The sequence below is a fragment of the Pan troglodytes genome, chromosome 1, assembly GCF_028858775.2.
Source record: "Pan troglodytes isolate AG18354 chromosome 1, NHGRI_mPanTro3-v2.0_pri, whole genome shotgun sequence".
In the NCBI taxonomy this organism is placed as follows: Eukaryota; Metazoa; Chordata; class Mammalia; order Primates; family Hominidae; genus Pan; species Pan troglodytes.
In genome coordinates, this window is record NC_072398.2 from 71,046,475 (window position 1) to 71,190,653 (window position 144,179).

Genomic DNA, 144,179 nt, shown 5'->3' on the forward strand with positions numbered 1-144,179 from the left:
TTGCCCATAGTAATGGAGGTAAGTTTAAAGAGAAAGGTAGAGACATGGAGATGGGAGTAGGTGAGCAGCCAAAGCAGGTGTCCCCGCAATTGACTTGCCACCAAGGGAATGTGGGAGAATGACCAAGGCAGGCTTCCCCGTGGTGATCAGACACCAATGGAGTGTGAGTGAATAATCAGGCAGGTGTCCCCGCAGTGATTAAATGCCAAGGGAAGACTGTCTTCCCAAGTCCGTGACTGGCGCTGGAGTCCACAGATAAAATGTGTTTCCTTTGTCTCTACTAGAGAGGAAAAAGAACTGGAGTTGGAAGGACTGGGAGATTGAAGGGTAGCGAGAGAGGGAGATTGAAGGGTAGCAAGAGAGGCTGGAGAAGAGAGTGAAAAGACTGCTTACCCAATTTGAAATTCATGAGATGTTCCTTGGGCTGGTTGGTCTGAGGACCCGAGGTTGCAGGTGGATCTCCTCAAGGAGTGAGGGCAAGGACAGGGGACTGGTCTCCTGAAGGAGTCCTCCTGTCCCGGGTTTCAGCACCCAATGTCATGCACGTCCATGTGAGGAGACCACCAAACAGGCTTTGTGTGAGCAACGAGGCTGTTTATTTCCCCCCGGGTGCAGGCGGGCTAAGTCCGAAAAGAGAGTCAGCAAAGGGTGGTGGGATTATCATTAGTTCTTTTTTTTTTTTTTTTTTTTTTTTGAGACGGAGTCTTGCTCTTTCGCCCAGGCTGGAGTGCAGTGGCCCGATCTCAGCTCACTGCAAGCTCCGCCTCCTGGGTTCACGCCATTCTCCTGCCTCAGCCTCCCGAGTAGCTGGGACTACAGGCGCCCGCCACCACGCCCGGCTAATTTTTTCTATTTTTAGTAGAGACGGGGTTTCACCGTGTTAGCTAGGATGGTCTCGATCTCCTGACCTCGTGATCCGCCCGCCTCGGCCTCCCAAAGTGCTGGGATTACAGGCGTGAGCCACCGCGCCCGGCCTATCATTAGTTCTTATAGGTTTTGGGATAGGCGGTGGAGTTAGGAGCAATGTTTTGCGGGCAGGGGCTGGATCTCACAAAGTACATTCTCAAGGGTGGGGAGAATTACAAAGAACCTTCTTAAGGGTGGGGGAGATTACAAAGTACATTGATCAGTTAGGGTGGGGCAGAAACAAATCACAATGGTGGAATGTCATCAGTTAAGGCTATTTTCACTTCTTTTGTGAATCTTCAGTTGCTTCAGGCCATCTGGATGTATACGTGCAGGTCACAGGGGATATGATGGCTTAGCTTGGGCTCAGAGGCCTGACAATTATCTTGCCCAGGCTGTGAGCTCCTGGCCTCAAGCGATCCACCTCCCTCGGCCTCTCAAAGTGCTGAGATTACAGGTGTGAGCCACTGCACCCAGTTGCTCACTGTTATTTGGCAACCAGAATGTTCACTTTGATGATAACGTTAGTATTTCTCCATTATTCCTGGTTTGATTTTATATGTCTAATGATTAACAGTTCACAAAGTGCTTTCTTGTCTCATTGGAAACACAAGTTTTTTCATCTTCTCAGCTTCTAGTCATTGTTCTAGTCTTCCTCTTGTGGGAAGGGGAAGAGGACTAAAATGACTTCTCAAATTCCTTGTGAGTGCTATTAAAATAACAGTAAGCTCTGTTGTATATCCAAGGTGAGGACCTTGCTCTTGGACTCCTTTTCCCCAGAGCCTTTAGGCTATAATCTCAGAAGTTCATTCCTACTTCAGTTTTGCTCTCCATTTTCCCTTTATTCCATTCCTGATCATGCCTTCCAGGTCATGCTCTATCAGGGAATTCTGTTTCTGTCAAAAAGTAGAAGGAATTTAGAACTTAGGGATTATTCTGCCCGATGTGTTCATTTTACAGAGGAGTTCACTGAGGCAGAGAGCCAACAAATGTCAATGTTAAACCCGCAAATAAGTGGGAGAGCTGGGCTTGAACCTGAGACTACTCTTCTGCCAGATGTCTTTTAAAGACATCAAGCTGTCTTTAAAAGTTACCTGTCAAACGAAATATTCTCTCCAACATAATGTGTGCTTCTCTTATATAGCTAGCCTATAAATATTTGGTTACTGTTGCAATAGAGATCTACCCAATTTTATAATATTTCACAGATTATATTGTATATTTTCAATTTTTCCAGAGGGTGCTTATTCACCTAGTGTGAATGGTCTGTGTTGGTCTTCGAATCAACAATCATTTATGGAGCATCTACTATGTGCCAAGCATAATACTGGCATTGGGGACATGAGAACCAATGCCCTTCCACTCTCCCCGTGGTGGGTTTTGGTCTGATTTTAACTGGAAGTATTATTTGGATTTGCGTAGGCTCATTCAACATTGGATCATTAGTAACTCTTTGGATTTATTGTAAATGGTCCTGCAAATGTGAGAAAATTAGTAACAAGAATTGAACTCTAACAAGGTGTTCAAATGCTGACGTTAAAGCCTTTACCTAGGCAGGCGTGGTGGCTCACACTTGTAATCCTAGCACTTTGGAAAGCTGAGGCGGGCAGGGCGCTTGAGGCCAGGAGTTCGAGACCAGCCTGGGCAAAATGGTGAAACCCCGTCTTTAAAAAAATACAAAAAGTAGCCAGATATGGTGGCGCACAACTATAGTACCAGCTACATGGGAGGCTGAGGTGGGAGGATGGTTTGACCCTAAGTGGCGGAGGTTGCAGTGAGCCGAAATAGTGCCACTACACTCCAGCCTGGGTGGCAGAGCAGGACACTGTCTCAAAAATAAATACATAAATAAAGCCTTTACCTGTGCATTTAGGATTTTTTGCACTGCAGAGGACCCAATAACCTTTATCTATGTATCATCTGTCTGTCTGTCTATCTATCTAATCTATAGAGAAGGTCTCACTCTGTCACTCAGGGTGGTGCGATCATAGTTCACCGCAGCCTCCAACTCCTGCGCTCAAGCGACCCTCCCGCCTCAGCCTCCTGAGTAGCTGAGACCACAGACACTGGCCACCATCCGCCTTGGCCTCCAAAAGTGCTGGGATTACAGGCGTGAACCACCCAGCCAAGAGCCACTATTTAAATGTCGCCAAGTGTGGTTTAAAAAGTTTCCCAATTTTGAGGGGGGCAAGGGTTGAAAAACTATTAGGTACTATGTTCAGCACCGAAGTGACGAGATGATTCGTACCCTGAACCTTAGCATCACACAATATACCCAGGTCACATCTGCACATGTAGCCCCTGAATCTAAAATAAAAGTTGAAACTATAAAAAAAAAAAGTCTCCCAAATTTGTTACAAAAATGCCAAAGAAGGTTAATCTCGGGTAATCGAATTCCGTTTCCTGGTGTTTTCCTTTATTCTTTTTTTCTTCCAGCCGGCTCCACCTCCAGAGAGGCCCAACAGGGGGCTCGCGCGGTCGTTTGGGCTCGGCTGCCGTAGAAGCCGGGCGCACTGGGCCGGAGCTGCCCCGCCGGGGTTGGGTCGTGGCTGCCAGGGCGCGTCGCCAGGAGGCCTCGCGGGCCGCCCTTCCGCTCTCCCGGGGCTGGGCGGCGCTGTCCGGCTCTTCCTGCCGCGCTCTGGCCACTCCCCCTCGCCCCTCGCTCGGCTTGGCCTTGGCGGCCGTGCTCTGCAGGCAGTGCCTCCCTCGGGCGTGGGTCTGCAGGTGCAACCCCGACTCCTCCCTGAGCCCCGCAAGGCAGTCCCGGGGTGCTCCCGGCGGGGCTGCCCGACTGACCCTTCCCTTGTTCTGTGTTGCAGGAGAGCCGGACAGGGCAGCGGCCGGCACTACCGCGCCGCGATTTGCGCAGAGCTGAAGAAGCCCCTGACCATTGAAGAGGTGGCCCCCGCCCCGTCGGGCCTCACGAGGTAGGGGGCTGGCTTATCCCCTTCTACCCTCCCCTTCTCCCCGCCACCACACACTCCCCGCAGGCTCCCTTCTTGAATCAAGTTCCCAGTTCTGAAGCGAGGGGGCGACCGAGAGAGTGGAGGGCAACTTCGTCCTGGGATAGCTAGGGGGCTGAAGCCCTTTCTAAGGTCTAAAGTGCTAAAGGAAGATTGTTCTCCCAAAACACGCCTATAGGCCTCTTTCTCAATGCTCAGAGCTGTTGCCTTAGAAACAGAATTCTGATTTGCACACGACTTTGTACGTGCAAGTTATTGGTTTAACACAGGTACATGGACCTCATCCTTTGCTTCCTTCCACCTCAGTGCCGGAATCGAATTATTCGGCCTCTGCCTCCCAGAAACCAGCCCGGTAACCTCCGTGTTTCCATGTGAACATACGCTTCTGGTATATTGCAGAGATTTGGGATGGGGTTCGTTTAGGGATGTGGGCAGCTGGTCCACTGAAATGTGGACATCACTTTGGCCTTGCCTATTGACCACTCTAGTAACACAGTGTCATCTGGTGTGGAGATGAGAACCTCAGACAGCGTGAAGCAGGCAGTGGGCCTCAGTGTTGGAGACCGCCAGGGAGAGGGAGAAAGGCAGCCATAGCCCTGAAGTGTTACCAGCATGGAGCCTGTTAACTAACATGGCTAACACGGATTATTTGAATGAGCACATGATGGCAGCCAATCTACTTCCTGGGATTCACACGCTGAACGACATTCATCCTCAAATCATCCTTAAATCTAGGTGGAGTGGCTGGAGAACACATGTGTGCCCTGTGTATGCCTGTCAATAACTGATGTGTCCTGCATGGAATGTGTCCAGGCTGAGGGCTAGGCTCCTTTGTTCTGTTATTTGTCCTAGACATTGCATTGTAAGGAATTAGCCCATGAGAGCTGTGACTATGTTTGTTTTACTCACTACTAAATCCCTTAAGTCTAAAATGGTTCCTGGCATGTGGCAGAGGCTTAAAAAATTGTTGAATGAATGAATTTTGTAGATAAAAATGTCTTCTCACCAATATGGCCACCTCTGTACAAACAAATCAATATCATCCCTTTGGTGTCTCAGCTTTCATTTCTTCCAGTAATTCCAACCCCTGTTGGGATGTGTTGGTTTATGACAATGGTTGTCTAGCACAGCGGTCCACAACCTTTTTGGCACCAGGGACCAGTTCTGTGGAAGAGAGTTTTTTCATGGACTGATGGGGGTTGGAGGGGATGGTTTTGGAATGAAACTGTTCCACCTCAGATCCTCAGGCATTAGATTTTCATAAGGAGTGCGCAACCTGGATCCCTTGCCTGTGTAGTTCACAATAGGGTTCGCACTTCTATGAGAATCTGATGCCGCCACTGATCTGACGGGAGGCAGAGCTGGGCGGTATGCTTGCTTTGTCTGCTCACCTCTTGCTGTGCAGCTGGATTCCTGACAGCCTACCGGTCTGTGGCCCCGGGGATGGGAACCCCTGGTCTTGGGGCTTGTTAAAACAGAACGCTAGGCTTTGTCTTCAGAGTTTTCTGATTCAGTAGGTCTGGGATGGGGCTTGATAATTTGAATTTCTTTTTTTTTTTTTTTTGAGATAGGGTCTCACTCTGTCACTCAGGCTGGAGTGCAGTGGCATGATCATGGCTCACTGCAACCTTGACCTCCCAGGCTCAAGCAGTTCTCCCACCCCAGTCTCCCAAGTAGCTGAGACCACAGGCACATGCCACCATTCCTGGCTAATTTTTTAATTTTTATTTTTGTAGAGATGGTTGCCCAGGCTAGTCTCGAACTCCTGGGCTCAAGTGATTCTCCTGCTTTGGCCTCCTGAAGTGCTGGGATTACAGGCATGAGCCATTGTGCCTGGCCTGTGCCAGGTGATACTGATGCTAGTGGTCTGGGGCCACATTTTGAGAACCGTGGGCTTACAAGGCCTAGAGAAACTACTGGCTACACTGCTGTAGGTCTGTCTCAGCTATGGCACTATCACAAAACATAGAGGCTGGGGATCTGGGTCTAGGGTGAAGGATTCCAGATTCCCCAAACAGCTGATCATTTTACCCTTCTGTTTAAAACTCATTAATGACTTCCCATTGTTCCTAGTATGAAAATTAAGATCTTCAGTAAGGAGGCCGGATGTGGTGGCTCACGCCTGTAATCCCAGCACTTTGGGAGGCTGAGGCAGGCGGATCATGAGGTCAGGAGTTCGAGACCAGCCTGGCTAATATGGTGAAACCCTGTCTCTACTAAAAATACAAAAAAAGTTAGCTGGGTGTGGTGGTGCATGCCTGTAATCCCAGCTATTTGGGAGGCTGAGGCAGGAGAATTGCTTGAACCGGGGAGGCAGAGGTTGCAGTGAGCTGAGATCATGCCACTGCACTCCACCCTGGGCAACAGTGTGAGAGTCCGTCTCATAAAAAAAAAAAAAAAATCCTCAGTAAGCCTTCAAAGTCTCTTGTGTCCCCACTGTAGTGTCTTTGTACATGCCATTGCTTTTGTCTGTGCCAAGGCTTTTACCTCCTATTTTGAATAGTTAACTCTCAGTTGTTAGTTCAAAGTGTTGCTTACTTAGGAATGCTTTTCCAGACTTCCCTAAGTGGTCAAATCCTTCCATTATGTGCTTTCATAGCACCATATATTTTTTATCATTAATGCTTGGTACTGGAGTTATAACTTAATATATGTATCTTCATTATTATCTGGTTAATATCTGTTTTCCTTCCTATACTTTAGCTTCATGAAGGCAGAGGCCTTGCCCATGAGTGTGTGCCGGCTCTTACTTTAGTACCTGGCATGTCGTTGTCATTCAGTAACTATTTTGGTATGATTGAATGAACATTGTCTCTGTGGATGTGTACTATTCTGCTTTGCTGCTCTATTTCTTTCGTAGGTCAGAGTTGATGTCCATTTCTGTGGAGTTAACTTTGGTGATATTTTGATCTGCCATGATCAATATCAGGAAAGGCCCCATCTTCCCTTCATACCTGGTGAGTATGGGGAGACCAAGTGACTGCTTCAGGAAAAAAAGATACAGGGAGTTTTCAGAATCATGCCCTTGGGCTCAGGCAGTGCTCTGTTGGTGTCTGCCTGCCATCGGTGATGTTTCAGTTATATGTGTCCATCTCACTGTGTATTGGGATCACTGGATTGTGAGCCCCATGAGGGCAAAGTCTATGCCTGTCTTGATCAACATTATATCCCCCAGCTTAGCATTGTACATGGCTCTTAGTAGGTGCTCAATAAATACTCTAAAAATGAAGAAATGAACAAATGAATTTTCACCAGAATTATCATTGGTCCTAGCCATTCGTTCCCTTTCCTTGCTGGGTATTGCCCCAATTTTGTTTCTTCACTGAAGGATCACAGACATCTGTTTGCAGCTAAAACTTTCAGCCTCACAGACACATTCCCAATAAAACCTAATGCCAGGCCGGGCATGGTGGCTCACGCCTGTAATCCTAGCACTTTGTGAGGCTGAGGCGGGCGGATTGCCTGAGCCCAGGAGTTCAAGACCAGCCTGGGCAACAATGGTGAAACCCTGTCTCTACCAAAATACAAAAATTAGCCGGGCGTGGCGGCGTGCGCCTGTAGTCCCAGCTACTCGGGAGGCTGAGGCAGGAAAATTGCTTGAACCTAGAAGGCGGAGGTTGCAGTGAGCCAAGATCATGCCACTGCACTCCAGCCTGGGCAACAGAGTGAGACTCCATCTCAAAAACAAAACAAACAAACAAACAAAACCTAATGCCAAAGGATCAGAGAGAAGAAGAGTGGATTTCTTAGCAGCCCTCTGCCTGATTTTTGTTCCCAATCTACTTCTAGATCATGAACATGTGGACAAGTGACTGATTTTTGTTGTTGAAATTTATTTAAAGGGATGTAAGTATAGCTTAGCATGTATATAGTACATGTACATTTTATACAGATATATATCATGAAAGATAGAGTGATTGCAAATAGTTACCGTGTTTTGTTTTCAGGGTGTTTGATTGTATCTCGACAGTTAGAACCATTTCCTTCTGTTTATATTTGCTGAAATACTGGTTGGGGGGAAGATGTCATACACAATTGAGTTATTCCCCTGGCAGCTCAAGTAGGAAACATGATCATTAATTCAGAAATTTCAGAGGTGAAAGAGGAAAGGGCAGACAGCACCAGTTCATCCAGTTGAGCCAAGTACTGTCTGAATAAACACAGTTCATGTCCTTGAGGGCCCTACAGGCCAGCAGAAGAGACTTGAAAACAGATAAATAAATAGGATGAACATTGTCACTGGGGTGCTATAGGAGGTCCCAGTGATTAGGGTCAAAAGTACCTGTGTACCTGTGATTCTCTGTGCTTTTGCACATTCTTGAAATTTTCATTTGTGTCATGGTAAGATTGAGACTGCTATAGCTTCCCAGGTTGTGATGGTGAAATCTTATGTTTACTTTCCTGTGCTTTGAGTATAACACCTTACCTCTCTACCTGCATATGGAGAGGAGGAGGGGCACCTAAATCCTCAGCTCCGAAAGCTGTTGGAATAGCCTGTCGATCAGTGTTTTCTCATCTCCATGGTGTTGTGTTTTACAGATAACCTAATCTTTAAACAATGTGTTTTTAGGAATGGAGTTTTCTGGGACAGTATTGGAGACAGGCACAGATGTCAGGACAGTTAAAGAGGTAAATTAATTGAAGTCTAGGGAATCAATGTATATGTAGCTATGAAAAATATGCTAACTTCATTTGTAGCCAAAGGGTCTTGCTTCTACTGGCTTTTGCCTGCAGACACCAAAGGGAAACCTAACTAGAAAGGTAAGAAACAAAATTCTTTCTGGGGAAAGGAAGTAATTGGAAGTTCCTGGCTGCATTAAACTTTTCATTATGAATAAAAGGCGGCACCTCAGTCTTTAACCAAGAGGACAGAGAATTTTATTCTCTTGTGAAATTAAGACTGGGCTTCTAATTCAAATCAACCTTTCCCTTACTCTCTCTCTTCGTCTCAAATGTGCTCACTCAAATTGGCTTCACAGCCTGGTGGTGGTATTGAGAGAGTTATTATTTTATTTACTAAACAGTAACTCTGAATAATTAAGACCAACCTGTGTCTTATGGAGTCAGAGATGTGCATTTTTTTTTCTTTTTTGATTAACTCAGGAAAAGGAATGCAAGGTCATACATTTGCACATATCCTTAATGGTATGTTTCCTTTAGGGAGATAGAGTTATTGGCACAAGAAACTTTAATTGTATGGCTGAAGAATGCGTCATTGACCAGAAGGTATTTGTACCACTCAAGATTAATGGTTGAAGATGTTTTTTCTCCTTTGTTTTTCTTTAATTTCCACCTATCCCTCATTCCTGTCTTCCCCTCTCCCTCTTTTTCTTTGTATTTATTTGGTCATGTCTTGTTTCTCAGCTAAGCACTTCATTTTTTCAAATGTTAAACTCCTTCTCTTCATTAATGTGACAACACTTTGCACAGAGCTTTGTTTGCATTGAGTGTTTTAATGAAGAACAACGTTTTGTTTTCTGAGTCCTTGAGCTGGCTGTTCATTTGGACTAGGTAGTTTTAGTAGAAAAGCTGGTTTTGGGCATTGAGCTGGATGTAATGGGCTTCTCCCGGACACAAAGCTTATGAAAGAGATAGCCCTGGGAATGGAGCCAGCCAGGGTAGTCAAGCATGGTTGTGCAGGGTGTGAATGGTGCCCCCTGGTGGTGGACAGTACACAATTGTCCCCACCAGCTTTACTGAGGTAAAACTGACATACCAGACCATTCACCCATCACAGTACAGTGATCTGTGTTCCATTCTCTACCTGTTGGCCCCTTTCTGAGCCAGATGCTAGCCTTGGGGTTTTGAAGTCTGATGCATTCAAGTTCTGAAATCTGCTACAGCTTGCTTAGTTTTTACTTCCACTGGGCTTGGTTATGAGCAAGTGTTTCCCTTTACAAATCAGTCACTGAATCAAATCCTAATATTTACTGAGCAGCCTTTATGACTTAGGTACATACACTCAATCTGTAAGTCACTGTTATCTCTTTTTTAGGACCTGTGGCAGATTCCAGAAACGGTCTCCCTATAAGAAGCTGCTGTCCTCCCTATAACTTATGGCACTGCGATTTTTGCTCTTGAGCACTGGGCCCGTACCCAGCCTGGGTAAGGACTGTGTAGATGACAGAAGGCTAGAAAGTACCCTTCTCTTGATATCAGAAGTGTCCGACAAGGCCATGCCCCACCTCTTCCCTTCCCTTCCCTTCCTTTTGGCTGAGGAAAGGCCAAAGGGAGGTAGCCACATGAGACTGGGGTTTTTTGACTGTGAGGACATCCTTCTGTCTGAGAGGAGATGATAGGCTGTGAACTTGGCCATTGTGAATTGGAGAAATACCTCTCTGAAATGTGACCGCCCTGGAGATCTCATAAAAGATATTAAAGTGTAGATAGTTGGTTTATTTAAACCCATTTCACTCTGAGTTTATTAGAGGCCTATGGTATTTGTTTCTGTGAGGCCTTGTTGAGTGTGTCAGATGGGACATTTCAGAAGAAAAGGTGCTGAAGTTTGACTCTTTACCTGGAGCATACGTACTACTTCTTGATCTTTTCAGAGAGCTGAGACTCAGAATTGCTTCAGAGAGGTGGGTTTAGTTGAGCAGTGGCCATTACATGCTCATCACCTTGTAACATTGGGCAGTATCTAATATGAGAAGGATTTTAAGATAGAATTTCTGAAGAATAAATTGGAGTGGTAGCTCAAAGGAAGGGTTGCCACTGATATGAGGGAGAGGCTACCTAGAGAGATTCAGGAATATTTTTCCTGGGAGGTCTTCAAAACTGAACCCAATTAGCACTAATCTAGAGGTCACATCCGTAAGCTTACAGGGTGGAGAACAGATGTATATGAAGGTTTGAATGAAACGACCTCTAACATTCTTGCTTTAAAATGTTCTGTTTCTAAAATATTTGTGAAATCATATTACTGGTTGACTTTTGAAGGTTTCTGAAGTAGTATTCATCTTTCTTTGGCACAGAGTTGTTTTAGTGACGGCAGCAGCTGGAGCCACAGGCCTTGCAGTGATGTGGCAACAAATGTTCTTCAGGCCAAGGTTATTTGTATGTTAGAGTCACCACTTAAAAAAATCATAACTCCAGTTTTCAAACATATATTTATTCAAACAATATATTCATTCATTGATTAAAAATCATGTGCAAGGCACTGGGGATATAAAGTAACCCAGAGCAGGGTCTTGCCATCTATTCGCTTACAGACTAGGGAGGGGGCCTAGAAGCAAATCACTCATCCTTCCAGCTACTAGACCCTGGCAAGGTCTGACCCACTTCATGCCTTCTGCACATGCTATTTTCTCTACCTGTAATTCTCAGAGCTGTCGTTCAGATTTAAACTCAAATGTCACTTTTTCAGAGAAGTATTCTCTGTCCCTCAGTCTAGGTGAGGCCCCTCTCCCTCCTCTGTATATATGATTTCATAGCGCCTTCTACTTCTCTTTCATAATACATAGCTCAGAGTGTGGTTACTTGTGTCATTATCGGGTTATTGTCTCCCTCTTACCGGATTGTAATCCCCATAAAGGCAGTGACAGTGTCTCTTTGGTTCATCTCTGTAGTCCTGCACCTAGCATGGTACCTAGAACATAGTAGGCCCTCAAGAACTATTTCTTAAATTAATGAATGAATAAAATAATGAAAAAAGACTTAGGTCTCTTCAGAAGTATCTTTCTGAGGCTGTGAGTGTTGGAAAAGGGGGATTTCTTGGAGAAGATGGACATTTAAACTGACTTTTAAAGAATTGGTGGCAGTTGAATAGAGGAAGAAGGGAAGTGAAGGCCATTTCAGTGGTGGGAGGACTTATTAGAAGATAGAGAACTAGGAACTAGCATGATGCATTCAGAGAATTGCAAATAGTATCTCTGGAGCCAGGGACCTGGGGGGAAATGGTGGAAGGTGGCTCTAGAGAGGAGGGCAGAGATAAGATCACGAGGCCCTTGTGTGGGGCTGAAGAATTTGAACATTTATTGGAAGCTATTGAGAGGAGTTGAGGATTTAAAGTAGGGAAGTGACATGATATTTTTGCATTTGGAAAAGTTCACTCTGGTAGCCGTGGGGATGAGGGATAGGGGAAAGGTCAAGGGTAGTCTGGAAGCAATAGGACAGGCTCTTGGAGCAATCTGAGCCAGGATTAGGATAGGCTACCTGAACCAAGGTAGTGGAAACAATGCATTGAGAGATACTGAAGTGGAAAAAAAATAGATAATTTGGTACCTGGAGAGCATCCTGCTCTAGTCGAAAGAACAAGGACTTTAAAGTTAGCCTGACGTAGGTTCAAATTCCAGCTCTGCCTCCAGCTTAATATCGTCAGTTTTCTCACTTGTAAAAGAATGCTCTCTCCATGGAGTTGTTGTGGGAATACTGGGATTACACGTGCAGTGCCTATTAGAGGGCGGGGCATGTCAGTAAGAATCTCTTTAAAAAGAATCCTGTTATTATTAGACATTGAGTGGGAAGGAGCAAACTAAGTTAACTCGTGGAGTTGCCATCTAATTGAGATTGAGAACACAGGCAGGAATAGTGAGGTGGGTTTTGGCTGTGTTGAATGTGAGATTCCTGTGGAGCATGCAATTGGATAGCCAGAGGGCAGCTGGGTATATAGGTTTGGAAATAATTGGATTGGTCTGGAATTCCTTTAGGGGACATCTCTCCTTTCTCCTATTAAGTTCCATTTGGGAAGGACATGTGAGTTCTGAAAGTGATCATAGATACCAGGAGGCTCCTCAAGTGATATGAACACATTTCATGTTAACAGGATGGGCTTTTAGCTCCTGTCTGGGGGAGAGACTATAATTGGTTTTATTGTCTAGAACTATTGGTTATTTAACATTTCGAGGAAGATAAAATTGTACAAATTGTCTTAAATAGTTATAAATTGTTATAAATAGTAGATAGAAAAGCTCACTTTAATTAATATATTAAAATTAACCTAAGCTGTATTTTCTTGAACCTCAATAATGGTTTTAAACAAAAGCAAACAAAAATATAAATGTTACCATGCCACCTATGTGGAACAGGTCATTTTGATTACACCTCGAATCCACAGCATTTCATATTGCTTCCAAAGTGTCTCCGCGGCAATTATCTTACCCTTGATCCTCACAAAGCCCCTGGGATGTGGGCAGTGTAAGTGTTTATTATCCCTATTTCACAGATCAAGAAAGCGAGGCACCAAGAGAGAAAATGGTTCACTGCAGGTCCCATGGAGACCTAGTGAGAATCTCGGGATTCAATTCAGGTGCCTGACCCTAGAGCAGTGTCTGCCCACTGTGGCACTGTTTGCTAATAGCCCTCAGTGAACTGCAACTATTTCAGGGTTCCACCAGGGAATATTTGAGGGAAGCCTTTAGTTTCAAATAGTTATGAGTAAGTTTGGAATCTTTTAAGGGCACCAGTGTTCTTGGAGTATTTCATTGCAAATTCACTTTGAGACTAAAGTGCTTGGGCTAGTGGATGCTGCCCCATGGTGAGGCACGTCTAGGCAATGCTTGAGTGTTTGCAGCTTTTCTGGAGACTTCCAAACCCCAGAATTCCCCACAGTATGGCTCACCACCATCTATGCCATCTGTGTCGGGCCTTAGGTATGGCTTTCTCCTAGGGTGATGGAGTGGAAAAGCATGGGCTTTGGAGTAACGCAGCAGTGGACTTGAGTAATTGTTCTAACACCTGCAACCTGGATGACCCTGGTTGATTGCTTTACCTCTCTGAGTCTATGTCTCTGTCTGGAAACTGGAAGTAATTATATCTCCTCAATAATGTTCTTATGAGGTTCAAATAGAAAAAATGATTGCATGGTGTAACAATGGCTTCAGTTTATCTAACACTTTGTTTTCCAAGTGCTTTGTATACAGTGTCCCATTTAATTCTTTTTCCTTTATTTCTCTTGAGCTTGTGCCTGGAGATAATTTTTTTTTTTTTTTTTTTAAACGGAGTCTTGCTCTGTCGCCCAGGCTGGAGTGCAGTGGTAAGATCTCGGCTCGCTGCAACCTCTGACTCCCAAGTTCAAGCAATTATTCTGCCTCAGCCTTCTGAGTAGCTGGGACTACAGACACACGCCACCATGCCCAGCTAATTTTTGTATTTTTAGTAGAGATGGGGTTTCCCGATATTGGCCAGGCTGGTCTTGAACTCCTGACCCTCTGATCCGCCCACCTTGGCCTCCCAAAGTGCTGGGATTACAGGTGTGAGCCACCGCGCCCAGCCCGTGAATTTTTTTTTTTTTTTTTGAGATGAAGTCTCGCTCTGTTGCCCAGGCTGGAGTGCAGTGGCACATCTTGGCTCACTTCAGCCTCCACTTCCCAGGTTCAAGCGATTCTCCTGCTTCAGCCTCCCAAGTAGCTGGGACTACAGGTGTGTGCCACCATGCCCAGCTAATTTTTGTATTTTTAGTAGAGATGGGGGATTCACCATATTGGCCAGGCTGGTCTTGAACTCCCGACCTTGTGATCTGCCCACCTGGGCCTCCCAAAGTGCTGGGATTACAGGCGTGAGCCACCGTGCCTGGCCTCCGATAATTTTTTAAATGTCTTACTTTACTGATGAGGTAACTGAAACCTTGAGAAGCTGGCAGGCAGTATGGAGGTTAAATGCATGGACTCTGGAGATGAATTACCTAGGTTTGGACCCCAGTGCTGTCTCCCATTTGCTGTGCGACCTTCCTTGGGCAACAAGTTACTTAACTTCTTTTGCCTCAGTTTCTTCATCTATAAAACAAGGATAATAATACTGTATATTTCATTGGGCTATTACAATTAAATGAGTTATTCATATACGTAAAATGTTTAGAATGTTAACTGGCAAATAGTAACAAAATGTTGTTTTGTTACTAAGTATTTTGCCTAGGTCAACACAGCTAGTGAGTGGCAAAGCCAGAAGTTGGACTAAGGTCTCTCTAACCTCAAGATCTTTCTATTGAATCATGTTTTACCCTCTAGGAAGTCTTTCCTGATCCTCTAGATTTAGACTGGGTACCTCTTGTTTACATTTCTGGACCCCTGTTTATTTCCCCCATCACTCTGCTGTATCTTGCTTTCTTGGCTCTAAAGGATCCATCTTGTATCCTTACTGCTTGATTCATAGTAGATGCTCAATAAATGGTGGTTTTCATTTGAATTTGAGAAGACTTTCTGAATGTCTCTTGAACCACCTTCTAGCTATCCTTGTTAGGGTTCCAGGATTCCTAGAAATGTGGACCTCATGGCTAGTAGGGCATGGAGGGGCCAGTGGGATGGTCTGTGTGTTGGGCCTGATGTGTGGGCTCAAGGCCAGTGCCAGGGCAGCAAGGTCACAATGATTTCCTTGAGTAGCACCCTTTGGCTGGAGATGGGGTAGGTGGGGTGCCCCTTTCTTGGGACATGTTCTGGATAATCAGATATCTTGTGTTCTTGATGCAGGTAATATAGCTGCTGCTGGAAGTGACGAGAAGTGCAAGCTGGCGATGCAGAGGGGTGCGCAGTCCAGCGTGAACTACAGTCAGGGCAGCCTGAAGGATGCAGTGAGGAAGCTGGTGGGCGAGGGCGGGGTGAATGTGGCCATCGACATGGTGGGAGGAGACATCTGCCTGGAGGCTCTCCGCAGGTGCATGGGGTGGTCTGTCTAGAGTGGGCTGGAGCTGAAACCTTTCCTGATCTCTGCCTTCCTTCTGGCCTTGCTTCTCTCTCATCTTTGCTGTTCACTTCTTCTGTAGGCATCAGCATCAACGAGAACAGCAAGTGGGTGGGTGAAAAGGAATAGAAGCAGAGAAAATCAGGAAATGCTTATATATAGCAAAAACAAAATACCCATCTGGAAAATATCCAAAAAATGACTGCAGACTCTCTTAGTTGGCAATGCCAAATGCTTTAGAAATTATTCATGTGTTAAATTCAGCTATGCCAGTTCTCACTAACTACTTTATATCCATGTCTGTGGGGAATTCTTGCAGAGGGCATTGTTCAGCTATTAGAATTACTGGGGTGGCAGTTCCCCTTTTCCCAGTTCATTGTGGACCAAACTACAGGCTCTTCTGATCTTACTGCTTTCTGAAGCAGCCAGCAGCGTAGATAATTCCTTGACTTGTTTTATTTAAAAAATATCACTGGAGATTTAGTAGGAGTGTTGTATCACACCAATTCTCATTCTGTTTTCAACCAAGGATTCTGGAGTACTCTGATAGCATTGGTTTCATTTCTCATGTCGTCCTGGCAAGCATAATTTTGTAGTTTATCTCAGTTTCAGGTAGAAGCCACAGAAGCAGAGAGCAGCCTACCCACAAAAGGGGTCCAGTTGGTTCTCTAGCCCCTGAGCTGAGTGGCAGGCAGTCTATATGTTTGCTCATCTCTGCACTGTGCCTGGTGCTGTGCTTAGAGGAGAAGCAAAGGAAGGAGTGTGTAGTCCAAGTGGAAAGCCAGGATAGACAGCTGGTAAAACTCGCCCATCTCTTGCCTTCCTTCTTGCCTTCTGGATAATTGTGTTTTTGCAATAGCTTCTCATTTCCCTTCTAAAGAAGAAAAGCAAAAAGCAAAAGCCAAACAAATATGCACATATTTTATATCAAAGATGTTTGCAAAAGTTGTTTCTGTAACTCATTGCTTAGCAATGGTACCGTAGGGGAATTTTCATACTGGGCTACAGAACACTTACACATTTTTGTAGTTTATTTAAAATTCTCTAAAGAGGCACATGTGTTAAAGGAATCCTAAAGTAAGTCTTTGTATAAAGCAAATGGTCCTTCCCTCATTAAAGTGTATGTCTTCTTATTCCTGCTTCCTAAGTTCATAATCTTCAAACTGAGTTGTTTCAGTACAACCTATGGAATGACATTGCCCAATTTTCTTCCACAAATTGGTTGAGGTAGTTAAATAGATAGTTTTGATTCTCCATTTTTTTCTGAGATAGGGTCTCACTCTGTCACACAGGCTGGAGCACAGTGGTGCAATCATGGCTCCATGGCTCACTACGGCCTTGACCTCCTGGGCTCAAGCAGTCCTCCTCCCTCAGCCTCCTGAGTAGCTGGGTGTATTAGTCTGTTCTTACACTGCTAATAAAGACATACCTGAGAATGGGTAATTTATAAAGGAAAAAGGTTTAATTGACTCACTGTTCAGCATGGCTGGGGAGACCTCAGGAAACTCACAATCATGGTGGAAAGGGAAGCAAACACGTCCTTCTTCACATGGCAGCAGCCAAGGAGAAGTGCTGGAGAAAGCCCCTTATAAAACCATCAGATCTTTTGAGAACCTACTCACTATCACGAGAACAGCATGAAGGTAACTGCCCCCTTGATTAAATTACCTCCCACTGGGTCCCTCCCACGACATGTGAGGATTAGGGGAACTACAATTCAATGTGAGATTTGGATGGCGACACAGCAAAACCATATCACTGGGACTACAGGCATGTGCCACAATGCCTGGCTAATTTTTTTTTTTTTTTTTTTGAGATGGAGTCTCTCTCTGCCACCCAGGCTTAAGTGCAGTGGCACTATCTCTGCTCACTGCAAGCTCCGCCTCCCGAGTTCACGCCATTCTCCTGCCTCAGCCTCCCGAGTAGCTGGGACTATAGGCGCCCACCACCACGCCCGACTAATTTTTTTGTAATTTTAGTAGAGATGGGGTTTCATCGTGTTCTGGCTAATTTTATTTTTTGTAGAGACAAGGTCTCACTATGTTGCCCAGGCTGGTCTTGGCCTCCTGGGCTCACGTGATCCTCTTGCCTTGGCCTCCAAAGGTGCTTGGATTATAGGTTTAAGCCACTGCACCTGGCTCAACAGCCTGGATTTTAAGTGGGCCCCCTTATAAAATTGTCTAGTTCCTTTGGTTCCCTAATACTTTGCTTATGGTATATATATATATGTGTGTATATATATATGTGTGTGTATATATATATGTGTGTGTGTATATATATGTGTGTGTGTGTGTATATATATATATATATATTTTTTTTTTTTTTTTTTTTTACTGAAAAGCCCAAAGTAATAAATGATGGTTCACTCCTGCCAGTCTGCAAGGTCAAGAGGACTGCCCAGCTGTGGATTTAATACATGTTGGTTTTTTTAATGTTGGTAAAATATACTATAACCTAATATTTATCATTTTAATGATTTGTAAGTGTGCAATTCACTGGCATTAAATACAGTCATAATGTTGCATAATCATCCCCAACAAAAACTCTGTACTTGTTAAATATTAACTGCCTCTTTCCCCTTCCCCAACCCCTGGTAACCTCTGTCCTACTTTCTCTCTCTGTGAATGAATGTACATTGCTCTTTTTTTCATTTTACTTTTTTTATTGTGGTAAAAAACAGATAACATAAAGTTTACCATCTTAACCATTTTCAAGTGTACAGTTCAGTAGTGTTAATTATATTCACATTGTTATGTGACAGATCTCAAGAAATTTTTCATCTTGTAAACCTGAAACTCTGTAGCCATTAAACAGCGACTCTCCTTTCCTCCCTTTCCCTAGCCCTTGGTAACCACCATTCACTTTCTGTTTCTACGAATTTGACTACTTTAGATATCTCATATAAGTGGAATCATACAGTATTTGTCTTTTTGTGTTTGGCTTATTTCACTTAGCATAATGTTCTCAAGGATCATCCATGTTATTGCATGTGACAGGATTTCCTTCCTTTTTAAGGCAGAATAGTATTTCATTATATGTATATATCACATTTTGTTTATCATTTGTCTGTTGATGGACACTTGGGCTGCTTCTACCTCTTGGCTATTGTGAATAGTGCTGCTGTGAATATGGCTGTGCAAATATCTCTTTGAGACCTTGCTTTCAATTCTTTTAGATATATATCAGAAGTGGAATTGCTGAACCTATTTTTAATTTTTTGAGGAACCTTCATACTGTTTTCAATAGTAGTTGCACTGTTTTATAATCCCACCAACAGTGCACAGGTGCTTAAACTTCTTCACATCCTCGCCATTTGTCACTTGTTATTTTACGAGACTAGCCTTCCTAATGGGTGTGAATGTATGTTGCTTTTTTATAATTTCTTTTTCTTCTTCTCTTTCTCCTCAGCCTGGCATGGGAGGGCAGGATTGTGGTGGTGGGATTTGCTGGAGGAAACATTGCTTCTGAACCAGCCAACCTTCTGCTCCTGAAGAATATCTCTGCTATGGGCCTGTACTGTGGTCAATACAAAGATATGAACTTTCCCATCTTCTCCAAGAGCCTATCTTCAGTGCTTCAGTACTGCCAGCAAGGGTGCATCCAGCTATATGTCGGAATGGTTTTCAAGCTGGACGAGGTGAGACGCACTTAAGGGATGTGATGCAGATGAGGCCAGGAAATAATTTGTGCAAGCTACTGGGCAGTTTATCTCTGGATGCTATCAGTCCTCTTTTTATAAAAGGAAAAGATGAAAATGCAACACAGAATAGTGGGATTGCACAGGTGTCAGGGTCACAGGATTTTTCCCAGCCTTCTGGGTTGTATGGCTGTAAACTCAGGCCTAATGTGAATCTGAATCCATGAAGGCCATGTGAAGCCGAAATTTGAGGGCTCTGTGTGCATCACTGCTCCCTCAAATAGAGGAAAGTTATGGTTCTTTAGAAAATGATTTACACGTGTTGATATGAACTTTGAACTCTACAACATACAAGCCTAAGAAGAAAGTGCTTGGCGTGACCTTTGGTTTTAAAATATAGATGCTTTAAAGCACAACCAGATGATCTAAGTTGGGGTTCTGTGAGGAGAACACTAAATAATGCCTGGCATCATAAGACTGTAATTCATCCATTAGTCACTGTAGTTAATTTTGTTGGCTATTCACTACCTTTTTTCATTCCCCCCAGTCTCATTAATGTGGCTTAAACTTCCTCTGAAGTGTAATTGTGAGCATGCATATGCAATATAGTTGTAAATGTGAATCTGTTAGGCATTCACTGTGAAATCTTTATTATTTTTTTGACTTAATTTATTTTAATGTTCAAAAAACTGTCTTGGTAACTCTTGTCAGCCATAGATGGAGGTGATATTTTGTTCAAATGCAGATTAGTGGAGCCCAAGCTGTCGATGCCAGACTTCATTGCTAACCAGCCTTCCATGGTTGTTTCTTTCTGTGAGGAGACCCGTTCTTTTCAAACATGGCTTATTTTCTTTATCTTTTTAATATGTAAGTCAGGAAGATGGTGTTCAATGGTGAAGAGAACCTGACTGGCCAGTAGAAAACTGGTTGGATGCCAGTCACGGCTCATCCCTCCAGCCATGCTATTTTGTGGAAATCCCCTTGCTTTTCTGACTTCAGTTTCTGCCTCTCTAAATAAGCAGGAGGATGTGATGAGTGGTTTTTAGACGGTGCTGCAGGAGCCACAGCAGGGATGTGGGGCTAGGGCAGCAGCCATAGATGTGAGCTGCCTGGGCTGTGGGACCCCATCGCTGCTAGGGTTTGAGTAGCTGCACATTTTAACTACTTTTTCAGACTTTTAAGCAGAGGTCTTGTGGCTTTAAAACGTGAAAACCCCAAGTTCTGGGTCCCCTTCCAGCCTGTGGCGTTTATCACGTGACTTCTAACCTGAGGCTATACCTGTTGATAAGGGATAAGGACAAGTAGGCATACAGAAGTGGAAACAAGTGTCTGTTTGAACTGTCTCTTCTCTCTCAAGGTCTTTTAGGTGCCGTTTAGGCAGGAACGAAAGCCAGAGGTGGATTATTGTTTTAATTATCCCCGTTGAAGTTCTCTCTCCTCTGTAAACATGAATTGACTATGTAATTACTAACCACCTGTCAGCTTCCATTTGCCCTTCTCCTTTCCAGTGAGGTCTCTGCATGTGGGATGTATAGAGTTGTTCTCACTCTGCTGCCCTTGGTGTAATCGGGTGGCTCTTTAGGCCATGCTCCCTCACACATTTCAAGCATCTCATTCATATACCATCCATTTACCATGTCTTCTTTTTCTGTTTCTTTCAATATGCAAACCATTTAGAGGATTCATAATAGGAATGACAGCTCATATACATTAGGTGCTTACTGTGGGTCAAGAACTATGCTAAACACTTTACATGCATTATCTCCTTTAACCTTCACAACAACCCTTTGAGGTATGCCAACTTTATTATATTTTACGGATGAAAGAATCAGGACTTATAGAGGCTAGGAGCCTTGTCCAGTTATAGGTAGGAAGTAAATCTAGTCTTGCTCCATCTGATGCCAGAATCTGGGCTTCTTATGACTGTCAAACTCTCTCCTCAAACAAGCCAAGAAGTCACTTCTGAGAAGCCTTATTCTATAGGATGCAGTTTATCTATTTATCATAGAATTATCTGTGTGAAAGAGATTATTTTAACTATGTTATAGTTATACTCTTATATTTTCCTAAACAGTACCAGAATTTATATATTTTGTTCTTTTGTTCTTTGTTCTTTTGAAAATGAAGATGGTTAAATGAATATATAATTAATTTCACTGAACTTTAAAGCCTGGGTAAGAAAAATATTAAATGAGTAAATCAGTAAACGTGTAAATTAGTTAACTGGAAAAAGTTATTTATCAGGACCTGTTTGGGTTTGGAAAATGACCACTGTACTGTGTATAGAGAAAATACAAACTAAAATGCACTAGTATTTCTGACTGGCTTGTATTTTCTCCTGAATATGTGTACTTGCAGATTTAACCTTGATAGTTGATACTAATATGACCACAAACTTTGCACCATAGATTTTTGAGTAGGCACAGGGTGTGAACTTCCATAGGACTCTGCTTGTCCTTTATTTACTTGTGATTACTTCTTTAATGCCTGTCTTTCCCATAGAGCATAAACTCTGTGCAAGCAGGGCCATGTGCTGTCTGCACCTCTATATCTCCAGCTACTGGCAGGTGCTCACATACCTGTTGAATGACTGTGTGTGTGTGGGGCTCTGGGCTCAGACCAACAGCGCTCAGACGCTGGCTGTGGGCAAATTACACATATTTGTGCCTTAGTTTTCTCATCTGTAGCAGGGGCAGTAATATACCCTGCATCCTAGGGTGATTATGAGGATTAAATAACATGATACATGTAAAAGCACATAATGAATATAGTAACCTTTTAAAAGCATAATATATTTCCATGATAAAATATGGAGTTGAGCTTTTTCAGTTCCCCTCAACTGTAACATTTTTGCTTTGATGTCTCAGAGGGAAGGATTATAAGACAGTCTTTAGATTTTGAATTCTACCTAGAATTTATTATTTTCTGAAGGATTATATCTATGCTGTGGTGGGTGGATCATGAATTGGTCCTGTAATCTGTCCAGAGGAGGGTATTATTTTGATGTGCAGTGTCTGTTTTCTGTAGGGAGCTGTCTCTGAATGTGTCAGCTTGACACGGTATTTAACCTCACAGATCTGAACTTATTTATTATTTAAAGGTCAAGTGAGATCATCATATGAACAGATGGATAGAAATTGTTAATGGATAGAAATTGCTTGAAATTTTCTTAGTGTATCTGTGGCATATTCTTAAAAATGAAACTACTCTTTTAGTTTAGAAGGTCTATTAATTATAGCCCATTGTTCTAGATCCAGTTTGTGGAATTCCTCATATCTACTGGCCCCACCTGCCCCAGGCCTTGGCCACTTGTCATGCTTTTCCAGTGATGCCTCCTATAGCTGATCCTACAATGCATACAGCCCAGACCACTATCTCTAGGATGCATCTCCTAACATCATTGATTGCCTTGTGCTTTCCTGGGTTGGGAGCTGATCCTAGAGGCAAGGCCACCATTGTGTTCATCATACAGGAGCTTCTGCAGCGCTGGTACAGAGGTTTGATCCAAATGGACCTGTTGAAGCTTCTGGCTTCCCCAGAAACTGTATGCAGGGTCTGGGCAATGCAGTTCAGAAGTATGGATATTTTACTCCATTGGGCAAGCTTTTCATTGGGAGGAATGAAAGGAGATAAATTGTTTGCCTTTTCTCCTCCCTGTTGACTGTTTCATATGGCTGCTGCTTTATTTATTTATTTATTTAAGATGGAGTTTCATTCTTGTTGCTCAGGCTGGAGTGCAGTGGCATGTTCTCGGTCACTGCAACCTCTGCCTCCCAGGTTCAAGTGATTCTCCTGCCTCAGCCTCCCGAGTAGCTGGGAGTATAGGCGCCTGCCACCACTCATTTCTAATTTTGTATTTTTAGTAGAGATGGGGTTTCACTATGTTGGTCAGGCTGGTCTCAAACTCCTGACCTCAGGTGATCCACCCGCCTCAGCCTCCCAAAGTGCTGGGACTATAGGTGTGAGCCACTCTGCCCAGCCTTTTTTATTTATTTATTTATTTTTTTGCAACCATTGCCTCTATCCAATGGCTTCTCTATAGAGGTCCCGTGTGAACAACAGCCAACTACATGTCCCCCTGAAACTACAACCAATTCAAAATCAGTAACACAGTGCCCTGTAGTTTCTCTCCTTCTCTCCTTGGTTTGTTTTACTTTTTCTGTTACCCTTGCCTCCCTGGGATTGCAACCCTCTGATGCATTAGGGCATAACTTTTGATTAGGTTCTATTTTCTAAGGGCTTATGCTGATGCTCAACTTCAAAAATTTATTTATTTTTATGTTCAGTACCACATTGTCTGACTTTTTTTAAAAAAGTTAAGTTTGTTGAGATATAATTTATGTATAATAAAATTCACCCTTTTTAGATGTACAGTTCTCTGAGTTTTGACAAACCTATACAGCACGTAGCTACCCCACCAAGATATAAGAACATTTCCGTCACCCCCAAAAGTTCCCTTTTGTGCCTTGTAATCAGTCTCCTTTTCCTGCTCCACAGCTACTGGTAGTCACTGACCTGTTTTCTTCCCATTTAATTTTTCCTTTTCCAGAGTGTCATGTAAATGAAATCATTCAGTATGTAGCCTTTTGGGTCTGATTTCTTTCTCTTTGCATAATGCTTCTGAGGTGCACCATGTTGCTACATGTGTCGGTAGTCCATTCCTTTTTATTGCTGAGTAGTATTTCATTGTATGGATGTACCACAGTTTTTTTCATTCACCGGTATGCAGACATTTGATTATTTTCAGTTTTTTGGTGATTGTGAATGTATCTTCTATAAACATTCATGACAGGTATAGACATATGGTTTTATATATTTTAGGACTGAGATTTCTGGGTTATATGCTAGATGTATGTTTAACTTAAGACAATTTACACAGATGTGTGATTGGTTTTACTTTTCTCCTAATTCTCCATTTTTGCCTAGATAACATCATGAAGCAAGAATGATATAAGGCAAGGATTGAATTGTAGCTGCTACCGAATGATAACTTTAAAATAAATCCGTGCAGAATTCTAAAAAGAACAGATGTTGATGCCCCTTCAAAAAGAGGCAACTTCGATTATATCAGCAGCTGTTTCTCTATGCCTCAGTTATTCAGAAACAATTCTGTTTCAGTTTCTATGTCCTATGGTTTTGAAGAGAAGGCTGTTGTTACTACATTCCTATCAAAGCCCGTATCACACAGGTTTTCCATTTCTTTGGCTGTATTCTGGATTAGAAACTGGTGCTCTGGCATACAAATGTGCCCAAAGTTGAGCTCTCTGTTTCAACACTTTGGGAGTTTGCTTGCACTGGTTTGCTACTACATGTTTAGTTTTTAATAAATTGGCAAACTGTTTTCCAAAGTGCTTGTGCCATTTTGCATTCCCTGTGTGTGAGAGTTCCAGGTGCTCTGCATCTGCCAAAACTTAGTCTTGTCAGTTGTTTCCTTGAATGTTAGCCATTTCATTAGGTTTGTAGTGGTATCTAAGATTTAGATAAACTTAGATCAATGATGTGATGAATATAATTCACCTATGACAACATCCTGCTAACCAAAAGTTTTTACCTTTTAGAAACTATCCCAATTCTGTAGGCCAGGGTTGAACCTCCTTAAAGCGTAAGTCTTACAGGGCCTGTAAAACAATAGCACAATGAAAAAAACAGTATCGAGGTAACAACTGATACGATGAATAGAACAGTACCTCACATCTCAATATTAACATTGAATGTAAATGGCCTAAATGCTCTACTTAAAAGATACAGAATGGCAGAATGAATAAAGAACCACCAACCAAATATTTGCTATCTTCAAGAGACTCACCTAACACAAAAGGATTCGTGTAAATTCAAGGTAAAGGGGTGGAAAAAGATGTTCCACACAAATAGAAACCAAAAGAGAGCAGGAGTAGCTGTTCTTACAGGCAAAACAGACTTTAAAGCAGCAACAGTTAAAAAAAAAATACAAAGAAGGACATTATGTAATGATAAAAGGATCAGTCCAACAATAAGATATTATAATCCTACATTTATATGAATCTAACACTGGAGCTTCCAGAGTTATAAAGCAATTACTACTAGACCTAAGAAATGAGATAGTGACACAATAATAATGGGGGACTTCAATACTTCACTGACAGCACTAGACAGATCATCAAGACAGAAAGTCAATGAAGAAACAATGGACTTAAATTATACCCTAGAACAATTGGACTTAACAGATACTTACGGAGATTCTTCCCAGCACCTGTAGTATTCTATATTCTTCTCATCAGCACATGGAACATTCTCCAAGATAGACCATATGAAGACCACAAAACAAGTCTCAATAAATTTAAGAAAATCAAAATTATATCAAGTATCTTCTTAGACCACAGTGGAATAAAACTGGAAATCAACTCCAGAAAGTACCCTCAAAACTATACAAATACGTGGAAATTAAATAATCTGCTCTTGAATGATTTTTGGGTTAACAATGAAATCAAGATGGAAGTTAAAAAATTCTTTGAAATGAATGATAATAGTGACACAACTTATTAAAACCTCTGGGATTCAGCAAAAGTAGTGCTATGAGGAAAGTTCATAGCATTAAATGCTTACATCAAAAAGCATGAAAGAGCACAAATTGACAACCTAATGTCACACCTCAAGGAACTAGAGAAACAAGAACAAACTAAACCAAAACCCAGAAGAAGAAAAGAAATAACAAAGATTAGAGCCGAGCCAAATGAAATTGAAACAACAACAACAACAAAATACAAAAGACAAATGAAATAAAAGCTGGTTCTTTGAAAAGATAAACAAAGTTGATAGACCATTAGTGAGATTAACCAAGGAAAGAAGAGAGAAAATCCAAATAAGCTCAATTAGAAATGAAACTGGAGATATTACAAATGATACCACATAAATACAAAAGATCATGCAAGGCTACTACCAACACCTTTACGAGTACAAACTAGAAAATCTAGAGGAAATAGATAAATTCCTAGAAACATACAACCCTCCTAGATTAAATCAGGAAGAAATAGAAACCATGAACAGACCAATAACAAGCAGAGAGATTGAATCAGTAATAAAAAAATTACCAACAACAAAAAAAGGTCCAGGACCAGATAGATTCACAGCTGAATTCTACCAGACATTCAAAGAAGGATTGGTACCAATCCCACTGAAACCATTCCAAAAGATAGAGAAAGAGGTAATGCTCCCTAAGTCATTCTGTGAAGCCAGTATTGCCCTAATTCGCAAACCAGGAAAGGACATAAGAAAAAAGAAAACTACAGACCAATTTCCCTGATGAATATAGATGCAAAAATCCTTAACAAAATACTAGATAACCAAATCCAACAGCCCATCAGAAAGATTATGCATCATGAACAAGTGGGTTTCATCCCAGGGATGCAGGGATGGTTTAACATATGCAAGTCAATAAATATGGTACATCACATAAAAAAATTAAAAACAAAAACTATATGATCATTTCAATAGGTACAGAGAAAGCATTTGATAAAATCCAGCATCCTTGCATGATAAAAACCCTCAATAAAATAGGCATAGAAGGGACTTACCTCAAAGTAATAAAAGCCGTATATGACAAACCCACTGCCAACATCATAATGAATGGGGAAAAGTTGAAAGTATTCCCCTTGAGAACTGGGACAAGACAAGGATGCTCACTTTCACCACTTCTATTTAACATAGTACTGGAAGTCCTAGCCAGAGCAATCAGGCAAAAGAAAGAAATAAAGGGTATCCAAATTGGAAAAGAGGAAGTCAAACTGTCACCATTTGCTGATGATATGATTGTATACCTAGAAGACCCTAAGACTCATCCAAAAAGCTCCCAGATCTGAGAAATGAATTCAGTAAAGTCTCAGGATACAAAATCATTATACACAAATCAGTAGCACTACTGTACACCAAAGTGACTAAGCTGAGAATCAAATCAAGAACTCAATCCTTTTTATAACAACTGCAAAAAACAAACAGAAAAACCCTCCCAAAAACCTAGGAATATACTTAACCAAGGAGGTGAAAGATCTCTACAAGGAAAACTGCAAAACACTGCTGAAAGAAATCATAGATAACACAACCAAATGGAAACATATCCCATGCTCATGGATGGGAACAATCAATATTGTGAAAATGACCATGCTGCCCAAAGCAATCTACAGATTCAATGCAATTGCTATCAGAATACCAGCATCATTCTTCACATAACTGGAAAAAACAATCCTAAAATTCATATGGAACCAAAAAAGAGCCCACATAGCCAGAGCAATACTAAGCAAAAAGAACAAATCTGGAAACATCACATTACCCAACTTCAAATTATAGTACAAGGCCATAGTTACCAAAACAGCATGCTACTGGTTTAAAAATAGGCACATAGACCAATGGAACAGAATAGAGAGCCCAGAAATAAAGCCCAATTCTTACAGCCAACTGACTTTCAACAAATCACACAAAAACATAAATTGGGGAAAGGACACCCCATTCAATAAATGGTGCTAGGAAAACTGGCAGGCACATCTAGAAGAAACAAACTGGATCCCTATCGCTCACCTTATACAAAAATCAACTCAAGAACTCAAGATGGATCAAAGACTTAAATATAAGACCTGAAACCATAAAAAATTCTAGAAGATAACATCAGAAAAACTCTTCTAGACATTGGCTTAGGCAAAGAATTCATGACTAAGACCCCAAAAGCAAATGCAACAAAAACAAAAAATAAATAGATGGGACCTAATTAAACTAGAAAGCTTCTGCACAGCAAAAGAAATAATTAGCAGAGTAAACAGACAACCCACGGAGAGGGAGAAAATATTTGCAACCTATGCATCTGACAAAGGACTAGTATCCAGAATCTACAAGGAACTCAAATCAGCAAGAAAAAAACAAATAGTTCCATCAAAAGTGGGGGAAGGACATGAATAGACATTTCTCAAAAAGAGATATACAGACAGCCAACAAACGTATGAAAAAAATGCTGAGCATCACTAATAATTGGGGAAATGCAAATTAAAATCACAGTGAGATACGATGTTACTCCTGCAAGAATGGCCATAATTAAAAAGTTTAAAAACAATAGATGTTGGTGTGGATGTGGTGAAAAGGGAACGCTTTTACACTGCTGATGGGAATGTAAATTAGCATAACCATTATGGAAAACAGTATGGAGATTCCTTAAAGAACTAAAAGTAGAACTATCATTCAATCCAGCAATCCCAGTATTGGGTATCTACCCAAAGGAAAAGAAGTCATTATATGAAAAAGACATGTACACACATGTTTATAGTGGCACAATTTGCAATTGCAAAGATATGGAACCCGCCTAAGTGCCCAATGACCAATGAGTGGATAAAGAAAATGTGGTATATGTACACCATGGAATTCTACTCAGCCATAAAAAGAGACAAAAAAAAAAATGCCTTTTGCAGCATCTTGGATGAAGCTGGAGGTCATTATTCTAAGTGAAGTAACTCAGGAATGGAAAATCAAATACCGTATGTTCTCACTTATAAGTGGGATCTAAGCTATGAAGACTCAAAGGCATAAGAGTGATATTAATGAATTTTGGGGTCTCGGTTTGGGGGAAGATTTGGGGGATGGATAAAAGGCTACATATTCGGTACCATGTATACTGCTGGGTAATGGGTACACTAAAATCTCAGAAATCACAACTAAGTAACTTATCCATGTAACCAAAAGCCACCTGTACTCCAAAAACGATTAGAAAAAAAACCCAGTCCCACTCATCTCACATATACTCATTCATTCATGATTTATTTTATTCATCAAACATTCACTTTATGTCAGTCAATAAAAAGTAAGATTTAGTCTTGCCCATGAGGAGTTTACGTTTTAGTTGGGAAGATCTCAGGACAGTACTATGATGGGGGAGAGCCAGTTTCTAATGAATGCACACATCAATATAATAAATTTAGAAAACTCTCGGTTACTTTGATTATTCCTGATTGATGAACTAGTTAAAAATTCCAACAGCAGAACCTTCATATCCTAAAACAAAAGCAGTGTTTTCATCTTGCTGCAAATTCCAGTTTGCATATCTCCAGAGACAAATTTAATTATGGCTTCATCCACCTGAAAGCAGAAAACCAGAGTGCTGGGAACAGCCTGTGTATCTATTATACCTAGGCATCAGTATTGTACAGTCTTCCTCTCTGTAACACAGCCTGTAGAATCCAGGAGGAAAGCGTCCCTAGTCTATCTCAAGTAGCTATCAAAAGACTCTGGTCTAAAGCCATGAATTTTACTTTTTAGTTTCTCACTCAGAGCCTTATCACTTTTATTAAACTTCCAGTCCTTAACACCACTGAGAGTCTGTTTTCCAAGCCCGGACAGAGACCACCAGGTAGAAAGGGACAGGGTTGGGTTATTTTTAGAAGCAGCTACAGTTACAACAGAAGTGGCAACTGGACATGGAGAGGTGACAGAATATCGGAAAAATAGAAGGTAAAATAATGGATGTTCAAAATTTTGAAATGCTGAAGTCATGGAACAAGATTATGCTTTCCCCCAGTATTCTCTGTAATAGAAGTCACAGAAATATGTGATACATTTTAATAAAGATTTTTATGCAAAATGATTAAAATTAGCTTGAGCATTTGAAGGGACAGCTTTCTTTTTATGTTAACATTTATTTGCAGAAGACCTTGACTCTCTTAGGATGCCAGGTGAAAAAGTATCACTAGCTTTAATAATATTTATTTTCTCAAGTATTTTCTATTGTCGGGCTATGACACATCTCTGGGAACAAGTTACTTCTAACTGACAGGGAGAATGATGCAGCTGTGAGTCACCTGGAAATGACTGACAGGGGGGATGAGTGTTTCAAACATCTGTCTCAGACCTCTTCCACCTCCTCGTCAAGAGTCTAAACTTGCTTAGATGGGAAAGGTCTCTGTAAGGCACAGAGCTCTGAAAGACAGATGTTTTTGAAACCAGGGATTTCATGCAGCAGAGAGATTGCCATGATTGATTTGTTCCTGTACTTATTTTACTTTATTTTTTGTATTTTTTTTTTTTGAGAATCTCAAACAGAAAGGGTAGATTAATCATAATCTTCATTTCAAAGTACATTTTCATTGTTGGGCCATGGACAGCTGATCTTTTGTTTTTATGTCTGTATATTTATGAATGTCTGTATTGACTTATTCCCTTTCCCCTCATTTCCCACTGCCTCTCCCCACCTTTTCCTTCCTTCTGAGCCAGTCTGTGATGAGTTTGATATGCATCTTTGGATTTGCATTTCCTTGTAAAACAAATAGAGTTAATTTGTGTGTTAATTTCCTTTTAAGTTACATAAATGGTGTTATGCACTAGACCTTGTTCTGTTTCATATAACTCAGTCGGTGCTTTTTAAGATCCATCTGTGTTGCTGTTCCTGTATCCAGTTCATTGCTTCCCACTGTTACATCGTGGTGCATCGTATGCATCCACCACAGTTTACAGATTCATTTTCTACTGATAAACTTTGCAGTTGACTTGATGCCCTAATAAAATCATAATAATCAGTATGGCAGTAAACAGCCTTATTGCACAACCTTAGGGACTTGTGCAAAGGTCACGTTGGGGTTATTTTCCCAGGTGTAGATTGTTGGGTCATAGGATGTATGCATACTTAATTTGACTGCCAGTTACTCTCCGGAATGACTTGACCAGTTTATGCCTCTATCGTCAATCAGTACGTGAGAATTCTTGTTTATTTGTCACCCTGTTGATATGTCCAACATTCAGAATTTTGCCAAACTGATAAGGCGTAAAGTGGCATCTTACTATTTTACTTTGAATTTTCCTGATTTCTAATACATTTAAGTATCTCTTTATATATTTGGTATCCATTCAGGTTTCCAGTGCTTTGAATTGCAGTTTAAGCTCTTTGTGTAGTTTTCTATTGGGCTTCCTGTCTTTGGGTTTTGTTCTTGTTTTTTTGAGATGAGGTCTTGCTCTGTCACCTAGGCTGAAGTGCAGTGGCACAATCATGGTTCACTGAAGGCTACCTCTGGGCCTCAAGCAATCCTCCCAAATTCAAGTGAGTTCCCACCTCAGCCTCCTGAGCAGCTGGGACTACAGGCATGTGCCACCATGCCTGGCTAATTAAAAAAACCTTTTTAATAGAGATGGGGTCTCCCTGTGTTGCCCAGGCTGGTCTCCATTTCCTGGGCTCAAGCGATCCTCCCAACATGGCCTCCTGAAATGCCGGGATTACAGGTATGAATCACCACGCCTGGCCTTCCTGTCTTTTTCTAAGTTGCAAACGTTCCTTGTGTAATCTGTGGCTCTCAAACTTTGATGTGCATATAAATCACCTGGGAATCTTTTTAAGATTCAGATTATGATTCAATAAAGACAGGATGGGGCTCAAGCCTGTGTATTTCTTATAAGCTCCCAGATGATGCGGAAGCCTGGGGTTCTTGTACCACCCTTTGAGTAGCAAAGTTCTAGATGTTAGTTTGAGACTTTGCAAAAGTCTCCTTCCACATTTGTCATGCTACTATCACTTTTGTCTAGATTTAATTGCTTTTTGTCTAGATTTAATTGCTTCACAGCTCTAAAAAAATCCTCTGAGCTCCACATAGTCATCTTTACCCCCAGCCCCTGAATCCCTGGCAGGCACTGATCTTTTTACTGTCTCTACAGTTTTGCTTTTTCCCGAATGTCATATGGTTGGATTTAGACTGCATGTAGCCTTTTCACACTGGCTTCTTTCACTTAGAAACATGCACTTAAGGTTCCTCCATGTCTTTTCTTGGCTTGATGGATCATTTCTTCTTATCACAGAATGATATTTCATTGTATAGATGTACCACTGGTTGTTTTTCCATTTACCTATTGAAGGACATTTTGGTTGCTTCCAAGTTTTGGCAATTGTGAATAAAGGTGCTATAAACATTTATGTGCAGGTTTTTATATGGACATACATTTTCGGATCATTTGGGTAAATACCTAGGAGTGAAATTGCTGGATTGTATGGTAAGGATATGTTTAGTTGTGTAAGAAACTGCCAAACTGTCTTCCAAAGTGGCTGTACCATTTTGTATTCCCTCTAGCAGCAAATGGGAGTTTCTATTGCTCTATATCCTCATCAGCATTTACTGTTAGTGTTTTGGATTTTAGCCATTCTGGTTGGTGTGTAGTGGTATCTCATTGTTGTTTTAATTTGCAATTCCCTAGTGACATATGATGTTGGGCATCTTTTTATATACTGATTTGCCATCTGTATATCTTCTTTGGTGAAGTGTCCGTTCAGATCTTTTGCCTGCTTTTTATTGTTAAGTTTTAAGAATTCTGTGTATATTTTAGATACACATCCTTTATCAGATATATGTTTTGCAGAGATTTTTCTCCCAGACTGTGGCTTGTCTTTTTATTCTTTTAACAGTGTCTTCTGCAGAGCATAAGTTTTTAACTTTAATGAAGACTACTTACCCATTTTTTTTTCATGGATTGTGCTTTTTTGGTGCTGCATCTAAAAACTCATTGCTAAACCAAGGTGACCTAGATTTTTTGCTATATTTTCTTCTGGAAGTTTTATAGTTTTGCATTTTACATTTAAGGTCTATGATCCATTTTAAGGTGTTTTTTGTGAAGAGTATAAGGTCTGTATCTAGATTCATATTTTTGCATGTGGCTATGCAGTTTTTCCAGCACCATTTGTTGAAAGACTATTCTGTCTCCATTGAATTGCTTTGTTCTTTGGTCAAAGATCAGTTAACTATATTTGTATGGGTCTATTTTTGGGCTCTCTATTCTATTCCATTGATCTGTTTGTCTATTCTTTCACCAATATCACACTGCCTTGATTACTGTAGCTGCTTTTAAATATGTGTTTTATAACCTTGTACTTCCTAAAAAATGATTCAAGATAGATTACAATTTCAGTTACATAGGAAGTAGGACAATTTTAATAAAAAGACAAAAATTATTAAACATAAAAATACTGATTCTTCTGCCAGTGGCTCCATTCTTTCAAAAGCTGGAAAACAAAGCACTATTACAGTGGTGTATGAACAGGCCTAGGGCTTTTTACCGTCTGGCATTTATCTGACAACACTGAGAATTATACATTTAGAGAAATACTGAGGCTGAGTTATTCTTGAATGTTATTGTTTTCCTTTGCATTTGTGATAACTAGTTAGTGTTGCATAGTTAGTTATAGTTCATTGGAGATAAATCTTAATACTTTAGTTATTTTATTACTTGATCCTGCATCAAATGTTTGTTGAAATATCCATATATGCAAATCTGACCACATTCTTTTGCATTTTGTTTTAGGTCAATGATGCCTTCCTTCATGTGATACAGGGGAAATCCATGGGCAAGGTGCTTCTCGCTCTTAAATAAATCCTTGCCTGAGCAGCAAAGTTAACATGTCCAGGTCAAAACTCCACATCTTTCCCCAAAACCTGATTTCCCTTCTGTGTTTCCAAAGGTGTTACCACTTTCCTTACTAATCCAGGTTTAAAATCTTGGAGTCATCTTTGATTCTGTTTACTAATTGCTCCTAATTAATATGATTATATAGTTTATTGTCCAAACCTTTTCGAGAGTAAAAGGGTGCCATTAGTAATTACATCAGGAAAACATATCCCAGGCAAACCAGGATATATGGTCAGCCTACTTGATGCATTATGAAATGCAGTGATTGCCGAGTTCTGTCATTCTCACCTCTAAGATATCTCTCATGTCCATATCCTCTTTTCCATTCTGACTAATTAAGCCTCAACTGCTATTACCAGTGACCTTCTAACTGCTTTTCCTACCTTTAAGCTATTCTCACCCCCTCCATCCTTGTGATGCATTATTGCCATGGTGATCTTCCCGAAGCGTAGCTCTGACTATGGCCCATCTCAGAAAACCTACAGTGGCTCACCATTGCCTGATGGTGGAGTTCAGAGCCCTTGAGCTAGCATTTCATTATGACCGTGATTTTTCCCCGCACCACTTTCCAGCCTTGTGGTCCACAATTCCACTGGGCCTTAAGTATGTACTGAACTTTCCTGCCTCCCTCATTTTGCTCTGCTTGTGCAATTTTTTCCACCCTCCATCTCTGTCAAACGTAAGCCTTCCTGACCTCTAAGACCTACCTTTGTCATGTACCTTTACCCTCAGGCAAGGAGCAATGTCTTCTCTTCCTCTTCTCCCTTGCTGTAGCTTCTCCCCAAGGATTTATCACATTCTGCCTTGAATCATAGGGAACAGCATGTGTAGTGGAATGAACACAGGCCTCTGAATCCAAGATATGAGTTTAAATCCCAGCTTTGGAGGTGGTTACTTAAGGTCTCAGTGCCTTCATTCTTCTTCCTATATAAAGTAGATATTACAATATCTAACTTACAGAGTCATTGGGAGCTATACATGCAGCGATTGGGTAAAGCACCTGGCACATGGCAAGCGATTAGCAAATGCTGGTTACTTCTACTTCTTTCTCTTCCCTTTTCCCAGTCTATCATAATTTCCTTAAGAGCAGGCACCATGTCTTATTTACCCTTGTATTTCCCACAGTACTTCCCATAGTGAGTTACCCTTAGTAAATACTCAGTAAGTTGAATTGAATTTAAATTACCTGTAAGTCTTAAAATGTGGGATTAAATTAAGAATATATTGTCCTGGAAATACCCAAATATCTATCGATGGATGAATGGATAAACAAAATGTGGTATACACATAATGGAATATTATTCAGCCTTAAAAAGGAATGAAATTCTGACATGTGCTACAATATGATGAACGTGGAAGACATTATATGTGAAATAAGCCAGACAGAAAAGGACAAATACTATATGATTCCACTTATATGAAGTACCTAGAGTAGTGAAATTCATAGAAACAGAAAGTACAGGTTGACATCCAAAATCTGAAATGAGAAATGCTCCAAAAACTGAAACTTTTTCAATGCCGACACGATGCTCAAAGAAAATGCTAATTGGAGCATTTCAGATTTTGGATTTTTGGATTTGGGATGCTCAACTGGCATAATGTGAATATTCCAAACTCTGAAAAAATCTGAAGTCTAAAACACTTCTGGTCTCAAGGATTTTGGATAAAGGATACTCAATGTGCAAAATGTAGAATGGTGGTTGCAAGGTGGGAGGAGAGAATGGAGAGTTACTGTTTAATGGTACAATGTTTCCGTTTGGGAAGATGGAAAGTTTTGGAGATGTGTGATGGTTATGGTTGCGCAACAATGGGAAGGTACTTAGTACTGCTTAGCTGTGCACACTTAAAAATGGTAAAAATGATAAATTTTGTGTATGTCTTAAAACAATAAAAGAAGTTTTTTAAAAAAATCATGTTATCCTCCTAAGTGAATCCATTCAGGGAGGAGAACAGGGAGTGTGTGTAGCGTGCCTACCTTAGGTTGAACTCAGCTCCAGTCTCTGCCGGCATCCTGGTTTGTTGGGAGAGGTCCTGTACTTTTGCTGGGTGCTAAACATTGTGCTCTATTCCTCCTACTGCATGAGTGATAATTCTCAGAAAGGAGGAAGTGGCATGGGGATAAAAACAGGCACCTGACACAACAGGGAGATGTGGGTACTTCCACTTATTCTTGATGAAGTCCACTTCCAATAAATGTGGTAAGAGGCTTTGTTTAGAAAAAATATATATATTTTTGAAGAATAGAATGGTAAAATAGGGATTAACATTTGAGGAAAGAATTTAAAATGGAGAAATTAGCAGAAGGAAGAGGGAGGAGAAAGATGTCAGGGAAATCACCCACGTGTGTGTTGTGGGCCACGTGGTGCCTCCACAACGGCCAGCGCACATGCTGCTGCCTCTTCCATATCTCAGGGGGTGTGTTTCAGCCTTCTGGGAGCTTCATGCCCTGTGATAACATTTCATAATAGGCTTCTTCTCACTTCCCTTCCCCCAACCCCATTTCATCTTAATATTAACTACTTTTATATTTAAGTGAAAGTTGGTTTTCAAAAATATTAAGAAAGTAAACTTTGAGCCTTATTTTAGAGTTTTCTAACACCCTTTGGCATAACTGAAGACATGCTGGATAGATCGTGGGAGAGAAGACAAATCAGGATTGGGAAAAGTGTGTGAGCCCAGCCAGGAGCTGCCTTTTCTGCTGCTGAGAGCTGATCAGTACGTGTCACAAGTAATAAAGATCTATTGTCCCTGGTTCACTAACATCAAAATGACTTAAATAGAAAGAGACAGTCATTTAGGAGAATGAGTTTTTTCGGATTTAACACGTTTTGGTTAGAACCCTTAATGACCTGTTCTCTGCTTGCCTCTGTTCCTGTTTCATTGGAATGATTTGATTTGAAAGCATTTGACTCATATTTTAGTCATCGTTTGGTTGTTCTACCATCTGAGCCATTAGTTAGTCTGAAAAAAGAATCAATGCAGCTCCAAGTGACAGTATTTATTCTATATTCACAGACTTTTCCCAGCGCTTCCTCGTAGGCTGCTGCTGGAGGAATCATGCCCACACACCCACCTCCCCTTTTTCAGTAACTGTGGGTCTCTCCACCTGCACATACTTCTCTCCAAACCAAAGTGAGGTTTTCTGCCATTAGCCGTGGAATGATCCTATCTATGCACCACCAGTATATTTGTCCCTGCTCCTTCCTCTGTAAACTGTGTGAATTTAGAAAATGACCTTTTCTATTTGAGTTATGGTAAAGATAATAAGGGCTGCTATTTGAGAAGTAAAGGATGGTGAGGTGCCTTCATGTACTCAATTGTATTTAATTTAAAGCAATTGGAGTAAACTAAGAAAAATTCATTTTATTATTTCTTTTTCTTATTTTCCTACCAAGTTTATATAAAGGAATCAATGAGCAATGACTTTTTTTTTTCTTTTTTTGAGATGGAGTCTCACTCTGTCATCTAGGCTGGAGTGCAGTGGCACGATGGAGTCACTGCAAGCTCTGCCTTCCGGGTTACGCCATTCTCCTGCCTCAGCCTACCGAGTAGCTGGGACTACAGGCGCCTGCCACCACACCCAGCTAATTTTTGTATTTTTACTAGAGATGGGGTTGCACCATATTGGCCAGGCTGGCCTTGGACTCCTGACCTCAAGTGATCCACCCATCTTGGCCTCCCAAAGTGCTGGGATTGCAGGTGTGAGCCACCGTGCCAGGCCAGCAGTGACTTTTTGAAATCTCTTTTGTTTATAAAAGTGATGTGAGGGGAAGACCGAATTAAACAAACAAATTCTGGCATTTCCATTTGTTCTCTTCCATTTCACGTCTTCATCAGAGCTTATTGCTAGATTGAAGGTCTGACTTGGAAATTAGCTTGTTTCTAGAACTGTATCCTTGTTGAGGAATCATATACAAAGTGGCTTTTTTCCCTTTTTTGCACTGTATTTAGAAATGATCATTTTCTTGAACTTTGGTGAACTACATCATTATTTTAGAAATGGCATTTTAAAAATAATTACAACAATACCATATAGTCACTGGAAAAAGTCAAACCACCCAGAAATTTATAAGTAGAAATTGTTATCCTATTTTTCCTCTTTCTTGTCTCATTTCCATTCTCCCGGGAAAGCACTGCAAGCAATTTGTTGTTAGTCTTGACTCTTGCAAACCTTTTTAAATACAGGCCCCCTCCACACTCCCTCCACAAACACAGAGGTTTTTTTTTTTTAAAATAAAGATATATAAGTTTTAAAAATAGTATGCATACTGTTCTGTAATGTGCTGTTTTAAATTGAAAATATAGACATTCATATTAGTATATAGAGTTATCTCTTTTTAACAGCTGCTTAGTATTCCATAGTGAGGAGGTATATAATATATAATCATTTCCTTATTAGTGAGCTTATTCACATAAATGTTTATCAATGTGCCTCTATGTGAGCAAAAGTTTACAAATCTAGTGGGGGAGACAAACATTAATCAAATATATAAAATCATGCTAAACTGGTGCCATCTGAGGTCTAATGGAGGAATTCAACTCAGGAAGGTCAAGAAACGTTCCCTGAGGAAAGACCTTTGAGCCTCTATCTGAAGATGGAAGCTTCTAGGAATTTAATCCTAGAGATTTAGATATGGAAGAAAGGGAAGAATATTCCCGGACCCTGTGGGTGGTGAAAGCACAGTGAATAAAGGGAGCTGAAAGAAGGCTGGTGGGGCTGAAGCTTGAGGAATGAAAGTAACTGTTGTGAGATGAGGCTGGCAGTGGGGACCAGGTTAGGCAGGGATGTGCAAACAAGTTATGGGAGTTTTGACTTTACCCTAAAAGCAAGGGGTGCCATTGCAGTGTTGTAAGCAGAGGTGAAACAGGGGCAGCATGACCAGAATGGCCTTTTGGAATCCCTTCAACTGTAGTGGGGAGAAGGGATTAGAGAGGAATGGACAGCTAGGAGTTCATTAAAGTCCAAATGAAAGATGGTTGTATCTTGGACTAAGGTGGTGGTGATGGGGAAGGAGAGAAATGGACAGAAGGCAGAGCTATGCAGGAGATGAAAGTGAAACGACTTGATGTTAAATTGGGTATAGGGGTAAGGAGGAGGAAAGGAGAGGGAAATGTCAAGATGACTCCTAGCTCCTAGATGTTTGAGAAGAGGGACATCAAAATTGGGTTTTGGCAGTGGAGATGGGCTATGATGGGGCAAAAGGTTAAGTTTTGTAAATATTGAGATTTACAGGACATGTTAAATACCTGTCTGGGACTCAGAAGAGAGATGTGGCCTGGAGATACAACTTTGGGAATCATTTGCATGAAGGTGATATTGATGCCTGTGGTGTGGCTGAGATTATCCATGGAGAGTGTGTAGGGTGAGAAAAGAATAGGGTATAGGCTAGTCTTGAACATGTTTCGTTTCAATAGAACCATGTAATATTTCATAACTGTGCTGTTTACCACTAAAAGTCTTAGAAGGGGTAGTTTGGTGATTTAAAATAAGTGCCAAGTGAATATAAGGAAGGATGCACTGCACAGTTGCAAAAGCACCGTCCTCTTAATGAAGGGCCAGGGACTGGGACTCTAATTCCAGCTCTTTGATCTTAGTCTAGTTACCTTTTTACTGTTTTCATGTGAAAAATAAGGATCACATGTTTTCTCTACCTTGCATGGTTCATGTGAGGGTCAAATGAGATAATGTATGTAAAAGTGCTTTGCAAGTTATTTTCATAATAGATTACAAGGTTGACTTTTACCAGTGTATTTAAATTCATTGCAGAGTTCAATTCATTTCATTTTATTGGAGCAAAAAAATGTATATTTTTTTCAGCATATGCTGGGCTGACATGGAGCAAAAGAATTGTTTGATTTTTAAAATGATCCCTCAAATATTTTTACATTTTAACTAAAGCCATTGTGCTCTTTTATACAGAAGAATAGACAGAGTGATGGGAGCCCAATGATCTGATGTACTTCAAAGAATTACAGAGCCAGACAAGGTCTAGAGAGGACATGTAAGTTGATCAAGAGGGTAGAGAGCATTCTTTGTGAGCGATGATAAAAGAATTAGAACTCTTCATTCTGGAAAGAAAGACATGGGCTGAGGGGGGAATATGATTGAGATTTACAAGATAACGAAAACCTAGGATAAAAATATGAACTTATTAAATCCCAGAGCATAGGAACTACGGATGACTTTAACATTTTAAATAAATAGTTTTAGGGCAAAGTAAAAATAGCACTTTTTAACAGAAGAAGAGTAAGCATATAGAACTTACTACTCTTAAAGTTTGCTAAGACCAAAAGTAAATATTGTAAGAGATTTATATTGTTGGAGGATAGATTCATAGGAGATTATAAAATGAAACCAAAACTATTTGGTTAAATCTCCCTAATCTGTTAGGATGAGGATAGGGAATGACTATTAAACTTTCCTGTCTCTATCTGGCATCCTTATCTAAATCAAGATTCCTGAGTGTACATGCTGGAGAGCAGAGAGCATAGAGTTTGGGCTCAGGGGCCTGGCTGGCTGCAACTATTACCTCTGTAACTTTAGAGAATCATTTCTCTTCTGTGTACCTCAGTTTACTCATCTGTTAAAGAAAGGAAGAGGGAAGGTAGTATAAACTATTATGAGAGATTCAAATGAAGTGGTGTTTCTGAAAGTGTTTTGTCATTGATAAATAGGTTTATCCTTCAAATGTAATAATTTCCTCTTTTATTGCAGCATTTCCAGTTCTATGCCCTTCAGGTGGGATGAGCTTTACCGTGCCCATCCTGACCCTAGCCTAGTTAGGGAGCAGTACTTGCAACTCAGAAATAGAGAGGATGGAGGGCAGGGAAGAATCCCTGGTCCTCTAAGGAGGTGGAGAGAGTGCAGACACCCCTTTTCTGATACCCCTTTCCCTCTCTGGGAAGATCTGGTGGGTAAACTAAAGAACTAAAAGTAGGGAGAACTTTCCAAACATCTTTCTTCTCCTTTAGATGTTTTGGGTGATAAGATGCCACTTAAAAGATGGGGGTGTTTGATCTCGGGTAACTTCCAGGGTTCTTGTGGATCTTAGGAACCCTGAAAAAAGCCAGTACAGGGGCTGGATGAGAAAAACCGTGGGGACTGGTTTCTTATGGCTATCATTGGTTTAGGATTTAAGGGAGAGAGAAAAATATTGCAGTTCTCTAAGGCGGGAAAGCTGATGGAGATCTGGGAGCAGGGGAAGTATGTCTTACCAGCAGGATCCTTTAAGCTCCATGTGTATCTCTTGGGAATATGACTTTGACAGAGGGGGTACACAGCAGCAGGAAGAGAGAACTGATAACAGATAACTTCCTATCTCTTCCATAGCAGATATGAATTACTTCACCTGGCTTTCAAGCACTACATCATACAATCTCATCTGATCTTACTTCCCATGTGGTATGGTGGAGAAAGAATGGCTCATAAGCCAGGAAACCTTGGATTTGAATTTTTGCTTCACCACTAATTAGGTCTGTGAGCTCAGTTTCCCATGCATAAAATGATGATAATAGTAATGGCCTTATCATTGAGTTGCTATGGGGATCAAATAAGATTATATTTGCGAAGCGCTTAGCATAGTGCCTGGCACATCATAGACCCTACATAAGTGCCAGCTTTTGTCATGACCCACCAGTACCCTCTTCTGTAAGTAGACTGATTGCTAGACTATGAGCTCTATGAAAGTGGGGATCGGGATGCATCTTGTCCACCATGGTGTTTGGTGCATGCCAGAGCCTGGAGGAACAAGTCTCCCTGTACCAAGATTCTGCCATTCCCTTTCTATGCAAGTTGTATCCATTCAGGGCCCAGTTGAAGGCTCATTTCCTCAGTGAAGCCAGCTTATATTGATCTTTCTCTCTCAGAACTCCCTTAGCAATTCAGTCCTCAGATAGCCATAGATTCGCATATTTGACTTGCTGCATTGTATATGTTAGTCCTGTCCTTCAATGATGTTCAGCTAATGGTGAAACTTGCTATGATCCAGGTCTTGGATTAGAGATGCGACCAAGGAGTCAATTCCTTAGATGCGGGACTTCTATTATATGTGATACTTTTTCCCCTGCATGGGATTCAGTGCAGGAAAGTGCCTGTCTTGCCTCAGACCTGAGGGAAACCTACTGTTTTCATGTGCTGCGTTGACATGTGACACAGTGGGGTGCTTTGCGGGAACCTCTCCCTTTGAGGGGGACATATTTTCTGGCACTTACAACTAGAATTCCTTCCTCATTCCTAGTACCTTTGACTTGATGGAAAAGCTGTGCAGGGCGTTAGTGTTATTGCTAATTTGTCACAATGAACATAAAGCAGCGCTCAGAATATCTTTCTCAATATTAAAACAGCATTTACATGTCAATTGGTGCCACTTTCACGTAACATACCACGCTTGCTTAAAAGATTCCCCTTCCTTTCCTTTTGTTCTGAAAATTGCGAGAGCCAGTGGTAGAAGCTGGGACAGGTTTGCTGAATTTCTTCCTCCCTTTCTTCTCTCAAGAAAGGGTGAAGGGCAATGCCTTTCTGGAGGCAGTGTGAGGGAGTGGCACTAGCCCTTGCACGTCTCCTGCTTTGCATTTCTGCTCATGTCTTAGGTCCATTTTCTGATTCCAGGCCACCCTTTACAGATATGATGGAGCTAGGAACCACTGTGATCCACCAAGGATACCTCCCTACAGCTTCCAAATCAGGGTCAATAACCTGCTCTTCCTATAGAACAGCTCTCTTTTGACTTCAGCTTGTAAAAATTCTGATTTATTTATTTTCATTTTTATCCTCTCTTTTGCTTTAAAGGTTATCTTTTTTAAGTTAAAAATAACCACAAGGAGACCTTGTGATCCTCTTCTCACTGACCCAGATATTTTAAGAGCAGATATTTTAAGAGACTGACAGCCGCTTCTCATCTGGGGATTCAGGCCAGCTCTCAGGAGCTGATGAGCTAAATGTAATAATAAAATATTAATCCTATTTCCCATACATGAACCACTCTTCTTGTTTTCCCTTACCTATCCAGACCCTACTCATCCTTCAGTGCATTGTAGAAAAGCCTTGGAATTGGGGATAAAGACTTGTGCTCAATTCTCGACTTGGAAATTTTTGCTATCTGACCTTGGGCAAGCCACTTCATGTCTGTGAATCTTGGTTTCTTCACCTGTAAAACAGGAATGCTGAGACTCTCTCAGGGTGAATGTAGAGGGTTTAGGGTCCAGCCAGCCTGGTGACTGGAATATACAGAATGGAAATACCAAACTCCAGAAAGCCCAATTTGAGTAATCATCAGTCTTTGATCTCTCCTATTTTTGTATTTCTGTGTTATTGAGTAATCCTCAATCTTTGATCTCTCCTATTTTTGTATTTCTGTGTTATTGAGTCTATCTACATCATACAATTTAACAATTAACTATACCCTGTCTTTAATATGTGGCTCTAGTTTTCTTCACATCCCCAACTAGTGGGTAAGCACAGGAGGGCGCTGGGCATTTTATTTTTCCTGTGTTAACATTGCAATATTAGGCACTTAATTCTTGATAATTGATAGATGGAGTACTTTACCCATTTAACAAAATTAGGCTTCTGCCACATAACACAGGTTATTTTTGTTGTCTTGATTGGTCCAGTTTCACTGCTTGTTGCCAATGATGAGCTAGCAGGACATTTTTTAGGCTTTCATTCTCTTGTCAGATTGTGGCTTCTCATCAAATATATGCAATATGTGTATTCAAAGACACTGCTGACCTGCTATGAACAGAGAGTTTACTTGTTTATCCACTGTGACGATGCATTTTCCTGGTGGAGCTTTGTTTTCTCTCTCAAGTGGGTTTGAGGAGGCCCGTGGAGCTGTGTTTATGCCTGCTGAGACTGTCTTTCCCCTGCCCTGACACAGAGGGCCAGAAAGGAGGCCTATGGCTGACCCTCTTCTGGCTGTGACACCCTCTCAGTGGAATTCATAGTGGCCCAAAGAGCTGGTGTTATTTAGGTGGGAACCCCATTCCCAGATGTCACATTGCTTTCACCAACTGCCTGCTGTGAGTTGAATTGTGTCCCCCAAAAGATATGTTGAAGTTCTAGCCTGTGGTATATGTGAATGTGACCTTATTTGGAAATAGGGTATTTGCAAATGTAATCAAGTTAAGATTAGGCCATACTGGATTGGCTCAAGGCGTAAATCCAGTGTCTGCCATCTTTGTAAGGAGAGAGAGGGATTTGGCCACACACAGAAGGAAGATGGCCGTGTGAAGATGGAGGCAGAAATTGGGCTGATGCAGCTACAAGCCAGAGAATGTCAAGGCTGGCTGGGAGCCACCCGAAGCCAGAAGAGGCAGGAAAGGGTTCTCCTCTAGAGGCTGCAGAGGGAGCGTGACCCTGCCCACACCTCGATTCCAGACTTCTAGGCTTCAGAATCATTGGAGAATACATTTCTGTTGTTTTAGGCTACAAAGTTTGTGGTAATTTGTTATGGCAGCCACAGGAAACTAATATGCTGCCCAAGAGTCTAAATAAAATACAAAAGAGAAGCTCTAATTAGAATAGATTACCCACCTTCACCTGAAAGGCCTTGATCCTAATCCCGCTGTGCCCTACCTGGTGATTACCTGAGTACAAGGCTCCCAGGCCTTTCCCCTACACAGCTCTGTATGGTTCCTTATTTGACTTCATCTCCCAGGCGCCTGACCCCTAGCCCCTTCCTCTATATCCTCAACCTCACTGTTGTGCTCTAAATGATGCCCGACTAGCTCCTGGGGACAGGGGGACACCCCTCAAATGTACCAGGGCCTGATGGTGGGGTAGGTATCTGCATTGTTCCTCATGGCCACTCCCAGGCTATGCTTCTCCCTAACCCTCCCCCGAGCTTGGAAGCACAGGCCGTGGGAATCTGTGTAAGCCTCTTGTGCCGTGGCCTCTTACCAGCCTGCTGTCACTCTTCCCACTGAGTGAAGCTTTGAGCCCCTGCCGGCTCTCCTTTGCTCTTCTCTTGGTGATTGCATTGTCCATGTAAGTCAGTCAGTCCCACCCCTGGCTGCGCTTTACAATTGTCTGGGAAGATTTTAAAAATGCCCACCATTAAGCTTCTCTCCTCTTTCCCTGTTTCTTCCCAATTAAGCCTGAATCTTTGGGGAGTTGGAGGCATGTGTATTTTTATTTTATTTTATTTTTTGAGACAGGGTCTCAGTCTGTCACCCAGGCTGGAGTGCAGTGGCGCCATCTTGGCTTACTGCAACCTCTCCCTCCTGGGTTCAAGCAATTCACCACCTCAGCCTCCCGAGTAGCTGGGACTATAGGCACACACCACCATGCCCGGCTAATTTTTGTACTTTTTGGTAGAAACAGGGTTTCACCATTGGCGAGGCTGGTCTCAAACTCCTGACCTCAAGTGATCCACCTGCCTTGGTCACCCAAAGTGCTGGGATTACAGGTGTAAGTCCCCACACCCAGATGGCATGTGCGTTTTTTAAGAGCTCCCAGGTCATTCTAGAATGTGGCCAGGTTGGAGAAGCTGGTGATGCAGGTAGTATTCTGGCCTCTTGATTTCTTACCTTCCTTAGTGCCAGCAGCCCTTCCTCCTCCCTCAGCCACCCACTCTCAGTCATGCTGTGGTGATTGGCTTTCCTAGTATTTGTTCCAACCTCAAAAATGTGGATTTCTGGCATCCTACTCTGACCACCACCTCCTCACTTCCAGTTCCTCCCTCTAGAACCCCAACTCTGACCATCATCTGGCCTCACCAGGTTCCCTAATCCATATACTTTTTCGTTGTCCATCATGACCCTCAGGTTCCCCTTTTATCCTTCCTTTCCCAGCCTGAGTCCATGGTCCCTGTTCAACTCCCTGGCTCTCGTGTTTCTCCGATGCTTTCCCCTGGCAAACCCCAGACCTGATAAAAATCTACTCACCAATTCAGGTCTGCATCCAGGCACCAAATCTCAGAGTGTGGCTGGATAAAAATACATAGCTGGCTTACTGGTCTTAATTTTATGCACAGAGTGCAAGTGGATTCTCAGTGGTGCCTGGCAGTGCTGCCTCATTTCCCTAGTTAATTCACTTTCCTATTCTTTGAGAGGCTATTTTACACCTTCTCTCTCCAAACCAACTCCCTCTAGTATCTCTGCCTCCTCACTCTTCCAATAGGCACAGCTCATTTCTGCCTCCAGACGTTTGCACTTACAGTCACTCTGTCTTCTACATTTCCCCCTGCCATTCTTGCCACGAAAAACCCCTCACCGGATTCATTTCCACTTCTCAAAGAAGTATTCCCTGACTTCTCTGCCTAAAATAGCCTCCCATCCGGGCCCTGATGCTCTCTATCCTCTGACCCTTCCTTATGCACTTACCCCTGCTGGCATTACATGATGGGTTTATTTTTGTTCGCTTGTCTCCCTCCCTCCCTCCCTGGTGCCTAGGCTCCATGCAGGCAGCGCCCTTCTGGTCTATCTGTTTCACCTCTACACCCACTACACCAGGGACAGTGCCTGGCACACAGCCAGCTCTCAGCAAATGAACCAGTGAATGGATGAGCAGAGGAATGGGTCTATGTTGTATATTTTTGAACTGCTGACTTGGGAGGAAGTATAAACAGGGATTAAAAGTTCAAGCTCTTGATCCATACTAGACCTAGACTCAAAGGCTGGTTCTTGAGACGGAGTCTTGCTCTGTCGCCCAGGCTGGAGTGCAGTGGCGCGATCTCAGCTCACTGCAAGCGCCACCTTCCGGGTTACGCCATTCTCCTGCCTCAGCCTCCCGAGTAGCTGGGACTACAGGCACCCGCCACCTCGCCTGGCTAATTTTTTGTATTTTTAGTAGAGATGGCATTTCACCATGTTAGCCAGGATGGTCTTGATCTCCTGACCTCGTGATCCATCTGCCTTGGCCTCCCAAAGTGCTGGGATTACAGGCGTGAGCCACCGCACCCAGCCGACTCAAAGTCTGGTTCTATCCTTGCTAGCTGTGGGCCATTGAGCAAATTACCCACCTTCTCTGAGCTTCAGTTTTCTCACCTATAATAGAAGGGGATGGATGACAGTAGCTACATCAAAGGGCTGCTGTGTGGATTGCATAAAGTTATATACATATAAAAAACAGCACAAAGCTGACAAACTGTAAGTACTCAACAATTGTTAAATAATAGCATAACAATTTACTAATTACTATTAAGTTAGAGGTATAGACCATAGGCTGCAGCAATTGTCTAAATGCTTTACTGGTAATGATTCAATCACTCTTCACAACAACCTTTGAGGTAGTTACTACTAACCCCATTTCACAGATAAGCAAGCTGAGGCCCAGAGATATTCAATGATTTACCTGATATCGTGGAACTAGAGAGTGGCAGAACCAGGACCCAGCCTGGCAGTATGGCTTCAGAGCCCACACACATAACCATTGTGATATACTGCCTTTGCTCTAAAAAGGGGCTTTTCACATTTTACATAGTCACTCCTGAGGAGTTCAAGATGTTTTCCCAATACTTGACTCAGACTCGTGGTGGATAAACGTGAGATTTCTCATCTATTGTAAATAAGTAATTTAGCTTAAGTAGTGGAGATTAAAATTCTTTTGAGAAGAAACATTTATACTTATTATTTTCTGCCATGGGTTTTGGTTTAGTGAAGTCTGAGCTAATACTTCCAATCTGCTGGTGATGTTGGAAAGGATGTGCCTATGACACCCAAAAGTATGTATTTAGAAGCACATCAGTTATTGCATTTTGTTTGTTTGTTTGTTTTTGAGACGGAGTCATGCTCTGTCGCCAGGCTTGAGTGCAGTGGTGTGATCTTGGCTTACTGCAACCTCCGCCTTTTGGGTTTGAGCAATTATCCTGCCTCAGCCTCCCAAGTAGCTGGGACTACAGGTGTGTGCCACCACACCCAGCTAATTTTTGTATTTTTAGTACAGACAGGGTTTCACCATGTTGGCCCGAATGGTCTCGATCTCTTGACCGCCTGCCTCTGCCTCCCAAAGTGCTGGGATTACAGGTGTGAGCCACCACGACTGGCCCAGTTATTGCATTTTTCACTTTTTTTTTGGTTTGTTTTTGTTTTAGAAATGGGGGTCTTGTTATGTCCCTCAGGCTGGTCTCGAACTTCTGGACTCAAGCAATCCTCTTGCCTTGGCCTCCCAAAGTGTTGGGGTTACAGGTGTGAGCCACCGTGCCCAGCCTTTCTTTTTCTTTTCTTTTTTTGAGATAAAGTCTCGCTCTGTCGCCCAGGCTGTAGTGCAATGGCACGATCATGGCTCACTGCAACCTCTGCCTCCCAGGTTCAAGTGATTCTCCTGCTTCAGCCTCCTGCTTTCATTTTTATTCTATTGTTTAGTTACATGCAGACAAGTCTAGTAACTTCCCTAATTTATCCAAGCTGTCTGAACAAAAGAAAATGCAGGTCTATGAGTATGTGGATGTACGCTTTTTGCACATATTCCAAATGTATCTCTTTTTAAATAGGGGACATGTGTGGGAAATGAGGTTGCAATATTGTCTTAGGATTGGGGGTCACAAGTTCCATGTAAACTAAAGCTCAATATTATCAAATAGGAGCCTGTGTAATACAAATGTTCTTAAATATGTGCAACATTCGCAGATAAGAAATCTTTTAATATTCCTTCTTATTTCTTTTTTCACGAATCTTTTTTTCTCCACCACCCCAAGTTAATTTGAATTCATCTCCCACTGCTGACCTCTCACAGCACTTAATGTTGATATCACACACTTGGCATTTGTTCACATTCTGCTCTTTATGGATATCTACTTGTATCCTTAATTTCGTCTAGTTGAGTAATTATTAACAACCTAAAGGAGAATAAACTAATTGCGAGACAAGATGGCAAATGCAGGCCATATTTAATTATTCTTTGCATAAATCTCAGGAAGTGCTCTTTGCACACAAAGCAAGAATATGGTAATTATGAGTGTCTTTTCTAATTATGACAAGCCACTTTCCACAAGAACTGCTTTTAATATTTGCAGCACGATGTTTTGGGATCTTTGAGAGCCAAAAGCCCTGAGTTCTACTGTGCGACCTTGGCAAGTTATTTAACCTTTCTGAATCTCTAATTTATTTTATTTTTTTTGAGACAGGGTTTCATTTTGCTGTCCAGGCTGGAATGCACTGGTGTGATAACAGCTCACTGTGGCCTCAACCTCTTGGGTTCAAGTGATCCTCCCACCTCAGCCTCCCAAGTAGCTGGGACAATAGGCACACCACTATGCCTGGCTAATTTTTGTATTTTTTGTAGAGAGAGGGATTCGCCATGTTGCCCAGGCTAGTCTTGAACTCCTGAGCTCAAGTGATTTGCCTGCCTCAGCCTCCCAAAGTGCTGGGATTACAGGTAAAAGCTGCTGTGCCTGGCCTGAATCTCTGATTATTTCTGTCTAAAATTATGGGTTGAATTAGAGATAAGTGCTATGGTTTGATTGTTTGTTTTCCCCCACAATTAATATGTTGAAATCCTAACTCCCAAGGTAATGGTATCAGGAGGTGGGGACTTTGGGAGGTGATTAGGTCATGAGGGTGGAACCATTATTAATGGGATTAATGCCCTTACAAAAGAGGCCTGAGGGATCTCAGTCATCCTTTCCACCATGCGAGGTCACAGTGAGATGTCTGAATATGAGGAATGGGTCTTCACGAAACACTCAATCTGCCATCCTCTCGAGCTTGGACTTTTGAGATGCCAGAACTGTGAGGACTAAACAGCTGTTTATAAGCCACACAACCTATGATATTTTGTTACAGCAGCCCATACAAACTGAGACAAGATACTTTAGGATTACAAAAAATGTTTAGGACTCTACTTTGAATTATTTTTGTAGTGGAAGTAAAAGAACATTTCTTTTTAAAAAGTTATTTCTTTTTCTTTTTTTTGTTATTATACTTTAAGTTCTAGCATACATGTGCACAACGTGCAGTTTTGATACATAGGTAGACATATGTCATGTTGGTTTGCTGCACCCATCAACTCGTCATTTACATTAGGTATTTCTCCTAATGCTATCCCTCCCCCAGCCCCCCAACCCCCAACAGGCCCCAGTATGTGATGTTTCCCACCCTGTGTCCATGTGTTCTCATTGTTCAGTTCCCACCTATGAGTGAGAACATGTGGTGTTTGGTTTTCTGTCTTTGTGATAGTTTGCTGAGAATGATGGTTTCTAGCTTTATCTATGTCCCTACAAAGGACATAAACTCATCTTTTTTATGGCTGCATAGTATTCCATGGTGTATATGTGCCACATTTTCTTAATCTAGTCTATCATTGTTGGGCATTTGGGTTGGTTCCAAGTCTTTGCTATTGTGAATAGTGCCGCAGTAAACATATGTGTGCATGTGTCTTTATAGTAGCATGATTTATAATCCTTTGGGTATATACCCAGAAATGCAATTGCTGGGTCAAATGGTATTTCTAGTTCTAGATCCTTGAGGAAATGCCACACTGTCTTCCACAATGGTCGAACTAGTTTACACTCCCACAAACAGTGTAAAAGCGTTCCTATTTCTCCACATCCTCTCCAGCATCTGTTGTTTCCTGGCTTTTTAATGATTGCCATTCTAACTGGAGTGAGATGGTATCTCATTGTGGTTTTGATTTGCATTTCCCTGATGACCAGTGATGATGAGCATTTTTTCATGTGTCTGTTGGCTGCATAAAAGTCTTCTTTTGAGAAGTGTCTGTTCATATTATTTACCCACTTTTTGATGAGGTTGTTTGTTTTTTTCTTGTAAATTTGTTTGAGTTCTTTGTAGATTCTGGATATTAGACCTTTGTCAGTTGGATAGATTGCAAAAATTTTCTCCCATTCTGTAGGTTGCCTGTTCACTCTGATGGTAGTTTCTTTTGCCATGCAGAAGCTCTTTAGTTTAATTAGGTCCCATTTGTCTATTTTGGCTTTTGTTGCCGTTGCTTTTGGTGTTTTAGACATGAAGTCCTTGCCCATGCCTATGTCCTGAATCGTATTGCCTAAGTTTTCTTTTAGGGTTTTTATGGTTTTAGGTCTAACATTTAAATCTTTAATCCATCTTGAATGAATTTTTGTATAAGGTGTAAGGAAGGGATCCAGTTTCAGCTTTCTACACATGGCTAGCCAGTTTTCCCAGCACCATTTATTAAATAGGGAATCCCTTCCCCATTGCTTGTTTTTGTCAGGTTTGTCAAAGATCAGATGGTTGTAGATGTGTGGTGTTATTTCTGAGGCCTCTGTTCTGTTCCATTGGTCTATGTATCTGTTTTGGTACCAGTACCAGGCTGTTTTGGTTACTGTAGCCTTGTAGTATAGTTTGAAGTCAGGTTGAGTGATGCCTCTAGCTTTGTTCTTTTTGCTTAGGATTGTCTTGGCAATGTGGGCTCTTTTTTGGTTCCATATGAACTTTAAATAAGTTTTTTCCAATTCTGTGTAGAAAGTCATTGGTAGCTTGATGGGGATGGCATTGAATCTACAAATTACCTTGGGCAGTATGGCCATTTTCACAATATTGATTCTTCCTATCCATGAGCATGGACTGTTCTTCCATTTGTTTGTGTCCTCTTTTATTTCGTTGAGCAGTGGTTTGTAGTTCTCCTTAAAGAGATCCTTCACATCCCTTGTAAGTTGGATTCCCAGGTATTTTATTCTCTTTGAAGCAATTGTGAATGGGAGTTCACTCATGATTTGGCTCTCTGTTTGTCTGTTATTGGTGTGTAGGAATGCTTGTGATTTTTGCACATTGCTTTTGTATCCTGAGACTTTGCTGAAGTTGCTTATCAGCTTAAGGAGATTTTGGGCTGAGACAATGGGGTTTTCTAAATATTCAATCATGTCATCTGCAAACAGGGACAATTTGACTTCCTCTTTTCCTAATTGAATACCGTTTGTTTCTTTCTCTTGCCTGATTGCCCTGGCCAGAACTTCCAACACTACGTTGAACAGGAGTGGTGAGAGAGGGCTTCCTTGTCTTGTGCCAGTTTTGAAAGGGAATGCTTCCAGTTTTTGCCCATTCAGTATGATATTGGCTGTGGGTTTGTCATAAACAGCTCTTATTATTTTGCGATATGTTCCATCAATACCTAGTTTATTGAGAGTTTTTAGCACAAAGTGCTGTTGAATTTTGTCGAAGTCTTTTTCTGCATCTATTGAGATAATCATGTGGTTTTTGTTGTTTCTGTTTATGTGATGGATTACGTTTATTGATTTGCATATGTCGAACCAGCCTTGCATTCCAGGGATGAAGCCAACTTGATCGTGGTGGATAAGCTTTTTGATGTGCTGCTGGATTTGCTTTGCCAGTATTTTATTGAGGATTTTCGCATCAATGTTCATCAGGGATATTGGTCTACAATTCTGTTTTTTTGTTGTGTCTCTGCCAGGCTTTGCTATTAGGATGATGTTGGACTCATAAGATGAGTTAGGGAGGATTCCCTCTTTTTCTATTGATTGGAATAGTTTCAGAAGGAATGGTACCAGCTCCTCTTTGTACCTCTGGTCGAATTCAGCTGTGAGTCTGTCTGGTCCTGGACTTTTTTTGGTTGGTAGGCTATTAATTATTGCCTCAATTTCAGAGCCTGTTATTGTTCTATTCAGAGATTCAACTTCTTCCTGGTTTAGTCTTGGAAGGTTGTGTGTGTCCAGGAATGTATCCGTTTCTTCTAGATTTTCCAGTTTATTTGCATAGAGGTGTTTATAGTATTCTCTGATGGTAGTTTGTATTGCTGTGGGATTGGTGGTGATATCCCCTTTATAATTTTTTATTGCATCTATTTGATTCTTCTCTCTTTTCTTCTTTATTAGTCTTGCTAGCAGTCTATCAATTTTGTTGATCTTTTCAAAAAATCAGTTCCTGGAATCATTGATTTTCTGAAGGGTTTTTTGTGTCTCTTATCTCTTTCAGTTCTGCTCTTATCTTAGTTATTTCTTGCCTTCTGCTAGCTTTTGAATGTGTTTGCTCTTGCTTCTCTAGTTCTTTTAATTGCGATGTTAGGGTGTCAGTTTTAGATCTTTCCTGCTTTCTCTTGTGGGCATTTAGTGCTATAAATTTCCCTCTACATGCTGCTTTAAATGTGTCCCAGAGATTCTGGTATGTTGTGTCTTTGTTCTCATTGGTTTCAAAGAACATCTTTATTTCTGCCTTCATTTCATTATGTACCCAGTAGTCATTCAGGAGCAGGTTGTTCAGTTTCCATGTAGTTGTGAGGTTTTGAGTGAGTTTCTTAATCCTGAGTTCTAATTTGATTGCACTGTGGTCTGAGAGACAGTTGGTTGTAATTTCTATTCTTTTATATTTGCTGAGGAGTGCTTTACTTCCAACTATGTGGTCAATTTTGGAATAAGTGCAACGTGGTGCTGAGAAGAATGTATATTCTGTTGACTTGGGGTGGAGAGTTCTGTAGATGTCTATTAGGTCTGCTTGGTGCAGAGCTGAGTTCAAGTCCTGGATATCCTTGTTAACCTTCTGTCTCGTTAATCTGTCTAATATTGACACTGGGGTGTTAAAGTCTCCCATTATTATTGGGTGGGAGTCTAAGTCTCTTTGTAGGTCTCTCAGGACTTGCTCTATGAATCTGGGTGCTCACGTATTGGGTGCATATATATTTAGGATTGTTAGCTCTTCTTGTTGAATTGATCCCTTTACCATTATGTAATGGCCTTCTTTGTCTCTTTTGATCTTTGTTGGTTTAAAGTCTGTTTTATCAGAGAGTTGGATTGCAACCCCTGCTTTTTTTTGCTTTCCATTTGCTTGGTAGTTCTTCCTCCATCCCTTTATTTTGAGCCTGTGTGCATCTCTGCACCTGAGATGTGTCTCCTGAATACAGCACACTGATGGGTCTTGACTGTTTATCCAATTTGCCAGTCTGTGTCTTTTAAATGGGGCATTTAGCCCATTTACATTTAAGGTTAATATTGTTATGTGTGAATTTGATCCTGTCATTATGATGTTAGCTGGTTATTTTGCCCGTTAATTGATGCAGTTTTTTCCTAGCATCGATGGTCTTTACATTTTGGTTTGTTTTTGCAGTGGCTGGTACTGGTTGCTCCTTTCCATGTTTAGTGCTTCCTTCAGGAGCTCTTTTAAGGCAGGCCTGGTGGTGACAAAATCTCTCAGCATTTGCTTGTCTGTAAAGGATTTTATTTCTCCTTCACTTATGAAGCTTAGTTTGGCTAGATATGAAATTCTGGGTTGAAAATTCCTTTCTTTAAGAATGTTGAATATTGGCCCTGACTCTCTTCTGGCTTGTAGGGTTTTTGCCAAGAGATCCACTGTTAGTCTGCTGGGCTTCCCTTTGTGGGTAACCCAACCTTTCTCTCTGGCTGCCCTTAACATTTTTTCCTTTACTTCAACTTTGGTGAATCTGACAATTATGTGTCTTGGAGTTGCTCTTATCGAGGAGTATCTTTGTGGCGTTCTCTGTATTTCCTGAATTTGAATGTTGGCCTGCCTTGCTAGATTGGGGAATTTCTCCTGGATAATGTCCTGAAGAGTGTTTTCCAACTTGGTTCCATTCTCCTCATCACTTTCAGGTACACCAATCAAATGTAGATTTGGTCTTTTCACATAGTCTTATATTTCCTGGAGGCTTTGTTCATTTCTTTTTACCCTTTTGTCTCTAACCTTGTCTTTTCATTTCATTTCATTAATTTGATCTTCAATCACTGATACCCTTTCTTCCACTTGATCGAATTGGCTATTGAAGCTTGTGCATGTGTCATGAAGTTCTTGTGCCATGGTTTTCAGCTCCATCAGGTCATTTAAGGTTTTCTCTACACTGTTTATTCTAGTTGGCCATTCGTCTAACCTTTTTTCAAGGTTTTTAGCTTCCTCGCGATGGGTTTGAACATGCTCCTTTAGCTCGGAGAAGTTTGTTATTACCGACTTCCTGAAGTCTACTTCTGTCAACTCATCAAAGTCATTCTCTATCCAGCTTTGTTCCTTTGCTGGCAAAGAGCTGCGATCCTTTGGAAGAGAAGAGGTGCTCTGGTTTTTAGATTTTTCTGCTTTTCTGTTCTGGTTTCTCCCCATCTTTGTGTTTTTATCTACCTTTGGTCTTTGATGTTGGTGACCTACAGATGGGATTTTGGTGTAGATGTCCTTTTTGGTGATGTTGGTTCTATTCCTTTCTGTTTGTTAGTTTTCCTTTTAACAGTCAGGTCCCTCAGCTGTAGGTCTGTTGGAGTTTGCTGGAGGTCCACTCCAGACCCTGTGTACCTGGGTGTCACCAGTGGAGGCCCCAGAACAGCAAATATTGCAGAACGGCAAATATTGCTGCCTGGTCTTTCGTCTGGAAGCTTTGTCCCAGAGGGGCACCCGCCTATATGAGGTGTCTCTTGGCCCCTACTGGGAGGCGTCTTATCTCCCAGTTAGGCTATACAGGGATCAGGGACCCACTTGAGGAGGCAGTCTGTCCGTTCTCAGAGCTCAAACAGCATGCTGGGAGAATCACTGCTCTCTTCAGAGCTGTCAGACAGGGACATTTATGTCTGCAGAAGCTGTCTGCTGCCTTTTGTTCAGCTATGCCCTGCCCATAAAGGTGGAATCTATAGAGACAGAGGCCTTGCTAAGTTGCAGTGGGCTCCACCCAGTTCGAGCTTCCTGGCTGCTTTGTTTACCTACTCAAGCCTCAGCAATGGCAGACTCTCCTCCCCCAGCCAGGCTGCCACCTCAGAGATTGATCTCAGACTGCTGTGCTAGCAGTGAGCAAGGCTCCGTAGGTGTGGGATCCACTGAGCCAGGCACAGGAGAGAATCTCCTTGTCTGCTGGTTGCTAAGACCTTGGGAAAAGTGCAATATTTGGGCGGCAGTGTCCCGTTTTTCTAGGTACAGTCTGTTACGGCTTCCTTTGGTTAGGAAAGGGAAATCCCCCAACCCCTTGTGCTTCCTGGGTGAGGCGATGCCCCGCCCTGCTTTGGCTTGCCCTCTGTGGACTGCATCCACTGTCCAACCAGTCCCAGTGAGATGAACCAGGTACCTCAGTTGGAAATGCAGAAATCACCTGTCTTCTGCATCAATCACGCTGGGAGCTGCAGACTGGAGCTGTTCCTATTTGGCCACCTTGGAACAGCTCCTAAAAAGTTATTTTGGAAACAGTTGTACAATTCAGAAATTTTACCCAAATCAGGACTCTTCCCTATTTAACATTGAGAACTTCCTCCATTCCGAGGTAATAAATACCCAATACATATGTGCCTTCTGCTTCACACTTGTATGTACTTCATACACAGCCATTAAGGTGAGTGAAAACTTGAATTTTCTATAATTTTCCCCATTAAAAAAAAAAACTGTTGTCTATATAATTAAGATAATTTAACATCCAAGTACATTCATATGCCTCACATAATTTTTTTTTTTTGAGACAAGGTCTTACTCTGTCACCCAGGCTGGAGTGAAGTGGTGTGATCTTGACTCACTGAATTCTTGACCTCATGCCTCTCAACCTCAGCCCCCCAGGTAGCTGGGAGTACAGGTGCACGCCATCGCACAGGGCTAATTTTTATAATTTTAGTAGAGATGGGGTTTCACCATGTTGCCCAGGCTGATCTCAAACTCCTGGGCTCAAGAGATCTGCCTGGCTCAGCCTCCCAAAATGCTGGGATTACAGGCATGAACCACCTTGCCCAGCTCACTTCATTTTAATTCAAAAAAGTGGCTGAGAAATACATAGTGACCTCTCTTATGTTCTAATTATGTAAGATGCATTGGTTATTTGGTCATTGATCAGTAAGTGCTTATTTCCCAGTTTTTGGCTGGTGCTAAAATGCAGGGATTGGTTGATCAATTCTAAGTCTCCTCTTTTCTGCAATCGGTAGTTTTTAAAATAATTTCTGAATCACCCCTGGAGGCACTATCTGAGACAGTATGGATTGAACAGCACTGTCAACAACATGTTCTGGGGTGCCTGCCTCTGTAGAAAGGACGTGAAGAGTTGACCTGCCTCTGAGAACAATCTCAAAAGAGGGAAGGGCTGTGTGAGGTCTGGGCTGGAAGAGGATTTTACATTGTCTCTTTTGCGTGGCTTGTCTTTTCCAGATAAGCAGAAGACATCTTTAGGATTCTTTTGTGTGTTTGGAACAGAGAGAGGAAAAACCCAGATCCATTTAAGATTCAGCAGAGGGCTTGGAAGCCTAAGAGTTCAGGCAAGTTACCACTTGTCAGTGATTCTTACCTAATAAAGACAGCTTTATTATTTCTTCTGATTATATAAATAGTCTTCTTTGATACCTACATACTCATAAATAAACTGAAATAATTCTGTATATGCATATATAATGGCATGTGGGATAATATACCTTTTCACTCAATAATATGTCATAGAAACCCTTCCAAGTCAACTGGCATAGCTTTATTATTTGTTATTAGGTATCCTAATGCTTCACAACATAAATATCTCATTATTTATCCAACTATTTCTTTATTCATGAGCATTCACATCTTCACTTTTTTGCTACTCCAAACTAACAATTTTATAATGAACTAACATCTGTTATGCTGAGTTCCTAATTTTCACTTTTTCAATGTCTAATCCCGATGGAATTTTTTCCCAATTATTAACTTGCTGCCCTGATTGTTTAGGAATTCAATGTAATAGTTAGGTTCTCTTTGGAACTCTCATTTAGAAATACAAAGGGGAGTGTGTGGTTTCTTTCTGTAATGTCAGAGAGTGGCCTCTTTTTTCAGACCTTCTCAATATGGTGGTCAGATCATGTTTCCAGCCTCAGGAGCTGCATATTAAGCCATTCCGATGGGAAACTGCTGCTGAAGCAGAAAGGTTCTGGGCAGCTGACGTGGCAACACAGTTTACAGTATCTGCCAGCTGTGAGTAACAGCAGGCTGTCCTGATGGGATATAGCAGAAGCAGCAGCAGCAACTCCTGATTTAGGGGCAATCGATGTAAGTACTTATTTTCACCATTAACCAATTAACACAAACCAAATGCAAATTGAAGAATGCTAAGAGGGAATACAGTTCTCACTAAAGACCCTTCTAGCAGACTCATTTGAGAAGCATTTGGTCTCAACCAGAATAAAAAGGCATTAAGCCAGCACGTGGTTTTCAGCAAAATGAAGAACTTCACAGGGTTTTGCTTGAAAAAACTAACTTCAGCTGTGGCTAATGCCAATTTCCAACCCTAACTCCTTGGAGTTCCTTCATACTCTGGCAAAGGCTGTTCCCTGGGGGATGGAATGGATTGTTAATGTGCAAAAGAACACGTGATTTCAACTTACTAAAAAACTTTAGGCAGGTTTGATTATGGAAAGATGAAAGGAAGCTTAGCAGTTACAGTGTTTGGGAAAAGGAGAGAGGCTGTTAAATATTTTGAGGAGGATTCAAGTTGGTTAAAACTGACTTAGAGGCAGTGTGGAAACTTTTGTTCTCAAGCTATATAGATGGCTAGGGGTGTGGTGCCTGCCAACCCCATGACAATAAAACTCCGGCTTGGATCTCTTTACAAGAGGAGGCTCTGTGGCTGCTGTTCCCAAGGCTTCCACCCTGGAAGTCGTGTTTAGAGTTTCTAGTATTTTCAGAGATCATAAACCATGTATTTATGGGTTGGTGATTTTTTTTTTTTCTGTTGAGTCCTTTTACTCTGATGTTCAGCTCTGCATAAAACCTAAGTGACCAACAGCGGCTTAACCTGAGTATGGTTAACTTATTGACGAACAGATATTTTTGATTGTCACCTCTCCATGTGGGGGGATACCTAAGTGAACAAGATGGAAGAGGTGGGTCACTGCCCCTGAGGAGTCTGCTGCCCAGCAGGAGTAACAGATGTTATAAGAGGAGAAATGAACACTGGGCTGGGAGTCAGGGGACCTGGATTCGGATCCTGGCATTGATCCCAGTGAACCATATGGCACTCTGGGCTTCAGTTTATGTGCTATAAAATGAAGGCATTGGGATGGATAACCTCTTCAGTAATTGATTGCTCACCTAGTGTGAATTTTCCCCTTGCTGAACAGCTTCTCACACAGCATTACCTTAGCTCCACATCCAATTCGGGGACAGGTGCTTTATTTCTGAAATGGATCTCACATGTCACCAGCCAGGCCTCATCAGATTGAGATATTCTATAATAGAAACTTGAAGGATTCTCCTAAATGGGCCCATTTACAGTGTAATGTTGATAGGTGGAAAGGTTGCTTTTGAGAAAGATGTCTTAAAAGGAGCAATTCCACACAGACTCATCTTAAATATCTATTTCTGTTTTCAAATGGTTATTGATTGGAACAAGTACCTTTTCAACTGCTGCTGACTTTTGAGAGGCAAAGACACAACAGCCTGACTCTTAAGAAAATGAAATTGCTTGAAATAAGTGTGACCCATAGGCTTAAGGTTTGAAATAAATTTAACTGAGTCAAAAACTAAAATAAAATAAAAATCAGCCAGGCTATGGTTTCAAGTAGAACAGAAAATACCCACCATTGGCGGCCATGCAGTGCAGCCTCAGCTTCCTAGAACTCCTCACCATCAGTTCAGTCCTTTTTGACTTTGGAAGTTGTGGGAGATTCATAACACGTTAGTAGAATGATGGATCAAATCCATTTTTAAAAAGCACAATTTTTATGTAGACTTATTGTCCATCAGCCCTGCTAGCCTAGCTCACAAAATTATCTGCATGGGCATTCATACCCTTGCTGCCTGCCTCCCTTCCCCAAGAGAGAGGTGTACTTCCTGACCCAGGACAAATCCCTTCTCTTGGATTACTTATCCCCATAAGCCTCCTCTGGAACTACCACACTCATCACTCAGTTCCTTTATTCTGCCTGTGTCTTCAGTCTTTCCACTGGCTTTCCACCGCAAGTAAAAACATCTTTAAGTCTCTCGCATTTTATAATACACCAACCGACTACCCACCAAACCAGCCAATGAGCAAACACAATCCCTCCTTACTGTTTTCTCCCTTTTCTGACCCTTTCACCAACCCTATGGACTCCAGTGGGCACTTTTGAGTTCTTATGTAATTTGATGTCTTACTGTGTTTGTTGTCTTTATGCCTTTCTTGACAGCCTCTCCTCCCTTGGTTGCCTTTGATGCTGTTCTGACTTTGCCTTCTTAGTCTTCATTACTTCTCTTCCTCTGCTTTTTACCTTAAACTATTATTTTCTTATTTTGAAGTCTGTGCTCTTCTTTGACAATCTGATTCATATCTGAGATTTTAATTATGACTTGTATGCTGATAATGCCTAAATCAAAGCACATACAAATCTTCAGGAAAGAAGCAAAGTATAAACAAATGAATACCACTCACCACAGATGTGTGTCTCTGCAGACTTCTCTTGGGAGCTCTTGACTCATATTTACTGCCTAAGACACCTCCAGTACATTGTCCTGCAGGCACCTCAACTCACCATGGCCCATCCTGAACATAGCTTTCTCTTAGTTGGCTGCCTTTCCCTCTGCATATAATAATGTATGTAACTTCTACCCTAACACTTACCACATTTTATTAAAGTGATTAGTTTATTTTATTTGTCTCTCCAGTTAATGGTGAAAACCTGAGAAATAGAATTATGTCTTTATTTTTGTATTCCTAATGCCTACAACATGAGGCACATAATAGTTATTCAGTCATTAATTATTGAATGAATAAATGGTGGACAGATGGCTGCTTGCTGCTGTAGGTTGACATTCTGTTATGTCAGTCAACCCAGTGAGAAACATCCTTCTTTCACAGTAGTTCAAGCATAAGTTCTGGGTGCCTGCTTTTTGGAATGTCTCTGGAAATGTGCTGACTGCTGAGTTAATCACCACGGCCAGGGAGATGCAAGACTCTTACTGTCCAGGTCTAAATTTTGTGCTCATTCATAGAGCAAGAGATGGGGTCAGTCTCACACATGGCAAATAAACTGAGAGGGGGCAGGGAAGTTCATAAAAGTAAAACTGATAATTTATTACTAGAAGCCAGAGTGTAGGATGCTGGCAGAAATGGCAGGTATTCATCATAACTGTGTGCAAACCCCCTGGCTTTTATCATATAACTGCTATGATAAAAGCTAAACATCGGGGGTTTGCACATACTTATGCTGAGTACCTGCCATTTCTACACTCCACTCTTCTTGTCTGGGTGCCAAGCAGGGACAGTCTTCAGTATCAGCTCTCAACTTTTCTTTGCATTCTAAGCTCAAACCACATTGAGCATAAAACCCATTATGATGCTGCAAATGTACCAGGTCTTCCTTTGCCTCTTAGCCCTCATCGTGTCTGTTCTGCCCAGAACACATTCTCTCTTGCTCTCCTTTCTCTCTTTCCAGGATAATGCACTCTCATCCTTCAGGTCTCAGTTGAGGCAGATTTTTTTTTCTTTCTTTTCTTTTCTTTTTTTTTTTTTGCAGAGAAACCTTCTCTGGTGAGGGTTGATACCTTTTCTTTGCATTACATCTGCTTCTGATTGTCATCCTCTCCCAGCACTTATTATTGGAATTGCCTGTCACCTAGGCTGTGTCCCCGTTAGGCAGTAAACTCCAAGAAGAGAAGGAACAAGTTCACCTTGCCCACTTAGTGTGGCCTGAATTTAACACCTAAAATGATTATTGCCACATAGTAGATATTCAAGAAATACACAATAATAAAGTACTCCTGAGTTCCCACCTGTTTCTTGGTTATTAAATAGGAGCACAAACTGTTTTGGGTTCCTTCCATATAGTTTCAGGGCTAGCAGCTTTCTTAGAGGAGCTATGGGGAAAAGGCTTTTCTCCCATAGGAACTGAATAAATGAAAGTCTTCGTTTATTATTTCATAAATAAATGAATTAATATTGTCTAAAATATTATTTGGTGAATGAAGGAGATAATTTAAAAAAATTCTCCCAGGGGCGAAATTATACCACAGTTGGATTTGTTTAGTGACATAATTTATTTAATGAATGACATCTAGATCAGCACTAGGACATGGTGTCACAGTGTCATAATGTTACGAGGCATGCAGAATATTGCATCCTGAGTGTAAAAGGGAATACGTCTAGCAAGCTCGTACAGAAACTACATCACAGAAGCAGTGTTGCATGCAGAGAATCTACAAAATTCAGTTATGGGATGCTCCCAGAAAATAGTGAACTTTAGCCATCTCCCTTGTAATGACAGCAGACACATATGCTTAGTGATATGCTTTGGCTGTGTCCCCACCCAAATCTCATCTTGAATTCCCACATGTTGTGGGAGGGACCCGGTGGAAGGTAATTGAATCATGGGGGCAGGTCTTTCCCATGCTCTTCTCGTGATAGTGAGTAAGTTTCACGAGATCTGATGGTTCTATAAGGAGGTGTTTCCCTACACAAGCTCTCTCTTTGCCTGCTGCCATCCACATAAGATGTGACTTGCTCCTCCTTGCCTTCTGCCCTGATTGTGAGGCCTCCTCAGCTATGTGGGACTGTAAGTCCATTAAACCTCTTTCTTTTGTAAATTGCCCAGGCTTGGGTATGTCTTTATCAGCAGCATGAAAATGGACTAATACACTTAGAAAATCATCTTCTTGTGCCCTTCAATGTCCTCCAGAACCTGAAATTTGAATTTGGTTTTTTTGGCATCATAAGTGGCTTCTATGGAAATTGTCCTGCTATGCTAAATTTAGCATTAGAACAGCACTGCTGGGGAGCTTTGCTATATTTGCAGTCACTCATTCCAGACTGATAGAGCAAGGAATGTGAGTGCCATTTAAACACATGTATGCATCCACACTGTGCACACACATGGGCCATTTCTGTACATGGAACAGTGGGCAGAACAGTAGAACCTGCAAAATGGTATGAACCTTTATACAAGGAGAACTTGTCCCATTTGTCAGAAATTAATCTTTGAATTCTTATTTTTATGATTTAATATCTATCTATCATCAGGTTGAATGAACCTATTTACACTGACTGATAACTTTGAAGGTTATAGTTATTGTATTCACATGAAATAGATTTTAAATAATTGCATTTTTGTGTTAAATATATTACTATATTACATGGCTATTACTAAGCCATATGCTCTTCCGAGCAAAAGCATTCCAATAGAAGACCTGCGGTTGATTTTCCTCTACTTGATGACTGGTACTGACACACTCTGTGAATTTGGTAAAAGTATCACTTTTATTGCCTCTAAAATGGACATTCTACTGATGCCACTGGGTAATGAAAATAATGAGCTAAGGATAGGCATCTCTGGGAAAGATAAGCTATGACTGCAATGGATTATTATGATGAGCGACAGAGCAGAATAAAAATTAAAAACAATAACCTCAGATTAGATTATGTCAATAATGAAGAATAGCTAAGATAAAAGTTAAATATGAACTGCTATGATAAAAGCTAAATAAGAACATATACTCTGAACAGCCTAGAAATGAACTTTTCTGCTATGCTATGCTATTTATTTATTTATTTATCTATTTGAGACAGGGTCTTACTTTGTCACCCAGGCTGGAGTGCAGTATGATCATAGTTCACTGCAACTTTGAACTCCTGGGTTCAAGTGATCCTTCCACCAAAGCTTCCCAATTAGGTAAGACTACAGCTGTGAGCCACCATGCCCAACTAATTTTTTCTTTTTTGTAGAGACAGGGTCTTACTATGTTGACCGGGTTTCTTGAGCTTCTGGCCTCAGCAATCCTCCTGCCTCAGCCTCCCAAATTCCTGGGATTACAGGCATGAGCCATCATGCCCAGCTAGAAATAGTGCTATGCTCTTTTAAACAACGTTGTCACCAACCATTTGTTGGACACTTACCAAGGTGCAGGGAGTGTGCTGAGTGCTTTTCCTAGATCATGCATTAATTTATTTATCAAATACTTATTGTGCACCTCCTACAGGCCATGCACAGTACATTATCTCATTTATTCTACAACAATCTCATGAAGATATTCATTATTATACACTCATTTAGCAAATGGGGACACTTAGCCTGAGAGGTTAAATAACTTTGCCTGAAGGCTCACAGCTAATCAGCAGAGGCATTGGAACCCAAATCCAATTCTGACTGCAAAGCCTGAGCTCTCAATTCCCATAGTGTACCAAAGTCATGAGCTTTGTATATAGTTTAGCTTTTCACACCTTTAACAGAATATAAGGAAACTGAAAGAGAGAAGAGCAAAGATTTATTGAAAACCCACTCCTGTAATTAATAGGCACTTTCTATGGTGTTTTTCCATGTATCATTTCATCCACATCACAGTCCTTTTAAATGAGATTTCATTTTTAAAATCTCATTTAAAAATTTCATTTAAAAGATGGGCTCATAGAGATTAGGCGATTTTTCCAAAGGCACATGGCTAGCAAATGGTGTAGTTAAAACCAAATCCAGGTTTCATTTTCTATTTTCTTTCCTTTGGGCCTTTGCTACTTCCCAAAATGATGAAGGAAAGGACAGTTTTTCAGGAGATATAAACAAGATCACAGCTCTGTACCCAGAGAGGAGCAGATTGCTGAGTGGTATGGGGGCTGTCTACCCTATTCAGACAGCTGCAATGAGAGTCCGAGTCACGTATGTGACTGTGTGTGTCATGCATCAGGAAGTAACATCTGGACTCTAAAATACTGGGGTGTGTTTCTATATGGAGCTGGAAGACCTACTTTCCTTGAAGGACAAATACTACCCATCTCAGGTAAACTGAGAGTGTCACTAGCCCCCTAGGTACCTTCTAGTGTCTTATATAATATGATATTTTTTATCCAGCAATAGAGAGTAGTTGAAGTTCTATGACTGTAAATGACAGAGCCGTGTGTGCATGAGGGCCTTGGCTTGAGTCTGTCTGGCTTAGACACTGCTTCACCTGCAGGGATGGAGACTTTCCACAGATCCTTTCCAGCTCATTGGTTTTGTGTATCTGAATGTCTGCTTCTGTTTAGAGTGCATCTCTCAAAATTTTCCAACAAATGGCAGGGAGTGACTTCTGGGGGTACAGAGTATGTGTGTGTGAATGTGTGTGTATGTGTATCTGTCCCATTGCACATGTAAAGTTTCTTTGAAGTATCATGCTTCATCTTAAAAATTAAGGCAAGTTTGAATTTCATTCCAAAACATTTGTATTTGTTTTAAATTAAGATACTATTAAAATTGTTTAGAAAAGAAAATTGATGAGTATCCGTGGCATCCTGCATTGTTCCTGAAACAACAAGTACTCCAGTGTGAGAAGCACTGGGCTGCATTTTCTTAAAGTTTCTAATTTTGTTGTTTTCACCTTAGCCCATTATTTTTTTCCTGTGTTGTTGTATGACACATTTTCTCTATTTCTTCTTGATCTCATGGCTCAATGGGGGCATTGGATTAAGTGTCAAGGAGAAATTGTAGATTTCACAGCAGTGATGAATAATCAGTTAATCCCTTACTGATGACTTGTGCAGAATACTTCTTAGGCAATTTATGGTATTTCCAGGGAAATAATAACTGTTAACATTTATCATACATTTTGTGATTTGCCAAACACTTTGTAGGGTTTTAATCTAATTTTACCCTTATAATAACTCTGTGAGGTAGGAGGTTCTATTATTATCCCTATTTTACAGATGAAGAAAAGGAGATGCAGAGTAATTTGCCCAAGTTCACACAACCAGCATAGTAGGGCTGGGATTCACACCTGGACAACTTTATTCCAGGACCACCAAGTTGTCTTGCTCCTTTGGGGAATTTACATCCTATCGACCTGCAGCTGAGAGAACATTCCAAGAATATTCCAGTCCTACTTCACTTAGTGGGTTTATGAGTCACCTCTCCCTGCTGGAGCTTGACATGGGGTCAGAAGTCACAGCAGCATCCATCTGCCACCCACTGTTCTTGATTCAGGGGGCATCAATCAAACAGGAGGGGTGAAGAGAGGAGGAGGTTGGGCCACCTCTGCCAGCCTAGGGCTAATAAGGAAGCATAGAGTCATTCTTCTTGAATGATAGACTGCCTCTCCAGCTCTTGGCAGCAGAGGTTGATGCAGAGCAGGCAGGTTTGCAGGCAGCTACGTAGGTGGCATTTGAAGGAGTCCTTTGTGGGTGCAACCACAGGGTGGCTTGGTCCTGTAGGAAGCCTGCATTGTGCCTAAACCTTCACTCCTAAGGTTGTGGTAAGAGTAACAATCCCAGGACTGGCACTGGTAGCTTATGGCACCTGTGCCAGGCTAATTGTCTCTGGCACAGGCACCATCTTTTCTTGGCACACTCCCTCCTAATAACTAGAACAGCTGAGCAGCACAGGATGCTCTGCATCTTGTCTGCCACCCAGCTCACCTGAAGCAAGGGGCTGGAGTCTTGGTGGCCAACACTGGCTGAGGCCATGAGAGTTCCATATCCCAAGACTGTTTCCAGGGGGTAGCTTAGTTGGAGTCAAGAGACTGCTCTGCACTAAACCGTCACTCCCTGATTCATTCTTGGAGTCAGAAATATGAGATGCTTGCTGACTAAAAAGAGCCACAATGCATCAGATGTTGCTGGAAATACATGTGTGGCCATTATCTCATCATTCCCACTTTGATTAAGAATTTTTTAAAAATTATTGTAATGTAATGTTTTTCTTTCACTGTCTTGTTGGAGTGGGTCTCTTAAGATTAGCTAGGGACTTCATTTTAATAAAGTATGCAGATAATTTGTGTCTGTTTGTGTCTCATTTATATCCCACACAGCAGCCCTTTATCCACACTTAGGTCAGCCCCCTAAACTCACTGCCTCAGCCTTCTCTTTTACTTTCTCTGGAAACTCTCTTTCAATATTTAATTCTATACTCAGGCTATGAAAACTATTGGGTACAGTCATACAGTATAAGCTGTTGCTGGTATACATTTAAGGTGTCCATTCATTTATAAATAAAATTTTATCGAGCTCTTGTCATATGCCAGGCACTGTGCAAGGCACTGCGAATATTGCATGGAACAAAGCACAGAAGGCTGACATCCCCGTGGAGCTTGAAGTCAGCCTAGGTGTTCAATAACAGCTGCATTTCCAGCCCACTTGTTACTCTGAGCACACGTTCTTAGTTAAAGCCCACTCCTATATTCCACACTGGCCATTCCAAACCGTCATAATGTTTCTCAAGTCTCTTACCAAATTCTCACCCTAGAGGTGGCCAGTAGAACTTGGCATTCTACTCCACAGGGAATTCTTGGTTTCTGTCCCCTTATGTTCAAACTTATCTCCACCTATGCCCATCTTCACCTCTTTTTCCCTGATTTAGAGGAACAGGTGCCCTTCCTCGGCTAGGTTTAACTTTTGTTCCTGTGCTCTGGATCCCATGTGATGCATTTTCTCTGAGATTTGTTTCTTCAGTAATTGTGTATTTCCAGTCTCTTCATATGAATCAGCAGAAACCCTCTCTTGTCTAGTCCACCCTAAACCAATTCTTCAAATCCGAGTGCCTCATGGTAGCCCCAACCCTTTTCTTCACATCTAGGGTTCTGGAAAGAGTAATTTTACTTGCTGCCTCCTCTTCCTTAATTTCCATGTGCTGTAGAAGTGATTTCTATGTCTAATCCCTCACTCCCTTGACCATGGCCCTACTGAAATTGTTCCTGTTAAGATCATCAAACCTCTTAATTGTCAAATCCAGTGATCCAGAGAACACATTTTTACTTGTTGTCTTTCTCAATATTCCTCCTAGGTTTGGCATTGTTGACCACTGTCCTGCTTTTGAAGCCATCACCTCTGGCTTCTGGGACACCATCCTCTTCTGGTTATCTGCCCATCTTTCTGGCACCTCCATGTTGTCTTTCATAGGCTCCTCTTTCTGTGTTCAGTTCTTCTATGTCCACCTCAGAGCTCCTTCCTCAGACTTGTCTTCTAAGCATTTCTTCAGTGATCCTATCTGTATCTGTGGCTTCAACCACCACATCTCTCCTCCGTCCTTTCTCTTGAGCTCATTACAGTGAACTACTTATTGACCATACTCACCTCTGTGTCCCACAGGCCCCTCACATTCAGCATGTGCAAAACTGAACACATCATCTTCCCCACCAAACTGGCTCCTCTTCTAAGATTATTAGCCAAAATAAAAAAAAAGGTAGCATGATCTCATCTCCACAGCCTGAAAACTTGGATCATCCTTGACTTCTCCTTCTCCCTCATCTTCTACAGTCAACAGACCATCAATGCATGTTGATTATATTTTATAAACATATATATATATATATTCTATATGTCCCTTCTCCTCCAGTGTCTCCACAGCTGCTCTCGTTCAGGCATTCATCTGTCCTGCTTGATTTATGGAATAGCCTTGAACAGCACACCTACCATTTCCAGTCTCCTGCTTTCCGCTGTGCTTCTTCCATTAGAAAAATCAGTGATATATCCATTAGAATGATGGTTACATTGTATTACTATTGCATTGTACTGTGACTCATTGTATTATGATTCAATGTCTACTGCTCTACTGAATTGAGAGCTTCTTTGGGGCAGGTATTGCATGTTATTTATCTTTGTATCCCCAGTGCATGTGATAATGATGGGCATATAGTAGGTGTTCAATAAACACTTGTTCAGTGTACAAACGACTCAACCTCTATCAAGAAAAGCAGACTGAGCACAGTTAATCAATCTTGGAAGTTTTGAGCACTGTCCCATTTTAGCAGCTTGAATGCCTAATTAGTAACTGATGTGACAATAACACATTTGATGGTTGAACTAACACTATTGATTAAAAATAATGTCAGTTAATTTTGCCTTTTAAAATAATATACATTTATTGTAGAAAAGTTAGAAAATATGGATAAGCAAGAGGAAGAAAATAAAATCATCCACCATTCCATTACCTGGTGGATAACTACTGATAACACGTTGATGTAGATCTTCTCAACTTGTTTTCTAAATTTTTACTTTCAGTAAAGGATTAGGATGAAGCCTGAGGGATGTCTTAAATGCTGAGCTGCCCTTTGCAAGAGTAACCAGTCATTAAATCACAGTGCTCAAGGATTCCTGGCAAACCTGACCTAGATCTAGGTGGGTGTTCACATCCATCAGCACTAATCCGGTGGCTAAACATTAGCAGCATCATTAACAGTGATAATACTTTTGCTAGACAGGTGTCAAACTAGGGTAGTGTCTTAGTCAGTTTGGGTTACTGTAACAGAAAACCATAGACTAGGGCTTAAACAACAGAAATTTATTTCTCACCCTTCTGGAGGCTGGGAAGTCCAAGATCAAGATTCCAGCAGATCTGGTGTCTGGTGAGGGCCACTTCCTGGTTTGCAGATGGCCATCTTTTGGTTGTATTCTTACACACCAGAGAGCAGAGAGAGAGAGAGGAGAAGCAAACCCTCTTGTGTCTTTTTATAAGGGAACTAATTCCATTGACAAGGCTCCACTCTCATGCCCTAATTACTTCTTGGAGGCCTACCTCCTAATACCATCACATTGGGAGTTAGGTTTTCAACATATGAATTTTGGGAGGAAACAGACATTCAGTTCACAGTAGGCAGTTACTCTTGTTTGAAGCTAGACCCTAGACAGTGCTGTCCGGCATTTGGAAAGGAGGGTGGAGACTGGGAAAGGAAATTCACATAAATTAGTAAACTTCTAGGACTCCAATCCTGGTGCATAGTTGGGATGCAGAGCAGGAATCAAGTATGAGGACAGAGCACTTGGGGCAGGATGATGTGAAGACTGTAGCCATTTGGGCATGAGGGAGCCTACTGGATTATCCAAGAACACTGCAGCCAGGACTTGGGGTGGCAAGACTCATTCTGGTCCACCTCCTGGTGGGGATTGAGCTCCTAATGTATTGTCAAGCTGGGTCAATTTGGTTTAGAAATCAGGAAGAATTGAGCTGCCAGGTTGAAAGACTTAGTAATTGTAGTTATGTGGGGCTGGGAAGGTAGGAAATGATAAATCCTAAACCCTTTGGAGTGGTGAGATCCCACCACAATCTATTTAATTTTGTGACCCATATAACTGTTGTATGCCATATGTCTATATAGAATAATTAAAGCTAATTAGAATTAATTTTGGTTGGTGAGTGTTTGAAGAGTTTCATAATAACTCTAGAGATAATTAGAGATACTTTGAGATGTCACAAAATAAGCATTTAGAATAATTTGACTAGACGTTTAAGCCAGGGTTGTGCAATGAAGGCTAGTAACAGAATGACAATTCTATAATTGCAAGAACGCTGAATCAGGAAGTAAGAGTTTGGGGTTAAAATCAGTATGCTGCTAAACAGGTTCTCTGAAATAAACCAACAACCCACCAACAACCTTGCTTTGTAGCATTTGCCAATTTCTGTGGTGTAAATACTCCCACCATGGTGGATTTCAAGTTTTCCATGGTTTAACAACTGGCTCACACAATTCCTGAATATTTAATAATCAGCTCTTACTAACCTTGCACTGGTGTGCAAGGCAGCTAGAGCACACCAGTGTAATTTTCACTGAACTTCTAGGTAACTTTGTGATCTTGGGTAAATCATTTCACTTGTTTGGATCTTGGTTTTATCATCAAAAAAGCATAGTTGCTAAAATAACCTCTAAGGTCCTTTTCAAAGTTAACATTCCCATAATGCAGCTGGTGTTACAGGGCAAGACTAATGTCACATTATATGCCAAAAGAGTGACATCAAGAACTTTTATGAATGTTGTTGTGATATATCAGAACATATAATTTGATATCACGTCAGTGTAATCATCACCCACATTCTGATTCCTGCTGTTAATGCGCATGTCCTTCTCTAGTTCCTCTTCCCAGAAGGATTAAAAACAACAGTGCAGCCATTAGAGAGCCAAACTTCACAGCCCAAGAGTGAGGTAAGAAACCATTAGTGGCTAGGCATGGTGGCTTACGCCTGTAATCCCAGCACTTTGGGAGGCTCAGGCAGGTGGATCACAAGGTCAGGAGTTTGAGACCAGCCTGGCCAACATGATGAAACCGCTTCTTTACTAAAAATACAAAAATTAGCCAGGGGTGGTGGCACGCACCTGTAATCCCAGCTACTCGGGAGGCTGAGGCAGGAGAATTGCTTGAACCTGGGAGGTAGAGGTTGCAGTGAGCTGAGATTGTACCATTAAACTCCATCTCTGGGCGACAGAGAAAGACTCTGTCTTGGAAAAAAAAAAAAAAAAGAAACCATTAGCTACAGTCAGAGAATTCTAGGCTCAGTTGCTGGGTTCTAGAGTCAGCTGAGGGGCTGAGAGAAAATCTTGTAGCTTAGGTACATGACCCTATATGACCATGAGACCCAAGAGGGGTGGTTTTCCCTGGACTAGTAAGGACAGACATGAGAGACTAATTTATGTCATTTATATTTATGTGTGTCAAATCCTGGCCCTTAATAGGAACACAGTAAGCATTTGTTGAGAGAAAGAATAAACCATTTGGGATTTTTTAAAAGAGCAAATTCAGAATTTTAAAATATTAATTCAGAAGTAGTCATGTGCTTTTCTGCGTTTACCTTAATAATGCAGAAAAAATGTATATTTCAAGTGCGAGAAACTACTTTCTTGTTATAATGGAAAACTTTTTAGTGCCTTCAGTTCAATACTGGGGATATAAATCTGCCTTCCAGCTAGATGACAGAATTTATTACATAACCAGAACCCAATGGTGAGAAATATACATAAGAAAAACCCACACTGGGCAAACCAGGTGTTTACTCCCACCAGTGAGCGTGTCCCCTTCCCCATGTGCCTCAACCAGTGGAATTAACTTGTCTCTTTAGAAAGGAAAAGATAATATTGATCTGCAGGGCATACTTACGTATATATCGTGTGCTGCTTTACCAACATTTCAGCCTCGTAATGACCCTCATAAGCTAAGCATTGCCATTCCCATTTTAAAGAAAAAGAAACTGAAACTCAGAGAGGTTAAGTAACAGAACCAGCTAGTGGTAGAGCCCCGAGTTAACACCCCAAAGGTGGTGCTTTTCTCGCCAGACCAGGCTGCCTTGGGGCTTCTGGACTTCCTCTTCCTGATGTCTCTCTTCCGTGATTGCTATGGGAATTTGGATGATTTCTCATGTGAGTGAACCTGGCTCAGCCCATGCTCAGGCAAACAGAAGCGCCAGTCTCTGACAGGGTTCTGAGCAAATTCGTCAAGTCAGGCGGGTCCTGGGCTGCGGTATCTGGGCTGTACTTTGCCCTAATGAATCAGCTCCATGGAGGTTGGGCAGTTGCAAAGGTAACTGACATGATGTAGATCTGAGGGCCTGGGGAGTCTTGGTAGATGTGGCACCTGGACTTTGACAGTCTCCAAGAGGAGAGGAGGCACTCTTGGGCCAGGTCCCTGGAGCAGCGCTGAAGGAAGGTGGGAAGCCATCAGAGCAGGTGTGTGGGAACACTCGCTCCCTTCTTTCCCCTCTTTGAGCTGGACGTGCTGTGCCGTCAGATTAGGAAAGGCAAGATTGCCTTTACTGGGGCTAGGAAAGGTCATCTACATGAATGTGTGAGTCTGATTTGTCATCATAGATGTAATTCCTTCATTTTGAGAATCGAAGGTGTTATTTATTTGGTGTCCTTAATCTGAGGACTGATTTGCTGGAGTTGATGTCTCTTGGCAGCAAAATGATGTGATTTCAGTGGAAAGAGTGGGTGTTGCACCTTTGCAGTTGGGAAAGGGCTGCCTAATGAGACTATCTGGGGACAAGGAGAAAGCAGGTTTCTTCTCATTCTGCTTACTTGGTCCAAATGGTTTTGAGTTCCACCAGCCTTCAGAAAAGGCTCATGTGCCCTTCCCTGTGTTTGGGACATTTGGCCTTTCCTGGGATTTGCTGGCAAAGGCTGTCATTGCACCTGGCTTTTTCAAGGGAGTGAGATGATATGGGAAGGAAGCCAGAGGTTCCCCTGAGTTGTGAGTGACCTTGAGGTGGGAGGCCCCCTCCGCACCTTGTTCTTCTTGTGTGTTCTGCTGTCTCATAGCTCTTGGCTCATAGCTGTCGACCTCGGCTCCCTGGTGTTTGAGCAGAGTGACGTCTCAATTTCAACACCCACCCTTTTGACCTTTTGTTCTGATATGAATTTTTATATGAGGCTGGGACCTTCAGTAGTGGAAACAAGTTAACTGATTTGATCAGAATCTTGCAACCTAAAACAGTTCCTAAGGAAGAAAAAAATCGAGGCTGACCTAGCCTGTGGTTGCTCCTGACACAAGGAATCCCTGAGCAAGAGTAAGATCTGAGGCGTGCTTTCCTTTTGTGGGTGCAACCCCTGTCCCCCGCTACCCCATGCAATGGGCAGAGGAACCTGGAAGGTAATCAGTCCTTGGAGCAATTTCCCTTTTTCAGGATTACGTGGGGGAAAATTAGTTTGATGCTAGGGAGACTTTCAGCATTCAAAATCTCCAGCCAGGAAGAATCCTGAGATATGGCCTTCTATTTTCTTATGAAAACAATCCCAAATTTGCCTCTTGTTGGCTCCTCTGGAGGAGGAGCAGGTATGACCATATTATATAGGTTCTAGTTCTTTGAGGGGGTTAATGTAAGGATTCAGAAAAGGTGCTTCTTGAAAAGGTCAGTCTAAATTTCTTTTTGTTTAATAAACATCTTCAGCCACTCATACTACCCTAATCTTTATCCTAACACTGCTATTTATTGAGCATTTTAACATGTTAGGTAACATGTTACACACTTCACATAGGTTATCTTTAACTCTGTCAATAACCTTGCAAGGTAGTCATTACAGTCTCCATTTCATGGGTAAGGAAATTGAGGCTTGAAAAAATGAACTAGCTAGTTAAGTGGCAGAGTTAGGATTTGAACTCTGATCTAGCTCTCTGCAAGACCCACTCTGTTTATGATACCACAGGGCCTCCGCTGTAAGTGTTAAATAAACACTTGCTGGGGGAATATGTGAAGAAACATCAACTGGGATTCCTTGATAGCATTTTTAGCTGTACCTATTACTGTTATCTGTCTCCCTTGCCTCCCCCATCTGTCGTTGTTCCACATGTACTTTTTAATTTTTTAAGCAATATTAATATAATTGTCTAGTCTGTTATTTGCTTCATGTATCTGAGATTGTTTCTCAGATTTCTCTGTATCCGTGACCATATGGTTTGTTTTAGATATATTTCGAGGACCATAGCTGCTCTTTTCACAAAACCTAATCAACCACTATGTTTGGATATAGGCTTCAAGTGATGATTTTTTCCTTTTTCTTTTGTCTGCAGGAAGATAAAATAACTGCACAACTTACTCAAAACCCAGGACAAATTCAGAGAGTCAAGGATGGAACTTTGGGCTCCCCAGAGGCTGCCCCAGACACGAGGGAAGGCCACAGCACCCTCAAAGGATCCAGACCGAGGGTTTCGGAGAGATGGACATCATTGGCCTGTCCCTCACTCTTGGCACAATGGAGAGAGGTTTCACCAATGGCAAGACAACCGTGGGAGCCCCCAGCCACAACAGGAGCCCAGGGCAGACCATCAGCAGCCCCATTATGCATCCAGGCCAGGGGACTGGCATCAGCCTGTGTCCGGAGTTGACTATTACGAAGGTGGTTATCCCAATCAGTTGTATTCAAGGTATGGCTTTAGGGCTTGGAATGAATGCAACTCTCCTAAATGCATATGAATAGGTTATTCTTTTCCTTCTTCCTTTTCCTTTTATTTTTCTCCCTCTTTTTTCTTTTTCCTTCTCTACCTTACTACGTGGCTTTAGCTAAATCCTGTCCTCTCCCAAATTTGTTTTTGATGACTGAAGATAGTATTTCTCTCCTGTTTTTCCCCTAGTGGAGCTTCTTAAAGAAGCCATCACAAATGCCACTGGGTATGGGGGCTTGGGGAGGCAGTGTCAAGGGTAGAAAAAGTGGTGAAATTCAAGACAGCAGATGGAACCCTCTTGCTCTGGGATTGCAAAAGGTCATTTATGTAGACTATGGAAAAGCTTTTCTTGGAGATCCCTATAAGGAGTTCCTCATTGTCATTGGACCACTCTACCTTGGGATTAGCATGACACTACCAGCACCAAGAAGAGTCCTAGTGCCTACGACAGTACCCGGAATGGAACAGGCATACCAATAATCTGTATTGAATGAATGGGAACTTAAAAAAAATTGACCTCAGGGAAAGCAGATAGAAACCTGCAGGCTCCAAGTTCAGAAGGAAGAGGTTGCAGTGAGGTCATTCTATCCAGGTTGGAGAATCTGGAATTCCTGCTTCCCTGGTCTGTAAGCACTGGACTTAATATTTCATGGAATATTGGAAGCCATCTATGTTCTACTTCAGCTTTTCCAGTTGGGGTGATATTTACCTGCTTACAGATTCAGGGTTGAAATTATGACAATTATTATAAAGAAATTTATGCCTAAGAAATACTAAAGAATTGCTAATTGGGCCAGGCTCCTGGATCACGCCTGTAATCCCAGCACTTTGGGAGGCCAAGGCAGGCAGATCATCTGAGGTTGGGAGTTCGAGACCAGCCTGGTCAACATGGTGTAACCCTGCCTCTACTAAAAATACAAAACAAAACAAAAAAATTAGCTGGGCGTGGTGGTGCACGCCTGTAATCCCAGCTACCTGGGTAGAGACGGGAGAATCACTTGAACCCGGGAGATGGAGGTTGCAGTGAGCCAAGATCACGCCACTGCACTCCAGCCTGGGTGACAGAGTGAGGCTCTGTCTCAAAAAAAAATTATTAATTGATAAAAACATTAATATTATGATGTTCCTCTCCCCAGTCTTTTTGGATTTTTGAATTCTCAAAGAGAGGCATGTTCAGGACAGAGGCAATAAAAGTAATCAGACTTAAGATAGTCCAGTTTGACTTTTAAGTCTCAACTCCATCTGGGATAAGCATGGAAATGACAGTGGTGTATTGGAGACTTAACACAGTCATCTCAGGAAGTGGTTTTCTCAGATAATATCAGGATGGAGTTTTCTAAGATAATATGTATGTATTTGGGGAGTGAGAGTTTTACTACAAAATAAAAGAGTTTTAAATAAAAAAGAGGTTTTTAGAAAAAGAGTTTTAAGTAAAAAAAATTGTACTATAAAAATTCTACTCTTGTGGTGCAACAAAGGCCTGACTCCTGCTTTGCTTCTGTTTACAGGATCTAGAATTAACCGTGGCTTTCAAGCAGATTCTAGGCTGGGGTCACAACTCTGTCCTCTGAACCTGTTTAGTTTGTCAAGTTCTCCATTGGTTTCTGTCTTTACTACCCTTGTCCTCAACTGACCAGTCTTCTTTGTGATATTTTAGGCCAGGTTATGAGAATTCATATCAGAGCTATCAGTCTCCCACAATGAGGGAGGAATATGCTTATGGAAGTTATTACTATCATGGACACCCACAGTGGCTGCAGGAAGAAAGAGGTATGGAAAAGTCTCCAAGAAGCCTCTGGGATTTGGGGATGGGGCAGCTGGTCTGAGAGGCAGGGGAGAGACCAAAGGAGCCATGTTCAGACCCTCACCTTGGGCATCCTTTCTTGGCCAGACAAGACCATAGCAGAAACACTCCTCCTAGATGTCCTGAGAAGAGATATAAAGGGGTTGTTTTCCTTTGTATGCATAGATGATGGTACTGTTACTAGCACTATTGGTAGTTTGTACTTCATCCATGTTTTTTCTCCTACTTTGCCTTATAGCCAAGATTATATAGTCTTTGACTAAGTAACAGTGAAGTCAGTTCTTAAGGACATCTGCTGGGCTATAGTAAGAGTGTATCACTTCACCCTGAGGACAGCAGATATGCACCCAAATGAGTGTTCTACCGTATGCTAATAGGTATAGGGTGTGTCTTAATGGCAGCGTCTGAACTGCTAGGAAAGATAAATCTGTTTCAGCATTGAACACACACACACACACACACAAACACACCAATCCCCATCGTTGTGCGGTTGTATAGATCCATGCTAATTAGTTCAGAGGGGACTGAGAGGCGTCCTGTGGACTTTCTTTATTAGCTCTCACCTATCTATTTTTTCAATTTGGAAAATATGTTTTTAGATCTACTGTGCTCCAGGAGCTCCTCACAGCTCACTAATATCTTTCTAAGAACTTTCAGAAACAGGAAGTGACCTGTCTTGATTTTGTTTTCTCTGAGGGTGCAGTGCCAAGGCAACAGAGTCCTTATATCTGGCATGAAGATTACCGAGAGCAAAAGTACCTTGATGAACATCATTATGAAAACCAGCACAGTCCATTTGGAACAAATAGTGAGACCTACTTCCAGTAAGTGTGAAAGGAGAGGCCAGTTTGACATGATGTTGTCAAACTCGGACTATGTCGGGCAAATCTTCTGGCGTCTGATGCTGCCGTCTCACCTCCAGAAGCCCATGTACCTTTGTTGTAGCCACAGGAATATGGGAGTATCCCAGGATGGGCCTGGCCAGCTGTTAATATGGACCCTGGGAAGGGAGGTTCTTATCACTGACAGTCTGTTCCCAAAGCTGGGCGAGTCTGAGTCCTGTGAGGTTCCTTGAGGTCTGTCCTAAAAGAGGACTTTAATTCTGTGTTGGCCTTAGAACAGATATGGCCTAGCAAAAGTTCTCATGATTAGGTCATGAAAACTTACCTGGCGCTGGGGTGCTTTTCCTCAGCCTATGCCTGAGCCCTGAGAATGGGCCATCTCCCTGTGGTAAGACAAGACAGGGAAGAGAGTTTTGCTCAAGCATCTGTCCTGGTGCTTGCTGCTGTGGAATTCACCAACCTAAACACTCTGATGTAAGTCATTCCAGAATGTCAGGCTGTAGAGACCAACCCTTCTCATCAGGGCCTGAGGCCACTTCCAGCCACTGAGCTGCGGAACTCAAGCACTCCTGTTTTTCTGGGATTAGTAGATTGAGGTGGTGAGTGGGAGGAAAATGCTTTCTCCTATGGCACCCAGGCTGACATGGCACCTGCCCACGCTTTGGAGCAGGTCAGCTTCCGGCGGAGAGTGCCTCAGCCTTGCTGGCTTGCCCAGGACCCCGCTCACTGCTCCTGTCATTTTGCTGCAGATCTAACAGTAGGAACCCTTGTAAAGACAGCCCTGCTTCCAACTCTGGACAGGAGTGGCCGGGGGAGCTGTTTCCAGGGAGCCTGCTTGCTGAGGCCCAGAAAAATAAGGTAACCTAAAGTGACGTGGGGGCTGGAGACTGTGGCCATGTGTCGCAGCTGACACTGTCAGCAGTGGCAGAACAGGGCCCTTGGGGATGGATGTCCAGTGGCCAGCCGTCTGGAGGACCCATTCCTCCCCTTTTGGCAGAACCTCCGCCCATGCCTTCCTTTTTTCCCTCCTTACTGCCTCAGTCTTAGGCATCCGAGGCCCTGAACTGAACTCCTTTGCATTTTTATCAAATTGACAGGATCAAGAAATGTCACCTAGCTCACTCCAACATACTGGGAAAGAGAGGACGCTGTCATCAGGTGTTAGGTGTTAGGGACCCCAGGGGACTAGCAATTTGGTTTAATCCAGGAAGTGGGAAATTGCTAGAATCTTTGAATTCAGGTTTGAGAAGCAGGGCTTGAAACCTTTTCTAACTCTTCATTCATCCCTTTCCTCTAAAAATCTTATTGTATGCACCAGCTGGGCCACAAAATGGAGATCTTTTTTAAAATAAACTTTTTATTTTAGGATAATTTTAGATTTGTGGAAAATTTGCAAATATACTACAGAGATGGGTTCTTTTCTTTTGAGACAGAGTCTCACTCTGTTGCCCAGGCTGAAGTGCAGTGGTGTAATCTCGGCTTACTGCCACCTTCACCTCCCGGGTTCAAGCAAATCTCCTGCCTCAGCCTCCCGAGTAGCTGGGATTATAGGTGCATGCCACCATGCCCAGCTAATTTTTGTATTTTTAGTAGAGATGGGGTTTCACCATGTTGGCCAGGCTGGTTTTGAACTCCTGACCTTGTGATCCACCCACCTCGGCCTCCCAAAGTGCTGGGATTACAGGCCTGAGCCACCACGCTCGGCCAGAGATGGGGTCGTAATTTTGAAAGTCTTGTATTAATCTTGTCTCCCTTATTAGGTTTGTATGAGGTCAATTTCTTTTGTATACTTAGTGCTTAATAGAGTAGGGCACATATTATTATGACTAATAGTAACAATACAATGACAGCAGCCATTGTACTGTTGTACAACAATATGTATGTACAACAATACATATGTACAGCACCTTACACTGTACAAAGAGTTTTACTTTTTATTTTATTTAATTTTTTTGAGACAGAGTCGCACTGTGTTGCCCAGGCTGGAGTGCTGTGGCACAATCTCGGCTCACTGCAACCTCCGCCTCCCTGGTTCAAGTGATCCTCCTGCCTCAGCCTTCCTAGTAGCTGGGACTACAGGTGTGCGCCACCACGCCCAGCTAATTTTTGTATTTTTTAGTAGAGACGGGGTTTCACCATGTTGGCCAGGCTGGTCTGGAAATCCTGACCTCAGGTGATCCTCCCGCGTCGGCCTCCCAAAGTGCTGGGATTACAGGTGTGAGCCACTGCGCTTGGCCCAAAGAGCTTTTGAATCCATTATTTTACTTGTATGCACACAAGATGTAAATTCAATGAATTTCTTTCTTTATTTATTTAGAGACAGAGTGTTGCTCTGTCACCCAGGCTGGAGTGTAACAGCATGATCATAGCTCACTGCAGCCTTGAACTCCTGGGCTCAAGTGATCCTTCCACCTCAGCCTCCCAAGTAGCTGGGGCTATAGTTGTGCACCACCATGCCCAGCTAAATTTTTTTATGTTTTGTTTTTTTGTAGAGATGGGGTCTTGCTATGTTGCAATTTGGGGTCTCAAATTCCTGGGCTCAAGTGATCCTCCTGCTCTGGTCTCCCAAAGTGCTGGGATTATAGGTGAGAGCCATCATACCTGGCCCCATGAATTTCTTTACACCTGCATCCAAGGGGAAAGCACAGTACCTGGAGCATAATAGGTGCTCATTAAACAGTTAATGAATGAGGGCCAGGCATGGTGGCTCACGCCTGTAATCCCAGCACTTTGGGAGGCTGAGGTGGGCAGATCATAATGTCAAGAGATCGAGACCATCCTGGCCAACATGGTGAAACCCCATGTCTACTAAAAATACAAAAATCAGCTGGGCGTGGTGGCGTGCCTGTAGTCCCAGCTACTTGGGAGGCTGAGGCAGAAGAATTGCTTGAACCCAGGAGGCAGAGGTTGCAGTGAGCCGAGATCATGCCACTGCACTCCAGCCTGGTGACAGAGTGAGACTCTGTCTCAAAAAAAAAATTGTTTATGAATGAATACATGAATTGCTTGAAGTATATAGGGCAGATATGATTATATCACAGATGAAAGCACTGAGCTCAGAGAGCCTAAGTCACGTGTCCGGGGGCACAGCAGCTGAGTATAAGGCAAAGCTGCGATTTCAATTCAAGGGCCCCTGACCCCAAGGCCTGCACCCTTTCCATTGGGTCATAATATATCCTTTGGCAAATGCCTATCAACTTGATTATCTCTTTTTATCCTTTCAACACATCCACTTTCACCGTATGTATTTTGTTTCTTTGAAGGAACACTTGAGAAGACCAGCTCTCTGAAACTTCTTCCTATGTGTTTTTGTTTTTAACTTTCAGCCATCATTGGCTAGTGAGTCCAACCTTCTCCAGCAGCGTGAGTCTGGTCTCAGCTCCAGCAGCTATGAGCTCAGTCAATACATCAGAGATGCCCCGGAGCGGGATGATCCCCCAGCTTCAGCAGCTTGGAGTCCAGTTCAGGCTGGTGGGTTCTAAAATGATCAGAAGAGTTGATTGAATCTGATGTGGAAGGGCTGGGTGGCAAGTCTCTGGGAAAGTCAGCCTTACGATGGATCATTGTCCACCTCATTTGCTTATGTAGGTCGCCTGGGCAGAGAGGTCAACTTTGGTTCCATTTTCTCTCTTTTCGCTTATAATAGTAATTGCATCATAGCTGATTCCTGGAAGGGAACACTGCCCCTATCCATTATCAGGTTGGGAAAGGAGGCACTCAGTGGTGCTTTTAAGAAAGGGAAGACCAGAGAGAATTAGGAAAAGCAAAAGCAAGATGCAAAGCTTCTTTGCTTTGTCTGGATGTAGGAACTTTGTCATGAGTATAGAGGCCATGAAAGCCAGAGACTCCTTGGCCTCTCAGCATCACTGAGAGTCTGGGCTGAGTGCATTATCATTTGGACTGAATCATCAAGCCCATGCATTGTATTCTGACACCTTCTCAGAGGCTTAAATCTGACTGGAGCAGGGAACATGGGCTTCTTCTAATTACACAACCCACCCAGAATTTTATTTTGGTTCAGGCAGAATCTGGGCAGAAATACATCTGTGGCATATTCCTAAACTAAAGAAAAGCAATGGAAGTAACGCTAACAATGTCCATCTGTGTCTGTTGGTCAGAGGATGTCTCCTCAGCTGGTCCCAAAGCACCCATGAAGTTCTACATCCCTCATGTTCCTGTGAGTTTCGGGCCAGGAGGTCAGCTGGTGCGTGTAGGTCCCAGCTCTCCCACTGACGGGCAAGCAGCCCTTGTTGAACTGCACAGCATGGAGGTAAAGAAGACCCAGTGTCCCTGGAATGCTAGCACACTGCTTACCCAACTACTCCTAACATGCTTACCTTGCTTTCCTGTGCCTGAGCCGGGGCATCTCCAGGAATGGGATGCTCTTGTGGGAAACTGGGCCATGTACCCCCTGGATCAGGAGGGTGCAGGAATGGGTGGGGCTCTTCTCTGAAAGAATTGATGCTACAGTTGTGTTTTTCCTGAGATGTCAATGTCTCATCTTTAGCAACAAAATTCACTTTTTTCTTTCTGCTTTCTCCACAAGGCCTTGAGGCATATCCTAGCCCCACGGCCTTGGGGTCTGATACTAGACTTGACTGAAAGGGGCCTAGGGTGGACACAGTCTTAAACACAAAATCTGATTGTTTTATTCCAGGTTATTCTTAATGATTCCGAAGAGCAAGAGGAGATGAGAAGTTTCTCAGGACCCTTGATTAGGTATAGTGCTGTAAGAGCTGCTGAGTAAGGGCTTTTGAAACCTAGAAAATCTTCCTGCCCAGATCAGCATTTTGGAGATTTGTTCTTGGTTTCCGTGGAAAAAAATATCTGTCCTTGTTGGGGTGGAATTCTCTGTGCTGCAAGATAGAACCAGATGTGGCCTGAGTCATTTTGACAAGCCATTCAATAGTTGAAGGACAGAAAGAAAAATTAGCATGACGGTTTAGAAATCTAAAACCAGTTCCATTATGCGGAGGCTGCATGGTAGGAAGTTTTAGCATTCCGTGTGCTTGATAGATGTTAGTAGAAAAGTGGAGCATCGCCTGGGAAGTCACTGACAAGTGGATCATAGCAGAAACAATTCTTGTAACAGTGGCTTTTTCCTGGAGAGGTAAATAAGATCGGCAGTGTTCAAGTTACAGAACAGTGTGCAAGTGAGCCCTCTGCAGTACTGAACTAGGACTGCTTTTAAATGTCTAGTTATATTTCTGATAAATGTAACTCAGGGCATCTTTGTTGAGGAGAGAGTCCTTGCTGGATGACAGCCCACGTGGGTCTCAGGCTCAGGCGTCTTACTGACTAGGAATACCATGGTGGACAGGTCAGTTAGCCCTCTCTGAACCTTAGTTTTCCCCTTGACAAATGGTATAACACCTGCTCTCCCTACCCGAGGCTTGTCTATGAGTCTCAAGTCAGATTATGCACATGGAAAGTATCATCACTACTATATAAATGTATTCCTCAAATGGCATTTGACGGTTCCCTCAAGTAAAAATGAGAGTTATCTCTTTCTTACACACAGGTATACAGATATGGGGCAAAAAAGCGAGTTGGGTATTCAAACACTGGGGTACTAAGCCTAACTTGGCTTTGATGTTATTGGATAATCTTGAGCAAATCATAATGCCAATCATATTGATCACTTAATATATGCCACACAATTTTCTAATTCCTTTTTGTATGGAGGTAGGTCCTTTTACTGTCCCTATTTTAGGGGACAAAGCTGAGGCTCAGAGGAGGTAAGAAACTTGTCTAAACAGAGAAGTGGCAGAGCCAGATTTAGATCCAGGGTTGTCTGACTCCAAAGTCTGCTTTTACTTGCTTTCCTGTGCAGTGACTTCAGGTCTCTGAGCCTCTGTTTCTTCATCTATAAAGGGGGTGCATGAGAGAATCTCTGAAATTTCTTCTTGTTCTATAAGAAAATAACTATCCTATAGCTATAGACTCATTACCTTAGCCCTGGCTTGTCAGATTTCTATCTCAACCACAGCCCAGCCAGCACTTGCACACTTAGGAGGAGCCTGGGGTCCGAAACAGGGAAGTGTCTGCCTGCTCACTCTTTGCTCCCTAAATTTTTTCCATGTAGGGAAGATGTACATAAGGTGGATATTATGACGTTTTGCCAGCAGAAAGCAGCTCAGAGCTGCAAATCTGAGACACTGGGGAGCAGAGACTCAGCTCTACTGTGGCAGCTCTTGGTTCTCCTTTGTCGCCAGAATGGGGTAAGTTCTGTTCTGGTGGGAGAGCAGGTGCAGGCTGAAATTTAAGTCTTCATGGGATAGATAAGATTATGTTTATGACATGATTATGAAAAGCAATATTAAAGAAGCCACAAATTGCCCCAAGGGAAAAAATTGCTCAAATGTCAATGCCAGTTTGCTAACGCAGATCTTCCCTGATGATCTTCTTCCTTGGTCTGGGAAAATTGTACAGTTTCTGGGTTATTGCACCAGCCAGATAATATACCTGTGAAATTGTGAATGTTTCTGGTAAGCTTCATGGCTCCTGACAGGCAGAAAATAACCATGATAGTGATGCTGAAGTCTGAAATATAGCAGTCTAACAAAGGACTGCCTTATGTTTGCATAACTGGCTTCCCTGTGAAGAAGGCAGGCTCCCTGGTGCCTTCCTTCTCCAGCTGGGGCTGCCAGCCTGAGGACTCATAGGATTCTCCCCAGATGATCCTCTTTGCCTTACAGTCCATGGTGGGGTCTGACATCGCTGAGCTGCTAATGCAAGACTGCAAGAAGCTGGAGAAGTACAAGCGGCAGCCCCCTGTGGCCAACCTCATCAGCCTGACCGATGAGGACTGGCCAGTGCTGAGCTCTGGGACCCCGAACCTGCTCACGGGAGAGATCCCCCCCAGTGTGGAGACACCTGCGCAGATCGTGGAGAAATTCACTAGGCTGCTCTACTATGGAAGGAAGAAGGCAAGTATGCCCTTCCCCCATACTTATTTTGAAAAAGCAATCACCATCCCTCTCCACCACTCACCGCTGCTCAAATTATGTGAATAGTATATACTCATTTCAGGGAGGATGCAAGAAGTTCGGAAAGACAGAACAAAGAAAATGAAAACACCCATAATTCTACCACTAAAAGACAATGAACTATTAAATGAAATAAGCCAGGTACAGAAAGACAAACATCACATGTTCTTACTTATTTGTGGGATCTAAAAATCAAAACAATTGAACTCATGGAGATAGAGAGTAGAAGGATGGTTATCAGAGGCTGGGAAGGGCAGTAGGGGAGGGTGGGAGGGAGGGTGGGAGGGTTAATGGGTGCAAAAAAAAGTTAGAATGAATAAGACTTAGTATTTGATAGCACAAAAGGGGAACTATAGTGCATAATAAATTAATTGTACATTTAAAGATAACTAAAAGAGTATAATTGGGTTGTTTGTAACAAAAAGGATAAAGGCTTGAGGGGATGGATGCCCCATTTATCAGGATATGATTATTATACACTGCATGCCTGTACCAAAATATCTCATATTTTTTACTTCATAAATATATATACCTACTATGTACTCATACAAATTAAAAATAAAAAAGATAATACCTGTTAACATTTTGATACATTTACTTCCAGCATTTTCCCATGCATATATATTAAAAAGAAAATAAAATTGCATATACAGTTGTTTATTTCTCTTTTTAAACTTAAGATGATATGGTAAAAGACCCTCATGGCATTATATATACCCCAATAGCACCGTTTAAAAAATAGTTATACAATATTCCATCATATTAATGTATCATATTTTATTTAACTATTCTACTATTATTGAATATTTAGACTATTTATAATTTTGTCAACCACTATAAATTATACCATTTACACGTCTTGTTACATAAGTCTTTGCCTGATCTTTTAAATTTTTTAGGGCAGATTCCTAGAAGTGGAATTATTGGGTATATAAAGGGCATGCACTTTTAAAAGGTTCTTTATATATACACCAAATTAATTTCCAGGAAGTTTGTTTACAAATACTCCTGCTGCTATATCTAAGGCTTCCTATCAATATTGAATATAGATGCTCCATTACTTACAATGTTTACATCCCAATAAACCCATCATTAAATAGAAAATATCGTAAGTTAAAAATGCATTTGATACACCTAACCCGACATCATAACTTAGCCTAGCCTACCTCAAATGTGCTCAGAATGTTTACCATAACCCACAAAATCAGCTAAGCCAGAGTCTGTTTTATAATAAGGTGCTAAATATCTCATATAATTTATTGAATATGCTACTGAAAGTGAAAAACAGAATGGTTGTATGGGCACTTGAAGTACAGTTTCTACCGAATGTGTATTGATTTCACAGCATTGTAAAGTCAAAAACTCATAAAGCAGGGACTGTCTGTACTTTAAACAGATGAAGATTGATTTCTAGCTTAATTTTGAAGTTGAGATTATGCTTTAAAAAATTCATAAAAATTTAAGTATTTGGATAGATAATTAAAATCAATTTGAATCAATTTAATTCAAAAATTAAAATATAAAAAAGATATACTTGGGAAATGATGCTCCCACCCCCTAGTCACCCAGTTTTCCTCTCTGAAATATCCAGAGAAATTTTATGCATATATTGTTATTTTCTCTTTTCTAAAAAATAGCATGCTGTATACCATTTCTGTACCTTCCCTTTTTCATTTTACAAAATACCTCAGAAAACACTCTATATTAGAGTTGCCAAACTTTTTCTATAATTGGACAGATGTAAAAAATGTAAAATGTAAACATTTTACATTTTGGAGGCCATGGGGTCTCTATTACAACTACTCAGCTCTGCCCTTATAGTGTGAAAGCAGCCACAGAAAATATGTAAATGAATGGAGGTGGCCGTGTTTCAGTAAACTTCATTTATGGATATAGAAATTTGAGTTACCATATAATTATTATGCATAATGAAATTTAAAAAAATTTTTTTCCAATCACTTAAAAAGGTAATAACTATTCTGAGGCTATGGCCAGTACCAAAATAGGCAGTGTGCTGGATTTGGCCTTTAGGCCATATTTTGCTGACCTCTGCTCTATAGCCTATATAAATACCTTTCTCATTATTTCTTATGTTGGCATAGTTTTCTACTGATAAATTATAATGCATTTAACTAAACCCCCTATAGCTTGACATTAAGAGTACTTCCAATCTTTTGCAATTACAATGTCGCAATGAATAATCACTGTCATTTTGCCCAGTGTGAGAGAATATATGTAAGATAAATTTCTAGAGGCAGAAGTGTTGGGTCAAAGGATATGGTTTATAATTTTGATAGATATTGACAAATGGCCTTTTAGAGGTTGTGCCAATTCACTCTACCAGCAATGCAAAAGAGTGCCTGTTTTCATACATTCTCACCCCAGTGTGTTTCAAACTCTTTGATAGGTGCCAATCTGAGAAGTGAAAAAATGCTGGGCGTGGTGGCTCACGCCTGTAATCCCAGCACTTTGGGAGGTGGGCGGATCACTTGAGGCCAGGAGTTTGAGACCAGCCTGGGTGACATGGAGAAACCCCGTCTCTACAAAAAATACAAAAATTAGCCAGGCATGATGGCATGGCCTGTAGTCCCAGCTACTTGGGAGGCTGAGGCATGAGAATCACTTAAACCTGGGAAGTGGAGGTTGCAGTGAGCCGAGATCATGCCACTGCACTCCAACCTGGGCAACAGAGAGACACTGTCTCAAAAGAAAAAATTATCAGCTAATTTAAATTTTTTTTGTAGATATGGGGTCTTGCTATGTTGCCAGGGCTGGTCTCAAACTCCTGGGCTCAAGTGATCTTCTCCCTCCACCTCCCAAAATGTAGGGATTACAGGTGTGAGCCACCGCACCGGGCCTGCATTTCTCTTATTGAAATGAATACATTCAATTCAATTCAATTCAAAATGCATTCAATGAAGTTGAATATTTTTTAATCTGTGAATTTTTTTGTCATTGATTTTCTGCATTTTTCTATTGAGTCTTTGATCCTCACTTATTGATTTGTTGGAGCTCTTTTTGTTTTTAGGGCTTTCTGTGCAAAATTGTAAGTTTCTGGGGGTCATATTTAGAAAGGCTTTTTCTACTTCAAAATTAATTTATAAAAATGAAGTTGAAGTACTTTTGTGATTCATTTTTACATTTAAATATTTAATTTCTTGTTTTTGTATATGATGCTTTTATTTTTTTAATTGACAAAAATTGTATATATTTGTGGTATACGACATGATATATATGTATATATACACACACACTGTGGAATGGCTAAATGGAGCTAGTTAACATATGCGTTACCTCACATATTTATCATGTTTTTTCTAATGAGAACACTTAAAATCTCCTCTCTTAGTGATTTTCAAGTGTACTATACATTGGTATTTACTGTAGTCATGATGTTCAAGTGCTATGAAACTCTTGCTAAAGAGATGAGGCTAACTGGCAACCATGTCTGATGGGAAGATGATGGAATAGCACAGTGGATTTTGATAAAGTGAAGGCTGGTGAAGGTGACATCCTAGAGAAAAATACTGTGCTAGCTACAGTCTGCTTCCTGGCTGTTCACATTCTTATATGAGGCTCTAAGAGTTTTCTGGAAGCCTAGCCTCTGCTGCTCAGGATGCAGCAGCGCCTAAGCACAGGAACTTGTGAGTGGAAGGTGGGAAAGGCACTCTTGAATGTGATGTTTTGGTTTTCAGGAAGCCTTGGAGTGGGCCATGAAGAACCACTTGTGGGGTCATGCTTTGTTCCTGTCCAGCAAGATGGACCCATGGACCTACAGCTGGGTCATGAGTGGGTGAGTCAGGACTTAACAAAAGAGGCCAGTGGGGCAGAGAGGCCTCCTCACCAAAGGTGGAGGATGAGGGTATGGAGAAATGTCAGACGCGCTAAGGAGACTCACACTCCAGGGATCTTTCCGTGTTCTCTTTTCTGAGCTGGACATAGCATTTCTCTGTTTTAGACACAGATACATTCTTTCTACCTGCTAAATTGGATAAAAAATTTTAGTACAATTGCCCAGAGTGAGACTTTCCAAAAATTAAGTAGGTTTTTACATTGCAGTAGCCTTCTCTCTTTGGGAGGGGCTGTTCCAGCTAGTTCTGGTAAGGAGGGGTAGTGATCACTTCCTTAGAGCCTTGGGACTGTGGGTCTTTGACGTAAGCAGTTGTCTACTGCTTATTCTTGTGATGAGGTTCTCGATACTGAGAGTAGGGTGGGGGTGTGGGGTAGCAGGGTCGTGAGCTGTGGTAGGAAAAGGAGTTTTAGCACTGGCAGTGAGATCCAGAAGTCTGCATTGGCGGCAGTGGGAGGTGTTGAGACTGAAGGGATATGCTTAGTCAGAAATGACGCCAGCACACTGTGATCTGGGTGCCAGCGTGGACCAGGAAAAATGCCCAAACCAGGATGAGCTAGGGATGGAAGCAAGGATCCATAGCCAGGAGTTTGGAATAAGGAGATGAAACAGAGTGAAAGAGAGCCAGGATCAAATGGAGGTGGCGGGTATAGGGGTGCTGGATGGAGAAGGGTTTCTGAATAAGTCCTTCAAGCTCCACCTAGCATCCACAGGTTGGCAGGGACAAATGTGGTGGGGGTGGTGAGGGACCCTCCTTTAAGGGGCAGACTTGGGTCAGACAGCAAGAAAGATGCTACCTCGAAGTGTTTAGCTTCTAGTGCTGGTTAAAGCTGTGAAGCTATCCTCTCAGCTGAACTTATATTTGAATTGGCCATTAATCCTGTTGAGTAGAGGTTGAATTAGAAGATGACACTTCCACTGGGTGTGGTGGCTCATGCCTGTAATGCCAGCATTTTGGGTGGCTGAGGTGGGTGGATCACCTGAGGTTAAGAGTCCAAGACCAGCTTGGCCAACATGGTGAAACCCCGTCTCTACTAAAAATACAAATATTAGCCAGGCGTGGTGGCTGGCACCTGTAATCCCAGCTACTCTGGAAGCTGAGGCAGGAGAATCGCTTGAACCTGGGAGGTGGAGGTTGCAGTGAGCAGAGATCACATTGTTGCACTCCAGCCTGGGTGACAAGAGCAAAACTCGGTCTCAAAAAAAAAAAAAAAAAAAAAATGACACTTCCATGTTAAGTTCAGTCCGGGGGCCTAATGGCTGCACCACTGGTGGGCCCATTCTGGATGATGGCCTAGTTGAGTCTCATGACGACTCCACCCCCTCAGTCTTCCTGGAGACTGGTGACACCACGGTGCACTTTATTATCCTCTGAGACTGGAATGGTGAGGAACACAGAAATTGTATTGTGATACGTGCTCGGAGCTCCTGTGGCAAGGGTGCTGTTAAATAAAGGACGGTGTTCTGAGGATGATTTTCCTTTGGGCTTTGAAAATGAACATCCCACAGCCCCACATTGTAGCATACATCTCTGCTACGGATTTTTGCCTTGGGCCATTGATTTTTGATGGAGCCCAGTGAATTGTGAAAAATACCTCTCACTGAGTAAGCTTAAATCTCAAATCAGCTGTAGAGCTTATTATATCCTTGTTAAGCTTATCCCATGGTTTGTCATCAGCAGGATCACTTCTGGCCCCTGTTCCACGCCTCTTTGGTTACTGAAAATGGCTATTTAGCGCTTGTGAGCAAAAGCACTACAGACCCAGGCTCTTGATGAGCCAGAAAAACAGCACTGAGTGCTGTGGGCTTGGCGTGGGGGAGGGCTGCAGGGAGTGGGAGATCGGGATGGCTGAGAAGGGGGGTGCCCATGGAGAAGAGCTTCCAGATAAACTGCTGTGGCTCTCCAGGGGACCTTTGAGATGTCAGTGGGTCATCTCAGTGATGGAAGAAGGCCCACAGAAATGGTTATTCCAGAGTTAGGCCATCAAGACCCAGGTGCAGAAAATACCCCCAACAATGAGATCTAGCTGGGGTGTGCGGTAGAATGAGGATCCTGCCATCTCTCCCCAGAGGAGGCTGTGACAGAGGCACAGCAGAAAGCAAAGCGATGCTCATGTTCCTAAGGAAGCTGCCAAAATCTAAGAGAATTATGCAAGGCCCTGAGCCTTGTGGGCAATGGGTAAAGAGGTTCCCTGGGCGTGGTCCTCGCTGACTATCCTTCTCTCCGCAGCTTCACCAGCACGCTGGCGCTCAATGACCCACTGCAGACCCTCTTCCAGCTCATGTCGGGGAGGATTCCACAGGCAGCCACGGTACCCCTGTGACAGGATTCCTTTATCACCCAGGCATCCCAGGGGCTTGAGGGGGCGGGGACTGCTCAGGAGTGCACTGATGGCTTTCAGGAGCAAAAGTGATGATAACATTAATGGTTTGTTAATCACCATGTGCCGGGCCCTGTGCTAAGTGCTTTGATGCATATTATTTGGTTTAATGCATAGAGGTAGGAAACATTCTTTCTGCTTTGCAGATGTGGAAACCGAGCTCCAAAGGTGTAAGATGACCCAAGATCAGAGATAGTGAGTAGTGGGGTCAGGATCTGTCCGGGTCTGTCTGACTCTGAAGACCTTGGCCTTCCCAAAATGTCAAAGCTGCCTGCTCTGCTGTGAATGGCAAGAGGACCTGCGCCTGTTCTGCAGGCTTCCCCTGGCGGGGCTGCCCTTCTTTTCTCTGGAGGAATGTTTCCCACCACTGCACACTGGCCCTTCAAAGCTGGACATACTCAATTTCAATCTTCTAGAGTTGATGTGGCTGAGAGTCTGAGGCTAGCTTGGTAGTTTTCCCATTATAGGAGACTTGATCTTTTGGCCCCAAAGTATTCCTTCCTTACCTTTGACGTCCAGTCAGTTTACTAGATTATGCTCTGGTGTTGACTGTCTGGATCGATTTTTTTCCTTGGGGTATATATAGCATGCCCTTTTAATATGTACATTCATATGTTAGAGTTCAGGGATATTTTCTTGGATTATATCCTTCAATATTTGTTTTGTTCCCATTATTTTGGTTTCCTTTTCAGGAATTCCATGTACACATATTTCATATATATACACGTATGAATTATACCTATAATTTTCTCTTTAATAATTTTTTATTCTTTTTCCTCTCTTGCCCTCCTTTCCTTCCTTCCTCCCTCCCTCCCTCCCTCCTTTACATCCTCCCTCCCTCTCCTCCCTCCCCTCCCCTCCCTGCCTCCCTTCCTTCCTTCTTTCCTTCCTTCCTCCTTCCTTCCCTCCTTTCTTTTTTCCTTCCTCTGTCCTTTACTGTGTTTTCACTGGTGTCTCTTGCTTTTGTGCTCTTTTGTTTCTGTCTTTATTTCTTCAATTTCCCCCTACTTTTTTCCTGAGCTCTGCACATTACATTCATCTCCTGTTATCCACCATCTATTTCCTGAGCTCTAGTAACTCAGATTATGCTCTTGCTTCATAGATGCAATTGCTTCATTATTTTACTTAAATTCGTGACAAAATGTTTGGTGACAATTTTTCATTTGTTTTGTGGTAACATTTTTGTAGTGAATGTTCTCTCTCCCCTCTATTTTTCATGTTACCTTCCTCTTTCTGTCTTAGGGTGTATTTGTATACATTCTGTGCTTGTTTTCTCATATTACATAACTTTAAAGGAGTTGACTCTTTCCTGGATTTTTATTTCCAGTTATTTATATTAGGTTTGTGCAGAGGATGGGCCAGGCCATATTCCAGGCCGTCCAACATTTTCTGCAGGACCCAGTTTTCCATGTGAGCCTGAGTTGCCTTTGCTGCTCTCCAGCCAGTGGGGAGAGCTGTGGGGTCCTCTCCCTCGTGTCCTCTTGGCTTCCCGGGACATGGAGGCACCTCTGTCCAATCTCCATTACTTTTGGTAATGGAGCCTTTTCTCGTATCTTGAGGCTTGGGTCTTTGGTGATTGCTAGTTTAAATAAAAATCGACCTCACACTTTTCATTTTTTTTTTAATCCTTCTTATGGCTTGTGGCTAATTCCAAGAAAAGAGAAATGATTTTCATGCCCCATCATCAAATCAACCGGCTATTTTGTAGCACAGAGTGTGCCTCACAATTCAGTGGAATGGCCTGTGCTCCACAACGGAATTGCATTATGTCACAAAGTACTAAATGCAGGAAATGATACAATTAGCTATGGTTCTTTTTTTTTTTTTTGTAATAGTAGAGTTAGCTTAATTTCCCCTATTTTTAGATGAGAAAACGGAGGAGCCAGAGGTGATGTGCCAATGCAGTATTTGATTTTAGGGAGTTTCCCGGCACTTTAGCATCTACTAAAAGGCTGGACTTCAGTTCCATGTGATGAATGGGGTGGTGGAAAAGCACGGCAACAGGACAACACAGACGTGGGTTTCACACAAGTTTAACCTAGACTCTATGTACATCTTTCTGCCAGGGGAACTTGGCTTTGTGTCTTAATCTCACAGAGCCTCAGTTTTTAATCTTTATGGGGATTTTGGTGCCTAACCAGTAGAGTTATTGTGAAAATTAAGGGAGAGAGAACATCTGAACATATCAACCATCATGCTTGGCCCATTTTCGTTAATTAATAAATGTTGGTGCTTTCTCTCTCTCTCTCTCTCTCTCTACTGTGTCCCCTCCGCCTCTCCATTGATCTGATTTATAGTGATCTTTTCAAATCACCAGCGAGGAGACAGAATAATGACCTCTAAGTTTTTCTTTGTGTGTGTGTGTGTGTGTGTGTGTGTTTAGCAAGGGATTTCCTTCTCTTTTGCTGGTTTCTGTAGATCCAGCAAGAAGCAGTTTGGCTTACATGTTAAAATGCAGGTCATAATAGGACTTAGCACATGTGATTATTGGTAGGAGAAATGCTTAGCACAGGATATAGTTCATGGTTCGATGTGACACATGAGAACTGCTATTATTATGATTTATCATCACCATTATTGTTATCATCCTCTTCTCACTGCATTGACCAGATCAACAAGGACTGGGTATAAAATGGAGTTGAATAAAGCATCTTTTATTCCCTGGGATAATTACAAAGACCAAGTAATTATGAATGGTTTTAACCTCCAAATCTTAGTTATTATTGGCAATCTCCTGCCCTACCTATCTATATAACAAATTGGAAGGTAGGCGGCTATGCAAATCACCTCTTTCCTCTGCTGAGCTTCCAACTGTGCGTGTGTGTGTGTGTGTGTGTGTGTGTATTTATACCTACATGTAATTGATTAAGTGCAAACCAAATGTGAAGCACCATGCGATGTGCTTTACACAACTATCTTATTTTATTATCAACAATAACCTGTTAGGTAGAAATTACGATCTCCATTTTAGGGATGAGAAAACAAAGGTTCAGAGACATTAAGAAACTTGCTCAAGGTAGGTAAGCTAGTAAGATGCAGGACTCGAGTTGGGGCCTGTGTTGTTTCCATGACATTATATTGTTTCTTTATTGATATTTTCTGCCTTGAAATTCTCCTTTATTTAGTAGGACAGCCTTAGGGAGAGATTGTAGGGAAAACACCATTGATGCGGGGCTTTGTACATTTCCACCACGCTGCTTACTCTCTTTTGCCCCCTGGTGGAATTCTGCTGCCTCTGCATCGTCCTAGCTGGGCCACTTGGCTTGATTTTCTTATTCTTAAAGTGGCAGTAGGAACTAGACTTCATAGGGTTCCTGTGAAGATTAAATAAGAGGATGTGTGTGAATGGGCTTTGTAGAGCCAGAAAACATAGGCATTTGGTAAGACATTAAGCAGGCCCGTGTTCCCCCGACTTCTGTGACAGGCTGTGGCCTCTTCTACTCATAAGCCAAGGATGTTTGATCTTCCTTCTCCCACTGAAGCCTCAGGGTTTTTCTGAGTTTTGTCTCTAGCTATTTGGGGGTCAGGCACTGGGGAGAAATGTGAAAAATAGTAAGTGAGCAATGTCATTTTATTTATCCATTTTCCAATATCCCTGTGAATGTATGTATGTATGTATGCATGTACACGTATCTGTCTATCTGTGTCCTTCTGACAGTTTTACTTTTTTAAAGATGAGAGCTCTAAATCAATGAATGGCAGCATTGCAGGTGGTAGAGTGGGCATTCTCTGACCACTTCTGAACCAGGAAATAGACAACAGCCTTCTTTATGTACATCTGGCCATTCTTAAATGATTGTACATTTATTTTTTCTGGTGCTTTTCAGTGTTGTGGAGAAAAGCAGTGGGGAGACTGGAGGCCTCACCTGGCTGTGATTCTGTCGAATCAGGCTGGGGACCCAGAGCTGTATCAGCGTGCGATTGTTGCCATTGGGGACACCCTGGGTAAGCGACACCAGCATTTCCCCTCCGCTCCCCTCCCTGTCCCTCCCCTCCCCTCCCTGTCCCTTTCCTCACCTCCCCTCCCCGTCCCTCTCCTCACCTCCCCTCCCCGTCCAGGTCAGCTTTAAACATCCTGCCCTTAGATTCTCAGGTTCTAGGTAGGGCCAGAGTCTATGCCCTAGGCTTTTCCTGGACCCAGGAGCCTCCATGTTTTGGGGAAAGAAACTCCAGGGAAACACGTGTCCTTCTTGCCTCTCTGTTTCACAGAATTTCTGCTGTGAGTGAATGCAGGCCAGGCCCCTGAGACTTGGTGTTCTGCTGCTGTAGGAGTCTCCTCTCAGCAGCTGATTTTCTAGCCCTGGGTCAGATTCCCCTGTGGATGGAGTTAACGCATAGGACACCTTGCCTCCTGTTGCTGTAAATTTCTCAGTGACCCAGTTCAATCAGATAGGAAATTCTGTTTTTGCCTGAACCACTCTGGGTTAACCCTGTAGTCTTTCTTGCTATCATCTCTCTGTGAATGTGGCCTTATAAACACTTAGGGGCTATTGAGTGTTCCAGATCAGTGGTTCTCAAATTTAGCCAAGAAGCAGAGCATCCAGAAATCATGGTGCTCCCATGGGGCTTTTTAAAATATTGCTCTGTTAAACTTTAATAGCTATGGGTTAGGTTGTGCCAACTCAGATGGAGGCCATGCAGCACCCTGAGTGGAAGGGAACTAATGTTTGTTGAGCCCTCCTTGGGGGCCAGGCACTGTGCTAGGTATTGTATCTAGCTGAATTAACTCAATTTTGAGGCAGTGGAAAATGTATGGGAGAACATTTCAAAACATGTTGGTAATTAATGTGATTTTTATGTTTGACTTCAGCAGGGAAAGCAATGGTGCCTCAGGAAGCCTAGTTTAAGAACGGCCACTCCCAGTAGTCTCCTTCTTTGCTCAGGTGCAGGCATTTCAAACTCATTTTTCACCCTGAGGAAAGATTAAAATGTTTAGGGAATTCCTCGTAAAAAATCCTTTAGGGAGAAGGTGAAATTGTGCCTTATTCTGGCTGAAGAGAAATGTAACGTCTGAGGCCAAATGGGCTGGTGGGAGGAGGAGTGGGGTTTAGGGGTCTGTGACTCACGCTATGAAAGGCTCATTCATTTAGTCCCGTGTGGCTTCTCTGCTCTGACCCCCGAGGCCACTCTTCCATCTGTCTCCCATCCCACCCAGATGATGGCTCCCCACACGGGTGTGCTCCGTGATTGGGTCTTGTTCTCTTCCTCCCGCAGCTGGGAAGGGGCTTGTGGAGGCAGCTCACTTCTGCTACCTCGTGGCTCACGTGCCCTTTGGCCACTACACCGTGAAGACAGACCATCTGGTCTTGCTGGGCAGCAGCCACAGGTATGCGACCTGGGAGAAAGGAAACAGGACATTTTCCAAGGGACTGTTTTAGCCCTTGTTGGGTTTTATGGATCCATTTTTCATTTTCTCATGTGAATTTCAGCTACCGCCGGCTCCCTTATCTGGGATTGTTATCTGTGCAGGTCTGTGCAAGGAGATGCCCGTGGGCCCCACATCACAGCATTGGCGGGGGCCTCAGGCCCCAGGTGGTCCTCTGCAAAGAGGTGGGCTGATGCCTTTGTGTGGTATTGTGCCCTTTGGCCACTGGGTGGCACCCTGGCTCCACAAGCTAACTTTGTTCCTTTAAAAAAACAACATTTTACATGTGGAGGCTTGTGGGTCCGTGTTAGGCAGCCCTGGGCCTGTTCTGAGAGCCCACCCAGGAAAAACTGGAAAATGGAGGAAGTTTATGTTTAGTCCCTCTTTGGGGCCCTAGCATCCCTACAATGACTTGGTGCACAAGCTACTTAGAGTCCCACTGGTGACATTCTCTGTTGGCCATAGCATTAGGCTTTTCCTGCAGGAGGCCCTCAATCAGCTCTCAGTGAATGAATGCATGGACAGAACGATTTGCTCCCTAGAGGCCCTCCCTGTTCTGTATCTCTCTATCCCCCTCCCCATATGTGTTAAGAGTCACTAAGCTCTTACGTTGTGCCAGGCATTTTCTTTGCACTATTTCCTTTAATTATTACACATTTACCCTATGAAGAAGTGAAGTGAAGCAAAGATTTTAATCGTCACTTATGGAGGAGGGAAACCGAGGCACAGGGAGATGAAATAACTTGTCTCAGATGGTACAGAGAGGGTGTGGGTGAGTTGGACTCGGAATCCAGGCAGTCAGCCTGCAAAGCCCTTTTAACTATTGCACCACACTGCCTACCACTGAGGCAGTGTACCCAGCTCATTGCCTGTTCCTTCCAGGTTCCTGGTCTCTGATAGCACATGGCTAGCTTGTCAAAGAATCCCTTCTGTGCCAAATGTACAATAAGTGTGTATGGGCTAATATGTCTCCCCTCCTATGTTTACGTTGGTTTATGTTGAATGAGGAAATTCTTGGAAATAAAGTCCTACCCCCAGGAATAACCTGGTGATTGTGGTTTTTAAACACCATAGCAAGTTGTTGATGGGAGAAATTTTGGGCCACATGAGACTCTTGTGCCCACCACCTGCCCCAACCAGATCACATTCACTCAGTCCCCATCCTCACTCGTGGAATGAACATCCAATGTATGGACCCGTGTTTGATTTCTGGCTCAGCAGTCCTCGCCTGCTCTGCCATGCCTTTTGGTCTCAGTGCTCCCGGAGTGTTACATGGCTCCCCTCTTTTGTGCGAGTTTGCTCAAACTAGGGGTGCCCTTCACAGGTACACGACAGGCTTTATGGGCATGGGGGTCAGCTCTCTGTGTGTCTAAGAGTAGGGCCCAGTGTCCTTCGAGGTAGCCTGCCTTGAGTTACCCTTCAGCAAGAAGGCAGGTGACCCCCCTTTTCTGCAGCCTCCGCCTCCCAGTGCCTCTGGTGCAGAGTTCTGTTTTGTTCCTTCCTCAGCCTCAAGGAGGGAGAGGGAGAGGAGGTGAAACACTCACTCTGGGAGCCCAGAGTCTTGTTCTTCTCTTGAAGCTGCTGCAGGCATCAGCCCAGGATGGAAACTCCCCCATGAAAGGCTGCAGCTGGTGTTTGGAGAGCCACTAGGATTTAACTCCTGCGTCCCCCACACCTCAATCTCTTTTATTGTTATTCCCTGGTTTTAGTCAAGAGTTTTTGAAATTTGCAACAACTGAGGCAATCCAGAGGACGGAAATCTTCGAGTACTGTCAGATGCTGGGCCGCCCCAAATCCTTCATCCCTTCTTTCCAGGTAACTGAGCCCAGATGAGGCCACCACCGTCACTGTCAGGCAGCTGCAGGCAGCTGTATTTGCAGCTTTGCTTTTTGGCACTTAGTACCTGGGGCTAAGTTATCTACTGAACTTTTCCTCATTAGCTTAAGCGTGGGAGGGTGTAGGATTTCTTTTTATGTCCCCTAAAGGTCTGTGTTTTATAATATGAAGGCAAAACCTTGCAGAGGCCTCTCTGCTGGAGGCTCCTGCCTGACTGCTGATGTTTGAACGTCCTGCCTGCCGCCCCGGCCTGTGCCTAACTCCTGCTGTCAGCTCCTTCTCCCCATCTCTCCAGACAGCTCTCCCTTTCTTCTGAGCCTCCGCAGCTGTCCTGTGGGAGGGAGTGGGAGCGCAGGCCCAGCCCAGTGTCTGCTCACCCTCCCTCTGCTCCGCACTCCTTCTCGGGCCTCTTTTGAAATCCTCTGTCCTCTACCTCCGCCCTCACCCTTCTTCGTCCCACTCAGAGCATCAGCTGTGTGGGTGGTGTCCATACTGTGGTTTCCGCCCTCTTCTCAACATTTCTACATGATGCTGTTGTCACCTTACATTCGTAAAGACCAGTGCTGACATCGTGTCCTCCTCCGTCTAAATCCTCTGTGAGCTCTGACGTCCAGCACCATCCCTTCCTCCATGCAGGCTACCTGGGCCACACCTACGAGTATGACTGAGATGGCAGCCTTCAGTGGCCTCAGCTGTAAAATGGGATGAGAGTGGTGCCTTGTAATGGAGCTGGCATGAAATCGAGTTAGTTTCCTTAATGCTCGAGAACAGCGCCTGGCACACAGCAACTGCTTTCGGCGTTGACGTCATGGCAGGCACAGTGTGGCTCCCACAGCCGAATCCAGGGCCCCCCACTGACACTGAGCTCACGCTGCCTTGTGTTTTCTTGCCTTTCATGCACAGGTATCTTATCTTCCTACCTTAGTTATCTTCTTTAGGTGGAGACATTTTCCAGCGATTCCTTGTTTCTCCTTCAGTGCTTGGTGTCGAGGATACACACAGCAGCAGCAACAACAACAATTACAACAACATGCACACACAACACAAAGCCTTGAAAGTGAAATCCTGTGTCATAGAGAAATGGCCCAATTAGCATCTTCTCTTTTTCTTTAAGTTCTGGGATGCATGTGCAGAATGTGCAGGTTTGTTACATAGGTATACATATGCCATGGTGGTTTGCTGCACCTATCAACCTGTCATCTAGGTTTTAAGCCCTGCATGCATTAGGCATTTGTCCTATAGCATCTTCTCTTTTTTAAGGGCTTTGCCAAAGACTCACCTTTTCCAGCAAAACCTTGCCCCGTGAGCTCCTCTTTGCAGTTCCTCGACCGGCTCTTTGGTCTCTTTTTCTTTCCTTTCTTTATTCATCCCACCTGTCAGTGATTTTGGTGCTGCTTGGGGCTGATAGTAATGAGATTAGCTTCTGCGTGCCCGGCATTGTGGCATTACTTTTCTTGTGTATTGTTTCGAATCCTGTGAGGTAGGCATGATTAACTTCCTTTTACGAAAGAGAAAACGGAGGCCCGGAAGGGTAACATGCTATCGGCCCACATCTCTTGCATGCGGTTTGTTCTCAGTACTTTACCTGAATTATCTCATTTAATCTCCATAACAACTGAGGGAGTAGGTAGTAGTAGTATTCCCATGTTGTAGAGAGGAAACCGAAGCACAGAGAGATGAGGTAACTAGCCCAATGTTTCACACCTCGCATGGAGCTTTTATTTGAACTTGGGTCTGTCTGACACCAAAGCCCTCACACTTGATCCTGCCCTGCCACTCATGCTGTCACGAGCGCTTACTTGTTTTTCTCAGTACTCTCCATTAGCTTGACACCCTTTGCACTAGGGTCTAATTTTGCTTCTTTTTTTTGAGACAGAGTCTCACTGTGTCGCCCAGGCTAGAGGGCAGTGGCATGATCTCGGCTCACTGGAACCTCCACCTCCTGGGTTCAAGCAATTCTCCTGTCTCAGCCTTCCAAGTAGCTGGGACTACAGGTGCATGCCACCATGCCCAGCTAATTTTTGTATTTTTAGTAGAGACGGAGTTTTGTCATGTTGGCCAGGCTGGTCTCAAACTCCTGACCTCAAGTGATCCACCTGCGTCGGCCTCCCAAGGCATGAGCCAGCACACCTGGGCTATTTTTGCTTCTTTTAATGTCCGTCTTGTGCCTGGTCCTATGCCTCTACATCAGACTCTCTGGATATGTGGGGCTACCCAATAAATAAGGACTCCAGTGCACTTTGCATGGTGACCAGGACCTAGGAAGTTTGAGCGGATGGGACTCCTGTTCTTTTCTCTGTAATGCAGGAACTGCAGGCTGGATTTGGAGTTGTGCCCGTGCATAGATAAAATGCTCCAAATGGCACAAGCCTCTTGGTATTTGGATGCCAGAGTTAGCGGAAACTGACAGCTGACTTCCAAGAAGTCTTATCTACGTTTCCTTCTCTTTCTCTCCCTGCCTGGATGGACTAGTCACTGACTCTTTTCTCTTCACAGGTGTATAAGCTCCTTTATGCTTCCCGTCTGGCAGATTATGGCCTCGTGTCTCAGGCTTTGCATTACTGCGAAGCCATTGGTGCAGCTGTCTTGAGCCAGGGAGAGAGCAGTCACCCTGTGCTATTAGTGGAACTCATCAAGGTGAGCCTCTCAAAGGGTTCTGTGCAGTTGTTTTATCTTCACTATTCAGAGAAAGCCATCGTAGAGCAGCTTAGACTCTACATTTCATCTTCTTTGAACATGCCATAAAATTGGAGCCCACGGCCATCTTTGACCATGTATGCATGCCCAGATGCGATAAGCAGAGGCCCAACACTACACAAAGAAGGATCTTCTCTGGGCGGGTGGTGGTGGGATTGGAGACTGGAAACCATGTGTGTGTTACTCAAGAAATTCATTCTTGCATCTGCTTTTCTGGTACAGTAAAACTACATGCTACGGTGAACCATTCTAATTATAAAAGCTGGGCTTAGAAAATATATTTTAGTGATTAAAAGAGTAAATGTTCCTTATTAAAATGCTTTTAAATGCATGGAATATTTTATCACATGTGAGGTACATTTAAAATAGAAAACAAAAACATATCAACCTTTAGTTCCTAGGAAAGAAAACAACAATCAAGCAAATAGTTGTTTCAATTAATTGAAGAAAAATCCATTAGCTAGAGAGTAAAAAAGCAGCCTACCCTTAAATTTTTGCTTTGCCTTAGATGAGGCCCAAGTGCTGGCTTCTTTAACGTATAAAATCTGTGGTGGTGAGCCTCCCCATACCCTGAAGTTTCTGCCAACAGGTTGATGGTTGCAAGGAGCTCAGGGATCCAGAATGAATTATTAGAAAAGTTTCAGTAACTAAAACTTGTTTATGGAATAAATCCTTGAAATACAAAGTAACATTAGCATCACCTGGGAGCTGGTTAAAAGCGCAGACTCTTAGGCCCTGCCCAGACGTATGGAATCAGAATTAGCATTTTAACAAGTTTACAATTAGAATTTTAACAAAATTCCTATGTATACCCTAAGTTTGAGAAACACTGTTACAGAGCAGACAGCTTTGCAGAGAAATGAAGCTGAGTAACTGTTTCTCCTCATATTTTATTTAGAATCTAGCACCCAAGACGGGTTGTTTATTTATGTTGCAATTTTGGGAGGATATCTGCTGAATTTGCTGTTTTTCGATTATTTTTTTATAATGTAATTTACAAGTGAGTTAAGGCTCTCTTTCTCCTTTTTCCTTGTTTTCTCTTCCCCGTTGTCTTTCCATTTCTCTTCCCTCTCTCTCCTCTCCTCTCTCTTACTTTCTGCCCCTAACCCATCTGGAAACCTGGCACAGCTAGCAGAGAAACTGAAGCTGTCAGATCCTCTGGTTTTAGAAAGACGCAGTGGAGACAGGGACCTGGAGCCAGATTGGCTAGTGCAACTTCGGAGGCAGCTGGAGGTGAGTGGGATTGGAGCCAGGGCATTGGGGGGACTGGCCTTTGTTTCCCTCTTCCCACCCCTAGACATGGAACAGGTAGGCACTGACATTAGCAAGTCCCTGGTCCCCATGCCTCACCCTGGTCTCTCCCATCACCCATGAGGCACAGTTGGTGTCTGTGCAAGGGGTGGGACTCAGCTTCCCTGCCACTGCTTGTCCCCTGTGTGGAAGCGTTTTCCTATGTTCGCATGTGACACGGTGGGGTGCTCTTCCCAGTCACTCTTGCCATCCTTCCCTGGGGCCCCAGAGAATATGTTTCATGACCATCAAAGCTTCCCCATCTCCGCTAGGAACAATGGATCACAGTGGACCAGTGTCACTTTCATGTAATGTGGGGCAATTGCTTAAAAGACTTCCGGGCCTTTTCCTTTTTGTTCTGACAATTGCAAAAGCTGCTGATTGTAATTGGAACAGTAATTGGAACAGGGCCTCCTCCATTTTCTTTTTCCCATTCTGCTCTGAAGAAAAGACAGGGTGGATTTTTTAAAGCACACACAGCCTCTACCCCTTCTATCTGCTGCACGTGCTGAGGCCTACAGTTTACTTCTTTCCATGCGCTCCTTCCTTCAGGGGAGGGTGGATGACTCTGGTCTCCAGCCATCTCTGCCTGCTCTGGGCAGAGCTGGGAGCCCTGTCCACGTGACCCCCCAGGCCCCTAAGCATACAAGCATTTCCCTTACCTTGTCTTTCCCACTGGAAGTTTCTTTTTGGCTTAAGTTTTGAATCACTTTGTTTCTCTGTTCTTGTTTTTCCTTTGCGCTGCTTAAAAGGAATTTTACTTTATTTTAAATAGCAAAAGGTAGCAGGAGACATTGGGGATCCTCATCCTACTCGCTCAGATATTTCGGGAGCCAGAGGAACAACAACAGGTACCCAAAATGATGAACTGAGCATATACATAGCTGACGCTCAGGATCTGATTCAACGAGACAAAGTAATTTATGAAAGCACTCGCCCTTTGCTTCCCAGGGTGCCTGCCTTGCCTGTGTAAGTCCGCCCCGTTGTCCAGGCGCCTTCTCCACCCAGCTCCTGCCAGCCTCACACATCCCTAACACTTCTAAGTTCCCTCAGTCTGAGAGCTTCTGCTTCACGATTCAGGTTTTTAAATATCTGAGTGTTTTTTGTGTTGCACTGTATTGTTAGCCAATTCTTTCTCCTATGTTAATAACTTCTCTCCAGCTGGATACATTTCTTGAGTCCAGAGATTGTGGTTCATCTGTATCTTATGTGAGTGCTGGGGGTGTCAGAAGTCCTTAAGAGTTTTGAGCTAGCGATTGCCAGATGATTGTGGAATAAGTATGTTTCAATGTTTTCATGGCATCTCTACTCTTCCCTTGGGATGATTCCCAGTGGTGTGTTGGCAGGCACCATATCCCTGGTTAACTCCGTACCCTTTCCCCAAGTTCCCCCTGCAGTAGGGCCGGGAAAGGGCCCCCGTCTCTTCCCAGCCCTGTGTCCTTCCTCAGGCGTGAGCAAAGGGAAGGGTGGGCAGGGCAGGCCTTGGCTTCTGTTTCTCACTGTGTAGCAGGATCTGTAAAGGTGGGGGGTGGAGGAGAGCCAGGCTGGGTGCCTGTGGATGGTGCTTCCCCACAGCCCTGCCTCCTGATGCCTTGGTGCCCAGTGGAGCAGGTGGGTTGGCCACCCATGCCAGTCCTGTGACCAATCTTATTATAGGTCCACACCTTAGTTTATGTTACCAGTCAGGTCTTTTCCAGGGCAAATGTACTCTGATTCTTTAAGAACAGAGCCATGATTTCTGTGGTCTGATTTGGATTTTTAGCTGGAAGCTTTCTAAGTTTTAAATACCCATGTCCATCAGGAAGTCCTTAAAGAAGAAATAATTTATCAAAAAATAAAAAGGTGTGGAGTTAGATAGGATGGTAATTTCAGCCCTCCCAACCCACTGGCTAGAGGCTCAGAGATCATACAAGGCAGTGTTAACTTAAAAAAAAAGTCATACAATGTGTACATTTGGAAAGGAGACTTTATTTCTTACAAAGGGTTCCATCCTGCAAGGTGGCCATCCCGCAGGCTGGGAAGTATAGCCAGGCACTTTGAGGGAAGGAGAGGTAAGACAAGAATTTAAGTTGAATGGGTTGATCAAACATACATATTTAACAGGTTATAGGAGGAGCTGTGACTATTCACGAAGGAGGTCCTCACACATGGATAATGAACTAATGTGCGTGTAACACACGACCCATGTTCACCTTGGGGTGGAGACTTATCCTTTAAGTGTATTACAGTTAGGCCCTATGCGTCAAAAGATCCTTTCGGGACACAGAAGCACTGAAGTGGGGAGCCTCTGTAAACTGGCCAGACCCAGTTCATGGTTGGTGGTCTTCTTATCTGGAGAAAGTTACTGATATCAATCTTGTCCAATCAAAGCTGTGGTTATGGCTGATGGAACGGAGGCTCATTTAGTCAGCATTTGTGAATGGAATGAGTTGTAGTTGTTCTAACATTGCTCATCTTGGGGCCAGTGCTTGTTGAGATGCCAGAGAAAAAAAACCTTGTGGCCGTGAGAACGCAGTTTTTTCTTAAGGTGTAGGGGTGCGGGACTTAACCATTGCCTGGCAGGGCTTTAGGTTCTGTGTATAATTTGGTATCTTATGGCCACCAAGAGTCTTTTCTGTTAGTCTTAAGATCTCTGTTTTAACATTAATGCTGGTCAGTTGTGTCTAAACTGCAAAAGAGAGGGGGTATAATGAGGGGTGTCTCACCTCCCATCCTGTCATGGCTGGGAACTCAGTTTTTAAGGTTTTTCTGGGGTCCCCTTGGCCAAAAGGGAGTCTGTTAAGTCAATAGAGGAGCTTAGGATTTTATTTTTAGGGTACACTAGTGAAGAAAAAAGCAAACAAAAAAAATTCTGTAAACAGCAATGAGGATGTTACAATCACTCTGTGTTTTACTTGTCATCATGTTACTGGAAGCCACATTAGACAGCTCGTCCTTGTGACTGCTTTCCAAAGAAGACATGAGCAGGAATGTTTCTGGTGTGATCAGTATGCAAATGCCGCATTTCAGGTCTGACTTCTTTACCTTTGTTCCATGTCCTTAGAAAACACTTTCTACCAGGACTTTTCTGGATGTCAAGGCTACTCTGAAGCCCCTGGGTACCGCTCAGCTCTGTGGCTGACACCTGAGCAGACCTGCCTGCTCCAGCCCAGCCCACAGCAGCCCTTTCCCCTCCAGCTGGGCTCCTACCCAGCAGGAGGGGGTGCAGGGCAGACAGGGACACCGAGGCCTTTTTACTCAGTTCCTGAGACCCATCTACCAGGGACTGGCAGCAGCGTGGCAGTGACAGAGGCCACTGGAGGAACAGTCTGGGAGGAAACGCTGCAGACACACCTGGGCCCTGGTAAGACCTGGCAGCTAGGGTGGCCACATTGAATGTAGGGTCTGGGTGGGGAGGAAGCAGGAAAGGGAGGTGGTGGGACCAGTCAGAGGAGGTAGGGTTGGAGCTGGGAAAGACACAGATGCGTGGATGTGTGCCCGTTACGGAGGGCCTGCTAGTTTTCAGCCACTGTATTGGTGCTTTGCATACATCTGAAGGAGATTGCTATCTTCCAGCCCAGTCCATCTCTCCACTGGGTACAGCAGGGCAAATGGAGCCACTCCTGCCATCCAAATGATTACATAGTTTCTAGGAGAGAGATTACAGGGTGGAAAAATATAGGCCAAGTTCTCTTTCTCCAATCATCCTGCACTCAAGAGCTTACTATCAGGCTCTCCAGCAGAAACCCATGTTTCTGTCTTGGTCCCGAGTTTCTTCAGGCCCATCAGACCTTCGACAACAAGGGCTGAGTATGGGTGAGCAATGCTGAGTGATGCCAGGGAGATGCTGGAAGCCATCTAGAATGATTAGCTCTTAGACCTTCCAGGATTAGGTCCTGTCCAAGGTGGAGGCTCAGATGGAGAGGAGTGGTGGAGGATCCCTGTGACCTAGCTTGATGTTGCTCTGATTTCCAAGATTCCTGAAGAGTGGCTTTGGAAGTAGAGGATGAGTTGAACAGCATGTCCTGGGGTGGCTAGGATTGAGATGAGCTACGTGAGCATTCTTTGTATTTGCTGTGATTGGCTTGGGCTTATGGGCTCCGAGCTTCTGCTGCAGTTAAGAAAGCTGATTGTGTCCCAGTTACCCTTCTTCAGGATAGATGGGAAAAGCACAACTTCCAATTGCTATTTCCATTTCTATTTGTGACGCAGGAGAGAACACAGTGTCTCAAGAAACTTCCCAGCCTCCTGATGGCCAAGAGGTCATTTCCAAACCACAGGTGAGAGCGCACAGCATAAAAGATGCCACTGCCCACTCAAATGCTTCTGGTTTTTACCAGTTGCCTTGGTTTCCCGGCCACATGCAAGCTCCTCCTCAGTGTTGCAGCAGCTTTCTCTTCCACATCTCACCTTGCCTTTTCCTATTCCAACTCCTGGGAGCTGGGCGGGAGGCTGTGTTCTTGTTTACACTCAGCCCCACAAACCTGTGTCCATGAGGAGAGAGGGAGCAACTGAGCTGATTCGTTTTGGCCTCTCAGATCTCTGTTACCTCTGACATCTTCTCAGTGCTGCACAAAACGCTTGCCCTACCCTGTCCTGCCGTGGAAGACTGTTGATATTTCCTTGTTTTAATTTTTACCTGGCTTTATTTCAAAGAAAGATCTGTGGTAGCTGTGACAGTGCCTGCCTGTCTTTTCTCCTCAGTTAGGCTGTAAGGTCCTCATGTCTGGTGAATCATTCTATCTAGCTCTGATTGGACACACCCCTGCCCTCAGCAATGGGCAGTGTTGGTCCCAAACCTGAGGCATTCTTCAGCTTCTCCTGGTTGGAGGGTTACATCCTATAACTTTTTAAAGTAGAAAAACAGGGGTACAGGTCTTAACAAACTTTAATGTTTTTCCGTTTTTTTTTCCTGACTGAAGTGGTACATTATTGTTATAGAAAAATCTAATAGTGAAGTATCATATAAAGAATCAAATATCACTCAATCCAACAGTCAGAATATTTTTCTTTTCTTATACTATTTTTCTATATATGCACACATATACTCACATATATGTATATCTGTATATACATTATACACATATACATGTTTTTAAATGGCTAAGAACATATGTATGCAAAGCTTTATTTCCTATCTGTTACTTAACACTCTATGAGATTTTTCTATGTCATTCATAAATATGATTTTTAATATTGGCATGACGAAATTGATTTTATGAAAGTAGCGCTATTCATTCATTTATTCGAAATATTCACTGAGTTCCTACAATGTGCCAGGCCCTGTCACAGGGGCTGGGGAGGCATCAGCACATCAGACCAAGCCTAACCTCAGGCGCTCAAGTCTAGCGGAAGTGACTAAAAATAGACAACTATACGCGCCAGGCATCTCACTTCAGAGGGGTGGCCAAGGAAGCTGTCTCTGAGGAGGCCTTCAAGTGGAGATCAGGGTGGAGCATGGAAATGAGCCAGGTGAATATCTGGGGGAAAGGTGTTTGAGGCAGAGAAACAGCAGGACTGGAGGCCCTGCAGTGGCTCCCTTGGTGTAGTTAAGGGAGCGCAAGGGAGCCACTGTGCCCTGAGAATGGGGAGCAGTAGGGAGGAGGGCTGAGAAACAAGGCTGGAGGGCAGCAGAGGTAAGCTTACGGGGCCTCCACGACCATGGTAAGGAGCTCGCATTCTGGTTGATCATTCCCATGTTGTCGTTAATCATTGTGAGTGTTGCCTCCTTTCCCCTCCCTCCCTCCATTCCTCCTTCCTTTTCTCACTCATATATAACACACAGTGCTGGGCATCCTAGTATATAAGCCCTTGTCTATGTCTTGAATCATTCACTTAGGAGAAATTCCTAGAAGGAAAGCCAGGCAGCCTACTTTTAACCTTTGCTGTGCCATTTATGAGCTGTGTGACTCGACACAGGTTGCTTAACCTTTCTGTGCCTTAGTTTTCTTATATATAAAATGAGATAATAATAGCACCTAGCTCACAGGACTATTGTAAGGATTAAATGAATCACTACATATAAAGCCCTTAGAACAGTGCCCGGCACAAAGTCAACACTATGTTCATTTGAATAAAAAATAAAGTTTTTTTCTTTATTTTCCCAAAGTATTTCCAAAGGTTTGTATCAATTGTGCTTTATTGAGAGTAAAAAATGTAAATATTACAGAAGAGGGCAATATGTCGTATGACTCCACCTATGTGAGATACATAGAATAGGCAAATTCAGAGACATAAAGTGGAATGGCAGTGACCAGGGCCTGGGGGAAGGGGAGATGGGGAGTTAGGTAATGGGGATGATGAAAAAGTTCTGGAGACGGCTAGTGGTGATGGTTGTACGACACTGTGTGTATACTTACTGCCACTGAATTGTACATTTAAAAATAGTTAAAATGGCAAGCTTTATCCTGTATCTATCTTACCACAAAAAAAAAAAGTTAATGTAAAGGGATGTGGGTGTATTTTACCCCCCTCTGGTGCATATGTTCACAGTTGAGCTTGAGCAAGTCTGTTAGGAAATGAGCTCTAAGATGAGTTATGTTTGGTGGTTGCTATATTCTCTGTTTTTTTTTGGGGGGGGGCTTGTGGGCCTCTGTGGGGTGTTTTCTGGCCCTCTTCATCTCCAGCAGTAGCAGTCCATACCCCCTACTCCAGGCCTTGGCATAGTTCTGAAAACTGTGTGTTTCTGGAGAGGTGGCACACCAGACAAAGGTCTGTAGAATTAGGGATAACATGGGCTTGGGCTCTGACCTTATCCTGTGACCTTCAGTGAGTCATTTTTCATGGCTGAGCCTTCCTTCCTCCTCAGTACAATATGATCCTGAGACACAGTCCCACTGCCTTCTGAGCAGGTCAGGTGAGGGAGTATGTGCAAATGTGTTTGGTAACCTGTCAAGTGCCATGCAAATGTGAGTTCTTTCTTTAATTCCAGACACCATTGGCTGCTAGAGCACGAAGTATTTCTGAGAGTTCCACCAATTCAGCCAAGGAGGATGAGAAGGAGTCCTCTGATGAGACTGATAAAAACTCTCCCCGAAATACTGCCCAGAGAGGCAAGCTCGGAGATGGGAAGGAGCATACAAAGGTGGAGGGACTTGTTCTTCTCTCCCCTGCCTTCCTTCCCCTGCCATTCCCTTCCTCGAGGGTGGTGCAGACTTGGAAGTCTGGGCTCTGATGGTTACATGGGGGCGGGTTAACCTCATAGTTGGGGAAGAAGCCAACCTGCAGGTCATAAAATGTCCTCTTCCCCTTCCAGAGCTCAGGGTTTGGCTGGTTCAGCTGGTTTCGATCGAAGCCCACCAAGAACGCATCCCCCTCTGGAGACGAGGACTCCTCAGACAGCCCTGACTCTGAGGTAGGCTCTGTGGGAGGGGGAGGATGCCCCTCTCTGTGGGTCTTTCAGAGGGAGCTGCCTCAGCACCTAGGAGCTCTCAGAGCTGGCACCTGAGTCTACCCCAGGCCACATGAGACAGAGGTTTTGTGATGGGAGATGGTGGGAAATGAATGGGTCCTGTGAGGGCAAAGGCAGATTAAAAAAGCTTTAAAAAGTCTGGATGAAGAAATGTAACTTTAGAGTGTCAGCAGTAGGGAGCTAGTGTGGATTGTTGAGCAGAAGAGTGGGATGAGGAGGGGGGTTTTGGGGAGTGCCCAGCAGCAGTTTGCGGCAAGGCCGCCATCGTGAGTGTGGGAACACAAATTGGCGGGCATCAATTTGTTAACTGCCAATGTCGCCAATGCTGCCTTTCTTTCTCCACAAAGCAGGAGACCCCCAGAGCATCTTCTCCCCACCAGGCTGGCCTGGGCCTCTCACTGACACCTTCCCCTGAGTCCCCACCTCTGCCGGATGTTAGTGCCTTCTCCAGGGGCACAGGTACCGTCACCTCACATCCTCTGGGCCATGGGTGGTCCCCTCAGCACTCCCAAGGGTTGGGGTGCCTTCTGGGAGTGGGGACCCCCAGTCCTGAGCAGAGGAAACAGCTCTGACTCATTGCTTTCCAGGTGGGGGTGAAGGCCGAGGATCCGCATCCAGCGGGGGAGCAGCTGCGGGCGCTGGGGTTGGAGGCTTGTCTGGACCGGAGGTAAGCGGCCCCCCTGGGCTGGAGCCTCGGACCCCAGCAGATGCCTGTGTGTGAGGACTGAACCTTCAGTGTGGGCAGTGCTGACTCCTGGCGAACCCGAAGAATGCTTCTCTGCTGTGTTAGTTTGCTCAGGCTGTCATAACAAAGTACCACAGAACAGAGGCTCAGACCACAGAAATCGAATTTCTCACAGTTCTCCAGGCTGAAAGCTGAGGTCCAGGTTTCAGCAGGGTTGTGTCTTTTGAGACCTCTTTCCTTGGCTTGTGCCCGGCCATCTTCTTTCCATGTCTTCACATGGCCTTTCCTCTGAGCGTGTCTGTGTTCAGATTTCTTCCTCTTATAGGGACATCAGTCATACTGGAATGGGCTACCAATATGACCTCCATTTATGTTAATTGCCTCTTTAAAGACCCCATCTCCAAATGTTGTATTTTTATGTTTCTCCAAACATGTTTTCTGAGGTACTGGGGGTTAGGGCTTCAACACGTTATTTATTTTTTTTTTTCTGGGAACACAGTTCAACCTATAACAGCTTCCTCGGGGGAAGCCTGGGGACTTGCCTTTTTCCCTGTCCCAGGAGGAGGTGGAGTTCACTGGAGACCTTGGCCAGGGCTGTGACAAATTCTTGATGAGTTGTCCACATCAGTATGGATTTCATATCTATTGCTAGGAAAACATTTTTATTTCTTTAAGTCTGGTTAGATAACTCTTGTAGAATTTTAGGCCTTTTGAAGGCTATATTACTTTTTATGATGGTATCAATATAATTTATTGAGGCTTTTTCTTCTTGTCAGTATTGCCACTCCAGACCCAGGGGTTGGTTGTGTCCACTTGAACCATGTTTGCTTGCTTAAGATTCCCTGAGTTCTATTAAGAAACCCTTCTGATATGATTCTCTTTGAAAACATTTCAGTAGCTTTTGGGGCACAAGTGGTTTTTGGTTAATAGATGAATTATATAGTGGTGAATTCTGACATTTTAGTGCACCCACCAGCCAAGTAGTGTTGGCATGGATGTGGGTTGTACCTAATATGTAGTTTTTTTTATCCCTGACCCTCCTCCCACCCTTCCTCTTCTGAATCTCTAAAGTCCATTATGTCACTCTGTGTGTCTTCACATACTCATAGCTCCCCACTTATAAGTGAGAACATATGGTTTTCGGTTTTCCACTCCTGTGTACTTCACTTAGAATAATGGCCTCCGGCTCCATCCAAGTTGCTGCAAAAGACATTATTTTGTTCATTTTGATGGCTGAGTGTATTCCATCGTATATGTATACCGCATTTTCTTTATGTACTCATTAGTCGGTGGGCACTTAGGTTGGTTCCACATTTTGCAATTGTGAATTGTGCTGCTATAAACATACTTGTGCAAGTGTATTTTTCAAGTAATGACTTCTTTCCTTTTGGGCCGATACCCAGTAGTGGGATTGCTGGATCAAATGGTAGTTCTACTTTTAGCTCTTTAAGGAATCTTCATACTGTTTTTCATAGAGGTTGTACTAATTTACATTCCCACCAGCAGTGTATAAGTGTCCCCTTTTGCCAACATCTATTATTTTTTGACATTTTGGTTATGGTCATTTTTGCAGGAGTAAGATGGTATCTCATTGTGGCTTTAATTTGCATTTCCCTGATGATTATTGATGTTGAACATTTTTTTCATTTGTCTATTGGCCATTTCTTCTTTTGAGAAATGCCTATTCATGTCCTTTGGAGAGTCGATAAGGAACTTAAAGAAATCACCGAGAAAAAAACAAATAATCCTGATATGCTTCTTGAAGGCCTCGACATTCTGGAATCTGGGAGGCAGGCACTGATGGGATTTTCCATGCTTTTCCATCACAGAGTGTTTCCTTTGAGCTCTGCTCCAACCCTGGTGTTCTTCTTCCTCCACCTGCCTTAAAAGGGGCTGTTCCTCTTTACAACCCATCTCAGGTGCCTCAGGTAAGGAAGCCCTCAGGGGGAGAGGCTGGCCAGGAGCACAGGTTTTGGATTAAGGAGACCTAGGTTTATCATCCCAGTTTACCATTTATGATATGTGAGTTCTTGAGCAATTATTTAACCTCTCCAAGTCTCAGTTTCTGCATCTGTAAAGTGGGGTTAGTAGTAGCTAGCTCAGACATATGTATATGAAGGGCCTGGAACCCAGAAAATGGTCAATAAATGTAGTTACTATTAATATCATGTTTAAATTTTAATAGCTCTTGAGATGTGGGAGACACAGTTGGTGTTGGTATCAGTAGTGTGGGTGCAGTGTCACTCTGTCCTGGGGATGAAGGGATCATTGGAAACTTTGAGAAAAGCTAAGTTCCCTGTTCCTCAGCAACCTGGGTAGACTTAGCTCTGCTAATGTCTCATTTGGCCTCCTCTCTTTATAAAAATCAAATTTCTTTTACCACAGTTAGGTGAAGGGTTGGGTGGAGGTACGCAATTAGAACACAACCTTGGGAAATGTTCTACACAGAGGCTCAGGGTGCCCTAGCTCCATCTGTACAATCAACCCCGGGCAGAGTCATGTTTGGGGCTGTACTCAGTGTAATATTTGTTCTTCTTTTCCAGCTGCCCACGGCCACTAGCCTGAATCGGCCAAATCGCCTAGCTCAGCGTCGCTATCCCACCCAGCCATGCTGAGAATAAACACACGTCCCAGGCTCATCTCCCAGGACTGAAACTTTTCTTGCTCTCTTTTTCTCAATCTCCCAGCCCCTCTCTACCATATTGGGACCCTCAAGAGGTTTGTGCTAGCCCGATGCCTCCACCGGGCACTTAGAAGGCAAGAGGACAGGATCTCTCAAGACACAGCACAATTCAGTCTCTTAAGATTAGCTTCACAATGATGGAAATTATTTCATCAGGTGGAAAGTCTGGGTCTAATAGCAGACTGCACATGAGCAGAGTGACATGGTGGTGGCACTTATGGTGGTGGCTTGAGACCTTGGGGAAATTAGGGCCCTAACAGCTAGAATCAAAGATGATACCGCAGGGCCCTGTAGCAAGAAATGGGAAGCAGGGGGAGGGGCAGGGGCTCAGAACAATATTCTAGACCAACTTTGACTACTTCCTGTCTTAGTAATAGACCAATACATGGCTCTATTTAGCAAAGTTTTTATACTGAAACTTGATTATTGCTGCCCTTTATAATTTCCTCTTCAATGATATTTCAGCAGTTTCCCTCTTGGTCCTAGTTTTGTGCACATTTTTTTGAATGTGGTTCAGATTAATTATATTTCTCTCACTTTCTTAGCTGGTCCTATTTTTTCACATTCTGGCATGTGGCTATCAAGTTAGATTGCTGTAGGCATCATATTGTCATGGTAACTACTGAACCTAATGATGCAGATGGATGGCACATCAGTATAATAAATGATGGAAAACGGTTCCTAAAAATTCATCCCTTTCATAAGAGGGGAAGAATGAGTGCCTGATATTGTTCATACCTCCCTTTCTACCTCAGGCCTTTGCAAATTGATGTTCAGAGGGTCACTGGAGTGAGAGGGAGGAGGGGGGCGTCTTGGAAATTTCCATTTCTCTTTTCAAACCCAAAATAGGAATGACTCTTGCTGTTTGTCAGATTTGCTGAAAATTGCTCCTCACAAAGAACATTTTTTTTGTACATGTAATTGTAAATACAGGTTTAGTACATTAATGTTCTATAGTTCTGATGTTGATAATAATTAAACCCAGATAATTTTATAGCAAATGCTTGTCTCTGGCTGATTTTTACAGAGGAAGAAAGTACATTGGTGGTCTCTTCCCTGAAGTCTTTCTAATAATGGTTTTATTGTGTGATCAAGTGCGAATAGCAGGAAAGAGCCCTTTGTTAATGAGGAATCTAGGGACAGATCCTCTTCTAAGTCTACTCTAATTTTATTATTTTTCCAATTTAAAAAATATGAACAAAAAGCTCCTCTGATGCAAGTCAGTCACTTTACTAACTGAACTAAGTGTTGTATATTTTGTTCCATAAAAAGTTGTTTTTAACCTCTTAGATTAAATTAGAAAATGTATGCATACATGTTTTGCACCTGGAAAGCCCTCAGTAAATGCTGTTCCGCTTTTTTCCTTAAAAGGCTGCTGCTCCTTCAATTTGGTGTGCTGACATCCAGTAGTGGTGCTGTGGCATTAGTGTGTGAGTTTCACAGGAGCCACACTGCTTAGTCTTGCATCCTGGCTCATCCGTAGCTCACCCTGTAACTTTGGGCAAGGTTACCTCACTGTCTTGTATTTCAGTTTTCTCATCTATAAAATTAAGATGATAATAATCATAGTGCCTGCCTTACACAGGGACATTGCAAAAATTAAATGAGTTAGGCCCTTAGAAATGGGCCTGGTATATGCTAGGTACAGTTGGCCCTTGAACAAAATGAGTTTGAACTGTGTGGGTCCACTTATACTTGGATTTTATTCTGCCTCTGCCTGTCCAAGACAGTAAGAGCAACCCCTCTTCTTCCTCCTCCGCAGCCTACTGAATGTGAAGACTATGAAGATGAAGACCTTTATGATGATCCACTTTCACTTAATGAAGAGTCAATATATTTTCTCTTTCTTATGATTTTCTTAATCATGTTTTTTCTCTAGCTTACTTTAAGAATACAGTGTATAATACATATAACATATACAATATGTGTTAATTGACTGTTTATATTGTCAATAAGGCTTCCAGTCAACAGTGGGCTATCAGCAGCTGAATTTTTGGGGAGTCAAAAATCATATGTGGATTTTTGACTTTGCAGGGCTCAGTGCCCATCATGTCCACATTGTTCAAAGCTCAACTGTACTTTATTACAGTGTCTTTTATTGTTAATTTGCAATCTAATAAGATCTTGACTGTTTTTTTTTGGGCCTACCAGATCTGACTATAGATTTTTTGTTCTTGATACCTGTATAGGACAGGAATGATGATTAAAACATACTTCTCAATATGTGTCATTGCCAAGTCAGTTTCTCTTCCTGCATCCCTTCTAACACCAACATTAGGCCATGAGGCTTTGTGCCCATGGGAACAATGGCGTAGGGGAGGTCCTGTCCAAGAAATAAAGCACTTTAGGGGAGGAGAGTGCAGACCAAAGAGGAAGGCACAGATGTCGGATGCCTGTGTCCTCATGTCCTTCTCCTGTTAAGAGAATTCATGGAATACCAGTGGCTACTGTCATGCTCAACAAAGCAAGCACTGAGTTTAGTTACCTCCCAGGCCAAGGGAATACAGAGCAATGAATATACTTTCTGAAGAGGAAGAGTCAGGGGTTTCTGTGCACTAGGAAGGGAGGAGGTTCTTGGTGTTTATGGTGATTCATAATTGAAAGATTTTACTCTGGCAAAGTCCGAATGTGTCGTTAATCTGTGTATGCTTGGTTAAAACAAGCCCAGTTGCTCATTGGTTAGGAATGTTAGGTCCAGTAAGGGTCTGAGGAACTGGGGTCACTCCCAGTTCTTAGTTGCCCATCTGTGTTCTTTGGGTAGTGGTGGTGGTATTGCTAAAGGTCATGGTTATTTTACAACTTCAACTGGTTAAAATCTGTTGTAGTGAAACAAAGCAAGTGCAGCTGTCAGAAGAAAATATTGTTTTCTCCTTTGATAAGGTGGAGGCTTGGGAAGGAGGCTTGGGAAATAGAGCAGGTTGTGACAGATATACACTGCTATGAAAGGGAGCACACTGGGCTAGTGGCCCTTTCCTCTAGCTCCCCTGGTAATCTTGGGAAGGGAGGCTGCAAGACTTGAGGAGAAGCTGGCTTTGGCTTGGCAGTGTGTCCAATGTGTCTGGGGAGCCATAGCAGCTTGGCTTTGGGGATCTGAGGCAGAGCTCCGAGCTCCCTGAAGCCTGCTGTAGTGTAGACTCTAGCAGAGAATAATTGCATAATGACCCCAAAGGCCAGATGGGACAAGTAGTATCCCAAAAGGCAAAAGGTCAGGAGTGGGCCAGACCAGCCACCAGCAATGAATAGGCCACACTGTGAAGGTCATAGCCCTCTTTTCCATCACCATGAGCTGTTTGGGGAGAGAGAATGAACAGAATTCTCTTTCTCTCTCAAAAAATGAAAGATCAAAAGACATGGTATGAAAGGGAAGAGCCTGAGATAATATTAATTGGCAAGTTTGTTTTTTTCACCTGCTTCTTAACAGGATCCAAGCTTGGAGGAAAAATAGATCAGTCATAGGAAATGAGCCACACTTTCCTTGAAAAGCTGAGTAGTAGTGTGCAAATTTATGATTCTGCTATATACATATAATTCAATATTTATATGAAAACATTTAAACTTAATGTTCTATAATTTGAAAGTGAACAAACCACTAAATTCCATTTCAGGGTCTTTATCACATGTTACCATTCCAGCCCTCTGTCTAATCCCCTCATGTGGCTATAGAGCTGTAAATGAGCCGTGAGTCCTCAGTGACCTGTGTGTCCTCTCTGTTCAGCCCTCTCGCAGGCTTCAGGTTGCTCAGGATCAAAGCCTCTGCTAGCTTTGTTTTCCCCTAGAAAGTCTTTCTTTTTGGTCTCTTCCTCTGAGTAACCAAGAAGAGGAGCAAGAGACTGCATCTACTTCTTCACTAAAATCAGAAGATTTTCTACCCAAGAGGGAATGTGCAAAACCCTCTTTCTTCTTGAAAAGAATAATAGGTGTGTAATTTGGGTCTCTCCAATCACATGAGTTTCTCTCTCACTTTTTCCCCCAAAGAGTGGAATGGAAGTGACTTTTTCCCTCTTCTGTTTGCTGTCTTAAGCTGGAAATTGCATGAAGCATGATCTGCAAGCAACAGAATGTTAGGTACTTAACTGAGGTTGTCCCTAAATGTGGCCTCAACAACGGCCTGTTTTCATTTCGTTAATTGGCCATACTTATACCAGGCATCATTCATTCGGGTCCTTTAGAAATGGTTTCTTAATGAGATTTAAAGTTATTCTGAACAAGGATTAACAGCATATGAAAATGTTTTCTTTACAATCGCACTAGGTAGAGGAATCTTGTTCCCATACTTTCTTCCTTTTTGTATATTCCTGTTTCCAGATAATCAGGGTCAACAGCAGTTTAACTCAAACTCAACTGACCTTTGCAAACTGCTTGTTATTTTACTGTGAGATGTTTTCCTGGCCCTTACCTACCTTAGAGAGAGCCAGTTAACCTACCCAATTTTTAAAGAATTCTCAATAGAGCAGGATTCCATGGCTTCCTTTGAGGTTTCAGCCTGTGGTTCCTCAAACATTAGGAAGCTATTTCTAATACTTTATACTCCAATCACTCATGTGGCTCTTTAAGACTCTTAGCTGGTCCTCAGCAGAGATGGAAAACAGCTGCTCTCCACCACCTGTGCCTGGGAACTCGTTCACATTTTGGAAGGCCATTGAATCATGCCTCAGCTTATGAAATGAAGTCTTACAAAATGGGGTTTTAGGAGATTAAACCAGATAAATGCTTGGAGTCTTTTGGTAGCTACAGTGGTCAGACATCCTGAATTTCAATAATAATAGTGTAACATTTATTATTTTGTGTCAGACACATGCATTCTATGTATGTATACTTTCTATGCAGTATATGGTATTGTGATTTCAACATATATTAGGAATAAAAAACTGAATAGAGAGGTGAGGTAACTTGTCCAAACATACACAGCTAGTAAGGATGGAGCTGGAATTAGAATCCAGGTAGTCTGATCTCAGAATCTGGGCCCTTAGCCACATTATCCCTGGGCATGTGTACATTTGTTCACTGATTTATCAAATATTAATTGAATGGCATGTCAGGCATTGCTGTTTTCCCAACAAAAATGGTTCCGACACTTAAAATACTTACAGTCTAGTGGGAGAGACAGACATGTAAACATAGAAATTTCTGCATAATGTGAGAACTGTTCTAAATATATGTACAAATAACTTTGTAGCTTCAATCCCTTAATAATATAGGAATTTCACATATTTAATTTTGAGGGAAGTATATAATATGTTCAAATTATATTATCCCTATAGGCTAAGATGAAAGTGAAGTTCACTGCTAGCTGTGTAGAGTAGCATACCTGTTGGCCAAGTTTAAAGTGGCCTTAAGATGTGGTGGATGCAGACAAAGTCTGGATGAACAAGGGTAATAGTGTACTGTGATCACAAATACCACCATGATCTATGAAAGGACGATGATCTGATTTAGACTTGCCAAATTGCCGTTGCAGAAATTCTTCCTGCTTCTCCATGCTCTTGATTTGGAGGCAGGAAAGGACTGTGAATGTTGCAATGGAATGCGTTTGAAGGCAAGGGCCCCAGGTGAGGAGTGTATATGGTTTTGTGTGTTGCACATACGTGGGTGCCATCCCATGAGGCTCATTTTGGAATGTCTCTTTTCCCCAGTCTCCACTCCTAGCCTCTTTCACTTCCCCTTCCTCGCAATTACTCTTTATTGCCAAGAGAGGATTACGCAGAAGACAGCCTCTCCATGAAGCATCTTCCAAGTGGCTGATACTACGAAGACTCCATAAAGTCCCACTTACCAGCACAGGATGGAACAGATCCTATGTCAATACATCCAGACTTTTGGCTAGAAAATTTTAGCTAATTTTTGTGTTTCCCCAAACTGGTTCTTAGAAATCCAAGGCCTTGACTTTTAAAACTTGTCTCTGAGTTTTAAGGGCTCATTTTGGAATGTAAAAGATAATCACTGTTTTTCATTGTTTTAGTGTTCTACAATCATGATTTGGGGTCATGAGAAAACCTCATTGTCCTGGAGTGAAAATAATTTGAGTTTTGTGCTTCAAGATTTCATTCCACTTCTTTGAGTATTTGGATAAATGCCCATGAATTAAGTAAGAACCAATGAGAGCCTTAGAGTCATGATTTCTTTATTTAATTTTTCAGCTGCTTCTCTTTGCAAACAACAACAAACCAACCCCAAGCCCACAGATGGCGTTAGTCATCCTAATAATACACATCAATTAAAACTGTGAGTCGGGATCCAGCCTCATTTGCTTTGAGCAACAGGTATATTACTGACGAGTTGCAGATACATTGACGTTTTCTAAATCAAATTAATTTTTAAATGCACTGGAGTAGCTTGCAATTTAAAGGTAATTGATGTTAACCCCCTGAAATAAAGAGTTATTTGTAAAGAAAACAATCGTTCCCAATTTCTCACTTTGTAGATGCTGACTTTGTAGTCTTGGGGAAAGATACTGTAGTAAGAATGAGAAGACTTTCAGTTCCAGGCTCACATTTTCTGCTAGCTAGATGGTTGACTTTAAGTATGTCAGTTGAATCTCTCAGTGCCCCCAAACATCTCAGCTAAAATCTTGGGACTTGCTCAATCAACAAACATTTATTTAGGACCTTCTATGGGATACAGAGGTGAGATCAAAGTCCTAGCCCTCAAAGCACTCACAGATGAATTAGGAAAGTAGTAAGTGACCCAGGGCAACCCAGGATAGTCATTTCTCCAGGTGCTCTTGGTGTGTCATTGTGGCCCCCGACTTTGCCTACCAGGGAAGGAGGTTGTCAGGAAGGCTCCGAAGGAGGGGGCTCTATCAGTGAAAAAACCATGGTCCAGAGAGGTTAATCAATTTTCCTAAATCCTCTTCAAGTTCAGATTTCCAGGCTGATGGTCTTTTTCTTCAAATAGGAGAACACAATTTAAAATGTAAAGCTTTTTAATTATTACATTGAGGGTATATTTGTGGTTAATAAAAACGTCAATATAATAACTGATATTTTGTGCCAGGCATTTTATATAAGAGGTTACGTGTGTTTATTCATTAAATTCTCTTAATGGCCCTAGGAAGTAGATATTTGGAAGATGCTAAGGCACAGTGTTCAAATAACTCATCCAACGTTACACAGCTAATGATGGAACTGGGAGAGCATCGAGGCAGGTGCTTTATATATGTTGTCTTTAATCCTTAAAACAACTTGGAGAGGGGGTTTGATTAGCTCACTTTATAGATCAGGAAATGGAGGCACAGAAAATACAAGTAACTACCCCAGAACCACACATAGAAAGTGGAGGACCTGGCATTTGAACTTATGCAGTCTTGCCTGTACCCTTATCTCTTGTTCACTTAATTTAAAGTGGGTGAACCTGTACTGCAATACCAAGCAGGACCACTGAACTTTATTTCGAGTCTTGTGCTGTCTCAGCTAGGTGATTCTGTGTGCCTCTCTTTCCGAAGTACGACCAAGGGATATTACTTGTTGTCTCAAGTGTTTATGTGTATGCCTATTTTTTCCCACTAGACTTATGACTTTCAGGGACTGGGATGATATTATAACTTACTTATTTTTGTATTTCTGGCACCTTGCACAGTACCCATGCCTAATAAGGGCTCAATATTCAAAACAGAACTGAGTGAATAATTTCCCATCGTGAGAACTTCAGGAGAACTTGCAAAAAATGTCCACAAATTATATTTGGTCTAGAGATTATCATGTGAGCTCATTCTCTTGTTAGTTTGATCCTTTTCTGCATCTTTAGAAGCTGATACAGGTCTCGGCGTATGGTAAGTGCTCAAACAAAATCTGTGAAGGGATGAGTGGCTTAGTAGGGCGGGTAAAATGAAAGGATCATCACAGCTTCTGAGAAACTGTCCATGAAAGAGATAATGGAGGTCTGGGGAAGAGGGAATCTAGTGCTTCGTCCCCAGGCCAGCGACATTTGTGGCAGCTGAGAGAAGGGAAGCGCCCTACTTGAGGTCAAGGCAAGTGATGTCCTGCATTTACAATTCCTCATTTGACCCTCAGGGGCGCTTATTTCTGGCAAAAGCATTTTTGGTTTTAAAAGGTACTTCACCCCTTTACAACCTGTGTAATTGCTATTGGAATGCTTTGCCCCGCTAGTGTCTTAATTAGGTCAAATTTTATACCAAAGGCTTTAAGTTAATGCTGTATTTGCAATTCTAAGGCCCCCTTCTCTCAGCACTGCCAGGAAGCACTCACATTTTTTTAGAGATGGAGACACCCTGAGAAGCCGGTTTGGGCACTCTTCTAAGGGAGTAGGATGGAAATGGGGGTCCAGGGGAACTAGGCCAAAGGAGATGTGTGTGCCAGGAGAGTCATCTAAATGCTTCTAGAAAGAAAATCCAGTCTCTAAGTTACCCTGTTCCAAGCATTGCTTGGATAATTGCAGGATCCAAGGCTCTTTGCATTTGGTTAAATTATATAGTTCTGCTGTCTCTGTGTTAAAAAAACCCCACCTTTTTATTATCTGCCTTTTATCAAGCAGACCATAACCCTAGAGTTACACCCTTCCTCTCTCCAGCATGCCACCCAAATAATGAGATAACCATCTGCCAAGAAAATAAACATAATATAAAAATTATACAAATACATAATCCCCGACCCAGAAGGAAGGGAGCAGCTGCCACCTGGTACCAAACAGCAAACAGCATATTTATCCAGAGCAGAGGGTTCCCCCAACAGGCTGTAATTCCTCTATTGGGTAGGGCAGGGGGTGAGGGGTCAAGGGGAGGTCAGTGATGAAAATCACCTCCATAGGCCTGGTCTAAATAGGTAGCAGGTGGAAATCAATTCGGTGAGCTCAATGTTTCTGTTCCCTGTCTCAGGACACACTCAGGAGGCACCTGAGGAGCTCATCAATCTGTCACTGGAAAGGGGAGAGGTGGTGGGAGAAAGGAGGTAATTGGATTGTGCTTCAGTGGGACTTTTTCTCTAGCTGGAAGCGTAGCTGGAGAAATACGAAGCAGAGACATCCCTGAGGTCAGGTAAATTGGGACTTTTGCTCCTGGAGCTGGAAAGTAGTGCCCTTGAGGTTTGAAAATCTGCTCTGGCTGTAACATTTTGGGTAAGCCTCTTTTCTAACCTTTGGGCTGGTCTTGGATTAGGATAAAATTTTACTCCCCTTGCCTAAGAACTGCACTTTCCATGGCCTCAGTGAACTCAGGGCTTGCACTGATTCATATATAATTAGTATTTAATTTCTTTATCAAATGCTCTCTGAGCAAGTAGAAATTCAGTTGTTAGAAACTGTGCAATGCATGGAAGCTAGTCAATCTTCTGTTTTATTGATAAATTGGAATGTTAAAGCAATGTTGCTAGTCAACATGACAGTTCTTCCTAAGAAAGAGGCAGTTTACAGAGCTGTGTAAAACAGAAGTGTCCTTAAACTGTGGTTGGGGAGACATGATATGGCAAAATGTCTACCAATAAAGTGGAGCATTATAGCAAATTACCCAGTTTATACATGCAGGCAAAGCTTCGTTTCTTACGCCATGTTGGAGAGCCAATAAAGCTTGCAAATGTGATGGGAGCCACTATTTCTGCCTCTGTGCAGCTGTTTATCAGCAGCTTTTTAACACATTTTCACATATTAATGAGGTGGCATAGCAGTTCCAGAATTAGAACAGTGGGATGTATCATTGTCTGCTTATCTGAAGATATGCCTGCTGTCAGCATCATTACCGGGGTATGTATAATGAAAGATGTACTTTTTGGTGGCGGGTGGCATGTACATGCTATCCCACCCTCCCTATGCCCCAAACCCCCTCGCCTTCTGATCATCATAGCTGGATGGGCTCCGGCACCGCTTTTGTAGGTTTTCCTGCAACTTTGTCTCCATGTTTCATGATTTGTGTGTCAGTAGGGCTTGGAAATTCCTTTTTGCATCTCCATTTCCCAATATAGTCCTTGATAGTCAGTAGATACTTACTAAATGATGAATGAATGAATGAATGAGTAGATAGGTGAATGTATAAAAGTGTTCCCTCAGGAACTGTCCTCTGCAGGCACAGTCTGTCACCGTGGCTTGAAGGAACAAGATAGATATGTGGCATGGCTTTCCTTGAATTTATATGAAAAGGTAAAATGGCAAATGGGATCTTATAAAATAAGGGCTGTAAGAGACCTCAGGAAGCATTCACCCCGGTGGTTTCCAAATGCAGGTATGCAGTTGGTGCCAGAACACTGCAAAATTTTCACCCGTCTGCAATGAGATGAAAAAAATAATAGAGTGAGCTTTTCGTTAAGCCAAATGTATTATCTGTTAGAATTCTGAGATTAGGTCCTTTTACTCTATTTGGTGTTAAAGTTTCTTCTTTAAAAATAAAATGAGGTAATAGTAGATAATAGCTGCTGCTTTTTTTCTCTCTCAAGTCCCTTTATTTGGTAAAATAACAAATTCCTAATTTTTTTGCAGGTTCCTGAATCACCCACATTTTTTTGAGAGGGAGAGGAGAGGATATTTCGTGGGTCTGTAAAATCCCAAAGTCTAGAACCACTGACTTAATTCATCTCTGTCTTATCTGAAAAAAATTCACTGACATCCCCTGTTGGCCTTAAGTGAGACACTGGGCTCCTTAAAAGAAATAGCACATTTCAGTAAATGATAAGATGCTTAAAGTCATACAAGTTCCTCTCTGTGTTGTCTCTTCAGAGCAGGGATCCAGGCTGGGTCACAGGCTTGTAGCAATACCATAACTAAGACATAGGAGATTTCTTAAATCCAGGTCAGTCAATAACAGGGGCACAGAGGCCCGATTTACCAGTGTCTAATGTGCTCTCTTTTGCTGTGGATGTAGTCGCTGTTTTGTCTTTAGGTAGAACGTATATGTGTTCTGTGTAATACAGAGCACCTCTCTGAGAATGACAATTCTAGTTGATATAAACCATGGGAAAAAGAGAACTCCACGGGGACACACCTCCTCAATCACCTCTCCTTTCTCTGAATTGCTGCAGCTCTATTGTCTGTGCCATACAACGTAGCTGTTGGATTTTACATTGTTTTCTGTTTTCTGTTTATTAGTCACAAATCTTATCTCTCCTAAAGAATGGGAACAATCCACTTAAATCCTGTTATTAATTGATAAGCTTTTTCTTTTTTAACTCAATCTTCTCTGGAGGCCGTTGGCCCTTACTTGTCCTATGTATGTTGGAAAGATCTGAGGTTCTGCCGACCTGGTTTCCAGCCCTGACTCTGTGACTGATGGATGACAAGTTGATGAGCGAGGGCTGAATCTCATGGCACCTGGATGGCTGTTGCTCAGAGAGAAGGACGGTACTGACCTGCCTCACCAAGAGAAGTGGCAGATGCATTAATTGCCTAATGATGCTGATGTTCTTTGAGAATATAAATGTGAAACATGATCATTATGGTTTATAGTAGTCTTTGGATTAAATTTTTTTTTCCTCAAAGAGGAGACGAAGAAAGATTATTTAAGGAAATAGTGAATAGAGGGCCCCAGTTTGTTCTTAATTCATGATTGACTTTGATCAGAATGGCATAAGCAGTGGGAATGCAGTCTTAAAATCCAGAAGGTAATTATCTCTACTTCAGGGCATGAAGTCTTCTCTTTCTCCTCCTCCCACTGGGGAAAAAATAAAAAAAGAAAAAGCTAGGGAAGCAAATGCTCTTAAAAAATAAGATGATTTCTCTATGTCAGGTCTGAAAATAGTATTTCCTAAAGCTACTGCTATATAAGAGGCCAAGCAAAGTGGAAGAGAACTGGCCCAGGGCTGGCCTCAGCCTCCAACATCTTGCTATGGAAGAAGCCAGAAGCAGGCGGGGCTGTGATGAATTTTTTTTTTTTTTTTTTTTTACTTTTTAAAAAATTTTATTATTATTATACTTTAAGTTTTAGGGTACATGTGCACAATGTGCAGGTTAGTTACATATGTACACATGTGCCATGCTGGTGCGCTGCACCCATTAACTCGTCATTTAGCATTAGGTATATCTCCTAATGCTATCCCTCCCCCCTCCCCCCACCCCACAACAGTCCCCACAGTGTGACGTTCCCCTTCCTGTGTCCATGTGTTCTTATTGTTCAATTCCCACCTGTGAGTGAGAACATGCGGTGTTTGGTTTTTTGTCCTTGTGATAGTTTACTGAGAATGATGATTTCCAATTTCATCCATGTCCCTACAAAGAACATGAATTCATCATTTTTTATGGCTGCATAGTATGCTGTGATGAATTTTTATTAAAGTCCCTGTTTATTAAAAGTTGAGTGAAAGTCTTCCTAATATCTAATAGGCCTTTTCCAATGCTTTTCTACTTGTGATGGACATCATTGGTTCCCCAGCTGTATCAGTTTCCTATGGCTGCTGTAACAAATTGCCACACTTAGTGATTTCATGCAACATGCCTTTATCACCTTACAGTTCTGGAGGCCAGAAGTCTGAAATGAGGCCTGCAGGGGTAAGATCCAGGTGTCTGCAGTGCTGGTTCCTACTGGAGGCTCCAGGGGAGAAACTGTTCCCTGCTTCCTCCACCTTCTGGTGGCTCATGGCCGCACCACTCCAATCGCCACTTCCTTCATCACATGGCCTTCTTCTCTTCTCTTTCAAATTTCCCTCTGTTTCCCTCTTTTAAGAAGGCTTTTGATTACATTGACTGTGCCTGGATAATCCAGGTTTATCTCCCCATCTCAAGATCCTTGATTCAATCACATCTGTAAAGTCCTTTTGCCACATAAGGCAACATTTGTAGGCCCCAGGGAGGAGGAACTGGATGTTTCCCAGGCTGTTATTCATTCTGTCACAAACAGACAGTAGCTCTTCTTCCCCTCTTCCTTCCTAACAGAACCCTAATTTGGCTCAGGCATCCTAAGACACTGGTTTCAGGGGACAGTGGTCCTTCCCAGCCCTTGTATAAATCTTGATTAAGCCAAGGTTGTCACAACTCTCCCATTCCCTTGCCAGGCACTGGTTAGGAATGGGCGTGGGATTAAACTCTGCCAATGGTACGGAAGGAGAAGTCTGCTCTGTGATTTCTGGAGAGCTCGCCTCACTCTTAAAGTGGTGCTGGGAAAGGAATGCTCTCTCTTAAATAGTCTCTGGATGATGGGGATTGCTAGTTGAGGATGTAATGCTTGAAGCCACCATAGCTGCCTTGTGACCATAAGGGGACAGGTCTGAGGACAAAACAAAAAATGCTGAGAATGTCTGAACAGAAAGATGGAAAAAACTGGGTCCACAATGTTATCAGTGAGCTGCTAAATTAGCCGTCTCTGGAACCTTTCTCTCTATGCTTATTGGTGGACACAAAGAACCGCGTTAATGTTCTAGTCCCTTTGAGTCGGGTTTGCTGTGACTTGAAGCTACTAGACATGACCTGAGACCCACTATTTATTTATGCTTCCAATAACGTGTGTATATAAACATATGCAAGCCCCGGATCTGCCCTAGCTCTGGACCTCATCCATGACTGTCTTGAATCATTATAAGAACCTGTTTGGTGGTCTTTGATGGTGTCTCTGACTCTAGACATGCACCTTCTTGATCTAGACATTACAAAATAGCACTGTGTATAATTCTGTGCTTATTCACCATACATATTTATTGAGCACTTACTATGTGCCAGCCACCATGCTAGTCACAGAGATACATCTGTGAATACAACAGTCTTTGCTGTCATAGAGCTTACATTCTAGTGGAAGGAGATATATGAAAAACAAAGTATAATACATCAGGTGGCAATACATGTTACAAAGAAAAATAAAGCAAGGTAAGGGGAAGAGAGTGATTGCTGTAGGAATTTGTTTTTCACATGTGAAGGTCAGGGAATGGTCTCTTTGACAAGGAGGTGATTGAGTAGAGCCCTGGCTGGAGTGACAGAGTGAGGTGTGCAGGTACCTGAGAGCGACGAGCCAGGCCAAGGGAGCAGCACGTATAAAGGCCCTGAGGCAGAGCATGCTTGGTGAATGAATAAGAGCAAGGAGGCCAGCATGTGGGGGTGAGGCAGGAGGAGGGAGTGGTAGGAGAAGAGCTCAGAGAGGATGGTAGGGACAGGTCTTGTTGGACACAGAGGCCAAGGTAAGGACTTTGGCCATTACTCTGAGTTAGGGGAAGCCACTGAAGGGTTTTGAGCAGAGAAGTGAGTGTGACATGATTTAACTTACATTTTTCAAGGATCACTCTGGCTTCTGAGTAGAGGTTAGACTCTGGGTGGCAGACAGGAAGCTCTTGTAATAACTCAGGCTGGGCAGGGTAACTCACACCTGTAATCCCAGCACTTTGGGAGGCCGAGGCGGGTGAATCACGAGGTCAGGAGTTCAAGACCAGCCTGGCCAACATGGTGAAATCCCATCTCTACTAAAAATACAAAAAATTAGCTGGGTGTGATTGTGGCCACCTGTAATACCAGCTACTCAGGAGGCTGCGGCAGGAGAATTGCTTGAACTCAGGAGGCGGAGGCTGCAGTGAGACAAGATCGCACCACTGCACTTCAGCCTGGGTGACAGAGCAAGACTCCATCTGAAAAACAAACAAACAAACAAACAAACAAACAAACATCAGGCAATAGATAATAGTGATTGGATCAAGGTGGTAACCATGGGGATGGTGGTAGAAAGTGGTTGGATTCAGCATATATTTTCAGGGTAAAGCTATTAGAATTTGCTGATGAATTGGCTATGGAGTGTGACAGAAAGAAAGGACTATAACCTGACTCCTAGGTTTCTGGCTCAAGCAGCAGAAAGGTGGGGAAGACTTCAAGAAGAGTAGATTTGGAGAGACAAGGAAGAGTTTGGTTTGGACACATTAAGTTTGAGATATGTGTGACCACAACAAGTACAGGCATGCCAAGCCCGTGAGCTGGATTTGCTAGTCCAGAGTTCAAGGGAGAGGTAGGGAAGTTTTCAGAAAATAAATACTCCAAACCTATAGTATCTGCTTACTTGTTAAAGGACAAAAGCCGAGTCATGTAACATGGAGCCTTTCCTACACCCAGTGTGTCAACCATTGATATCCGTCCGAGTCAAAACTGCACACCCTTTCATGCTTCATAGTCTCTACTCACGTGTTCCCTTGACCTGGACTGCGCTTCCCTTCCTTGCCATCAGAATCCGATTCATCCTTCAAGGCCTGTAAAACCTCTTCTAATGTTTTCATTGACATCCATCATGACCTCTTTTGTGTTCCCAGGGCACAGACTACCTTTTTTCTGACTACTTGTCAGAAATCTATGTCTCCACTAGATTGTATGCTCCTCGAAGGAAGGGAAGGACCATGGGTCATTGATCTTTGTATCTTTAACATGGAGATGGACATGGGTGAGATCCTGAAAACCAGACTCCTCACTCAGTCCCAGTTCACCACTACTGGTTTTGAGGTGAAAATGCATGAAGACAAGGTCAGACAATTGCATGCTATTTATTACTACAGAGTATTGGCTAAAAGCCCCACATAGAACTCATAGCCTGGATGAGCTGGCTTCACCATGTGTGTGTCACAGGATCCTCTTTGCATCCTGAGGAGTTCAAGAACTGGACTAAAATCTGGCTTCCTTTGTCTTTTTGTCTGAGGCCCATCCTCAGGTTTTGATCACTCTGGTGGTAGGAAGGATGAGGACAGCTGAATCTAATGGGGAGATGGTCCAGGGAAGTATAGACTAGAGCACAGCTGGCCTAAATTGTAACCCTGAGGCATTGGGATGTGGGGGCTGGTAGGGAGCTGAAGGCTTAATTTACCACACTAACCAAATATGAGGACATGATCTGGAAAGGAAGGCAGTGACTAAACAAGGCAGGCAGAGAGCAGATCAAGGATGCAAGAAGATTTAACTTCTTGCTCATTGCACAGAACATCCCACCCAGCATTATGGCCAGTGGGTCCCCAAGCACCTTCTCCTTGGGGGTGAGCTGCAATGAGGAGAGCCCTGACTCCTGCCACCAGATGGAGCTGGCCCTGCATCTAGTCCTGATTTTCACCTAGCACGTGCTGAATAAGGCTTCATTTAACTTACTGAATTGGATAAATACTCAGGAACATGCATATATCCCAGTGGAGAGATTGAGGGGTTACTCTGTGTCAGTGAGAGCATGTGAGATACAAACTACGAGGATTTCCCTGGGATCTTAACACAAGACATGGTATAGTATATGCTTAAGAGTGAGAGTTCCGGAGTTGTGTGATCTTGGATAAGTTCTAGCTATTTTATGATTTAGGATAGCTATAGAGGGGCAAAGAGAAGCTGTGTCAGTGGTCATGTCTAGGTCTTTGTGTCCAAGAAGGTTTGAAATTCCCCGGAAAGAAATACATAGACTATCACATTCTCTGCTTCTTTTACCTGAATATTTCTTCCTGTCTCACGGCGCATATACTGGCTGCACCAGTGACCCTTCTTATCCAGAGGGGAAATCTTAGTGGAGCTGGTTATGGTCCTGTTATTCAGGCAGCTGCTTTTTGGCGTGATCCCAAGTGAAACATTTGAGCTGGCTGTTCCCTTAGGCTTGGAAGTCACCTGGCTAGTGTAAACTTTGATGGTCCTGGGATGCTCAGCTGGAATTTCTGGCTTGTGTTGTACCAGGCCGGTGGTTTGGGACCAAAGGGCACAGCAGTTGGCAACAATGGTTGTTGGAAGGTTACCAAGGCCTGGGAACATTCTCAGTTATGTGCATAAGCGTGAGTGTGTGTGTGTGTGTGGTCTCTCCAGATGGGTAAAAAGGTCTTACTAGGAATCTTTGAAGTAGCATTTTCTTCCAAACCTGCCTGGTGTTCATTGTTCAGGATTTCAGATTTCTGTTGGCAGTTTGAGGGTCTTTTGCAGTGCAGCCTTCTGCTCTATTCACAATCCTATTTTGCCTGGCCAATTAGAACTCTGACTTGGGAGTTCTGTGTGCCTTTTGATGGTGTTCTTTTAATTCTTTTATTTTTATTTACCTTTTCAACTGAATTTCACCCCCATTTCTATGGGGATCATCCCTGAAAAGTGAAATCTCTTTCTCCTAAAAAGCATCTGGCAGAGGCCAAGGGACTCTTGGGAAAATAAAGATTTTTGTTTTGATCCCTGATTAATGTAACTCCCTCTTCCCCCATATTCCTGTGTCAACAACTCTTGTCACTTTCTGAATTCCAAGAGGAGGATTTGCTTTTGGAATTAGGAAAAAAAACCAATGCTTTAAGGCTTCTCTTCTTTGAATTCTATTTTGTTGAATCATTTGTAATCTTTTATTGCCCCTGATAGATTTTACATAAGAGTATTCAGTCAACAAATACTTACTAAGTATATGTTGGGGGCAAAGACCAGTTCTAGACATTGAAAGGGAATGTAAAATATATACATCTCTAGATCTATATCTTTTTGTTTGTTTCTCCTCCTCCTCGTCCTCCTCCTCCTCCTTCTTCTTCTTCTACTTCTTTTTTTTTTTTTTGAGATGGAGTCTCGCTCTGTTGCCCAGGCTGCAGTGCAGTGGTACAATCTCGGCTCACTGCACCCTCCGCCTCCCAGGTTCAAGTGATTCTTGTGCCTCAGTCACCCGAGTAGCTGGGATTACAGGTACCTGCCACCATGCCGGGCTAATTTTTGTGTTTTTAGTAAAGATGGGGTTTTGCCATGTTGGCCAGGCTGGTCTCGAACTCCTGACCTCAAATAATCCACCACCTTGGCCTCACTAAGTGTTGGGATTACAGACGTGAGGCACTGTGCCCAGCCTCTAGCTCTATATCTACATCTAAAATATAGATTATAATCTAGAAGGGGAGACACACCATAAGCAAAAGTGAATGCAATAGTGATTATGATACAAGGCAGTATAGTGCCACAAAAATGATACAACTTGAGTGTTTTGAGAGGTGGGAGGGTTTACTTCTGATTGAATGGAGGGAAGAGTTGGTGAGAGCTTCCTGGAAGAGGTGGTATTACAGTTGTGGCTTGAAGGATAAGTCTTCTTGTAGCTTATCTGGTTCTAAGAATGCAAACAAGCTGCTTCAGACATCAATGTTCCCCAAATAATGCCTCCGACTACTGTGGGTGCTTCTTCTTGCTGTTTTGTGAGCAACACCAGTGCAAGCTTCCTGAATGGAGTCGAGTATATTGGTGTTGATTTGCAAGGTTGTCTCTCTGCCTCACTTTTCCTGGGCCCAGGCATCTCAGGCACTACTGCTGAAAGCCATTTGTTATTGCCACATGTGTGGTTGGGAAAACTTCTTCATGTTTCTAACCTGCTGTGGAGCCTGTTTTGAGCAGGGCACTGGGCTGGATCTTGATCAGCATCTTTTGCTGAGATAAGCCAGGGCTAGATTTGACCGAACACCCTTGAAAGGGTATCAGGACCTGCCTTCTTGTCCATTTGCCATTAACAAGGCCACTCTGATGTTGGCTGAGTCACTTCCCTCTGTACTCCACTTTCCTCTTTGTAAAATAGGAAGGTTAGTTAGGGAGAATTGAGGATCCTCCCTGTCCTAATTCCCTGGGTTTTTTGACGTGAGTGTGGCCATGCCTCAGCATACTCTTGCAGGGGCATGCAAGGCCTACCTTCCTGGGAGTCCTGTACCTTAGGGTAGGGGCATTATGGACACTAATGTGGAGGTGGGGTCCTGCCAGACTTGAATGGGTTGAGCCAGCTTCAGCTGGAGTCCCATCCTGCAGACCCTCTGCCACAAATAAGGCTACTTTTACTCTACCTCACTCCTAGCTTCCTGTGTTTCTTGACTTCAATTGAGCTTCCCCTTCTCTTTGATGAGACAATTTAGAGTAAGTCCCACCACTTTTCAGGAGGGAAAATGACTGTGAGGTGCTCTGGTCTGAAGCCCACAGCAAATTCTGTGGAATGAATGAAAGAACCGCTGACCCTGACTTGCTGTAGGACGTGCGTTTTCAGTGGGACCCAAGTTCATGCTTTCTGGGGTGTAGGGAGGGAAGGGCAGCAAAAAATCTTATTCTTTTTATGTATAAAGCACAGATATATCCATATATATCCATATATATATAATATACAGTATATATGTGGTATTAAAATTTCATGATTAGGAAAATAGTATCTAAAAAGGCTGCTTTAGGAGGACCATAGTGAAGAAAAAGTTGAGAAACTGCTCTAGGACTACATGACTTTCACTCAATTTGCTATAAAGAAAGGCCTTGTTCCTCTTTCCACAGTAAAGAACATTTTGATGCCATTGAAATGTGTAAAGATTCCTTCCTCCCTCTCGGTGTACTCATTCCAAGGGCATAGCCCACAGTTAAGCTTTTCCCAGGGCACTGTTGCTCATTGCCCATGGAGCCTTTTGGCATGGACTCTGTGGCCACCAGCAGGGTCCCGTGCCATCTTCTGAGAAGAGGCAGCTTAGTATGAGGCAGACTCAGTGTATTAGTCTGTTTTCACACTGTTGATAAAGACATACCCAAGACTGGGAAGAAGAAGAGGTTTAATGGATTTACACAGTTCCATGTGGCTGGGGAAGCCTCACAATCTTGGTAGAAGGCAAGGCAGAGCAAGTCAAATCTTACATGGATGGTGGCAGGCAAAGAGAGAGAGAACTTGTGCAGGGAAACTCCTTTTTTTAAAACCATCAGATCTTGTGAGACTTATTCACTATCACGTGAACAGCACAGGAAAGACCAGCCCCCATGATTCAATTACCTCCCACCAGGTTTCTCCCACAACATATGGGAATTGTGGGAGTTACAATTCAACAGGAGATTTGGGTGGGGACACAGCCAAACTATATCACCCAGGTTCCAATTTCAGCTCCTCTGCTTGCTGCTTGTGTTTTGGTAGTCACTTAACTTCTTTGAACAGTGATTTCATCATCTGCAAAACAGATAGTGTAGCACCTACTTCATGATGTATAAATTAAAATGAAATCATATGTTACCATGTACCCTACATGGTACATAGAATACCATGGATCATATGTACCATACATGGCACACAGAAGATGGGCAGTCAGTGAAAATTCTCTTTGTTCTTATACCAAAATTTACTTTTTCTTTCCCTCTTCTGTCCTCCCCCTCCCCTCCCCTCTCCTCCCCTCCCCTCCCCTCCCCTCTCCTCCCCTCCCCTCCCCTCCCCTCTCCTCCCCTCTCCTCCCCTCCCCTCCCCTCCCCTTCTTTTCCCTTCCCTCCCTCTTGCAGTGATGGTGAATGCCTGAATTGTTTCCATTAGTCGTTTTGGGGTCCAGGCACAACTGAGATTAATATCAGTCAGAACTTGAGCATCGTTGCCAAATCCTCAACTCCTTATGCTGACACATGGACCACATGAAGGGACTTGTCTCAGTGCTAGGTGATGCTAATTACCATCTGATCTGAAGCCAGAGTTGCTTTCCTTTGTTTAATCATTTATATCTTCTCTGAGAACACTGAGCTAAAGTTTAATATTACAGAAAGGGATGATTGATCTAAATGCCAACAAAGCTAAACTGCAGGAAAATCACCCAAAGCCCCTTTGTGGGCTGCCACTCACAGGCAACCTAAAGCACCAGGTGGCATTTGAGGGAGTGTGCTCAAGAAACAGTAGGAGAGTTCAGCTCCTGAGATGTGAGGTCTGGGTCAAGCCTCTCTCCCTGGGTGTCACCAGCTCCTGCTGGCTGAGAGGCATGGCAGGGCTCCTGGAAGCGAGCACAATACAGCATCATGCTCCAGTGTATGGTACTCTACTTTATTTTTCATTTATTCCTTCATCAACCATTTACTGAATATCTACAATGTGCCAAGTGCTCTGCTGGGCAGTGTGCATAGTCACAGAGTTGGAGATTGTGACTCTCCAGCTGCTCACAGTCTGGTGCAGAACATACACATTAACAGCCAGTTGTCTCTTTCCTCCCCATCTCCACCCATGCTCCCCAAATAGTGACAGCATAAAAGCCCCTCCAGTATTTTTCCTCCTCTGTAGCATTTTGGAAGGGTGGGGTTTGGGGAAAGTGAAGGGGGAAGACTGAAATCACAGTAATAACCATTAAAAACAGTTATGATGTGCCAGGTGATAGGCTAGGCATTTTCCAGATATCTCATTTAATTGATATGCCCACGGAAAAAAGAGGTTTGTGATACATAGACAGAAACAGATCTGGAATTTTCATAAGTGTTCTTCCTTATCAGGCTGAGAAACCCGGTTTCATCCTATAGACACAGCTTAGTTAATGAAGGGCTGGTGCTCTTTGACTGCTTTGATTCTGTGGAAGAATGCACCCTCAAGTGACTTCTACCACCCAGGTGCTGAAGGAAACGCTCTCCATTTTAGTATGGCTGTGACACATGCCCCCGAGGTGCTGTAGTAAAAGCAAGCTGAATCTGGCACTTTCTCTTTCCTCTAACTGGAAGGCTCTTCTCCCTACAGCCACGTGGCTGGCTCTGTCACTTCTTTGGGCTTCCTGGAAATATCACCTTTTTAGGCAGGTTGTCCCTCTCCACTCTATTTATAACTGAGACTCCCCGGCTCCTTGAGCACTCAAAACAGTACCTGGCCCAGAGCAGGTGATCAAAAAATATTTGTCGAAGGAATTAATGACCTGATGCTGTTAGGAAGAAATGACTCCGTGTAGTCTGAGGATGGTAGGAGTAGAGAATGTATACTTATTCATCGAGTTATTGATTTATTAGGTATTTATTATGCAGCCAAATTGTGTCTGGCACAGTGCTGGGCTTTGGGGTACCAAATATAATAAGACACAGTTCCTGCTTCTAGAGAACTCAGTCTATGGAGGAAAATAGACACATGTAATACTCATAGTAGTTGTAATAATAGCTCACATTTAATGGGGTGTACTGCATGCCAGGTGCTGTTCTAAGCATGTTTATGTATATTAACTCTTTCACAACAAAATGAGATGTTACTCTTATGCCCATTTTGAGGATGAGGAAACACGCACACAGGCAGGAAGGCTACACACCTAGACGCAATACAGTGCGATCAGTGTTGGGGTGTATGAAAGCAGCTTCTGTTTTGGCTGGGCACTTTATTCCTTAGAGCAGGGAGGGGAAATGGCAGCTTCAATAGGCCTGTTTGAAATCATTGCTGTCCTGCCCACACCCCATTGACTGGCTCTTTTAGCTGCTGTACATGTTTACCCTCCCTCCCTCCAATCCTTTGCTGCTCTGGATCTGGTCTCCCCTAAGCTCAAAGTGGCAGTAGGTGAGCTCTTGGTCTGGCCCACATGACTACTTGACATTTTGGTCCTGGGTCTGCAGGTCCCTCCAGTGTTCTATGGCAGGCAAGATGGCTCAACTCAGGCATCCAAATTCCCCACTCCCCTCTCTCAAACCTGTGGTCTCAGACATCCCATTTTGAGTCCTGCTGTCCTCAGTGAGAGGGGAGAGACAGTGAACAGCTCCCAGGCTCCACAACTGCTCACTTTGTAGGGGTTGAAAGGATCTTTTGCGAGCCTCCACAAGGAGAAAATATGACACCTTCAACCCTCTCACCTTGTCTACTCTTCCCTCAGTCCCTTTTGGGTCTTGGGTGACCACACTTTGTGCTTCAAAACTCTAGGAGGTCACTTGTCTTCCTCACCTAATGATGTGTTACAGAAAACAAGCTTCCATTACTTGCAAACGTGTGATGGGAACATGAATATTAATAACTCCCACGGGTTCCCTGCAAACATCCATCACCATAGCTTAGAAGTCTTGTTCTGACTTGCCTGGCATGGGGGTAACTGTTCAGCAGAACAATAATAAAGCATTCATGAACCCAGCTTAGGCGGAGCTCTTCCCCGGGCTTTGAACTCCCGTGCTCCTGCAGGGCTGAGATGGGAATGTGCTCTCCTCCACCTGGGTTCTCACAGGAAGATGTATGACTTTGGTCAGGGACAGGACCTGGCAGATGTGCCAGGATCCAGTGGAACTGGAGTAGGGACATCTCTTTATCAAAAAGAAAGTGATCCTGGGTGACAGCATCTTGGTGATCAGCATTAGATCTAGGCTAAGCATGTTGGAGAGATGCTGGAACCTATACCTGGAGAGCTGGTCCAGCACAGAATCATACAACCTCAGGGCTCAGAGATCAGCATTTTGGGTAAACTGAGTCCATAAAAGGAAGAAAAGTAGTAGCAAATCAGCAGCAGGGCCAGGAGTAGAGAATCTGGAAATGATTGTTTATCTTGGAAAGCCCTAGGGCAAGAACATCAGGATAATGTTGCCCTTGTCCTTTATTCAGGATTTCCATTGAAATCTGCTGACATATTCGTCTCATTGAAAATTGTTTTCTTCTGAAAATCTCCTGTTATATGACATCCTCTGTCTCCTGGGCCCCAGAATCTCACAGGGTGGACCCAGGCTGGCATAGAGGTTGGGAGGCTCATAGAATTTCCATCTTAGGCAGTACTGCTCTAGTAAAAGGTGCTCCCAGGATCTGAAGGGCATTCCTGGCAGGCCTGCAGAATGGATAGAATACAAGAGGATTGGAGCCTCTGAGGTTGAGAAATGTGTCGGCCCTGTCTCTTGGGTTCTGTTGTTCCAGGATTCCCAGGTGATCTTTGAGGGTTGAGCTCCTGGTTTGATGGCTCTTTAAGAACACAATAGCCTGGGTCCTCTGGCTGAAAGGTCATTGTTGACATTTATTTTAATGTGTAATGTACCTGCTTTTTCCACTTTTCTCTTTTTTTTTTTCCTATTTAGAATTTTAAAAACACCCGTATCTCTAGCTCCCAAAAGTAGAATTAAAAATCTTTTGGATTTTCTAGAGAAAAACATCTTGGGTAATTTCAATGTGATCAAGGTAGCATCTCTTTTGCTCAACTTTAGTTAATTCATTAAAGCTATAGTGGGGAATAAAAATGCTTTTTTATTTTCTTGGGCAGCAGCATGCAAAATCCCTCTGTTGTACAATTAACAGTGGTGGGGAAATCTGTGCCATTTGTTCTAGCTCTCAGATTTTCTTGTAGTTGGAATTCCAATGTCTTGCATTAGAGAAGGCCATGCAGATGAAAGTCATTGAAACATTTGTAGCTTTCTCCATATAAGACTTTTTTGCAGGAGGTCACCCCCCACAGAGCTCTGTTGGAGGATGTTCCAGAAGATCTGCAGCTGGAAGACCTGTGAAGTGAATCCTGGCCTTGAGCTGTGTGATTCTGCCCTTTCTGAGCTTCAGTGTTCCCACCACTAAAATGAAAATAAAAATAATAACTATTCTTTCTACTGTACAGAATTGTCCTGAGGATAACATAAAACCCGTTATGGGAAATAATTTTAAAGACTGTGTGTGCGTTGCTGAAGAGTTGTTGTTTTTGTTGGATGTTGTATAGAAATAGTAACTATTTCTAAGCATATCAAAAATGTTCTTTGAAAATATCCTTGCCAGTTATTGGTTACTGAATATGTTCAAAAAAGCTTGTAATACCAGAAGGCTGTGTCTTAAAAAAGGGAAAAATTACATGGTGATTCTAACAGATAATGTTGGCTATCTATTCAACACCTATTTTTCCATCACTCCTTTCTCCTTCATAAAAGAACCCCCGTGTTGTTCATCCACCCTCCTTTATCATGACCACATGTTTCAAGGGAGGCAGGCTTTCACCCAGAAGCAGGTCTTGATTGGTTTAACCCAGTGGTTCCCCAACTTTAATGTGCCTTGGAATCAATCACCTTGGAATCAACCAACAATTACTGGGACCCGCCAGTAATGTCTGAGTTAGTAGATCGAGATGGAGTCAGAGAATTTGCATTTCTAACTTCCTAGGTGATGCTGATACTGCCGGTCTGAGGACCATGTTTTGAGCATCACTGGCTTAAGCTAATTATAGTGGTCCCATTTGTATTGCCAGTTATTGTTTAGATATAGATACATGATGCAGTTCTGGCCCATGAGATGTGATCAATATGCTGAGGGCTTATGAGAAATGTTGTCCCACTCTTCCACAGAGACCCAGGGAGAAGAGAGTTCCCTTTCTGCTTCTTGACATTATCTCTGAATGGGCCCCTTGGAACTGCTGCAGATATTTTGGGACTATGAAGGGAAAAATCCTAAGGGCAAAGTGGATGCATTAAGAATGATCAGACAAAAGATAAAAAGCATTTAGGTCCTTGGTTATTTCACTGAGTTGCCAAGTTAACCGTGGTGCTGGCCACCTCTTATTTATAGGCCATTTGGAGTTGGAGCTCTCTGTTACTTTCAGTCAAAGGGAACCTAATAGATAAAATGACATGGCAAAAATTCTTTTTCCTTCATGGGGACATGGAGGTAGGGTATGTGACAGGAGCCCTGAGCCTTATAGAGGAAATGAGAGATACCTGGTCCTAGAGACTGTCCTTAGTCGTAAACTATGCACCTAAGTTAAGGTCTATCAGGAGAAGAACCAGGAAGGGACCAATTTTAGAAAGAGCTGGAGGTGGAGGGTTGGGGTATGAGTAAAGAGTTCATGACCTGGGAGACGTGACCACAGTGGAAAAGGTTGGAAGCACCTGGGTGAATGGAAAGGTATGTTGGGTGATTTAAGAATAGCAAAAAAGGAAAGAACAGACTGAAAAGTAGAAAAAGTAGTGGCAAAGGGACCTGGGGACCTGTGTGCTGATGGAGATGTGATGCCCTCAAATGATACATTAAAGAAAAAACTGGTTTTGACTCCAGTAAAGCTTTTCTCAGTTAAAAGACAACATGGGGTCCTGAAATGGTCTCTATCCTGTGGTATATATGCTATTAGGGACAGCCTGTGATTTCATAACAATTATTAGAATTTACTTTTACTCAAACTCTGTGACTTGTTGTAAGTGTGTTCATCTATCACCTGTGGGCCTGATCTGTGACTTTCTAGTGTTTGTCCTATGTTCCTATGCTCCTGAGTATCTTCAATGGGCCAGTGCCTAGCAGCCCCACTTGTAAGCATTACTCACCGACTCTGTCCCCAGTACAAGGTCTCCAGGAGCTCTGTTCTCAATGTTGGTGATGCAGCAATGAAAAGGCATGAACCTCGATCCCAAGATGCTCACAGGTTAGGGTAGCACTGTCCGATAGAAATACAATACAAGCCACAAAGGCAAGCCACATGTGTAAGTTTAGGTTCTTCAGTAACTACCTTAAAAAAGTAAAATGAACTCCATCTCAAAAAAAAAAAAAGTAAAATGAAATAGTAATGTTAATTTTAATAGTATATATTTTTGTCCTGGTGGTTCTCAACCAGGGGAGATATTGCTCCCCAGGAGTCATTTGCTGATATCTAAAAATGTCACTTGGCAATGTCACTGGGCAATTTCTGATTGTCACAACTAGGAGGGCATTAGTGGCATTTAGTGGATGGGATGCTGGTCAACATCCTACAATGCACTGGGAGACAGCCTCCCACAACAAAGTAATATCTGGCCTAGATGTCAATTAACAGTGCTAAGGTTGAGAAACTCTGATTTAACCCAATACGTCCAAAATATCATTTCAATATGTAATCAAATAGAAAAAAATTGAAAATCTGTTTTTTTACATTTAAAAATTTAAGGTCTGGTTGTTATTTTACACTTATAGTGTATCTTCATTCACGCTAGCCATATTTCCACTGTTCAATTGCCACATGTAGCTAGCAGCTACTGCATTAGACACTACAGGAGTATGGAGTGTATAATGTCCAGAAAGCTCTCTGTGCCCCTCATATTTCCTGAGCACAGCAAATATGGTGGGATACAAAGTCTTTACCTTTGAGAGACCCACATGATAAGGAATCGGGATAAAAGGATTGCATGGGGACTCTCTGATTATTAAACTGGATAAGAATACAGATACATTTAAGACAATATCTATTTAACCTTTGCATTATTTCCCCGCAAAATGCCACCAAGAGGATCTATGTAGTTTCTTATTCTCTTGAGGCAAAGGTCAAATACCCCATTGGGAAGATTACTGAGAGGGAGTTGGCTTCAGTGCAGCACTGAAGATTTAGATATTGATCACTAAAGCTTTCATGTAGTTAAACAACCGAGCAGCAACCTTTGCCTCCTCCAAAGAGCTCTAAAATTTTTTGCTATTGAAAAATGAAAATTAAAGGGTTTCAGGTTAAAAAGAAGGTGATCATGTAGTAATCAGAGCTTTAGAACAATTCAGACCGACCTTGGTACAACATGCTGCAGTTTGTAATCCCCAATTTGAAGGCTTTGCAGCATCTCATTAGTCTGGAGTCTTGGTACAGATAATTCTGTATTGAGTGAGTAATTAAATGTGACATAGAAGCAGGCGGATGGATTAGTGACACACCCAGGGGTCCCTCTAAGGGGGCCTTTCCTCTCTCTGCCCATGAGGGAAGGTGGCGAGAGGCTTAGCAGAGATCCTGCAAGGCAAAACGCCATGCAAAGGCAAGACAAGATTTTGTACATTATCTGTGGGCCAGGGCAATGCGCCAGTAAGTGTGGGGACAAGGACCTTATGGAAGGACCTTGATGGAAGCCCAGCTCTGTGCAGGAAGTAATAGGGTCGCCTCTGTGGTGCAGCTGATCCTTTCTGTGCTGATGCTGGCAATCCGTCCTCAGCTTTCCGGAGTAAGCTGCTCATTCTGTCCTCTGTGGGATGAGAGCCTGTCTGTATTTACTTTAAGTCAGAGTGGAGAAGGCTGCCTATTATGCCAGAGCCCTCTGCAACCGGAGCATATGTGACAAAGCCAGGCTTTGTCTAAAATGAAGGAAGCCGAAAAGAGGTTTTCTCATTTTTACAGTGTCAGTAAGGCACTTGTTTTCATATAGTCAAAGGCTTGGACAGGGACTCACGCGATTTACCTTTTTGTTTCCAGAAAGGTTCTTACTCTGCTTTCCACACACTTGGAAATCTACCCTATATTTCAAAGTCCACCAGGGAAGGAGCTTATACAATCTTTTTGGAAACAAATTCAATTTCTTGTCAGCCCTCAATTGACATAGATTGAGCACTGGCTCTGCACAAGGAATTAGGAGCTAAGAGAATAAAGAAAAGGAGCTGCAGTTTCTGTTTTCAAGGAGCTCATGAGGGACATGAAAAGACCGGGTGTGACAAGGGCTAACTGAAAAGCATACACATTAAGGCCTGTAGGAGTCGAGAAGAGGAAGTTTGGGGCTGCATTGGAGAGGAAAGATGTCCTTCAGTAGGTGAAATTTATCTGGTCTTCTGGGGTTGGGTAGTGGGGAGGGCCTGGTGTTGGGAAATCCCGCCTCACGCTCTCCCTTCCTCTGCACCCCATCTTTGAGTTCACTGACTACAGCGTTTCAGCACAATCAAGGCACCACAGTTACAAAGATGAATCAGGCTTGGTCCCAGCCTCTAGGAATTCACAAGGGACTTATATCAATTGCCAGAAAGTTGTTCTTCCATGGAGATACGCCTTGTAACTCACTCACTCATTCAACAAGGACCTGTTGAACATCTGTTCTGTGCCTAGTCCTGCTCTTGATGCTAAGAATACAATGGGCCACAAGGCAGATATAGCCCTGCCTTTATAAAGGTCATGGTCTAGAGGGGCAGGAGACAATAAACACATAATTAAAAGTGGATAAGAGTTATGAAAAAGGAACAACAGTGTGCTAAGGGGCAGATAACAAGGCATTCAACCTGGTCTGGGAGAGAGAAGCTTCTTTTCAGACGTGATGCTTAAGCCGACACTGAAATGCTGAATGGAGTTATCCAGGTGAAGGGGGAGAGGGGAGTGAGGGGAGAAGAATATGCCCATGAGAAGGAAGACACAGTGCAAAAGTCCAAAGTGGAGAGAATATGGCACCTTTGAGGAGCTAAAACATGTCCAAGAGGGCTGCAGCAGGAATGGGGCTGAAGTCCAAGAGCTAGGGCTGGCCCTTCTGGGCTGGAAAGTGACCACTTTCCACATAAAGTGGAAAAGTAATTGTCTGCTGGGCTCAATGGTCAAAACAAATCGAAGCTAAAGCAAATATTCTCTCTTCTCTCCCATTTTGTGCAGGAAAGCAAGCTCCCTTCTTGCACAGTTGCAGAGGGATAGTGTAGACCATGTGCATCCTCACTAAGAGGGTGCCTGCCCTGATCCTTGTACCCGTCATCTCACCTCTACTCAATCAGCCTTCAGTGCAGGACCCATGGACACCCTCCATCTACAAGCTCTGTCCCACCAGTCCCTGCTAGTCCTCGAGGACAGGAGTCTGCCTTCTTTGTCTCTGTTTCTGCAGCATCAACACAGTGCCTGGCACCCAGGGTGCTCAATGAGCGCACAACTCTGCTGTGCCAGGGGAAGTCTTATGATGGGCTGAGTCCTGAATACCTGAGGAAGCTCCAAGAGGTAGTCTTCTGTATTTTTGTTTTGTTTTGTTTTGAGACGGAGTCTCACTCTGTCGCCCAGGCTTGAATGCAGTGACACGATCTCGGCTCCCAGCAAGCTCCACCTCCCAGGTTCACACCATTCTCCTGCCTCAGCCTCCCAAGTAGCTGGGACTACAGGCACCTGCCACCACACCCGGCTAATTTTTTGTATTTTTAGTAGAGATGGGGTTTCACCGTGTTAGCCAGGATGGTCTCGATCTCCTGACCTCGTGATCCGCCCACCTCAGCCTCCCAAAGTGCTGGGATTACAGCCACTGGGTTGGTTCACAATTGGGCTTCTGCCTTGGTTTCTCTGCTTAATATTCCAGTGACCTGATGAGGCTGGAGTTGTGCCTGGAAACTCTAGCCACTGATGTTTATGGAGTACCTGCTGAGTGTAGAGACAGTGTCAGATGCTGTTGAGGATGGTATATAACAGCATTTGTTATTAAAAAATACACTAGAAGACATGACCCCTGATCGCATGCATCTAAGCATTTGCAATAATTAAGTGTGCTGGGTTTTCATTAGTACTTTGAAAATGTGAAAATCATCTTGTTTCATTACTTCAAAGAATAAGGTGATTCTGACTGTAAATATGACACTTAAGTAATCTCATGTTTTAAAAAAATTGGTCTTTGTAGCTTTATAGGTGCCAACACTTACTTCCTCCTTTTTCCAGTTGACAGCTGTTTTACATTCATTACATCTTTGTGTTATGAAATCTACATGAGGTAAAAAGTAGCACTGGTTTCAGAGATGGAATAGAGTTCAAAGTTCTTTGACATTCAAAGCCTTTCACCATCTTACCCCAACCTCCTTCCACTGTTCCTTTTCATATTCTCTTTCATGAAGACGTCTTTTTTTCCATTTGTGCTTGCTTTCCCTCTTCCTCCTCCATCTCTGACTTCTTCCTCTATTCCTGGTTCCTCATTTTCCATGTTCTTTCTCGTCTTTCACCTGGTGCCCTGATCAGACCCATATTCTCATACATCAGCTGTGTATAGCTAACAATTTTTGATGGCTAACTTAGAAAGCTAACCAAAAATGTCCTCCTGATTGTACAATTAAAACAATTCATTCTCAAATTTGGGAAATATGGAAAGTATAAAGGACAGAAGGGTCACTGCTGACTGTGGAGGAGTGGTCAAGAGCACAGGCTTCGAGCCTCAGCTTTGGTGCCTTGTAACCTTGGGCAAGTTACCCTCTCTGAGCCTCAGTATTCTCATCTGTGAAATGGAAAAGACAAACCCCATCTCATGGGCTTACCATAAATATCATGAAAATTACCTATAAAATGCCTAGTACTGTTTCTGGCAAGTAATAAGCACTCAATACTTGATACTATTAATACTTAATACTATTGTTATTATAATAACCATTAAACATTTTCAGACTACTATTTATAATTTCTATTAAAAATACTTTGCGAATGCCAACCAACAATCTTACAAGCAAAATTTGGACCCATTCTGTTATCAAGCTGTGGACTGCTTCTCCTTCCCAGAGTGGAAGAGTGATTTGCCTTACATTACAGAAGAGTTCACAGGTGCCACCAGGAAATGGAACAAGCATACTTGACTCCCTTATCTGTGCCATAAGACTGTGTCATGCAGGTAAACACAGTCATGTTGGTGTGAAACCAGCAGAAGGCAGGTGTTGGAGGCTGAGTCATCACTATGTGCTGAGAGTGCATGCTATGTTTTTTTTTGTTGTTGTTAGACGGAGTCTCGCTCTGTCACCAGGCTGGAGTGCAGTGGTGCGATCTCGGCTCACTGCAAGCTCCGCCTCCCAGGTTCACGCTATTCTCCTGCCTCAGCCTCCCAAGTAGCTGGGACTACAGGTGCCCGCCACCACGCCCGGCTAATTTTTTGTATTTTTAGTAGAGATGAGGTCTCACTGTGTTAGCCAGGATGGTCTCGATCTCCCGACCTCATGATCTGCCCACCTTGGCCTCCCAAAGTGCTGGGATTACAGGCATGAGCCACCGTGCCTGGCCAAGTGCATGCCATGTTATGTCCCAATGGTAGACATGGCCTTTGATTCAGACAATGCAGTAGAACACCCTGGATTGGGCATGGGCTCCTTCTTATCCTGCCCAACCTGCCTCCCAGTGCCACTAAGCCTGTCAAGATAACTGGCTCACATCCCATTAGGAAGAATTACCATGATCACTAATGGGTAGTTAGGGACAGCGTTCCAGTTTAAAGGCTTTCATGGGCCGTGAAAGCTGGTGAGTAAATAACCGTTTATCAACCAGTCACTTAAAGGACACCACACAGAACGATGTTCTAGGACTTCCAAACATATAGAAGCCGTATATCATAATGGAGCATAAAAGTTATGTGTGAATAGGCTGTAAAACCGAACAACTGTTTACCTTTGTGAAGGTTTTATTTACATGCCCTGCAATAGATACTTAGATGTGCTTCATACGAAGGCTGCCGATCCCAGCTGCAAGCAGAGCTCAACTAGATGGCGATGCATCAGTTAGATGCCAACTGCAGCGTGCTTTCAGGGGCCCAGGGAAAGCTTCTCTCACTCCTTGCAAAACTTAGTTTGCCTGCCTGATGCTTCAAGTTTCTGGAATGAGAAACTAAAGCTTTATTTCTATGATTCCAGAAAATTCAATTTAACAATTTCAACATTGGATTCAACATGGAATAGTGCTTAATGCACAAATGGCCAACATTTATAAGGCTACATTCTTTACAGAGCACTTCTGTATGTGTGCTCTTCTTTATCCTCAAATGCTCCAATAAATTTAACCATTGCTCCCAATTTTGAGGAGGGATCTGTGACTTGAAGGAGTTAAATGCCTTGCCTGAGGGCGCATTCTGGGCATGGCAGGGCTGGGACTGGAGTCTGGTGCTTCTGATGAGGCCGCCTTGTCAGTGATCTTTCCACGAGGGTGGGGGCTTGCATTAACTGCCATACAGGAGCCAGTTTTGAAAGGCAGTAGATGCGAACTGGAGAGGGGTGCCAGCACTCCCCAGTTGGGGCAAGTCCGGAGGGCCCCTTCTCTGCAGTGCTCCCTGCTCACTCCTGGTTGATCCTGCCCAGGGCCATGGTGTTCTGATGAGCCTGCACGTGTTTCCTCTAAGCTTGCTGAGTTGACCCCATTCGACACTCGCATTCCCTGTTGGGATTGAAACCCCATTCCGATCCCCAGCCTCCTTGGCTGAAGTCCTGGAAACCTGCTACTTCCTTGCCAGCCCTGTCCTCCAGGAAGCTGAGCTCTGTTCCCCATGATCCCTTCCCCAGCTGGGGTTTTGTTCCTGTGGACAGACCTGCCAGAACTGAATGCTGATTGCTGTTCTTTTCCCTTGGTCTCCTGCTATTTCAGGGAAC

The 144,179-nt window shown here is 42.9% G+C and overlaps 1 protein-coding gene across 8 annotated transcripts; it reads left to right on the top strand.

Annotated features, from left to right (window-relative positions):
• Positions 1-700: 700 nt before the first annotated feature.
• Positions 701-112,680, top strand: SEC16B (SEC16 homolog B, endoplasmic reticulum export factor). Of its 8 annotated transcripts, none has more exons than XR_010151749.1 (33): positions 701-3,630; positions 3,726-3,833; positions 6,730-6,826; positions 8,440-8,498; positions 9,030-9,095; positions 9,865-9,974; positions 15,272-15,455; positions 18,891-19,119; positions 73,496-73,849; positions 75,525-75,637; positions 76,375-76,495; positions 77,263-77,371; positions 79,840-79,984; positions 80,632-80,783; positions 81,171-81,232; positions 82,599-82,734; positions 83,212-83,446; positions 87,202-87,295; positions 89,583-89,664; positions 93,561-93,678; positions 94,948-95,059; positions 96,808-96,913; positions 99,431-99,571; positions 100,760-100,864; positions 101,697-101,772; positions 103,965-104,264; positions 105,113-105,180; positions 107,832-107,984; positions 108,156-108,254; positions 108,659-108,770; positions 108,899-108,978; positions 110,762-110,924; positions 111,540-112,680. XR_010151749.1 is itself a non-coding variant. In XM_063795132.1 (33 exons), the coding sequence occupies exons 9-33, from the start codon at positions 73,554-73,556 to the stop codon at positions 111,609-111,611; spliced, it is 3,186 nt and encodes a 1,061-aa protein (XP_063651202.1). In that variant the 5' UTR covers positions 701-3,630; positions 3,726-3,833; positions 6,730-6,826; positions 8,440-8,498; positions 9,030-9,095; positions 9,865-9,974; positions 15,272-15,455; positions 18,891-19,119; positions 73,496-73,553; the 3' UTR covers positions 111,612-112,680. The 8 variants fall into 8 exon arrangements, 7 of the variants coding, with proteins under 7 accessions (XP_063651202.1, XP_063651215.1, XP_063651208.1 ...); XM_063795132.1 differs by having other exon boundaries at positions 110,826-110,924; XM_063795145.1 differs by having other exon boundaries at positions 108,662-108,770; positions 110,826-110,924.
• Positions 112,681-144,179: the final 31,499 nt, after the last annotated feature.

Bases quoted from the DNA above. Each gene is read 5' to 3' on its own strand.
- SEC16B (XM_063795132.1), top strand. From the start codon at position 73,554: ATGGAACTTTGGGCTCCCCAGAGGCTGCCCCAGACACGAGGGAAGGCC. The intron at 80,784-81,170 runs GTAAAGAAGACC...GTTTTATTCCAG, and splicing joins TTGAACTGCACAGCATGGAG to GTTATTCTTAATGATTCCGA. The intron at 105,181-107,831 runs GTGAGAGCGCAC...CTTTAATTCCAG, and splicing joins AGGTCATTTCCAAACCACAG to ACACCATTGGCTGCTAGAGC.